The 120,623-nt window shown below is 39.0% G+C and overlaps 1 protein-coding gene and 1 long non-coding RNA gene across 2 annotated transcripts; one reads left to right on the plus strand and one right to left on the minus strand.

Annotated features, from left to right (window-relative positions):
- Positions 1 to 36,211: 36,211 nt before the first annotated feature.
- Positions 36,212 to 42,808, minus strand: LOC127061011 (uncharacterized). The gene is made up of 2 exons (XR_007780385.1): positions 41,472 to 42,808; positions 36,212 to 41,357 (listed from the first exon to the last, which is right to left on the minus strand). It is a non-coding gene; the product is annotated as an uncharacterized LOC127061011 (long non-coding RNA).
- Positions 42,809 to 42,970: 162 nt separating this feature from the next.
- Positions 42,971 to 99,688, plus strand: LOC103821050 (chromodomain-helicase-DNA-binding protein 1). Its single transcript, XM_030237366.2, is given in 38 exon segments — positions 42,971 to 43,302; positions 45,100 to 45,308; positions 62,218 to 62,422; positions 63,479 to 63,580; positions 64,878 to 64,926; positions 64,929 to 64,944; positions 66,653 to 66,802; positions 67,119 to 67,393; positions 70,372 to 70,597; positions 71,468 to 71,568; positions 71,820 to 71,998; positions 73,018 to 73,145; positions 73,721 to 73,937; positions 74,623 to 74,712; positions 75,639 to 75,829; positions 76,905 to 77,093; positions 77,408 to 77,570; positions 77,987 to 78,139; positions 78,633 to 78,704; positions 80,413 to 80,562; positions 81,145 to 81,293; positions 81,533 to 81,629; positions 81,723 to 81,818; positions 82,742 to 82,918; positions 83,067 to 83,227; positions 84,569 to 84,610; positions 85,318 to 85,448; positions 85,833 to 85,971; positions 86,685 to 86,835; positions 87,796 to 87,918; positions 88,288 to 88,425; positions 90,589 to 90,852; positions 91,264 to 91,404; positions 94,312 to 94,490; positions 96,227 to 96,323; positions 96,544 to 96,601; positions 97,588 to 97,798; positions 98,002 to 99,688. Coding segments are annotated over 37 exon segments (5,427 nt in total). The 5' UTR covers positions 42,971 to 43,302; positions 45,100 to 45,255; the 3' UTR covers positions 98,366 to 99,688.
- Positions 99,689 to 120,623: the final 20,935 nt, after the last annotated feature.

The following is a 120,623-nucleotide window of genomic DNA, read 5'->3' on the forward strand; positions in this document are numbered from 1 at the left end:
TGGCCTTGCTCTTTGCGTGTCCCTTCCAGGCAGAGGAAGCTACAATCTAAAGCTTTAGGGGAATAAAGTCCACTGCTGTGAGCAGCGTTAAAACACCTGGGTGTTTTTGGAAATCCCAGGCGGCAAATTCCATACTTCCTTGGCTAAAGCCCAGAAACTGAGCATGGATAGTTCACCAGGAGATTCAACTGTACATTCTTAGCCTAAGAGGGGGGAATTCTTTTGCTTGGTTTCCTAATTGGAGCTGGCTTTCATGGTTTGTTGTTTTCTCCACAGCTGACTTTGGCCTCTTTGCTCAGCTCACCCCTGAGCAGAGCAGGCAGAGCTCCGTGGCCAGCATTCCTGGGTGGATGGCTCCTGAAGTGCTGACAGGTCAACCATATGGCCCCAAAGTGGACATATGGTCTTTTGGAATCGTGGGCATTGAAATGGTGGAACAAGAAGTTCCTTACTGGAATGCCACTCCTGTCTTGGTAAGGTGCAAATACTCACTGATCCAGCTGTCTTTCTCACCTGTCCCATGTTCTGTGTTCCATTGGACAAAATCCCATTGCCATCTGCTGGCACCACTTCCATCAAGGTCCCCTTCTAACAATGTCCCCGCAGCACTTCAGCAGCTGCTCTAGTTTTGGTTGCATCTGAAAGGAAAGTGGCAGTTCAGAAACCTAACCAGTTCAGAAACCTGCCTATTTGGCGTCCAGCCATGCTGACATTTCTCACTTGGTTTTTTGAACACTGTTGGAGCTCTGTTTCTGAAGGACAGGAATTTTTCAGTGCAAAGGTTAGACATGTGATAAATATCCTTTGAATTGGAGGTTAGACCTTCCCAGTTTCAATTGTATAGAAAAAGTAAGAAAACAGGAAAAAGCAAAAGCAAACGAAAAAGCAAATGTAAACAAAAAAGAGAAAGAAAAAGAGAAAAAACCTAAAAGTAATGCCCAAGCAGTTCTGCTTGCTTTTTCATATTTTAAACACAGCTCTTGTCCTCCATTCTGTAGCATATTTTCCAAATCCTGTGGGTCTTGGAAACTTTCAGGCTTTCAAGTCATCTGTACATTGTTTAGTCCTGTGTGTGGGTGGCCTAGATTAGTTCAGGATGTGTTTTTCTCTGACTGCAGTTAGAATTGTACAGCAAACCCTTGGCTGTTTCTTGGTACTGTAACAATTTGCTGAGCTTGCAGCCAGGTGCCTGGGCTGGGATCCAACGTGGGCAGTGGACACCGGTGCTGTGTTCCTTTACCACAGGAGCAGGGCCATCCCTGGCCTGCACAGTTCTAATGACAGTGAGGACTCCAGCTCCCCACCATGTCCAGTGGCTGAGCACAGCTGCAGAGGGACAGGAGAAAACCCCCTTTGTGACCTCTGGTGAGCTCTAATCGCAGTTCTGCTGTATCTGAAGCCTGCCTTTGCAGCTTTCCCAAAACCCTCTGATTTTAATGATTCCCACATAAGTGACTAATGTGTGCCCTTCTCTTCATGTTTTAGGGGCAGCAGGGCATACTGTTATCAAGGGCCTCATTGAAGGTATCTTATTAGCATGGATCTGTAACATTAGTTTTGACTTTGATGAAGTAGTGCCATTAATATGTAGAGGCATTTTATCAGCTCCTACACAGGAGAGTAAGGTGGCCTTTTTACTATCCAGCTAAACATTTTTGACTTGCTATTTCCCATGTTTTTTGTTACTCACTTGTGAGCCCAAGTAATGTACAGAGTCTTCAGCTGTGAACAACAAATGACTTGTCAACAGATTCAGCAGGAGAGTATCAATTTTGTTCAACAGTTTTCTCCTTTCACTCTGTAATATCTGAAATGGTTCAGCTTAGCAGATTAAAATTTTCGGTCACTAACAAAAGAGTGGGAAGAAAAAAGCTCAGGCGTGGTAGTAGGCAATGTGTTTGGGGCAGTGGGAATCTTAGGATTTCTTTTATTTTACAGCCTTTTCATTCTTTACTGCAGGGCTCAAGTCAAGCAGGAAATATCAAAAATTGTATTTTGTTTTCTAATTGTAAATTTTAAGGATAAGCATCTGGAATATGCACAGACCATCGTGTTGTTTCAGAAAGCCCTTTACTGGCAGTAGCTGCTGGGCAGAAGGCTTGCCTGGCAGCTGAAGTTATGAGAAGGGGATTAGGGGGGATTGGTTAATTTCTAAGATGAGCCACAAAAAACCTGTCACCTTTTAACCTTTCTTTCCTCCTGTTTCAGTGAAGAAGAAGGAAGAAAATAGGAGAAGGCAAAGAAATAATGACTTTTTTTTTTAAAGCTCATGAAACGAGATGGAAGAGGGTGAGCACTGAAAGAGCATACTTTCTAGACCTTGCTGTATTTGCAGAATGTACTGCCATAACTTCTGTGACTGAAATAAATGCAGCTGAGATAATTCATAGCCTGTACTCTACTGTAGGACCTGATGGTCTTTCTCAGGACCATCCTCAGGATTAGCTAGTCCTCTTTTTGCACCAAAGCTTTCCTCTTCCTTAAATTGTGACTATGTGAAATAATGCACCTTTATTTTTTTTCTCTAATTTTATAAACAAGAGCTTTTTTAGCAGAGTGATATTTGATATCTGGTTAGTGGAAACAGAAAACCAGAAAATTATTAAAAATAATGTTGTATTTATTACTAGTTTTAAGCTTCCACATTCTTGTGGAGGTAATGTTTATGATACCTGAATAACTCGGTTGGCAAAAGCAAGAAACCTCTGTGAGAAACTACTCTCCCTTTCAAAATTTCAAAGGTTTATTAAACGTTAACAAAATACAACAAATGACTGAATAAGGAGAAAGAACAGCACTAGGAGCATGGAACTAAACTGCCACGTGCTCAACCACAAAATATATACTTTTATACTCCTGGTGTTGCATCACATAACCCTAACCCTTCCCAAAGTCTTCCAATCAACACTTTGTCGTCCAAAGGCGGCTGCTTTCTTGTAATTTGATTGGAGGTCAGGAGTTGACATGCTCCACCTCCCCCCCCTGCCAAATGCCCCTACTACTGAGGCCATCCAGTGGCAACAATACAAGGGGGAGAGGAAAGAGGACTACGGGGACAGTACATCCCAATAACATAACTATACATCAATAAAACTTCTCTTAACATATATATAATATTCATCCCTTAATTGTGAGAACCAACCATCACATTACCACCTCCAATGATTTGGAATTCTATGCTGACTTTCCAAGTACTCCTTACTTTTCAGCTACAATCTATATGAAAGGACTGTGGGACTACAGTAAAACTTCTCATAATGGTCACATAAGATTTGTCCCTTAATTGTGAGAACCAACCATCACATAACGCATTTACAAACCCCCCTTTTCTATAATCGTTTCGCTTGTGCAATTAATTCTCATTTTCAATTTCAGTGATCCACTCCTACTTCTCTTGAGTCAAAATTTAATTTTGGATGAGTCATAATAGCATCTATTGAATGTGAGTGAGGACAGTGAGAACAGGAAAAAAAAAAAACCCTCAGGTTTTTCTTAAGCACAATGATTGGTGGAATTGGTGACGTGACCTGGTTGGGGAAGACAAAGGGAATCACAGAGGTCTGGTATGGCTTTTTACCCCCATCTACCATGTCCATGAAGTTGTTACACATTGCGAGATGTGTCTTGGTGGTAAGTACAAAGGCCAAATCAGTCTTGCCCTCTAGTCTGTTGTATTCTACTTGTCAATTGTATCCATATTGGATTATGGAAGGAAAAGACAATTGAGGAATTATAGAAATCCGGTATAGCTTCTGCCCCTACCTTACCATGCCAATGGTGTTGTTGCCTGCAGCAGGGCTATATAATCTTCTGGCCCAGGTGGCGAGCACAGGGGCCAACCTGGTTTTGCCCTCTAGCTCCTGTCTTACTCCATGTCTTGGTTTCGAAAGACAGGTGTTTGCTAAGGAAGGCAGGATCCTCCCCTGAAATGGAAAATGTTAACTCCTCCCTCCGAATTGCTATACATTTTAAGTTAAGGGGCTCTCAGGTAAAAAAAAAATGGGAGCAGGAATAACAGCTCTTTACTAAGGAAGAAAATAGAAAGATAAACAATGCAGTAAACTAAAACAGCACTGACAGAGTCAGAACCCAGCCTGACACCCTGTTGGTCAGGGTGTTGGTAGCAGTCCAATTGGAATTGTGGCTGCAGACCTCCTGGAGTGTCAGGTGTGGTTCTCTTGGAGCAGGGATCCTGTAGAAGGGGTGTAGTCTTCCTCTGAAGATCCAGTGGAAGAGGCAGCTGTTTCTCTGGGAAAATCCAGTGGAGAAAACCGTGCTGGTGTTCCAGAATATCAAGCTGTATCTTGGAGATGCTTGGCTCTTCCCTCTGGGTGGAACATCTCACAATGGGATGCTACAGTTCTTATCAGTCATGCAGTGACATTCAATATCAGCAGATATCTATTGTCTGTTATCAGCAGATATCTTCCCAGAGGGAGGAGTGGTTGTAGAAGAGATAAGGAAAACTGCCCACTTAACAGAAGACAACTGCCATTCAGAGGGGAAATAGAATACAATTTGCTTGGCAATCGAGGACCCTCCGTTTGTCAATTTCTGAGTAAACCACCCCAGCACTTCTCACTGTTCTCCCTGTACTTCCCCTCAACAAATACTTGCAATCCTCATCCATTAAAATAGGACAATTACTTCAGTAACCAATATGATTCAAATTCCTCAAAGTGTTACTTAAAACAGTCCTCAAGCTGGCTGGCGGAAGTTGACTCTACTTTTTGGACGTTCTGGTGCCTCTCTGGTTATCTCTTGGTCTCTGCTTAAGAGTCAATCTTGTCTCACCGGAAATGGATGTTATGGTCCAGTCTTAGGGGTTTTTTTCACCAAGCTTCTTAATTCTGTCTTGGAGAGTATTTTGAAGAGGAGAAGAACCAGAGGTTATGCAATCTTCCTGCCAGCCTGGCCAGAACTGCAATGCTGGCTTATGAACCATTGCAGGCTGATGTTTCTTGGCCCTCACATCTGGCAGAGAAATTGCAGTTATCTTAGTTGAGCTTACATGGAAAAATAAATCCATCAGCATAAAAAACCCAAAAGTGCATGTAGTTTTTCTCTAATAAACACCCACGTTTATCCAGACTCTGATTTTTTGTAGCAGCTATGCTTACTAGCATACATACACTGCCTCTCTTCCCTTCCTCACCTCTGCCTCCATCTTTGGTTCTCATCACTAAGATGCTCCAGGTTTGTCTGCACTGGCAAGACCTGGGTGTCTGCCACTCTAGGCTGTCGAGATGTGCCAGTGGCATGGGCTTCTCTTGAGACAAGAGAGCAGCAGCTGTCAGTGATCTGGTTATTGCTGTCACTAATGGGGCAGTGTTACATTTACACTGTAGCCTGCATACAGGATGGAAGAGGGTGACTTTGTAAGAAAGGTGATAAAGAGGACTGGCAACTACTGAAAAAGGCAAAAGGGGTCTCCTTTTTGGTCTAGGGAGGACGAATATCCTCAGCAGTTGCCCACCCAACAGCACAGGGACAGTGACCAGAGGAAGTCAATACCACATCAGGATTTGCCATCAGCATTCCCTAAAATTTTCTGGGTCTAGCAAAAGCTTTTTGGCCACAGCTGCCTGCTTTTCCTGTATGAGGCTGGGTCCTCAGCTGTGATAGGCTGTCAAGCCCTTGGTATTTTGGAAAGAACAGTTCTACAGAAAATGAACAAAGGGACTGGCTGTGCCTAGGATGCCTCTCCTTTCTAGGGCAGGCAGTCTATTGTACATATATAACAGTTATAAAGGGGAAATGCAGAGGCAAATTCTTTCAAGCCAGCAGAGCTCAGTAATGACACACACACACACAGACACAGACACAGACACAGAGACACATGTTTTTCTCAGGTGGGACAGCAGCTGGATGCACATATCTGTGTATCCAGAGGTGTGTTTCTGGAGCCATGTCTCTGGGTATGCCTAGTTCATGTGTGCACCCAGGGACATGTGCAGAGCTAGTGCACACACCGCACACCTGCTCACTTGCACAGAGCCCTGGTACTTGCTAGTAGCACACACTTGCACCCACATACAGAGCTGTGAGCTCCTAACCTGCACAAATACAGAGCTGTATGTGCATACAGAGCTGTGTGTTGTGGTGTGTGTTCAGTTCCCAATTGAGTTATCTTCCCTGTTTTGTATTGTTTTGTGATGCTTCCCCCAGTTACACCCCTATACCCAGTTCGATGGTTCAGTCCTGGTTCCCCCTTTCCCTCGAATGGTGTCCTCCCTGTCTGGGCTCGCTGCCAAGCCCTTATCTCCACCCCCGTTCCCCTGGCAACTGCCCCTTTTCGTTATATTTTCCCCTCCTCCAGAGCCCCGTTCATCTCCTGAAACCCCCCCATCCTTCCAGAAACTTCTCCCTTCCACAGGGGGTGATTGGGCAGGTGCCCCGGGCCCCTCCTTTGTTCGTGTATCACTTGTTGCCCCCGGTGTCAGTCATGTTGAATTCCCCTCCTCAGTTATCCCCGATTGGTTCTTGTACACCCCTTTATATACTGCTTCTCCCCCTTTTGTCCCGTCTTTTCCCGCCTGGACGCCTGGAGTCTTTTCCCGCCTGGACGTGGTGGAGGAATGATACATTAAAACCACTGGGCTACACCGGGCGTGTTAAGACCCTCTTTTCTCTCGGCTTCTCCGCCTTGCCGCTTCTTTTCGATACTGTTGCTGCTGTCCTGCCGAAGCCTGCCCGGACGTCCCTGACGGATCTGGATAGTGCCCCTCGCTGCTAGCTGCTGCTGTGCTCCGAGCTAGCCCCGGCCGCCTTCCCCCCCCCCCCGCTCGGAGGGGAGGGAAGTGCTTTCGACACAGCAGCGCGGCAGTTTGGCGCCCACCGTGCGGCGAGAGAAGACCCCCTCGCCCCGCGGCAGGAGTCAGCAGCCTCGAGAGGAGTTTTGCCTCCTCTTCGTCGTCTGCTGCTTGCTCCGTGGTCGTTAAACAACCCTGCCTCGGGAGCAGACCCCGTTTTAGGAGTAGGGCTCTGGACAGGGATCGGATCGACACCTCCCCGCACCCAGGAGCCGATCCGGGATCGAAGCTGCGGACTTCGGAGTTTTTTCCCCGCTTTCCCGCTAGTAAGGGGTGAGTAACTCCAGCTTCCCAACTTCGAGAGTTTTCCACCCCCCGCCTTATCTCCCGGTTTCATCCGGTCGAGTCGAGGTTTCACCCTGGGCTCGGTGAGGTTGGGGCTAGCGGTTGGGGTTTTTTGTTAGCGTTTTTTTTTTCGTTTCACTCTGAAGGTTCGTTTTTGCGGGGCAGAGATGGGTTGCAAACTCTCTGTCCCCCAGAAAAGAGTTTATTACCAAGTTGTGGGTACCCTTGTAGAGAGAAAAGTTAAAATTGTTAAGCGGGAGTTAAAAGATTTAATCATATGGTTGTTCATTCAATTTCCAGAGATCTCCCCGGATTTAGTTAATGAAATAAAATTCTGGAATTCAGTTGGAGACAAATTAGCACAATTCGAATCTAAAGGGAGATCAAAAAACAAAAATTTAGTTTATTGGACCTTCCAAATCATTACAGCTCTTAGAGAAAAACAGAAATTGAAGGAACAACCACCCCCCCATTCGTGTTCTCCCTACCCCCGTGTTCCAGACCCTTGTCCCACCCCTTCTCTCCCTGAGAATAGCAGAACCCTTAGGAGAGCAGCCCGCGAGAGCACCGCGCCGGCTTCCTACCACCCGCCGGGCTCTCCTCAGGGTTCCCTGACCCCCCGCCTCCAAAGTCCTGGCCAGACTTCGGAGAGCTCTCTCCAATCCCCCGATTCCTTTTCCCCCGAGTCCCCAGTTGTGCATCCCAAAGTTAGATTTGCAGTTTCAGAGGGCAGCACCCCCCAGACCTCTTCACAAAATGGCTCCCATGGAGCCCAAAATGGCGGCGACCGCATGGCTTTTCCCGCCATCAGTTTTTCTTCTCCCCATAATCCTTTCCTTTCTCCCGCCAACCCTTTCTCCGCCCCTTCCCATTCCTATAACCCCGCCCCTAATTATGTTAATTCTTCTCCCAATCCCCCGCCTTCCTACACGCCCCTTTCCCCTCCTCCTTCCCAAGCCCCGCCTTTTGAACACGCCCCTCAGGCGGAGCCAACTCCATCAGCTCCACCTCCTAGCTCCGCCCTGGTTCCCACACCTGACCCCTCCCCTTGGCTTCCGGGTTCCCACGCCCCGCCTCCCAGTTCCCACGCCCCGACTTCCGGGAGTGGAGATCAAGATGATTCAGATTTTACTGTGCCATCTTTAATAACTGCCGCTCCTGTTTCTTACCACCAAGAAAGCGTAGGGCCCTCCCGAGCGCAATGGACCCCATTCCCCCATTCCACCATTAAGGAGTTGTGCAAGGCCCAAAGAGAGTTTTCCCGGGAGAGTGAATACTTCCGGGGACTCCTTCGGGCCTCTTTATTAGAATCTGATGTTGTACCCGCCGACTTGCGGACGCTTTTTTCATGCCTCCTCAACCCCACCGAATTCTTAGTGTGGGAGGAGGCATGGAAAAAGGGAATCAGGGACATTCTTCCACAATTGTGGGAGAATCCCCAAACTGCCACAACCCTCGGTGGTGAAACGGTTTACACCGACCTATTGGTCGGTCTTGGGAATTGGGCCGACGGAGCTTTTCAAGCTAGAGATATCCCCCGTCAAGCGCTTCGGGAGAGTGCAAGGATGGCCGAACGGGCATTCTTAGCACTCCGCCCTACTGCCCAGGAGCCCACTTTCACCAAAATTCATCAGGGGCCAGGGGAACCTTTCATTGTTTTTGCTGAGCATCTCCGCAGGGCAATCAACCATCAAGTCCAAGCGGAGAGCGCTCGACTCAGGATCCTAACAGAATTGGCTAATGCCAATGCTAACGCTGTCTGCAAAGCAGTCATCCTCAGCCTTCCCGTCGATCCTCCTCCAACCATCCAATCAATGATCGAAGCTTGCCAGAAAAAGGCACCATCCCTCGCCAAGGAGGATCCAAAAACTCCACCTCCAAGCCGTCGCGTGTCATTCGCAGAATCAACAAATTTCGACAGCGATGTGATGGCCGCCCAGCAGCAGCCGACGTCACCCAAAAGCAAGAGGCCCAGCCAAGGACACTGCCATCTGTGTGGCGACCCAGAACACTGGATGCCTGACTGCCCCTTGCGGAAACAGTTTTTCCAGTTCTGCAAGGAGCAGGCAGCATCCAAAGACAACCAACAAAAAAACTGAATTCCGAGCGCAGTTCCCTCCTGCGCAAGGATAAAAATGAGGCGGGAAGTTTTAACATCAGCCCCAAAAATCCAGGGAGGGGACCCCATTCCCACACCCTTACCCATTCCAACCCACCCAATAAGTTATCATCACCGGACACGACAACTTCACCAAATGAGACTTTGTCAATGATAACATCTGCTTTGTGTGCCTTCCCTTTCAAGTTGCACCTCACAGACACCCTCACCATCTCCGACCCTGAAACCTGGAAGGTTGAGGGGCCATTTGACCTGGTAACATGGGGTCGTGGATACGCACACGTGTCCACCCCCGCCGGGCTCAAATGGGTCCCCTCAAAGTGGGTAAAACCATTTCTCCCAGGGAAGGCACGCAAACCAAGGGTCACCCCTCAGGTGACTCAGTCCGCCCTGAGGAGAAAGCGCAAAGTCCATGTCGTGTCCAGTGTCCCCCAAGCTGAACCACCCACCCCAGAGCCCTCGGTTTTAACTTATTTTCTTCATTTGTTTCAGTTAGAACCCGATTCGCAAGTTTAAGTTTTGTTGCTCCGTTATTCTTATAATTTTTAACTTTTTGTGTGTCATTTTGAGTTTCTCAATGATTTATGAACTGCTCCTCCGTCTTCTGTCCACCGCCGCACCACAAGTGAACCACGTCTCCCTCCTTCCTGCTACGAGCTCTAACCAAGAAACTTTCTATTATGATGAGATGCAACCTCTTTCAATCTCACCCATTCCTCAATGGTTTGCAGTCTCCAGACCTACCAACGATGCCGGCGAACAAGCATCGACGAGCTCCGAAATCAGCTTTTAAAGACTCAATTTTAATTTTGTTTTTTCTAAAACAAAAAGAGTGAGATGTTGTGGTGTGTGTTCAGTTCCCAATTGAGTTATCTTCCCTGTTTTGTATTGTTTTGTGATGCTTCCCCCAGTTACACCCCTATACCCAGTTCGATGGTTCAGTCCTGGTTCCCCCTTTCCCTCGAATGGTGTCCTCCCTGTCTGGGCTCGCTGCCAAGCCCTTGTCTCCACCCCCGTTCCCCTGGCAACTGCCCCTTTCGTTATTTTCCCCTCCTCCAGAGCCCCGTTCATCTCCTGAAACCCCCCCATCCTTCCAGAAACTTCTCCCTTCCACAGGGGGTGATTGGGCAGGTGCCCCGGGCCCCTCCTTTGTTCGTGTATCACTTGTTGCCCCCGGTGTCAGTCATGTTGAATTCCCCTCCTCAGTTATCCCCGATTGGTTCTTGTACACCCCTTTATATACTGCTTCTCCCCCTTTTGTCCCGTCTTTTCCCGCCTGGACGCCTGGAGTCTTTTCCCGCCTGGACGTGGTGGAGGAATGATACATTTAAACCACTGGGCTACACCGGGGCGTGTTAAGACCCTCTTTTCTCTCGGCTTCTCCGCCTTGCCGCTTCTTTTCAATACTGTTGCTGCTGTCCTGCCGAGGCACAGCCCGGATGTCCCTGACGGATCCGGGTAGTGCCCCCCGCTGCTAGCTGCTGCTGTGCTCCGAGCTAGCCCCGGCCGCCTTCCCCCCCCCCCGCTCGGAGGGGAGGGAAGTGCTTTCGACACAGCAGCCGCGGCAGCTGTGCACATCAATGTGTGCACATCAACACATGCATATCTCACACAGGGCTATGCTCACATCTGCAGAGCCTGTGCACACTCACAAGCACAGAGCTTTGCACAAACCTACTCATGCTTGAGAATGTGCAATTCAACACACGTGCACATGGCCACCTACACTGACACAACACGTGCACCTCAGCACCTGTGTGTGCCCACAGAGCCATGCGCACTGGCACACACATGCGCAGGACTCCCCTAGAGCTGTCCTAGTCCCAACTTCTCCGCGAGTCTCTCTCTGTGGGATTATGACACAGTAGGGATAGGTGCAGGGGGAGTATGGGTGGGACATTGTGGCACACTCTTACAAACAAAAAAGGCCAGGCCAGTCTTGACATGAGATGAATCACATCTACTGCCTATTACCCTCTGAGAAATATTAAATGTTTAGACTCACAGACCTATGCTCCAGCACTCCCAGTGGGGTTCTAGAAAAAGGATTATTAGCACCCTCTGTGCCTTTGGGGTGGGAAACAGACAGTGCTGACTTAAAGGAAAGGTCAAAGAGGGACCATGCTGGATTCTTGCCTCCTACCTCTTACCTCATAAGAGCAGGAGGGCACAAAACTGAGCACCTTTTGCTGTCCCATCTTCTCCAGGGGCTTGACCAGCATGAAGGAGAAGATTAAAGGGATTTATTGAGGACTACTGTTAGTGCACTGCACACATGGCATTCTTTACTCTTTACATCATGGGATGCTGGGGTAGGAAGTAACAACAGCTCTACCTTACTGTTACAAAAGTCAAAATTTCTATGGAAGCATCTAGTTCTGGCGTTGTTAGAGAGTTACATTCATACCCCAATCTGCTCCTTTGCAGTAGCCAATTTTTAGAGGAACTAGCAGAGTAGATGGGGGGTTATGCCTTGGTTAGTTTCAATTCCAGTCTTTGCCCTGGAGTTAGCACAGCAGCAGAAGGGCTCTGGTGAACTTCTCCTCCTCCCATGTAAGTAGCGCTGGCCATAGGAGGCGGGGGGATGTACTTTAAAGGAGGTAGATCTTAGGCCTAGCCCTAGCTCTCACCATCCCAGTAGAGCTGTTCAGTGGTTTAGGAGAGGAAGGGAAGGGGAAAGTGTAGGTGACAGTAGATAACAAAGTAGATAGACAAAACTGTTGTGTTTTGTCAAGGGGTACCTCTTACCCCTTAATTGAGGTGGGTGGGGTGGTACCTGTGGTCCCAGTTTCTGTAGAGGGCAGCTCACAGTCTCTTGGGGATGAGGCAGACACGGAAAGTAAAGATCCAGGCCTCTCTGTAGGGGTGACAGTGGCTTTGAAACAGAGTCCATCAAGATATTATCTTGGACTGAAAGAGGGCAAGGTAAATCACTGCACATGCATGGAAAAATATCTAAGCCTTTGACACCTAAGCTCTTCTCTTAACTTGAAAGAGAAGCAGCACTTGTTAATGTTAAATTTGAGTGGAGAATGATTGTTCTGTTATACACTTGATTAAAAATTAGTGTTCACAGAGAAAGAAAAAAGGGTAGGAGGTGGCAAAAGGAGGGAGGAAAACAAAGCATACCCCAAACCAGTGTTTTTCTTGAATCCAGTTTTTTTGTTTGGACAGAGTGGGGCGTGGGGTAGCTTTCTTTTGACATTCAGGACTGAAAGGTTAGAGCTAGAAGGGTTGTTCAGTGAGAAGTCCCTTCTCCCTGATTTGTACTGGGATTGTTCTTTAATTTTTATACGGATATCTTGACACGTCCACTCTTCCTTCAACTCACATCACAGCCAGTAAACCTGGTTGGACACAATCTCCCTCTCAGTCCTGTCTATTACACAATACTGCATAACCTTGCCTTCACTCTTGGTGTTGAGGTCACATCTCCACTGGGTTAGTGTACTTCCTGGAGGCTGTTTATGGGTATACCTGATATCTCTCCACTTCCTTCTCCCCTTGGGGATTCCCTACTTGCTTCTAGTCCCATCTTCAGCAGCCAACTATAGGTCCTCCCAACAAGGTCCCTCACTTCAATAGGCCCTCCCAACAAGGCTCGTCTTCCTAATCAGCTATAAGGAAAAAGAAAAAAAGAAGAGAAAAGAGTGAGAGAAAGGAAAGGGAAAAAAAAAAAGCGCCTTACCTTATTCCTTATTTCCAGAAAAGAAAAATAAACAACCTGCCTGCAATCCAGGGACCCCTGCACCACCGTGTCAGTTCCACCTCTTCTCTTGCTGCCGCAGTTCCGTGTCCCGGTGCCTTTAGGCTCAGTGCAGGGCAGCTTCCAAAAGCCACCCATGTGGTCCCACACTTCTGTGGCTTTATGCTGGTAGATACCACAGGGAAGCCAGCATGGTCTGGTACCCCAGTGCCTTCTGGCGCAGCACAGGTCCACTGCTGAAAGCCACCCAAGAAACATAGAAATGCATACAGGGAAGTTATGGAGGTACAAGATTCTGTGGGAAGATTTCTCCCTGTCAGTCTTCTACACTGTAGTTATCAAAAACCAGTGTATTGTTTTTGCATGGCCTGGTTTTGGTAGTAGGGGTGTGACTTACAGAGGTGGCTTTGTAAGAAGCTTATAGAAGCTTCTTCCATGTCCAGCAGAGCCAATCCCTGGTGGCTCCGAAGATGAAAGCTCAACTGACCAAGGCTGGGGCAATTAGGAATGCTGATAAAACCTCTGTGATAACATATTTAAGAAGAAATGGAAACAAAAGATGTGGTGCTGTAATTTAAGCCAGAAAAGAGTGGAGGGAGAACATGCAAGAAGAAAAACTGTGCAGACACCAAGGCCAGTGGAGAAGGAGGCGAAGGAGGTCCAGTTCTGGTGCCAGGATACCTGAGATACACTTGCAACCTGTGGTAAGGACCATGGTGAAACAGCTGTCTCCTTGCAGCCTATGGAAATCCACAGGGATGATCCACAGAGATCCACCCACAGCCCATGGCAGAGCCCCCGACAGCGCAGGCGGATGCCTGAGAGGAGGCTGTGACCTTGTGGGAGACCTGTGGAGAGAGGGCTGTCTCTGCAGCAGCCTGTCCTTGAAGAATGACCCACCCTGTAGCAGTTTTGGAAGTACTGTTGCCCATGGGATCAACTCACATAGCAGCAGTTCCCAGAGAGCTGTTGTTTGTGAGATTGGCTCACACTGGAGAACCCCATGAAGCCATGGGTGATGAACTGACCATAAACCCCTTATTCTCTGTCTCCTTGCACTGCTAGGATAGGAGGTAGGGTTGGAAGGAGAGAGGGGTGGGGGGAAGGAGTTTCTAAGGGTTTAATTTTACTTCTCATTATCCTGCTCTGATTTTGTTAAAAAATTTAATAATTTGCCTGTGACAGTATTTGATGAATGATCTCTCCTGGTCCTTACCTCCCGCCATGAACACATTGTTGTATTTTCTCTCCTCTGTCCAGTTGTGGATGGGAGTGAGGGAGTGGCTTTTGTGGGTCAGTATCAATGCACAACAGCCATGTTTAACCACATATACTCTCCAGGCATAAACCACTCACTCCATGCATATGGCTGACACTAAGGGAAGTGATGGTCTTCATTTCCTGGTTATTGGCCTCCTGAGAGGCAGCTAATGCTGACTCATAGGAATTCCAATGCTCCATCAAACACTGAGTTTTCTCCAGTGAATACTGCACCCTAAGCTCTGAACAATAAAACAGGCTGTTTGTCACAAGGACCTTTGGAGTGTGTGTCATCTCTGTCTCCAACCCATGCCCCCATGCTAACACCACTCTGTTCTCATGGCATGAGTGTGTGAGCAGACACATTTCATTGATGATGCACAAACTTCTGTCTATATATTCCATAACTGGGACATCCAATTTTTCCTTAGGCAGTGTTTGCATGATCTACCCAGAAAAAGCCCGCTTATGAAGACACTGAAAAACAGTCAAGTTGGAATTTCCTGAGAGAGTCTGAAGAAGTATGGGAATTGGAAAGATAAAAATCTTCACAGACTCAAGAAGGTTTGATTTACAGCCTTAGAAGAAGTCTAGATTGATGCGAAAGCAAGGTACACAGACATTGAACAGAGAAATCACAAACTTATGTATAGTTATAAGTAAGAATATGCCTTAAGTAAGAAACTTTATTAGATAAGAAGATGAAGGGTTTTATAGTATAGTAATGTTGTAATGAGATTGTAATAGAATAAGCTGAGTTTAGATAATAGAGACATATATGTGTACATGTAATAAGACCTTATTGGGCAAAAGTATCCACATCGCAGTAGAAAAAAGTATGGGTGATAAGATAGAAAAGCAAAACATACTCTGTGGTGACTGTCCATTGGATTAGAAAATTATATACTGTCTTGCAACAAAGACTTGTGACCATCTTAGATTTTGGCCAACTGCTTGCTGTCTTCATAAATCTCATGGCCTTTGAGACTGATGTAATCAAAGCAATAAATCTTTCTTAGTCTGATCATGGTCCCATGCCTTTGATTAATGCAAAGACAGCCAGAGCTCCCTATGCCTCTTCCTACCCCTCTGCGGAAATAATTGCACCTACTTTCAGGCTCTGAGATCCAGAGAACACAATGGCAGTTGCAGTGGAGAAGGACAAGAGTGCACCGCTAAGTGTGTTGTTGCTTATGTGTGGCATGTGAAAGGTGTAGCCCTGCACTGGCTTTTACTTCTAGAGCCTTTTTCTATCAGAATAGCTGTAGTATGTTTATCACATCATTATTCCCTTCAAAGGGGTGTTTGCTTCAAGTCTCGTTTTTGCTGATTTTCGGTTTGTTCATTTTCAGATGGCAGCAGGTGTTTTGTAATAGCAAGTGCACAGTCCTAAAGCTTGCTTTTCTTTTTATTTGGTTTGTCTAGAAAAGGGAATGACTGAACATCTCAGACAGGATTTTCTCTCCACAATACGTTTCACTTGACAGGCATGGATTTGCATCTGTGAGATCATCTACCTAGACTCTTGGCATGGCACTGAAGAAACTAGTGGTTTGTTCTTGCATATAGGTAAAACCTTAAAAAAGGAAGGCCTTGTAAATACATGGCTCAGGCCTGTTACTTTTACTGAGTAGAAAAGGACTGTAGGAAAGTGACAGGGAATTAGAGGCAGAAAAACAAGTTGTGTAACCATTGCGTGTTCACATTATGGTGTATGGTGGTTGTTTGGATTATGTTTGTTATGATTTAACGCTATGTAACTGAGAAAGGCCTGATGTGGGAATCCACAGTACCAGAGGGTTTTGGGAAAGCTGCAAAAGGCAGGCCTCAGAGACAGCAGAACTGTGATTAGAGCTAAGCAGTAGCCATGAGATAGGTCAGCAGAAAAATTATTTAAAAAGTAGAAAAGCAAGGACAAGTAGAACAATAGTCCGTGTATTAAGGCTTGTCTAGGATAACTCCCTAAGCTGTAGAAAAGTTTATCTAGCAAGATATTAGGAAGTTTGAAGCTTAATAATGGAGCTCTGTGCATTGTGTTTTAAGGCTTACAAGCAGGCATTGTATTCAAAATAAGCAAGCATTGTTTTAACTAAAGATACGTGTGCTTATAGTGGTTGGATGGAACCGCTGTCAATATGCTTTTGCTTTGTGTGATTGGTCAAAAAAGTGATAAAGTAAGTTGTAACATTAAGTTCTTTGTCTGCTGCCTGGAATGTGAGCTGATGGCATCTTCCCATTATCATAACCATGTAATGAGACTGATGCTGGAAAATAAAACAGCTCAAGGCACGTTCCACAGCAGTCCCGTCCTGTCCGTGGTTTGTACATAGCCCCCCACTGGCGATAGCCTAACTGTTTAAAAAGACTGGTTTTTGCATTAAAGCAGCTCTCCTTTGCACTTGTCTCTCGACTCTGCATCACTATAGCCCCTCACTCACAGTTTGCCAAGGAGATGATCAGTAGTGAAGCAGTGGACATTTCTGTGGTTTAATACAATGCTGCTCCATTGATGCCAGTTAAGTCAGTTTTCCATCACTGGCACTCTTATCTATAAGTGCGCTGCCCAGAGTCTTTCTAGCTTTTGATGCCATTTCCAGGCTGTCATTTTAATACCCTTCTTTGGTTTAAAGGATGATACAATCTTTACATTTTGAAGCTCCTTCTTAGGAAATGCTATGCCAGAGTAGTCTTTGCTCCCTTTTCTTCTGCCTGGTTTGTAATTTTCATAGGCTCATTGCAAATTTCTGCGAATGTCAGTAAGAATACTGACACTGCTTAACAGGGTTGATGCTCTCAGCTGCTTTCCTCTTTCATACTGCTTCACACCACGTGTGACCTAATGACCTCTTTTTGTCATCAGCATTTTGCTGTGGTTTGGTAAGAACTGGCATGCACTGCCAACTCACAACTTGTGTGTTGGCATTTCAAGGGCTTTGATGGGTTCCTTTCTGAGACTGCCATGCACTGGACTTTCACATTCACAAAGATTTAATCTTCCATAGGTCATTTCAGTATTTAATACTCTTTCCTGGAACGTAGGCAATAGACCAGCAATTACAAAATTGCTGGCTGTCTTCCCAAAGGACCATTTAAAAAGATTGTTTTTCTCCTCTGACTAATCTGTCAGTATTTGCATGAAGAATTTGGTACCTTAAATGAACCTCTTAGAAGGGATCTCATCACAGGCAATATCTCAGGCTTTCTGGAAATACTTGCTCCTTTGGATCCTAATTCTATTTAGAGTAACTTTAAGATTTTTTTTTCACTGAAGCCACTCATCAATGCCTCTTCTCTTATAAAATGTGATGTGCGTGACAAAGATGGATCCCCATGAAAAGTTATAGAGGTTAATTGTAAGAATGGCGGCTGCCTCCTGCAGTTACATTTCTAACTGAGTTGATATTCCAAATCTAAATATTCCAAGCCTTTGAACACCAAAGGAAGTCTTGGTCTTTTGCAAAACTTGCCCCTAGTAGGATTTGTGTTAATTTTGATTTCTACAGTGTTAGGCCTGTTGAAGAGAAAAAGTAGATTGTACTCTCTTCTTGTGTACTCTCTTCTTGTGCTCTCATTCTTCCCTCTCTGCTTTGCATGCCCTAGTTAATCTCCCAGTGTGACTCATTTGGTATCATCTCATAGTGCAAATTCTGCATAGTTTCACGTACTTACAAATGCTGGTTGCCAACGAGAGTAATCATTCAAAGGGGCAAAGAATTGTAGGGCTAGGCAACTTCAGGCACTGAAACTATAAGTGGTTGAAGTCACGCTATATTAAAGTGACAGATAAATCAGTTGATATAGGACCTTCAGCTGGGCACCTCTGAGAATAGCAGCTTGTCAGCAATGACACAGCAATCTTTCTAGCTGTAGTAGAGAAAGAGAAAAGGACACCTTCAGTGATTAAGCTGTTTAGCATGAGAAAACAGCAAGAAATGTACCACAAAATATTTCAGCCGGATAAGTTGCTTTTTCCTAGTGAGAGTTTTGCACTTGTTCTTTCTTGTCTGTGCCTTTACTTTTCACAGAAATTGGTGGGGTTTTGATTATTACTTTTCTTCTTTAGTTTTGTCTGCCTCCCTCTTTCCACACACAATTAACAATTTTGCCTTTCTTTTCTGGCTTCTCTTTCTTTACTTATAGAAGGTTGCATAAGGTCATCCAACCCTGTCATAAACTTTTTCATACTGTGGTAAAAAGTGTAAGGTACATCTAAAGGGATAAAACAAACCTACAAAAATGGAGGTTTTTTACAGTCTTCTATGAGAACATCAGCACAGAAGACATCTTTGACCTATATTATGGTGTATTGATTTAACGCTAAGTCCAGCAATTACTATTATAAGTGTTGGACCTTTAGTACATAGCCTTTATAGCCTTTGAAATCAAGCCAAATATTTTGGCTTTTTTTTTTTTTTTTTTTTTTTTTTTTTTTTTTTTTTTTTTTTAAAAGGCTTTGTTTCTTAAGGAATATTCAAGAGCAGGAGGGTCCATGGTAGAGTTATGCTGTCATAATCAAAAGCATCATAAATATTCTGGTACAGTTTGTGCTTGTAATATATCTAGACATGAAAGATTTTAAATATTTTTTTACTTTTAAATGTACCCACTCTTTGAAATATTTAAGAGTTGGGGTTCCCCCCCCTCCACATCCCTCTCTCTGAAATGTTTCTTAGGATTTACACATAAAAGGCCATCCTGTAAAATACGTTGCTGTTACTGTACAATAACTGCAGCTGAGAAACTAGTGATGATAATGTGGGTTAAATGACATTCCTTCTGCAGTGATCGAAACTCTGAGACTGTCTACACAGACATAGTCAACAAAGGTTACGATGGCTTAGCTCCATCATAATGTGCATTTTAAAATAAAAGTAATGTGCATTTTAAAACTTTCCTAGAAGATGAATTCAACCTCCTTCATTGATCTCTGCTGGAGTCCAAAGAAAATTTCAGCATGCTTTTTGTAATTTACAGCTGTCATTCCTTAGCTCTTGAATGTATGATTCCCTCATGACTGATTAAAGTTGTCTAGTTAAGAGAGGGTCAAAGATATGGTCCTGCTCTAGAAGGAGATGAGAAGATTTTTGCAGTCTTAGTCATCTCTACTGCTTGTGATGGCTATCTGAAAGCAGTGGAAAATCTTCTGAAGGTAGTACAGAAGCTGGCAATATGGACAGCTTAGAATGGAACACTTGCTGCAGTGCTACCATGGTGATAATAGAAAGGACTTAAAAATTAAAAAGGGCAAACAAAACAGTTGAAAGGAAAAGAAAATTAGCCATTATTCCATTCTTCAAATACATCGTTCTTTAAGTCATCATTTTCATGCAGTTTCACAGCTTGAGTTGGTATCCCTGAAAAGGAATCTGAGACAGAGTAAGCTTTTTAATTGAGCAGACATGATAAATGCAGGCCAAGTTGCCTTTTTTTACATAAAATACAAGTCATGCTTCAGCTACCCTTTTCTTAAGGTATTTAGCTCATGCTTGCTCAGAATTTTACTGTCATGATCATCATTGAAACTTTTCAAGGAAAGCTCTGATTAGCAACGTTTGTGGAAAAATAATAATTTATCTCCTGTATTTGTATGAAGCAGATGAGTTTTTTGCCATCCACAGTGCTGCTTAACGTTTTAAGGTTGTATCCCTCTTCCATATTCTGCTTAAGGGGTATTAATCTACTTCAGAATTGGCACGTGGACTACTACTTTTTCTTTTTGAAAGCTCATGTAATTTGACCTATTTGCAGCAAATATTTCATCAATTTTAAGTCCCCAGCTAGCATATTTTATGCATATTCAAACCTTCTAAGCAGGTAACAAAAGCACTCTAAAACACTTTACTTTCTTAAGTACACGAAATGTATCCCTCCTTTGTAGTTGGCAACTCTAAAATGAACTTCGTGTCTGCAGTATTTTAATGTGCACCATATTTAGCCAAGTAATTCAAAACAAATAAAATTTTCCATCCAAAAATATTTTAAAATTATTTTTGAATATACAATACATACCCTTATCTTACACATTAGCTGCAGATTTTAATCGTCGTGAAAGCAAATCCAATTTTTTTGTTTGGATAGCAAACTTTTCCACAGTTTTCCACAATTGTTCTCAGCACAGTTTTCTGCTTACATAACTGTTAAGATACTCCAAGGTACTTCTAAGATACTGTAGTAAGCAGAAAAGGAGGAGAGGTTGTGCCTTATTTCTGACTTCCTTTGGTTTTCTTTTCTTGTTACTTCCTCTTGTTGTTTTTCATGTCCCTTTCTAAACACTGTGATTTAGATTTAGATTTGTGGTTTACTAAACTATGTTTTTTGTCTGGAATTCTTGGAAATTTTGAAAAAGGAACCCAACCTGTAAATATGCATCTTTTTATGATTTGCTAGCTACATATAAAATCTTCCTGCTGCTCTAAAATGCTTTTATTTGATAGGCATTTTTATCACCCTTCAAATTAAAAGAGAACAGTTCCTACGGTCACTGCTTTCGTACTGGATTCAGTAAAACAAGCACTAACGGTGCAAAAAAGTCCTACTGAAAAAAGGATCTGCATACAAATTGACGAAGACACATGGTACAAGGGTCTTGTAAAGGTTCAAAGTTTCTCTACCTTTCTGTCAGTCTGTCTTCACAGCAAGATTTGATGAGGTATTTGGCTAGTATTTATTTCACAGAAGATAGCAGCAAAATGTACATTATCCTCTCTGCTGTTTATCATTGTCTAAACAAATTTATTCTTGCTGTATTACATAAAGTCTACTTATGACAGCACTATAAAGGTATTCTCACAAGTTTGTCCACTCAGATGATGGATGCACCTCAGGTCACTTCTACAGACCAGTTTTCATAAATGTCTTTTTATAGGTTCTGTTAGCATTTTAAAAGTGGGAATATTGCTGCAGTGGTTTAAAATACATCTCGCTCTTTATGCTAGTTTTCTGCCAGACACAAAGCATAAATGCCTGCCTGCACTGCCACCATCCCAATTCACAGTCTAGTAGTGCCACTAAAACCTAGTGATGTTACCCTCCAATAGATACATGCTGACAAATGCTGGGAAGCACTGGGAGTCCTCTTGAAAGTCAGCTGCTCATAGTCAAGGGGTCTGTCATTCCTATGGACAGAAACGTGTCACGAATATTCAGAGTTGTTATCTTTGCCCAGTTAATTATTTGGCCATTACAAAATATTTACTTGGCCATCCATAATATTTGCAATGTTGTTCCCTATTTCTTAAATAGCAGATGTTAATAGAATATACAGCTCATTTTCTGAATGAATGGAGAATATATATGTGTGGTCAGTGACTAACATTATTCCAGAGAGATCTGGCATTATTACACTTTGCACAAGTACCATATTATCTAGAATTATTATACTGTGCACAAGTACTGTATTTTTTGTTACTCTGCATTGACAACATTTTTTTTTCTATTCTGAGCTATACTGCCTTTGTTTTTTCTCTTACTAAGTCTGCTTTTAGCTTCCATAAGAAGGTCGTGGCCGTGGACAAAGACTGATCCAACTGCATCACCAAAGCTAAGCAAGAACAAGAGAAAAAATACTTTTCTTTTCTGTAATGTTTAGTGGACAATTAGGCATTTTGAGCAAATGGCTCTATTAAAATTTAAATATAATTACAAATTATTACAACAACACATGAGGCTTAAGTAGTTTTAAAAATTGACTGTAGTTTTTACTAGATGATTTACAACCTAGCTTCAATATGTTACACAATGATTTTATCATCTTTCCTGAATATTATTTATTGTGCAAATCTCACCTGTCAGAATAGGCTTCTTTTGTTGCAAGTTTATGATCAAACTCCAACTTGATTTTAGTTTTCAACTTTCTTCTTTTGTATACTACAATCAACACCTTTTGCACACTGCTAAGCAGCAAGTGTAAATTAATACTCTTCTCAAAGTTTTCCATTTACCATAAAATCAATTTTCTTGTATTGAACTCTTTTGTAGACACAGCAGGAAAACCTAACCCTGTCATTCTGTTTATGAAGAAAACATGATAAAGTTTCCAAATCTGCTCTCACACCTTTACTTAAATGGGCCAACTTGTGAACAGTTCATCCTCTGAGAGATTACAAGTTGCAACATTCTTATAAGCCCTTCTCAAGTTCTTAGTAGAAGAATTAATTTTTTCCTTAAAAAAAAAAAAAAAAAAAATTGTAGTTAAACAGCAGCCATGGACTTTCTTACTGACACCTTTTCTTGTGCACAGGCAGTTTCCCAAGACAAGGTAATCAGTTCTCTGATTAACCCAGGCTTAATTTTTCTTCTCTCTCCCAGAGAAAATTCCTGCCTACACATATTTATTTATGCACTCTAACTCTTGTTTGGTGCAGGTGAAAAAAAAAAACCTTTCCTGGAAGCAGTTCTGTGTGTTCTGCAAAGGCCTATAGGTAAGGCGCCATATTAGGAAGATCTCGGCTGTTCTCCTTGATACATATTTTTGTGGACTTTTATGCCATCTTTTACTTCCTCCTCCTTTCTCCCTTCTCTAAACATTCATGTGTTCAAATTCAAGGTAGGTTTATTACACTCTAATAAATGTATGCTACAAAGAAGTTCAAATTAAACGACAATTTACAGAGATAATACACATAAATTCCCATAATCTCAACCATAAAGAAAAAACAGAGCACCTACCAAGAAAATGACCATGACCTTCCTACCATTCAAATAATCATCTGTTGGAATTGATATATGCCTTTGGGACAATTAACTGTACATTAAGGAACTGGATTTACTTGACATGCAATTGAAGGAAATTTAAAAGAACATTCAATGATTTAAGTCCTTCTTCTCAATCTCCTTCTGTTTACTTTAAACTCTATGTTTCTGAATTATACAACAAAAAATGTATTAGAGATGGCTAATCATTGTATTTGAAAAGAAACCTTTCTTGTGAAAAATGAAGCTTAAAGTTTACATTTACTAAATTCTGAATAGGTTGGACGAAAAAGAACAGAAAACCCAACAACTTGTTTTTTCTTGATCTTTGTAGAAAATTTGGGAATGAAGTTTTGCTTTTCCTACCTTGCCTTGGAAAAAAGAAAATAAAGGAAACCAGAAATTTTTTTAAATCCTAACAAATTATGGGAAAGAATAGCCTTCTGCTCAAACAACATCAATGGTACCTTCTTGTGTCTCTGCCATTTGTTATAATCACTTTAAGCAGAGCAGTGTAATCTAGGAGAAATAAATAGCTTAAACCCCATCAACAGGACTTGAGATTGATCTGACAAGCTCTTCTTCAGATGAGCATTGTCAACAATAGCCATAATTTTGTTCCTTTGACAATGTTATTGTTTTCTTTTAGACATGTTATTTTGCTATATCCCTTCACTTTCTTCTTTCCCTTGGCTTTTCTATCCTTCTCTTGAAGAAAAAAAAAGAAATGAAAAATAAAAACTTGGTCTAAGGCAGATAGAAACAAAATAGGGGCACTCAGAGTCCGCTTCTCTGCAGAAGTGGATCTGATTTTTTTTTCATTCTCCCTTCTTTTTCCCCACTCCATCTAACTGTCCATCTCTTTTGATTATTTTTATTAATTTGGGTATTGACAAGTATTTTAATGTAACAGGAATAGCTGTTAAAAATTTAAAACAAACAAAATAAACACAAACAAAAAACCAAAACCAAACCCCTCACACCAACAGCTGTTAATATAACAGCAGCTTTTTGTTCTATATACTTGTACAGCAATAATTAAAAAAAAAAAAAAACTCCTAAGGAAATTGCAGAATGAGAGTTCTTTTAGCTTAATAAAGATCATCCAGTTCTGACATTTTATGTCAGCCAAGTCCTGCATTGATTGCCTTGTGTAGCAGAACTGAGGCCCTGCAGTGCATTAGTCAAACATCCTTCAATTATTTTCTCATCTGTATCTGTACGGGTGAGCCAATCTGCCAAGGCATATTTATGCCTTTTTTCACTAGAGGGAGCCAAAATCCCTCTGTATGTAGTTGTAAGTATCATACTTCCCAGTTTTCAATCCAGTTCTTATGTTAGTTACTGAGTAAAAGATAAATGTGCTACTCCTGGAATATTATTTTTATTATCAATAATTTTATTATTTTATTGCAGCCAAAAAAGGAGCAAATTCAAAACACACAGACTTGGTCCTGCTAGTACAAGAATTTTGGCAGCTGAACTTAAAAGTCTTGGGAATAGCAACAAATTTTTACTTTGCATCCTAATACTAGTAAGGAAGTCACTTTACAGCTAATAATCTCACACTAATTCATGCTCAGAACAGGGCTGTCTCAGAGTCTCTGTTTTCACTGACAGATGATAGTCCAGAAGATATGCTAACTTTAGAGTGCATTGCTAATAATTGCTACGGGACATGCATATCTGAGGCTCAGTTTTCCCAAGGCAAAACAGGGATAGTGATTATATGGAAGAACAAGAAGTATGGGGGACAGCACAACAAAGAGCTAGAGTAAACCACCGCTCACCTTTGGCAGTCCTTCTAACATGAAGATTTTGTACCAGACCTCAGAGCTGAGGAGGAGTTGTAGAACAGGATCGGCAATATTACTGCAGCTTGGCTTCATGACATGTATGTTGTGCAGTAACTCAAAGGCAGCATTCACCAAACAAGCACTTGGGGGAACTACACAACTAAACATGGCTTAACCATGAAATCACAGCTGGAGAACACAGTGCTAATTTCGAGTGTAACAAGGAGAATGCTCAAATGGGTTTTTCGCCAAAAAACTGATCTTCTCCATTGTTTTGATAATGTGAGAAAGGTCAATATTTTTTCATATGTATCTTTGATGATTCCAGTGATGCTGCAATACTGGATTTCTACTTGGCAAAAGGTTTCATACAAAGAATGAAAGAATTTATTCAACTTCAACATAGGGGACTTCAAAGTTTGGAGTTTTCTTTCAGGTTTTCTTTCTTTTCTCTTTCCTTTTTTCTCCCCTCCCTTAATAACCTCTGAATACTATGGCCTTAAGTTGCTGAAAATCAAATGTACATTTTCTTAGCTATAAATCCTCTTGAAGCCTCTAAACAAATTTACACAAGACAGTTTAGTTTCCATTTGTTATCTTAATTACTATTCTCTTTTGATTTATATTTGGTTTTAGCTGTTTACAAAAATTTATTTATGACTAACATTAGCTCACATCAACCCTATTGTATACGCCATCACACATTGCTGTTTCTTTAGATTATTTCCTGTATGAAATGGATATAAGGGAAAAAATGCTGATACTCTTGGAAAAAGACCCCTACCAACCCAAACCATTCTCAGAATCTATGACATTAGAAAAAAAAATTATTAATAAAAATTATTAAAATAACAATAACAATAACAATAACAATAACAATAACAATAACAATAACAATAATAACAATAATAATAATAATAATAATTAAAAAAAGATAGCATCTGATCACTGGTTAATCTTGAAAGCAACATGTCTTAGTTTCTAATTGAGAAGGAAATAGTTACGGTACTTTTCATGGAAATTTTAATTGGCTGCATCAAAATACCTTTTAGAGGATCCTTAATAGACTTCCTTTCTTTTTTTCCCCAGTCAATTTCAAATATTTTTACCTAAACAAGTTTTACCTTTTATCCAATCTCATTGTTTTGGAGGTAGAAAATATGCAGTAGAGTAGGGGAAATAATCACCCTTTACCAGGGAAAAGTAGCTCTCATAGATTTGGGAATATAGCAGAAGGACAGTAAAGTGATATTTTGGTATCTTTATTGCACTGAATTTGTGCTTTGAACTTATAGACATACACTTGCAAAGGTTTGATAAGATTACAGGCTTGTTTCAAGAAATTACATAAATAATTTGGACATAAAAGTGGAAATTTCTACACATGATAGGAATTTAGGGGAGGTAACATTTTTATTTTAAAACACCATTGAGGTCTAATCAAAAAACAAACTGAACAAAACCAAAAGATAAGAACATAATATTGGCTTCAGAATCTAAAATCCCTTCAATTTTCAGATCTGGACAGTGTCAGATTGTGAATGCACATCTAGTGTCTACATATTAATGACCACTGCAGCTTCAGCTCACTGCGCTGACTCATGACAGTCACTCCTGCCCTTCCACTGCATTAGTGAATTTAAGAGCACTTACATCTGTCTCTATTAATGACAGTTTCCTTGTCCATAATATCTCTCCAAAGCCCAACAGCCTTGTCTCCTTCACCATCCACCCCTGCACTGTCCAAGTCTGTGTGCAAACACAATGCACCTGGGGGTACTTTTTAAGGGAGCTCTCTCAGTGAACCCTAAAGCGTTCAAACCTTACTTTGCATAACAGAACTGTGCTTGAAAACCCATTATAGATCTAATAAAGCTCTCCAAGTACAGAAGGAGGAAGTAGCAGCTAAGCAAATAAAGGCTGCCTAATAATAATTTGCACCATAGTAATAGAGTTATGCATTAGCATCTGTATACCTGTATTGTCCCTACATGGTATATAATTATGTTTCTTCATAGCAGCCTTTATGGCGCTGCACTCTGCATCTGTGACCAAAATGTTTTGACTTTGAACCAGGCTTGCACAGTCCAGGCCCTCTCTGTTTGTCACTCTGTCCTGGCAGCAAGCACGCCAGGGGTGAGCAAGAGCCTGGGGAGAGAAGCAGCCAAGACAGGTGACCTCAGCTGAACAAATGCAAACACCATATGCCCCACAGTGATATGCTCAGCAGTCAGATGTAGGGGTATAGTCTTTCCAAAGTAGTCAATCCTCAGACACAAGCTGAGCACTGATGTGCTATTTGGAGATGGCAAGTCACTGCCATGACAATACTTGCTCTTTTTTTCCCCTCTCTTGTTCATTATCTAACTGTTCTTATCTCAACCTATAACTTTCTCTTAATACAAAAAGCAAGAAATATCTCTTTAATCATTGTGCCTATTCAGTCCATGGATCACCCTGCAGAATTTTCATACAAGAGGAAGAAGAATGTGGGGATTGATGTAGAAAATGTATTTACTCTTCAGGTCAAATTAGTATGTAGCCTCTTCGCATTTTCTTGGAAAGAATAAATTAATTACACAGAAAATAATTTCCCCCATCTTTCATTCTATTAAAAAGAAAATAAAATTGTTGACTAACAAATTCAGTTTTGATACGACCAGCTGCAATTTTGTGGGTCTTTATACTTCAGTATAAGAATGTCAAGAATCTTAAGCTGAAGTTTTGACTCCTAATTTTAGAGGTTTTAGGGAATAGAATCATAGAATCACATAATATGCTGACTTGGAAGGGACCTACCATTGATCATTGAGTCCAACTCTGGGGCCTGCACAGGACACCCCCACGCTATGGGCCTGAGAACAGTGTCCAAACACTTCTTGAACTATTTCAGGCTCTGTGTTGTGACGATTTCCCTGGGGATCCTGCCCCAGTGCCCAGCTAACCTGTGGGTTAAAAACTTTTTCCTGATATGCAACCAAAACCTTCCCTGACCCAACTTCATGCCATTTACTCAAGTCCGGTCACCAGAGAGAAGAGATCAGTGTCTGTTTGTCCTCTTTGCCTCACAATGAAGTTGTAGACTCTGATGAGCTGTGTCCTCAGTCAGATCAAGTGACCTTACTGCTTCTCATATGGCTTCCCCTCCAGACCCTTCATCATCCTCATGATCCTCCTTTGCGTGCTCTCTAATAATTTAATGTCTTTCTTATATTGCAGTGCCTAAAACTACTCCCAGCGCACAAGGTGAGGCTACCCTACTGTGCCCTACTGCAGAGCAGAGTAGGACAATTCCCTCCCTTGCCCAGCTAGCAATGCTGGGGCAGGCTATGGTTGGCCACTTGGGCTGCCAAGACACTGCCGACTCAGGTTCAACTTGCCAGCAACCAAGACCCCCATGTCCCTTTCCATGGCACTACTGTCCAGCACCTCATTCCCCAGGGTATACACGCAGCCATGGTTGCCCTGTCCCAGAAAGAGAACCCAGCATCTGTCCTTGTTACACTTCATAATTAAGTATTCTTGACAAATTAGAGGATTAGGCTAATCCTAATCCTCTAATTTGTCAATAATACCTTTTTTAATAAGATTTTCCCACTGGGTTACCACTATTGGATCATATGTTTCTCCACAAGTAACACCCTTCACTATCATTGATTTAAACTTTATGATGCAAAAAAAAAAAACCCTAGTGACATATCCTACATTCTATTAGAATGATTGATATCTGCTTCTAACAAAATCCTTTTTCCCACACAAGTTGATGTAACAAATTATGTTTCAAAACATTATAATGAAACTCCCTCCTCTACTTCAGTCCTTGTAAAGAACATTAGGCATACTGAGATTCTCTTTAGATAACTAATGATTGATTAATGTACAGTCCTAATGCATTTTAACATTCTTTACTATAATCACTTCACCCTGCTTAAGGAGTAATTTGCCAGAGCTGTTCATTCAATCAAGGAAGAGCATGGCAACACTCTGAAGGATAGAGTGAGTAAAATACTTATTCCAAATTTGACTCACCGTTGTCCTCAGTGACAAGGTATCTGCATTTTTAAAAAATCAAATAATTTTCTAGTTAGTGATCCAACTAGTCATTTCTTTGTCAGTTTCTACTATCCATGTGGTCATATTAGGTATCAAAAAGATCAGCAATGAGAGAGGAAAGATAAAGGTCTCAATTCTTAGTTTAGTCATTTTGCTCTAATATTTCTCAATTATCTGTAGACTTCATTCCATCTAGAAAGGAATGAAGTCTAAGAACTTCCAGTTTTTGAGTTAATGTAAATTACCCTTAACAATCTAGGGGGAAAAAAACAACCCCAAAGCAACAAACCCAGTAAAATCTAAAGGCAAGTCAACAGCAGTGGTTTAGAATTAGTGGACCCACATAGCAATTTAATAAATACCTTCTGTAGAACATCATCATGTGAGTTATTATCACTCAACTATGACTACTTCAGGACTATCAGTTCTCATTTAAGTAATACAAAGATATGTAAAACTAACTAACACTTATAAACTATACTGAAGATTCAACTGAATAATTCTGCTGGGTCTAGCTCGAATTCTCATTGGATCTCCTTCTATTGGACACTAGCAAATTGTACCAAATTTCACCAAATTTCAAAATACAAACACTAGAACATGTTACATCATGGTTTTTTTCCATTTAGTCTGAATTAAAGGTCAAGTAACAGTAGTATCTCACACTGTAACTCCTCAATGTTAAAACACAGAATTAAAAATTATTACCAAAACTATTCCCATTATTATTAAGAATTATAAATTAAATAGGGCAGATACTTTACTCATATAAACAGTTCCAACATTACAGAACTAGACCAATTTAATAATGAATAAAAGTTAGACTGTCATTGAAGAACATCCGCAATTCTAGTTTTTACAAATGCTGATAGCTCCACTTAAAGTTTTCCAGAGATTGTTTCATTACAAACTTGTTAATAATGTGTGGGATTTCCCCCTGAATTTTAGTATTCGTTATGAAAAACTAGAATTTCAGACAAATTAAAATTACTAACACAACTAAAACTGCTACTACCAATTGTAAACTGACTGTGAAAGGCTGTAGTTACATACTTGGGAAAAAAAAGTTTAAAAACACAGACAAAATACTTATATTAAATTAATTTCCAAGTAGATTTCCAATGAAGAATAGGTTACTTCAAGATGTAAAAGAGACATCTATGAATAAAAGAAAATTTACTGTACTAAAGAATATTTCATTTCAAAAATCACTAATTTTTACTTATGCAAGGAATTAACACCAACTACATCTCAGATTTCAGGCACACACAAGTACTATAAGGTACTGAATGCAGACAACAACTACACAATAACCCAGAATCTCTAAGTGAAGAGCTACTATTTTTAATTCACTAAGGTTCTGAAAGCTGCACAGCATATTTATTTTTTATTTTCTTAATGTTGGGTAATGTTGACCACCATAATAATTCAATTTTCCTCTTAAGAATGACCAACAGAACAGTACAATCCATAGTTGTATCGTGTCTTTCTTTACTTTCTTTATGTGTACTTTCTTTATAGAACAAAGAAAGACATGATACAGCTATGGATCCACACGGATAGAGGCAACTTAACTTGGAAATGAAACTTCAAAAAAGTCAAGACCACATACTTACTTAGCACTTACACATAAGCATAAAATAGGTAATTCCCTAAGATTTTAAATGACTGCACTGCTTTTCTCAACATGTCACAGAATGTTGACAATTCTTTTCAATTAAATTATTTAACATGCTCCTCAATAACATGAAAGTGATCATCTGTTTCCTACACAAACATACACTCCAGCTGAAGGCTGAAGTCTTGTGAGTTTCAGTTTGCTCATTCTTTCACACCATATTACCTCAATACTTTACCCATAGGCTGCAGTATTCACTAGCTGTCTTGTTTTCCTTCCATGTGCTGACTTTGACTCTCTGAATTTTCTTGGAAGAAAAAATCCCTTTTGGGATTTCCTTCTTAATCCAAAATGAAGTTAAATTCTGATTTCAGAATGAAAAAGGTTAAATCTTAGAAGAAAAATCTACCAGAACTTAGATTCAACAGTTTGTTTACTAGGTTCCCACACAGGAAAAATGCATGTACAAAATCTACTACTGGGTCAGAGACAAAAAAATTAAACTAATGTTTCAAGTGACAAAGAAGGAACCAAACAATTTACTACCTTTTCTGATTACTTTTAACTCTTCCTTTCTTAAGTATCCTTTGTTCCTCTGTTGGCTGATTCCCAAGGTTACATTCTTGTAGGAAGAAACTACACAATCTGCTGTTTCCTTTTTGGTAGAGATATGCTTTGTAAATACAAAGGACAAACATTATTAAAATCATCATTTGCAAGCAGCTTTCCCAATCTTCCATTTTGGATAATACAATTGCTTCAGAGTCCTAGACCCCTTAAATACATGAAATAATCAGTGTATGTTGAAGGAAGCCACAACTATTCATATTATAAACCAGGCATTTTTACCAAAGATGGAGGCATAAATACTGTCACTCTTCATTTACAAGCTGTACATGGGTCCCTAAGGTTGTTTTAGAAGGGCTGGTTTTCAAAACTATTTAAAATATAAACAAACAAACAAACAAACAAATAAAACCCCCAAAACCACAGCACTGCAACAGCAAATATTTCTTACCTAGTAGAAGAATGACTTTAAGACAGCTATTTAGGGACAAACTGATTCAATTCTTTGTTATAAAACCATACCTTAATTTTCCAACAGGAGAAATCATGTTTTGGAATTTTAGGAAACTTTTATCAGATTTGACTTACCTCATAATTGTGACAGTAAAGTAAAAGTTTTAAAATAGACATTATTTAAAAAAATCAGTACGAGAAATCCTCAATCACATGATTTGGAAGATATATCTCTATTGTCCACTTATCAAGTATAATCTATTCCTGTATATAGGAAAATTTTGCTTAATTGCCAGAACTGTCTCACACGACTCTGGGATCTCAAGCAATTCACAATTTCTACTTATCTTCCCAATTTCATAAATGCAGCTCTGAATTTTTTTCATAGCAATAGTATCCACTAAAGCACTCTGCACCAAAGGCATTCTATAACTTGAAGCGCCTTTTCTCACTAGACTTTATATTTCTCTAATTTTTGGAGCTCAGAAATAAAATTTAGTAATATACAGCCTAAGTAAGTAGCTTTCTCCCTTTGACTCTTAATAACTTCCTTAATGGCAACATAGATTGGAAATGATTTATCAAACTGTTTGGTAAACAATATGAAATAAAAATAAACTAAAGATAGCCCTCATTCCTATTCTACACTCCCTTCATATTTAAAATTATGAAACTATTTTTCTGCCTGGTATTCTTAGCAAAGTTAAAGTTAAAAGCACTATTGGACTTATATTTCCAGGACTTTTAAAACAGAAATTGCATTTTACCTTGATCTAGGACTTTTTATTTCTTCAATTAAAACTCAGTACTTTGTCTACTTCAAATTCAATAACTGAATATAGTTCTTCTTTAAGTTTTGACATTGAAAAGAAGGAGGGAGGGGAAAGCAGAGTCTCTTTATTTTAAGTCCGTGTTTATAGAAAGATGTGGTAGGACTTCTGGCATATAAAAGTGTCTTCAGTCAACAACAACAAAAAATGAAAGAGCATTTTGTGTGGCCAACTAAATTGAGGTGGTAATTTAACTTGAACACTTTTATTACATTTGCAATTCTAGTGAAAATCATCATGGTTCTATGGACTGATCAAAAGAACTAACTAACTGACCACTACAGATTGATTTGAAATGAAGACACCTGGTATGTTTCATTGATTTGGTCATATTATTGTATTGCCCATGCCTTCAATGAAAAAAAAAAAACGCAAACCAATAGTTACATCAATAGTGAAGTTTTGGGGGTTGCAAGTTTTTTCATTTTTAAATGGATATTCTAAAATCATAGATGTGTTTTTGTAGTAGGATTTCTAATTTATGTATCTGGAAATGTATTTTAAACTAAAAAGTTAAATTAAGATTATCCAGATACACTTGTCTTGGTTTGAGAAGACAGATGTCTGCTAAGGAAGGCAGGAGCCTCCCCTGAAACGGAAAATGTATTTCACCTCCCTCCGAATTGTTATAATTTTGAAATTAAGGGGGCTCTCAGGTAAAGATATGGGAGTAGGAATAACAGTTCTTTACTAGGGAAGAAAAAAAAAAGCAAAAAAACCAACCAAACAATGAAGTAATACAAAATGACACTGACAGAGTCATAATACAACCTGACACCCTGTAGGTCAGGGTGTTGGTAGCAGTCTGTTTAAATGGTGGCTGCAGTACTCCTGGAATGAAAGATGGGGCTCTGTTGAAGCAGTGATCCTGTAGAAGGGTGTAGTCTTCCTCTGAAGATCCAGTTGCGGTGTAGATGAGCCTGGTCTTCCTCTGGGAATCCAGTGGAGTAGAAAGCTGCTCCTCTGGGAATCCAGTGGAAAAGGCAGCCTGTGGTCTTCCAAACCTCTGATTATATTAAGGATTATATTAAGGAATGCTTGGCTCCTCTTTCTGGGCACAGCTTCTCACAATGGTATGATGTAATTTTATCAGTCATGCAGTGAGACTGAAAGGCTCATTAACAGAAGGTATCTCCCCAGAGGAAGGATCGGTTGTGGAAGAGATAAAGAAAACTGCCCAATTAACAAAAGATAGTAGCTCCACAGATAGTAATAGAATACACACACTCATTTCCAACCTAACACACACTCGATTGGACACTTTCTAAATTTTAAGTTGTCAGTCTTTTAAATGACAAAGAGCTTCTTAAAGATAATCCTGTTGTGGTTCGAATTTATTTTATTGATTCCTTGTTAAGTTGTTTGTCCTGTTTTACCTCCATGTTCTCCCCGAGTTAGTTTACTCTTGGGTTTACCCTCCCTCAAAGCTGTCCCTCATGCCATTCCCTGCCTCTTGTTCCAGCTCTTTCCCTGCCTGTCAAGGAAACCCAGCCCTTGATTCCCAAACCTTCTCTGCCACCTAAACCTCAGGCCAATCCCTGTCTGCAACACCCATTTGGAATTCCCCTACTCCTTGAAGCCCCATTGGCCCATGTGACCCATCTTCTCCATCCTCCTACCCCAGTTGGCCCCAGACACTTGTAATCCCCTCATTCCTCCCCTGAGGATTCCCTATTGGTTAGCTGTTTGTATCCACCCCCTGAATTGTATCTGTACAAAACCCCTTGGACAAGACAGCTAGGGGCTTTTTATCCTGCTCCCTTCACCTGGAATAAACCTTGCTCCTTGTGGAACCTCAAAACAGAGAGCCTCTTCCTTTCTCCTCTGCCTGGTCCCTTTTGTGGCTTGTGTCTTGCACCTTAGAGCAAGTGGCTCTAAAGGTTCTGCCTCTGGTAAATCCTCACACTGAGGCAGTTCCCATTCCTGGTGTGGCATGAGAGTTCTAAGAGCTAGCCCAGGCTCTGGCAGTCACTTCACAGTCCCATATTCAAATTATATGATACTGTTGCTTTACCTAGTATGTTTGGTATCCATATCACTGAATGTTCTCAATTTAGAAACATAGAATGGCCAAATACAGTCCTGCCAAGTACTGATTTCCTGTGATGCTTTTCTTTAACAAATAATATTACTGCATCTTCCTGCTTCATAATAATTTACTAAGTTCATTAAATGTCTCTGAGTTACTGCAGTGCTTTTACTTCCTATCTCCACCTAAAGGGCCACACCTCTGAAAGTTCATTGAGAGGTCCTGTTATTCCGTGTGCCTAATTTGAAAAGTCCAGGATCTAATATGCCAGTATCCCAACACATAAGTTCACCTATATTATCTTGAATATCACACTAAAAGGAAGCATATGTCCAGCCTTACAGTAGGAGAGGCACAGCTTGTATTTGCACTCAGCTCCATAAGTCCTGTTTTCTGCTGCTACAATACCTTTTGCGTATTGCACATTTTAATGCAAGGATACATCAACACAACTTCCTGCAATGCAATACAGTGTTCTTACTTCCAGCCATCATATCCCTCAGTCTTGTCACAAAACTACCAATTTTTAAGGACTTCCTCAGGAAACAGAGAAGCATCTCAGCAACTTGCTTTGTCAGAGTGATCAAAAGGAAGAGAAAATTGCTAAATCTCTTCTGCATAACTCAGGTCTTTGTGAAAGCATAATTCATGGCCCTCCATGGGACAACGACCAGTCTTGAATTCTGTCTTCCCACCTGTACTTGGAAGGAATATCCAGTTCCAGCACAAATACTGGATGCTTCTATGAGGCCCAGGAATGCCAGGATGCATACCCAGATAATGTCAGCTGTGGTAATCCGTGTTTTCCCTGGGCCTTATATGAGTCCAATCCAGCTAGCTTAAGACTCTAGCCCACACAGAGTCACATAGACGAAAGTAAAAGACGAGAGGCGCTCTTCTCCACGTGGGTGCAAGTATCCTGTTTATTGGCTTGGTGCAGGACACAGGTGATGGGGTCACCCAAGTACAAAAGAGGGGTTGGAGCTCTCACACAGGAGGTTTTATACTCTAGGGGATGGGGGCGGGGGAGAGAGAACCAGAGCAAATGGGATGCCACTGGGGAGGGCAAATTACCTATGGGACAGACCAGGTGTGTATAAAAGGGGGTGTGTGTGAGGGGGAGACCATGTGATGAGGGAGGGGGAAAACCCATCTACTTTACCCAACATGCTCAGTAGAAATTGCCCATCACCAGTGCAACAACAACTAAATAAACTATTTTGTGCAATACAACAGTCAGCCACCAGAAAAAAAATTCTTACTCTCAGAATTATGGAGTACCAGCTTTCAAGGAAACTAAGCAGCTCAACAGGAGGTAAAACATGAAACCATTTGGAGATTCTGGAGATCTTGTTATGGTGAAAGTGACTTGGTATCTTACTGCATTGGGTCTACAACACAAGATTATGATCATTGCAGTGGACTGCAAGGACAGCCTCTCTGAGGAGCAGCCGTGTGCCTGTCCCACGTAGCTCCAGTCAGCTCCAATGGACACAGGGCACAGCTGAGTCCTACAGTCAAAGTGGTAGCACCTCGCAGAAAACTTACGTAAGAAACGGTAAAAAATGCTGCACAGCAGCTGAGAGAGAGGAGTGAAGAATATGTGAAACTAAGATCAGAGAACAAGGGGACGAGGTGCTCCAGGCACTGGTCAAGTGATTTCCGTACAGCCCATGCTGGAGTAAGTTTATCTTGATAGAACTGTACAACCCATTTGAAGTAGTTTGGGAAGGACTGTAACCACAGAAAGGACCCACTTGGGAGTACTGTAAGAGTGTGATAAGGAAAAAGGGGCAGAGAGGAGCTGCTCCCAGCAGCCATTTCCTGTGTCCTGGCACCACTCAGGGAGAGGAGTCAGGATTGAAGGATTGAAGTTGAGCCTGAGAAAAAGAAGGAAGATAAAGGGAAGGCAGTATAGATATTTTGTGTTTGTTTCTCACCATCCAGCTCTATTTTAATTGGCAATAAATTAAATTATTTCTCCCATGTCCGGTCTGTTTCCCCTGTGATGTTACTTAGTAGGTTTTCTCTCTGTCTTTATCTTGACCCATGAATTTAATCTATATTTCTCCCCATCCTGCTGATGTTCAGGAAAGACAAGGCAGCTCTCTGGGTGTCTAGCAGGCAGCCAAAGTCAACCCACCACGTGTAGTGGAATTTGTCACAAAGAAGAAACAGAAAAGTCAGATAAAAGGATTCGGTTTCATTGACAGATAAGCTATAAGGACAAAAATAACCTGCTCATTTAAAATTACAAACTGTAGATGAAACAAAAAAGAAAATGTTAAAACTCACATTAGAATTTCTTGTTACTCATTACACCTTCTAAGAAAGTCTATGACACTTTATAACTTTACGGTTCACAACTGCCAAGAACTCACAGAACTTTATCTTTTTTGCTTCTGCCCTCACATACAGCTTCATATTTTCTAGCACATGATGTAAACCCTCTTATACTTCCTTGCCTTGTATGATTGGACAATGGAGTCTTACATGCTAGTCTGACAGCAAAGATATTTCTCTTACAGTTCTTTAAGTTTTAGGGTTGACTTAGCTCTCTTCTGCCTTGAGTAGCAAATCCCTGTCTCTAAGGTGTTTCTTCCTACTAAACTGAGTTCTCAGCTCTCCTTCTTAGTAGAATCATTAACTTCTATAAACTTTTGGAAGAATTAAGGCTTGGTATCAATGATTTCAGAATTTTTACCTGATCTTGTTGGTAAGACCTGGAGGCAGAGATCTATTTTTTAATACATTAATGATCTGTCTTAGACAAGACCTCCTAAATCTGAGGTCCCATTGCCCTTCTTTTATTTACATTAGCAGTAAATGAATTATTTAATTAATTTAAAAATCAACCTGAGAAAATAGATAGAGAGACACTTTTATGTCATCAATGTTTTGCTGTAAAGTACATGCAGTTAACACTTTGTAGCCATTTTTTTTCTTCTGATACTATTTTATCCTTTTAATTCTTATTTACTCTGTCTTGCAGGAATATTTTGAGGATTAAATTCTGAATGACAGTACAAACACTTTGAAGGAAAAATATATTCTGCATTTTTGCAACTCTTCTCAGCTTCAAAATCACTGCTTTCCATCACTCTCTCTATCAAAGAATTGATTTGTTTTATTGCACACAGCAATATAGTGCGGGTCTTTTCTGAACAGCCCTTCATATTTTATATGTTATATGTTAAGAACAGAAGCATGATTCCTCTTTCAGACAGCACTCCTTCTTATTCTGCATTTAGTAACTGGAATAAACTGTTCACATATAATTCCTTCAAATTCTTTAGTCTATTTTTCTTAACAGCATTAGGATTAGGTAACAAATCTTAAGCTTTGAGCTGAATTCTGCACACTCTAATAGCTCTTCTCAGAGAGATACTCAGACACTGAAAACTGTTACTCTTTATAAACTTAATTATACCTAGAAGTACTGAAGACTACTCATTAGTATAACTTCTAGCATGACCTACCCATTATACTGCCACAACTCAGAGAGAAAAAACAGTCTTAATACAACTTGCACCAAGTCTAATGTAATACATTTTTTCAGTTGGTCCAGTTAGAGAATTGCATTACTCCAGTGTAAAGGCCATAGTTTTCAAGGTTTTGGCCAAATGTAACGAAAATACTAGCATAAAATGTGATGGTTTGCTGATGCCTGAGAGTGGCCTTCCTGTAGCAGAGAGGAAGCTCTGAACATCTGCATTTGTAAACACTTGTAGTGTAAGCTCTGTCAGATTGGAATATGAGCAGGGAAAGCTTGTGACTGAAATAGGCATGCAAACAAAATTTCCAGGCGTAAATACAGTGTCATATATAATAGTATATAGTTATATAATTATGCCACTTTATGTTTCTTAACTTCCAGTAAATGAGAAAAACTAATGCTACGGTGACGCGTTACAAAGAATTGGCATTTTATGCATAAGGCTACATAACAATGCTTATCAAATGAAAAACAGGTTCCTGCTAACACATGGTCACAGAGGAGGGCCTACATCACAAGAAGTGCCTTATGACGGGAGCTCGTTAAGCAAGGGTGCATATTCCATCAGACCTGCCCAATATAATGCCTTTTGCTGGGACATTCTACCTGCCAAGTGTACCTGATAAATGCTTAACAAATCAGGCCAGCTGCCCAGCCATGTGAATTTGGGAAGATAAATCATGAATGAGACCTCTAGAAGTTTATGATACACCACCAAGCAAACAAGGAAAGCAAGAAAGGTGCCAGATGAACAAGACTTGGATGATGTAACTGCTGCAAACCCTGAAAAAGGCAGTCTGCCCTAGAAATGGTATAACAGATCTCTAAAGGAGAGTTATGGCATATTAAACCCTCTAATATGTAGAACCTGACATATTTTGATTGTTCAAGTTAATATATAAGAAGAGAAAGAAAAGTATAGCTTACACTCAATTTATACTTTTGTTAGCTAAACATTGAGAAGGAAACAGTGATAGACATAACACTTATTTGACATCTAAGGTCTACCCTGCAGCTGCTTTTGGAGAGAATTAATGCTTCCAACAAATCTGTGGTAACTTAGAGCAAACAAAACAGTACTTTAAAGAAAAGTGTGAACTTTTCTTATATGTCCTGATGCATGTTAACTTTAAAGGTTCATTATAACCATATAAATGCCCTTGTTTATGTTACTCATTTCAGCTTTTCAGCAAGATATTCAGCCAATGCAGAGATACAGTGTTTCTGTAGAGGTCCAATTGTGTACAGATACTCTGTTCAGACAAGGTAGCAATCTGTAAAAACTTTACTTGATTGTAATGTGCAGTTTTAAGTAAAGCCTTAGTCATGCTTGTCCAGCAACCAGTTTGTTGTTCAATTTAATTAAATTCATATAGTTAAGAAATTTTATGCATACACTTGTACCAGCCAAAGGTGTTATTTTTAACTTGAAAATAATTTAAATGATATACTGACATATTTTTTCAGGAATCACACAAATTATGTCAGAAATTTATAATTAAAAAATGAAAAAAATCTCTATACTTAGTTGGTCAAACTTGACCAATAGATCTAAACTACTCTTTCTTTTTCTTCCATAATTCCAGTTTCTGTGCACTCCAGTTTACAAATGTACCTGCTCTTTAATTACTCGCAGATAACTGACATTTAAATCTAAGAAGACTTTGCATCTTACATAAAATTCTTTTGGAATAACCTCTTCTGATCAACTGTTTGTGAAGACCCAAGCAAGTCACAGATCTAAACTAAACTGATTTCTAACAAGAGTAATCTGAAAGAGGCCCACAGACTAAACTGATAAAAAATTCAGACTACCTTTTCTCCCCTAGACCTGAATGCACTGAACCAATTTATTTTTCTTTCAACTAATTCTATAAAATAACTGGGTTTTTTGTCACTGTTGTTTTTCTCTAAATCTCATCTCTCTAGTCTTTAGCACTTTGCAGCTGGCTGGTTGGTTAGGCCCAAGTGAGGACAGGATTCTGGTTATGATAAAAATAAAAGGAGTGTGAGAAGCGAAGAAGGCAAGAAAGAAGACAGAAGGACTCAAGTCACAGGAAAGTGACTGTGTTACTTTACATAAATTGCTATTGATGGCTTCTTAGTAGAAGAGAGAATGTAAAATTAAATGGAATAATAGTAGGGATACAGAATGAATGAAAGAAGCAAACTTAGACTATACCTCCTGCATTTAACAGCTACTCAAGAGAAGGAAAATCTTTGCTACGAAATTCTATCTCAAGTTGTGGTCTTTGAGCTCTTCAGGACACGTTTTAGAACTACCTTGAAGAGAACAAAAACCGCAAAGAAACAAGAATATAACTTAGTGCATAGTTACATCTTAAGGTTATTTCTTGCATCTATCTTGCCTCACTAAAACCTGCTAGATGCAGTATTGAAGGCTTCAGTACTTTAAAAAGGAAAATCTTCTTTATCCAGAACTTCTAAATGTTAAGAATAAAACAGTGCTAAGTCCTTTCTTAAACATGAGTTACTGTGATAAACGTGAACACCTACCAGTGTTAGAAAGAAAAATAACGTGAAAACAAAGACATTGAAAGTGATTGTGTTCACTGCATATCAGTGACGCTGTCTTGTACAGTGCATTGATTGTCTCTTGTCTATCAGCAAAAATACAACTCACAAACTGCTGGGGTGGGGTAAATCAGTGACTCCTTAGGCACAATAAATATTCTCACCCACACCCTGGTGAGGTGCCAGAGACTTGCAATACAGCTTCACAAAAAAAAAAACATATTAATTCTTTATTTTATATTTAATTATGATTTTTTCCACAGGTGGTAGCTTTCTGTAATGAGAAAAGGCTTTGACCATCTGTCCTTAAAATGTTGTGCATTATGTGTATTTCTTTCTTGATGCAGACTGAAAGCTGTGCATACCAGAAGTCAGTTTTACTTACAGTATAAAATGCTGCTAAGATAGCAATGTCATCTATACTTTACTGTGACATCTGGGAAAGAAGGACTTGGTTAAAGATGCAATATGAAGAAGTTCTGATGTGAAAGAAAAGTCCTTCTCTCACATGGAAGTGGAGAAAGATCTCCAAACAATGTTTTGGCAATTTTTAAGCAGTCTAAGTAACAAAGTGCTGCTATTATCACACTCACAGGGATCACTGCAGGTGCAGCTGCATGGTGACCTCGTTCAGACAGTTAAGTGGCTAGTTTTTGGCTCGCATAGCAAATGAGGTTGGTATTACAGCAGTTCTGACTCCAGTTATTTAAGTCATTGTGAAAACATACCTTCTAAAGGGATTTCCAGGGCTGAGAACTGAGAAACTTTACTAAACAAATCTAGATAAAGAAAACTGAAAAAGCCAAGAAGATTAGTAAGTAAAATACAAAAAACATGTAGGTGTGTTAGTTTTGGCTAGGATAAAATTAGTTTTCTTCACAATAGCTGGAATGGGGCTGTTTTGGATTTGTGCTGGAAATAGTGTTGATAAAACAAGTATGTTTTAATTACTGCTGATCAGGGCTTATGCAGAGTCTGTGCTTTTCCTGCTCCTCATCCCATCTCATCAGTGAGGAGGCTGGAGGTGCACAAGGAGTGGAAGCCAGGATAGTTAAGCCCAAACGACTACAGGGTCAGACTATATGGTGTCATGCTCAGTATATAAACCTGAGGGGAAAAGAAGAATGGTGGGATAAGTGATAGGGCGCTGCTCCCCTAGGGATGTCTGAAAAACCACCTGCCTGTGGGAAGGGGTTAGTTTTTTGGTTTTTTTAAATTTACCTTAATTTAAAAGTTACTTTTATTTTGACACTCTTCAATTTAAACTTGAGTCCATTGCTCTTTGCAGCACTCTTATCTATCACAAAATATTCTCTGTTAAGATGACTTAGGCAAACTTCAGTGCTTCAGTAAGGAACATAGTATAATTATCCTCTTGTAAACTTTCAAGCTCTGTTCTTGTCCAAGCAATTCCTAAATGCATCTTTCTTAACTCCAGAGGGAAAAATTTTTTCTCTGCCATCCATCACTGAGATTTTGTGGGAATCTCCTATAAAGTGCTTGAGAATTGAGCCAGTGTATATGCCTCATCCTGTCTCTGCAGCTTCTCAGACAGGGAATTGTTGAGTGTGACAGCCAACACCACATCATACGTGGTGCACTGAAGGTTCCTTGGTAGGCTCCAGGAAACCTAACCAACTCAGCTGCAGGGTAGTGTGTACATCGGCTGTCCCACACATGACTGAGCACCAAGGCAGCCAGCATTGCTTACCCTGGAAGAGTAACCATGAGGTAAGGTCTCCAGCTGAGTGACTATGGCTCACATCTGGGTCCTTCAAGCACAACTCTTCAAGCCTGAATTAATTTGACAGCTGCTGTGACAATATTCCTCTTGTATACCCACAGGGTGAGTAGCTTCCTTCAAGATCTCCTTCACTGAAGACGGAACTGCTTTCCTGCTGATCTGACCTCTTTCACCCTTGCAGGGTGTTCAAAGGTCTGGTGCCAGATGTCAGTCAGTAATGTCCCCACAATCCTCCTGCAGAGTGAAAGAGCCTTACAGCGCAGGTGTGCTTTCACGGGGAAGAAGGAAGGTAAGCTGCTTCACCTTTCCAGCGTCGTGTGTACAGCACAGTCGGACTCAGCTGCTACTTTCCTTTGCCGCTCACTCTGGGAACACGTGGACACACAAAATACTTCTTTGCTTTTGTGTTGTTTTTCTCGGGGTTGGGTTGTTTGGTTTTTTCCAATAACGACCACGCGTCTCGTTAAACCACGCTGATCACTGGCAAGCAGCAGGCATAAGACCGGGTGTAGATATTTGGATTCAAGGAAGAAGGCTAGGCCCCTGCCAGGGAACAGTCCAAACCTCCTTAAGCACTCTTCAGCACCGCTTGTGACCGCGTGAAGTGAGAAACGCTGTTGGGTTTGTCGTCGGGTCGTGATTTTACACCGAAAACCGCAAACAAAACCCCTGCGCCGCGCAGCGTAGTATCAGGCGGCCCATTCCGGGCTGCGGCCGCGGCGCTCAGCTTATGGCACTCCTCGGGCAGCGCGCTGCGCCCGCACACCGGGATGGGAGTATTCCCAGCGCTAGGCAGAAGAGAGGTAGGGGCAGATGGCGGACGGGAGCTGCAGCGAGCTTCCGCCGTGCCGTGCGAGGCCCAGCGCCGGGGCTGCTACTCATCGCCCCTGCCCGAGGCTCCTCCTCCCGCTGCCGGTCGGTCCCAGGGCGCAGGGCTGACATCACGCCCGGGGTTTCCATCCGACCGCGGGAGGGGGAGGCTGAGCGGAGCGGCGGCGTGATGGCGGCGGTCGCCAGGACTTAGGAGTCGGCGGCGGAGCGGAGCTGCGCCCACCCCGGTTCTCCCTGCGCCCCTCCCAGCGTGGTCCTGACCCCATTGTTCGAGCGACAGAGCGAGCGAGCCCGTGGCGCGGGCAGCGCGGAGCCGGCAAGAGCAGCGGCTGCCGCCCAGGCCCGGCCGCGGCAGCGGGAGCCGCCCGCGACCCGGGGCTGTGGTACGAGCGGCAGTACGCCCTGCGGGGCGCATAGAGGCCTCGGGCCTTGGGGGTCCCGGGGAGGGTTGGGCCGGCCGGGCCCCACGCACCGCAGGTAGGCAAAGGCCGCCATGGCTCCCTTCGCCGGCTGGGAGCTGTGCAGTTGCCGGAGATGAAAGCCGGAGGGGGGCGGGTGGTGCGGAGGAAATGCGGCCCCGTTGCTGGTCTCGAGGGGGGGTCGATGACCGGCGCCGGGCTGGCTCCTCGGGCCCTCTGCCTGTTCTCCGCCGAGAGAGGGAGGGATTCTTCGGGAGACCGAGGTGGGCAGTGTGGTCGAGCTTCTCCCGCGCGCTCCTGCGGGGGGAGCCAGTGCGGAGCCGCCCGGGCGGCCCGAGAGCGGCTCCGCTCCGGGCCGTGGGGGGCGCCGGGGAAAGCGATCGTGGAGGGCGGCGGCGGTGGCCTTGGAAGCGCTGCCAGGGAGCGGCGCCCGTGCAGGCCGCGCCGATTGCGATGCGAGCGGGCGGCGCTGCCCGCTCTCCCTGTGGGCGGGCAGCGAGAGAGCGGCGCGGGCGGTATAGCATGAGAGTCGAGATCCGATCGGCCCGGAGCAGAGAGCGGGCGGCGGGGAGAAAGTTTTGCCGCCGCCCGCGATGTTTCCTGGGTGCCCAAGGCGCGGCGGTTCGTGCCGTCGCGGGATCTCCCGGCCCCCCCCACTAGCCCACGGGGCCCTCAGTCGCACTTTGCGTCCCCGCTGTGGCTCCGGGACTCCTTCCGATCTCGCTCTCGTTAATCATCGCCATTGTTCGCGGTCCAGAGCGGCCCGGCGATGTCAGTGCCGGGCAGTGCCCGCCCCAGAGCGAGAGTTCCCTCACCACCGCCTCAGTGGGCTCGGGGTTGTGCTGTAGCTTGTTCTTGGGGAGCACCTCGGGGCAGGCAAGACCCTAATCGTCTTCACACCACTAAGTCCGCGAGGCCGCGAGTTGATCTGATTATCACTGAGCTTATACTTGGCGGCCTATTTACCGTGAGCCTAAACTTTCTCTGGCTGTATCGAATACTAACTGCGTAGTAATCAGGCCTAGGAGACTGATATATATGGAATAATGATCATTCCATCTTTAGGATCTTGCTGGTTAGATTTTGTGGGAGCTCGTTTGTAGTCTTTTATCTTCCGGCTCCTGCCCACAACTGTAAGTGGGTAGCATTACGTGTGTTCCTGGAAATGCTTGCACTATGTTTTGTGAATGAAATACATTTTACTAAGATCTTAGCAGAGCATTAATATTTACCTACATCTTCTAGTAGGCATTTTTTTCTTTAATATTTAGATCTGTTTTGTCCTGCATTCAATACTATGCCCAAAGTTAAGACATGATGTGTATTGCAGATAGGCAGTAAACTGGTCTCATCCTGCAGTACTAAAGAAATGTAATTTCTGTAATTTTTCCTATTCTGGAGCTAGTAGTTCAGCAGAAATTGCTGTCTTTATAGCACCATCCATGAACAGTTGAGCATAAGCATAAAGAAGCATAATGGCAAAAAGAAGTGCAAGGTAGAACCCTGCTGCAGTCAAATAAAAAGCACAACAGTTTATCCGTGCATTTTATGTATTTTATTTAGATCTTCCAGTGTTTTTAAAATAATTAATATAAAGACCTGTTGTCCTCTGGACATTATTTTTTCTTGTTTTTTTCAGACAGCAGGATTTTTTTTTCCCCTCAGAAAAGGAAATAGTGATAAAATGATCAGCCATGAAGGTAATACACAAAAAAAAAGGTTTTTTTGAGGTACAGACATGAGGTCAAACCTGCCCCCTTTCACTGTTAGTGGGAAAAAAAAAGTTTATTTTTGATACATCTTTAATTGCAAACATACTTTAAAATTGTGATAATGTTTTCCTTTCTTATTTTAGGTGTTTTGGGAGAAATCTTGAATACCCACTGAGAACACTAAAGCAAAACATACAGTGTCTGGAAAACATACAGAGTAGCAAGAAGTGGATTCCTGATATCCAGCTTGTTCCTTGAGTGGACTTCTATTTATTTTTTTGGACTTTTTAATATTTACAATGAATGGGCATAGTGATGAAGAAAGTGTTGGAAACAGTAGTGGAGAATCAAGGTAAGCACTTGTTTATTTCAGTTACTCTTGGCTGTGTATTTTCTTACATTTTATTTACAGAAACTAAATTTGAACTGAATGCTGAAATGTGGTGGTTAGCAGGCAAAGTGTTGTTAGGAAGACTGGCTTTGCTTTCTTGCAAGTGCTTAATCTGCTTGTTACGTTCACATAATTTCAGCTAAGAATGGGAGTGATCACGTATATGTCTTACATAATAAAGCTGAAGTAGTATTAAAGCCATGTCAGCATCCAGCAGCATAGTATCTCTCTTGAGGGAAAAAAGTGCCTGAAAAATTCAGAGACATTGAATTAACGCGTTAAAGCTGTCCTCTACAAAGTGCAAGGCACACATGCATAATATATGTTGTATAAAACCCTGATTAGGGTTTTTAAAGGAGCAGTGGTTCACTTCAGTTTTTGATATGAAATACTTTATGATTCTGTCATTCTTCAGAGCTGTCAGACTTGTGTAGCTGAAAGTGCTAACTTTGTTTTTGGAAGTGAAAGGACTGTTGTCTAGCCATGTTCTTAACTAAAAAGAAACCTAAAACCAGTTCTCTAATGTCAAATTACAGTCTTCTATCAAGTGCAGAATGTTCAGATGTTTGGAGGAGCCTGATTAAAATGTCCTAGTGTCCATGTAAGGTGACAGCCAGTTTGTAGGGGGTGGAATTAAGTTTACTTACTTCAAAAAGCTCCTTAAGTTTACTTACTTCAAAAAGCTCCTCCTGCGCTACAAAGTTTATATTTCTAAAACGGGAAATATGATAAACCTAGAGGTTTAAAAATCAACTTACCAATAAAAGGTGAGCATTAGACTTCTCCTCTAAGAGGTGGTTTGTGACTGTGCTGTTTTTCTGCCCCTCTTCCTGTCAGATTACAGCCTCTTCAACTGTTTAGCTAATTTTGTCAGTCAGTGGGCCATAAAGAAAACTACATTCTGCAGACTATGAAACTTCCAGCTAGGTAGAGAGATCTGAATTATTGCCTCAAGAGAAGAAATGCAAGAATATATAACTGCCAGCTAATCAGTCAGCCTGTGCTGGCCATCAAACTTTTACAGTGTATGATGAACTGGGAGGACAGGGAGAGAATTGTTTAGGTGACCCTGGGTACAAATCATAAGAAAATTTATGAACAGTGAAACTAAAGAGACTTTTATAATTCTTGTGTATTTTTATGTCAAGATTCCTGTTACATGCAGAAGTGTCCTAGAAAGACAGTAGATTTTCAATTTTATGAAAAATTCATAGGCTCTTAACACATAGTAATTTTTGAAGATTTCTGCTTTCTATTGATACTGTTACAGTTAACAAACAACTATGAAGTCTCTTATGGGGAAAAATATTGCTTGTTGCTTTAAAAAAAAGGCAAAACAAAACCTTCCAATGAACATGAATCTACCTGGGACAAGTTAGCATGTGAATTTTCTTACTGCTTGAAAGAAGCCAACCTTGCTAAAGGTCTTGGAGAAACTATTCTGTATTGAACTGTGATTGCCTATAACTATCTGTATATCAAAGTTGCTTAAAAGCTGTAGCCGTTCATAAGACTAAAATAATTAAATGTCATAAAATTCCCATTAATTTAATGAAAAATAAGAATCAGGAGGATGCACAGTACTCAAAACTTCATAATTGCCTGGAAAGTGAGACTTTATTCTTCATCTTAAATGTCCTGCTGAGCACATCTTAAAACTTTAAAAAATTTTTAAATCCAAACAACTGTTTTTCCTAGACGTGTGTCACTTGATAACCCCATAGTCTAATTCACAGGCAGGTCTTGAAAAGTTTATTTTCACGTTCATTATCAGAAAGCTAATGAACTTCGTGTAAGTGAAGCAAGAAAACGGCATTTTAAATGATGGAACTCTCTTTTGTCTAACCTAGTTCCATTTTTAAAATAATGCAGAATATTTTTATATGATTTATCCTTGGGTTATAGCTGAGTGGTTTTTTACTTTGATGTGTAGATTTCCAGTATTCTAGATGATTTTTTACTCTGAGGTGAGGTACCTTAGCAAGCTGCAGCTGTGGAGAGATACTTTACTGTAATTTGGGATGTGTTGCTGTAATTATCCTTCAAATCTAGATGTGTGAATTTTAGAGAACGCAGGTAGAAATCAGCAACAATGTGTTTGCTAAGCTTATAGCGATCCCATTCTGTTCATGGGATGCTAGGGATGGAAATAAAATAAGTGAAGAAAGAAATTGAGAACTGCTGCTGGGAGTGAATTGCAAAGAAGATCAAATTCAAGAATTAAAAAAAAAGAAGAGGTGAAGATGAGTACAGTGATCATCTAAGCAGCAGCATTGGTGTTAAGTAGGAGCATTCTTTGAAAATTTGTGTCAGTCTGCAGATTTAATACTTCAGAAGTGCAGTAAAGCAGTTCATTTGCCATTGGTGTATGGTGTCAGGTTCCATTCCTGTGTTGTTTTATTTTCATTCATTTCATTCATTTTCATTCATTTCATATTTTCATTCATTTTACATTCATGGGGTTTTATGGAAACACCATGACTTGAAAAAGTTGTTCAAAACTTGTAGTATTCTCAGCAGTAGTAGGGTGGGAGAATGGACTGATCATGGACCTTTGACTTGATGCACTGTGGTAGGAGATTGTAGCTTGCCTTTATTCACTGTGTCTAGCTATGAGGGTGATTGTTTTTTCTGAAGTGAGAAGAATGAACATTTTGCCACCCTGCTTCATACCTTTCCAGCATTGCATCTGTTCATCTGTCTGCTAGATCACTAGAAAACTAACCCTGGTTGCAGGTGTTCATCCTGAAGTTCTCTTTTGCTACTGGTGGAAAAGTGCATTGCCACACCGTTTGGACTTTCTTTGCCTGTTTCAGCCTCTGAAGCTCTAAATCAGTACTAGAACTGAGCATGATGGAAGTTGTTGTAAACATTGTTAACTAGTCTTGTTGCTTGGTATTCCAGTTTCTGTCCAGTAATCACAGTGGAGTCTACTTTCCAGTTCCTGTATACTGGAAATAACTATTCTATCATGTTTTTATGTAATTCAAGGTAAAATATCACAGATACTGTTCATCTGGATAGTTAGTCAGTGTAGACACAAAGGCTTATTAGCAGTACGCTGAGAAGCTTACTCAAGCAGAGCATATAGTGTTCTTGACGGCATTCAGTACAATTCATCATAGAAACTTCAATATGAATACATACATTAGAGTTACATAGCAGTAAGAAAGCTTAATCAGCAAGGAAGGGCAGTTGTACCTGAACTGCAAGACAAGTGCCAGGTAGAACAAGGACTGCAGCAATGTTGGCACTATTTGAATAACAATCTGATTTCCCATCTCTTTGCTCTTATGTGTTTCTGCAAAACAAGGTACAGAGGACTTGAGTACACCTTTCCTTCCTAGGTAAAAAGGCATGTGCTCAGTATAGCTTGAGTGGAAGGTAGCTGGCCATTTTTACAGTAAGCAGGAAGCAGCTGCTTACACCAAAGACTTCTATAAGTCAAGTCATCATCTGGAAGTTGATGTTAAAAGAAGATAGGAATTTCAGTGCGTTTACTTTGTTTTGTGGACTGCGTAATCTGTGGACCACATAATTAAGGAAAGAGTAAAGACTTGGTCAACAGGATTCAATTTACTTTATAAATGCATACCTTCCATAGAAAGTAAAGAAGATTAGTTTAAAGTCATGACTTTAGGTTCTCACTTTCCTGAAATATAAGTGGGAGTTAAAATAGAAGTTGACCAAGCATATTTGCAGAATTACTTGTATGCACTGGCTTCTTTTTAGTAGGAGTTAAATAGATGATATTAGTAAAAATATATGTATACAGCAAGAGAGAGTATATAAATAAAACTGTATATATTTAGATACATATTTACTGCACAGGAATTCTCAGATCAACAAAAGTACCTGAATGGTAAATAAGACTGTTGGTAGCATGTACTATAAACAGCTAGTGGATAAAGCAAGCTCTTTGCAGTACTTTTCTCCTTAATTAACAAATGGTTATTTTATCAGGAACAATCTCTTAAAAAATTAATCATACTAAAGCATGATAAGGTGTCCAAATCCAAGTTAAAAGCATCTTTTCCCGTCTTTTTGGAAGAGTTCAGAGAGACCATGTATGCAAGTCCAAGTATTTTTTTTCCTAGAAACCTTTCCAACTAAAAGAAAAAATTAAAAATTCATGGTCCGGCTCTTCGTCTGCATGTGATCATATGTTTGGTTTTGTGCTGAGTTTATCCCTGTGTTTGGTCTAACCCGACTGGATGCCACATACCTGTACCACATATTTTAAATTAAATTCCTTTATTCTGAGAGTTTCAAGATTTTAGCCGATGCAAGCTTTTCATATTCCTTAAAACAAAATGAAGTGTTATGATATCAGCTGTATACATCAGACCTGTCCAGATGTGGTCCCTCAGCTGTCTTCAGCTGTTTTCTTTGGATGTTTTTTGTTTGTTTGTTTGTTTGGGGCTTTAAAAGTTTGGGGTTGTTTGTTTATTAAATTCCATATAATACTTTTTTTGCTGGTAGTCTCTAAGGAACTTCTGGTAAAGACATCATTGTGTTGCTGCTGGATCCAGCTATGTGTTGAAGGTTTCTCAGATTACCCAGGGGTCTACTACTTTGTTGTGTAATCACTGATACGTCCTGCCTATGAACGGTTCCTGGAGCAACTTTGTGCTCTTAAGATGTGTGACTTGCATCTTTGAAATAAAGACTTGCAATGTAGTTCATAGGGTCATGGAAGTTGGTAGATAATCAGTTTAATTTTGATAACATTGCTTTGCTTACAGTAGTAGCAGCAAATAATTAGCCTGCAGGACAGGAAACACAATATTGGTGAATGTTAGCCCATACCAAGAAAATTCAATGCAGTTCCATACTCTGTAATAGCTGAGGATGGGAAATAACATTTGGCGGGTTGAACATTATAATTATACTCTTTGTGCCCTCTGTTCTTTACTGGCAGTGATGAATAAGATAAATCTGCCTTATGCATTGTAATTAAGTTAAATAGTTAAGACTTCTGGAAGAAATAAAAAAAGCTTACTATTTACATAGCATTTGTGTATAGAAACGTCTTGTAATTTTATGAGTTTGGCATTTAGTATCTGTTACTACTGCACATTTTGAATGGACTCTTCATATTCCTATGCTTTTCTTCCTTCAGCTTTTTTTAAAAAACCCAACAACCAAGCATCAAAGGAGACAGTCCGTTGTAATCTCAGTTAAGTTTCAGAGACTCTGCAGATAGTACTCTCTTTGTTTTTTAGTGTGTTGAGCTTTAGTTTACTTAAGTTGTTACACTCTGTCTTACGAGACTTGAAACAGAATATAACTAAGGTAATATTGTCTAATGAATGCACTTGAAATCAGTGATGTTAAATTAGCTCTTCTTGGATCAGTCATTGTCCTAGGCAGGAGTATAAATTTTCTGTCATTTCTTTCACAACGTGACTTGTTTAGCTTTCCATTTTAGGATATGTATTACTAGTATCTAGTTTCTCATTGTACGATTCTCTCAGGGGCACCTTGTTCTAAAGAATAAGCTAGCGAAGCTGAACTTAAGACTGTAGCAGCTAAACTAATGGCTGTGTGGCAGGATACTTCTTAAAAGCCTGTCATTTCCCCAAAGCATTCCCCAGTTTCATTGCATAGGTATTTATTTGGGGAAGTTGGGGAAAAAAGATTATATTTGTTCTGACCTGTTACGTGCTTTGGTACCTTCTTTAACCCATGTTGCTTTTCTTTCAAAGAGTTCACAAATAAATACTGCATTCAGGCATAGATTTGAACATGTAGGGAGTACCCAGTGTTCATTAAAAAAACAGACAAATTATTTCAGGGTGTTTCTAAATTCCATGCCAAATCAGATTTGACATTTGCTGCTGTACAGTAGGAACTATCAAGGGCTAGAGGTAAGAGATTTCTTAAGTGCATATCCGGGAAAAGTGCATATACTAGACTTTACGCCTCAGTTTGTCAACATGCATGAAACTAATTTTTCGTGTAAAACTTCCATCCTGACACCTTCTATTCATTTTCAGTATATGCTATTGGCCTGCTACTGAAAGCTACTGCAGACTGCTGAATTTTTCATCATTACTGGGGTTTATTTTCACAGTAAACAAATAGTCTCACTTTTAGCAGTACCAAGGAGATCATTAGTGCTTTATCCATCATGCTTGTTTCTATTTTCCATATCCTTATGAGGGTCCACTGTTCTGCAGAGTCTTTTATACTAGCGTTAATTTAGTTTGGAGAGAGGAGGTTGGGTTTTTGAGTGTTTGATTTTTCTATTTTTCTATTTCACTTGGGCAAAGTGAATGTAATTTAAGGTTTCTTATTCAACAGCATCTTCAAACAAATAATGACATTTTCATATTAGCTTTTAAAAAATAAGTAATACGTGTAATTTGCTTGGAGGTGGAGGAGGGAGGAAGTCTTATGTGACACAGAAGATGGATTTAAATTTTGTTTTGATTAATGGAGTTAAGTGCCTAAAAGCATAAATGGTCTTCAGTGGTTAATCTTAGCAAACATTGTATTACTGTATCTAGTATAATAACACCTCTGTTATGTAGCTTAACTTGCCGTTGCCCTGTTTGCATCTGCACTACATGTTGTGTTCTTGATAGTGTTATAATTTCTGGAGCCATTTGGCTTTTTGGAATCCCAGTCATCTGGGAAGAAGGTAAGAAAAGAAGACAAATTGGACAATAAAGTACAATTGGTTTGAAGAGATTAGCAGTACAAGACCAGAGCAAGGAAGGGATAAACATAATGTGATGTGGTAAAGTAGGGTGAATTTGACAAACACAGATTCACGACAAACATTCTTAGTTTACTGAGAATGAAGTCTGTTATGCTGATAGTTCCTCTGATTATGTTAGGTAAAGTGACTGTTCTGACAGAAGACTTGAATGAAAAAAGTAGGTTCCAGCTCTTCACTGTCCTGTAGAGAGACCATCTTGGCTAAGTTTGGAAAGGCTGAGAGAGAGACAGAGGTAGGTGCTAATTTGTGCTGCCTAAAAATGGAGTTTTCTTTCAGTTACCAGTTTTAATCCGACTTTTGTTGGAAGAAAGAAAGAAGTAGATACAGATGCACAGGCAAAAGAAAAGGCTGGTTAAGTTGTATCTAGGCCATCTATCCTATTCTTCCTTAGGTATCTACAGGAGTGTAGGTAAGGTATCCACTTTTGTGCTTTGCTGAACTGTTTACCATAAGGCAATTTAAGCAAAGACCCTGGCTTGTATAGGAAGAAGAATTGTCAAGAAATTACACTTGGCCTCTCTTTTTCTATAAGACGAACCCTTAAGAGAGGGAACAAGAAGCCCTGTTCCTGAGACAGTATTTGTATGACAGCATTACACAGCAGCAGACCGCAAGTTGTTATGGTATTCTACTCAGTGTTTTAGGAAATACCTAATGTTCCTTGCTATCCTTCCCCTAGAGATATGACACCAGAATCTCAGTAATTTGTAATTTCAATTCAGATTAATTATTTCATGAAAGTCAGTGGTCCTACTTTGCGCCTAATGGGCGTTACTTGTTGCAAGGAAAGTTGGTCAAATCAGGGACCCTAGCTAAACTAGGGTCAGCTGAGCCTTAAACTTCTTTGGCTAGAAAATAAATTGCTAATGGACTGTGTCTAGAAAAATGCAGGTGAAGTTAAAGAATCCCATAGGCCAACATGGAAAAGAAAGCAACCACATATTATGACTACCTAACTGCTATTATCTCCCTGTGTTTTTAATACCTTCGTTGCAGAACTTTGGTTCTGTTTCTTAAGTGCGGGTAAACTGCCTTTCTATCAGGCTTTTTGTCCTTATCATAGCAATGATTTTAAAAGTCAAATTTTAGCATAGTGTGAAATATTCTCACTTAGCATTTGGTTTGCATTAGTAGCTTCCCTTAAGTATTTTCAGAAAATACATATTTTCTTCTTATTTCACATTTCCTTTCCTTTTCCACTTCAAGGACGACTAAACCATTTCTGAAATTCTGCTAATACAAGTTGTTGAAATCAGGGATTACTTGTTAAAATAAAAGATTATTTGTCTTCATGCGCTGAAAAGCTTTTAGACCTCTCTCCAGCTGATTATAATTATTTTTGCCTTGTTATAGCTGATTGTTGGGTGTCCCATTTCAGCAGATGAAGAAAATGTCAGCTGAGCTACTAAAAATCTGTCAGAAACTTCTGTATGTATTTTCTTATGACCTTCAGAAACTCAAACAATTGCACTTCAAAAACTGGTAAATGGGCTCTAAATTTAAAGTGGTGCTGCTAGACACTGCAGTGTGGTATAAGTTCTCTATGATGTTGCCTGTTTTATTAGTCACATCTGCAGTTCCATGTGCTAGGGGAAAGGAGAGAAGGTGTTACACCATGTAGTAGATGTGCTAAAATTGAATGATACCAAAGACACCTTTTTCATTTGAAATTGGTTTAGGGTTTTTTCCTAGATTCTCTGTTGATTTCCACTGGTTTATGCCTTGGTTTCAGGACAGCAGTCTCAAGAAATACTGCCTGATCATTCCTGCTTGTTTCTTCCACATTTTCATAGATGCTTAAGGATGTGAGAACAGAGGCAGTTTTGAAAAGCTCTGTCTTCTCTCTGATATCACGGGGGACATTGGAGAGGGCAACAATATCAGAATCAGAAAAAGTTGTTTTTATATGTCCTCACCAATAGGTGAATGTATTGGTGAGGACTGAATGTGTTTTCAAAGTGTGGCAGGGTGGCATGTTGTTCCCGGTATGAATTGTGTAAATATTTCTGTAACTCAGAGCAAAGGTAGGAGCAGTTAAAGAGAAGTTTTACAGTTCTGTTTCTTGTTTCTGCGTTCCTCTTTTACTATGAGGAGATGACAGATGTAAATGCTCTCTTTGAATCCCTGTGTGAAAATGAATATACCTCTTAAGTTATTCCATTTCTACTCTTAAGTTTAGCATCTAGCATACTAGGATTTAATCTGAATTACTGCTCATGTGGAAGAGGGTCATAGTTAATTTTGCAAAATGGATTACAGAATGATGTTTGTTTTTAATAACCAAGGCCTGCTTGTTGTCTGGGTGAAGGAGGACATCTCTCCTTTACCTGTTTTGTTTAATGCCTTAGTGCAGTGGTCTCCAAAATTGTTGTTTGCACACTCCTGTCATTATTTCAGCATGCATCTCAATGTATATATATTTCATTTATGAAGTATATAAATGTAATAATACTTGTACAAAAATCTACCTTTATAAAACATACACAAGTATTAGAAAATTTAAAAGTACGAGATAAAGATTTAATATTTGAAAATACTAGGTTTTTATTGGTAAAAGAACTGTTTTAGCACTTACTAGAAAAATGTTAAGAATATTCTTGTTTAGTAATATCTTGGTTTAACATTTTGTGACACAGTGGCTTGAAGGTATGGTTCTTAGTTAAGTTTATTTTGTTACCTTATTTTAATGACTAGCACAACTGAAGAAGATACCCAGCAAAGATATATGGCTTCAGATGGAAGAAGTGCATTGTCTACTGAACTTACTAAGTTGTATAACCAAGGCATATTTTTTTTCAAACCCATCAGCTAATTATGTGGTGGTTTTTATTGCTTTTTTTAGCAAATTTCCAAGTACCCTGTCAACCATTTCATGCATGTTAATCTGAAGGGATTGTAGGTTTCATGTTTTTGATAAATGAGTTCAAAAGCCACTGAAACTTCTTGGAAGATTTTTTTTAAAGGATGGAAATTTTTATCTCCCAGCTTTTAATGTGTATAGATACAATAGCTTTTTTCAGGTAACATGCATTGGTTTTCGTGATAGGATCATAGCATGATGGAAACTTTTCCAAACATCTGTTTTCAAAATGCTGTCTCTATGGCATGAGTTTCTTTTGAAAAGCATCTGCTTTTTCACTGTTAAAAATATCTCCTTCACTTGGAAGGGATACATAAAGTCTGTTTATTTTTTTCAAAAATATCTAGGTAGCATACTACTGGTAACAGATTATTTCCACAGAAATGGTCAGTGTATTTGAAGCACTCTTCTTTTTAAAACAAACACCCCAAGAACTCACCCAGAACTAATATTCTTGATTAACAGTGCTTCTTAGCAGTTAAATCTCTTATGGCATAAATAGTTTAATATGTTCATTTCCTATCTTGTAACAAAATATGGTATATATTTACTATTTAGTGATTTCCTGCATTCTTCTGGCTCCAGATTCTTTGCTGCAATAGCTTGCCTGTTGTTGATAGAGTAGTTGAATTTATTTTGTACTGCAATCTCTTACCATCCTTATTGGACTCTGTTTTTTATTCCAGTCAAAGCAACCACACATTTCTAGTTACATTTGCATCGTTTCTTCATACAACTTTTTTTTTTACTTTTTTAAATTAAAAAAGTAGTTTACTGTTGATAAAGTAACTTCTCTAATAATTTTCCTTTAGTGGCTTAGGAAAAGTAATTTTTTATGCACCTCATTATTGCAGTTCCTGAATTTGAGACATGTTAGAAACATCTGTACTTTCATCCAGTTGTAGAGCAAACCTTCTGAAATGGATAATTTGTTCTAATACTTGTTTTTTCAGATCTTCAGCATTGTTTTCTATGTGTCTTTGAACAGCATTTGCTGACAAATGTGCTTCAGTTTGTCACTGTAGTTTTCCATGCATTATTTTAGCTGGCTTTAAGCCTAAAAATTCAATTCTCAGATGGCATGATGTTTTTTTCCCCTTGATCTTAGGTAAGAAAACTTCAGAGCAGGCTGCTTAACATTTTTAATGATTTAAAATAAGGGACATTTTTTGAAGTACAAGATTGACTGTTATTGCATTACCTGAAACATTAATGGAAAAAATGAAGGTTTATCTTTGTGTTCTGGATAGTTAGTTTTCAGATGTCTTGTTAATTGTGATGGTTTCATGCTACCATTAGCTAATATCTCAAGATATGATACACATTTAAGGTACAAGTAATTGCTAAGAATGGTAAGTAATATTTTGAATAGTCTTGATAACTGAAATTTTCTTTAATCCAGATTCTTTTCAGATGTCATAAATTGTCATTGTTTGTTACCTTGGAGTGTGGCTTAATAAAGAGCCTGTACTGTAGTAGAAGTGTCGGTGCTGCCATATGCTTTTTGCTTTTCACATGCACTCACAGTCCATAGTTTTCTTACAGGACTCTTTTTAAACTACTCCATTCTGTAAGAGTAGTTTGGTTAAATCTAAGTAATACTGTCCAGGAATCCACATTATGGAAGGGACGAGCTGCACGCAGATCTGTCTCACTTGCACGCAGAAGGAATGGAGTGATGCACCACTGTCACTGTCTGGGCTATGGACCACATACTTCCCCCAGGGCCTCTCAGCTGCCTTATGTGACACCGCCCATCAGACATACAGGCTGAGTGAGCTTACAAGTGTCAGACTGTTGGCAATGGATAGAGACTGGGAAGACTGATTCAGTGATCAGAATCTGATTTTATTGTTGGATACAAATGCTTATATACTATTTCAGGGAGACTAGTAATGTGTACTGAAATGATTAGGTTAAAATCACATACACAAACTTACGCGTATAACAATGTCTCTTGCTTGCGGAGTTTAATGGGATTATTTTTTTTTCGGTAAACCTGTCTGATTTTAGTCTTCTTGCAATCTAGGTCTAATTTTCAAAGTTCTGTTTGCTTTTGGCAAGGCATCCTCTTATCAAATCTCTTATATTAACCTGGTCCAAAGTCCATCATCTGTCTTGTGTCCCCCAACATTGCAACATCAAACCATTTATTAAATAGTTGAATGTTTGTAGAGTTGAATTTGTAGTTTGGAGTCCTTGCCTCCCCTTCCTTCCTTTCTGTCCCTTGCCATCCTTCCCAATCTTTCTTTCTTGCATTTCATGGGTTGCTACTTTGGTTTGGGTGCTTTGCTTTGTTTGGTTTAGGTAAAAAGAAATCTAAATATCAGTTCAAATATATTCTTTACATTCTTTACATGCCCCCACTGATTGTCTTGTCTGCTTATGTGCACTCCTCTTTGAAAACCATTGTCTTCATGTGCCAGTTTGGTCTCTTCAGTGAAGTGTAGTGAGACTTCTCTTTCAAAGAACACCTTAGAGCAAACACTGCAGCTCCAGGCTCCTTAGAGCATGATAAAGCTTTTAGGTAAATCCTGGCATTCCTCACATCAGTTTGAAGTATGGATTGTCTTTATCACTAGAAAGGCTGTCTTTAAGAGATAGTTTTTCAGTTAAGTCCTGAAGCAGGGTCAGTCTGACTCATGCAGTAATGCAAAGCAGCTTTGCAACAACTCATTGTTTTGTTTAGGTCAGCACTACATGTGAGACAAAAATAAAAATACGGATAATGTCCCAGTGATGTTACATCTGCAGAGGCAGAGTGCTAGTAATCATTGCTCTCTGTGTGTTAAATTGATATGATATAGTAACTGCTAGTATCTATGCTTAGTAGAAGTTGAAATGGAAAACTGCTGCTACATTGGGTTTTCAGTAAGACTTAATTTTTACTGCCCCATTTTTTCATTATGGACACTGCTTAAGAGATATGGCTAGAAAATATCACAGATATATTTAACTTTTCCACTTGTTGTGAGGGGAAAAGTAATTCTCTATTCTCTTCTTTACATAACTCTTCTCCCTTTGTCCCAAGTCTGTGCATATTTTGTGGGATTTCTTCATTTTTAGAAAAAGTTATATGGTCTATGCTTTTACTTCATTGCTGCTACTTTTTTACAGGTTTTTTGTAAAAAACAAATAAGGGGCTCTGTTATATCAAAAATGGATTGTTAGTTGAATCTGATATTGGTCTGTCAAAACTGCTTTGTGTGAGATATGTGAAGAAACAAAAAAATCCCAGTTGATAACTATTCTTTCTGTCTGTCTTATAGAGACAGAACTTTTTAGCTAATTAAGAATTAATTCTTGGACTGAAAAATTCTATTAAATTTCTGTTTGAATAGACACCTAGTCCAGTTAGACAATAGAAGTTTTGTTGTTGTTGTTGTGTTGATACAAAAATGTTCTCCTTATACTGCTGTGTTACACAAAATATTATCATTGGAAGTGCTAGAGAATTTTATTTTTTTTTAAGTGTGGGAAAAGAAAAAGAACAGTATGCATCCAGAAGTGTGTAAAATTTTGATCATGGCATAATCATGCTCTCTTTTGGGTCTTTGACTTATAGCAAGAAAAATACTAATTTTCTCTCTAATATTGAAAATACTTTATACACTGAAAAGTGAGTCCTAAACCTGTAGTTCTTACCGTAGGTGTGTTTTTTGCCTTTTGTGCCCCATCTCTGTTGCTGTTGCTTCAAATCCTTCATATTTGAGTGTAGGAAAGTCCTTTGATGTATGGACTGTTGCAGCTACACCTCCAAGTTGGGAATTTGTGGGTGTTATATCTCATGCAGTGCTGCTTGTCTATACTGTCTTAAAGATCTGAAATTTGTCTTATGCAGAGCTTATTTATTATTCGACTTTCTACCTCCTTTGCAAACAGGACCTTTAGGTTTCTGACATATAGTGCTATCTTTGTAGAGTTTGTGCATTCAGGTTTCAGGTTAAAAGAGTGTATGAAAGTACATGATAAAAGAAATATGGCTTTGGTAGCCCTCAATAGAGCTTGTCAGTTACTTGTTCTGTGGCAAGTTGACCAGGAAAAAGTCAACAGGCAAGTCAACAGTAGAAATAAAAACCTATTTATTATTCTTACCTATTTTTTTTAATGCACACTGTAGTTCCATGAAGATATCTGGGACTATATGGTGCACAGGCAGAACTTGTAGTTCATACAACTGCATTAATTTGGGTGATTATAGTTGAAGTAGGCTCTTCCCAATAGACTAGCCTTGTGTGTTTGAACTCCTGTAGTGCTTTTTATGAGTTTGTGTCAAATGTTTATGCATGTGTGCAAACTGACATAGATTACTAAGCTTTGATAAATATTTCAGCAAGTCATTGGTGTTACCCTGGTTGTAAAATGATTTCAGGCTATTCAGTTTGTCTTTTCCCCTTTCCTTGTCCTGATTTGACACTGTGGGATAAGAAAGCCTGGTAAGTTATTATTGGTCCTCTAGTGTTTGAATTTCATATGACTATTTTTTTCTGTTCTTTGTACCTTGTGTTAATCTCTGGTAGGGATCCTACGTTGTCCTTCATGCATGGTATTGTTAGAGCCGCTCTAAATCAGTTGTGGTGAACTTTATTATTTGTTTTTTCTTCCTGTAATGTCTTGTAATTTTCTTGTAATTTCTCTCCCCATTTCTTTTACTTCTGTGTGCAGGTTTGTTTTGCATTTATTAGTATTTGGTTGAATTAAGATTTTACTCTTTGTCAGATGTTACTGTGCGTTGTGATGTGAGTTCTATTAGGCTGTTCTTCTCCGAATCAGGCCAATTTATTTTGAGAAACAAGGATTATGGAATAGCTCTTACTTTGCTGGTCCTTCTTCTAAGCCTAATGGAAATTCATTACCACACTCAGAGATTCAGTGAGAGCTAGCTGGCAAGATAAGGAGCCCATGCTCTTTTCTTTGAATACTGTATGATCTATATCAGTGTCCACATGTTGATATGTTGGTATGGTTTAACAGAGACCTTAGATGATAGTTATCTGATCTCTTTCTTAGTAAATAATAAGATCTGGCATTAGCTGTTTTTTTTGCATCGAACTCTACAGAAAATTGCATTATCCACTAGATTTTATTTTCCCTATTTCAGTCCCTTTGGTTTTGAACTTATACTCAATTCCTGTGAAGAACATAAAACAACTTAAAATTTCCCATCAGTTGTTTATCCCTGGAGATGTCCAAGAGACATTTCGTCTGGTGCTTGGTGATGTGGTTTAGGAGTTAGAGTGATGGTGCTGGGTTCACTGGATGATCTTGAAAGTCTCTTCCAATCTTGATGATTTTGTGATTCTATAAAATCAGTGTAATTCTTGCTTACTTATCTAAGTAAAATAATTTTTTTTCATATTTTCTTTTATCTTTCCACCATTCTCTTCTGCATCTGGTTTAGATGTTTCTTACAGTGTTAGCAAGTTGACCAAGATGTCTTTTTTCAGTGTTCGTTTCCCTATGCTACCTTAGAAAACAGGCACTTTGTTTCGATTGCCTCTGTCTCTGTATGCAGTTAAACCTATGCTTAGCACTGTATTAGTATGTGTGAACTATTTTACTGCTATGTGGCAAACTAACTTAATTACCATCCATATGGCTTAGTGTTTTGCATAAGTTTTGATTTGGTAATCCATGTAATTTACATATTTTTGTAAATCCTACAGATTTTTATGACTGGAACTTTGTCTGGTATTTACTTGTGTCTCTCCATGCTGAATTTTCTTCTATCTTCATTTACAGTTAGTGCTGCCTTCTGTAGTCTCTCTGACATGTATTTATGGTGCTTTGCTTTGCAAAGCAAAGAAATGGAGAAATATGGTTGTTTTATACAGGTGCGATTCACCTAGGATTTAAGGCAAGGCAATATTTGTGTGCAAAAACTCTATTACAATAGTTTTTCTTCTCTTAAGAAGACAGTCATGGAGTGCCATTAACTTCTGGTGTCATTTAAGCTCCAGTCATATGTAGCATCATATTCTGTAACCTTTTTGTGCAAGTGGAGTTAGTGTTACAGCACCATGCTTGAAGTAAGACTTTGATGAAAGAAATTGAAAATTTCGGGGCAGCCTTATTGTTTCCCAGCTTTCCTCTCGGCAAGTGCAAGGAGCCCAGTAGCAACGTGTTTCTCCACATCTTGGGTTTGCCCCTCTTCTTATTTTCCTGGTTGCTGGTTGCAGATGGCTGATGGAGGTGCACTCTGCAGGGATCTGTTAATGAATAGCTTCATTTTTTCTTTTCTGGCACAGTTTTGTTGGTGGCAGCAAAAGGAGAGGAGTGATTTTGCTTTGTTCTGCAGTTCTAAAATGGTCAGTTAAGTATATTCTGGGGCAAATGATCAATCTTACCTCTCCCCTACCTCACCTCTCGCTGACTGTCAGCCAGAGGAATTGTACTGGCGGAGACCAGATGAGCTTTGATACAGTTTTGGCTTTAACATTTTCATTCCAGCTTCATGTTTACTGTGGTTTTTAAGCATTTGTGTCAGTTTGTACATAATTTGAAATTATTTTTAATGTGGTGTTTATTTTGTTTATATATTTCATTATATCTTTGAAATATAGTAGGGAAATCTAAAATTAATTTTACTAAAGTTTCAAGCTCACCTGCTCTGTGAAAAACACATGATAAAATTGTAAAAGAAGTCTCTTTAATAATACATGTTCTAATTATGTTAAATCTGGTGTAAGATGAATATACAGATGAAATAATTTAGACAGTGCAAGTGTATGCCAACGAAAGTGCTTTGGCACAAGTCATACCACCTCTGACAAATTCAGAGTTGCCTGTGTGGGAAATGTTTGTGCTGCTCTTTTAACAGAAGACCACAGTCTGTGTAGCTTTTTGTTTTGTTTTAAGGACTACCATGGCTTTATGAAGATTGAAAACAGTATTGGATAGTCTTTTATCAAGTAGACTAAACCATTAACTAATATGGCATTTGATGGCGCTAAGCAGGGATTTTGAAGGGGGCGAAGCTCAAGTTTGTATGGCTACAAAGCATTTCTACCACTTTTAATTCCCCTGTGTGACACTGCTGTATTAATTTGAATGGTTTTGCTTTGTCTTTATTTTGGCTTCACATAATTTAAATTCTTATTCCCTGTTTATTTTTTGCTTTACTCAACTCAGCTTATTTAGTTGACTGCTTCCATTTGTGTGCTACCCATTTCTCTGGTCTGACTAAAGAGTTGAGTTATACGTAAAGCTAAGGTGACTTTTGTTTTTCTTTTAATCCTGTTACTTTGGTAGTTGTGTAATATTCTACTAACTTGTCATTGCAGCCGATCAGATGATGATTCTGGGTCAGCATCAGCTTCTGGATCTGGTTCAAGCTCTGGAAGCAGTAGTGACGGAAGCAGCAGCCAGTCAGGCAGCAGTGACTCTGACTCTGGTTCAGAGTCAGGCACTCAGTCAGAATCAGAGTCTGACACATCTAGAGAGAAGAAACAAATTCAGTCTAAACCGCCAAAAGTTGATGGATCTGAGGTAAACAAGATACGTAAATGAATCCTTTGTCAAGGAAATGGCACAGGAAATACTAAAAAAGTGGCAAGGAAATACTAAAAAAAAAATTTTAAAATTATTTTAAAGAGCGGTGCTCATTAAAAAAAAAAAATATGTAATGAAGTGTTCTTAATTAGATTTTAACTTGGTTGGGTTAGTAAAAGCATATACTTTTCTGCCTTAAACATTGGGCAAGTTCCTCATATAAGTATTAAAATTTTTGTTTTTAAAATTCTCACATTTATAAGTATTTTCAGTTAAAAGGCTACCTAAATTCATCACATAGAAGCATGTGCTAATCTACTGGAACTTTTGTAAGAGAAAGATAACACATACTGTTGTTCCTGAATTCTATTTTTACATTGTTTCTCAAATGCTTGGTTTTATTGTATGTATAAATAATTGTATAAAAATTACAAGCTTACATATGGTTAGCTTTCTTTATCAATAAGTCTGCTAAAAGCAGGAAAAAAGTGGTGTTGAGAAATCTCTTCAATCCAGTGGGCCAAAATTACATGCGCTCTCCCATGTTTATGGAGTGGTATACCGTATTTATGTAGGTAGTTATGGAAGACTCACACCAAGAACTGAAGGCTGTTAAGGATTCGCTGTTACATTTTTTTCCATGTGTTTAACTATTACTGTATGACACAAAACTATAGCAGTTGAGCAATCTGAAAGAATTTATCTGTGTGAATTTAAAAATGTACTTCAGTAAGTTTTAACAATTACCTACACATCAATGGTTTAACTTGTTTCAGTAATTATCCTGGTGATTAGCATATAACATTGTGTTTTGTAGAAATCTTACGACTTTAAAAAGCTGTCTGATATTGTTAGTTAATATTAGTATTTTGTAGTGAATTTTTTTTTAGTATTATAATTTGTATATAATTTTGTAGTGAATTTTTTTTTAGTATTTTGTAGTGAAATGTTTTCATTGAAAAAATTAAGATGCTACATAAGAAAAGTAAATATGTGGTAAACTGTAGATTTTCAGTATGTTTAACTGACTCTTTCATCTCCATTCCTGTTTAGTTTTGGAAGTCTAGTCCAAGTATACTTGCCGTGCAAAGATCAGGAGTACTCAAGAAGCAGCAACAACAAAAGGCAGCCTCATCAGACAGTGTTTCAGAAGAGGTGATTAATGTAGTTTTTAAAATGTACACATTCATGTCTCATTGTCTTACACATTGCAATAAAATTACATAGAGCAAATTAGTATTCTCTGAGTGAGCATAGAAGCCTGGGGTTAGTCCATAAAATAACTGACATTTTTATGCAGAAAAGTAAAGATACCTATGGTTACTTGTTTCCAAGTGAGTTGTCCCAAAATTACAGCAGTCTTGATTCTGTGTTTTTTTTAGGTAGCTATTCTGTATTGTCTAGACAAAATTTTCAAGCCACATAGTACTGACTTACATTACATTTCCAGCTTCTTGAGTTTACTGTAAAGACAAATAAAAATCCTGAATTTTTTTTTTTCAATGTGGTTTTGGAAAAGATGTCTGCTGTAGTTTTCAGAAACTCCATATGAAGTAGAAAACTAATTTTTACAAGTCTTCTAATAGTTACTACAAAGGAATTCTTGTATTTTAAGAATGAGGCCTGTATTCCAGATATTTCAAAACCTAAGTCATAGGCTAAAGAAATACTGACTTTTTTGCAGTAGGAATATCTTTTGAGAACACTAATCGGAACTGTAAAATGCAATTTATTTGTAAAGCTGTCTTTTTGTCCTGTATTACAAAGACTTTGTACTGTAGTCACAATCACTTGGTTGAATTTCAGTTTTTGCCTGATTTAGGAGCTCATCTTTTAAACACAAAACTTAATCACGTATCATCAAAATGTTAATTTACACCTGTTAAGCACTCTCTTCCAGAAAGACACTATTTGTTGTCAGGATAAAAGTTATTCTAAACTAAGTTTAAGACACTGAGACTGGCCTTAAGAAAACCTAGTTTTAAGAGGGTTCTTGTCTTTACTTTCATTGTAAAGAAAGAAGTGATATGCTATTCTCAAAATTTTCTTAAACTGGTGTTTTAATGTGAACGAATATGAAAAGTGAAAAAACTCTCGAGGGTAGGAGATTTTATTAGAATTTTTACAGAGACCTCATCTTGAGTAATGTGGAGTAGCTTACACCATGGTGGGCACGATGTCGATTTTTTAAGATGGGAGTTTTATGTGTTGTTCTCCAGAGCAGTGTTGGCACAGTGTATTCATAAATGGATAAATACAAAAACAATGCCAGTATTCAAACAGCTAAATTGAAGAGGGTAAAATATGAATAATATGCCTCAAATTTGAAAGTGGAAACTGATGTATCTTTTCAAAATCAACTTGTTAAAGGATTTTTTAAATAATTGTTTTTGTAAAAATGAGTTGGCTTTGGTTATTTCCTTTGGCTTTGGTTTATTTCCTTCCCTTGCAGGACTCCTCAAGTAGTGAAGATTCGGCAGATGACTCATCCAGTGAAACCAAGAAAAAACACATAAAGAGTAAGATGTTTCCCTAAGTAATAGCACACATTTTTTATCATAGAGAGAGATGTTTGTAACTTATGTTTGAGTTCCTCACTCTTGAAATGCTTAAATTCTCTTCTTAATTTGTCTTGATCTTTCATTTGCAATTTTATAATTTTAAAATGGACTGTCAAATTAACATCACTATTACACTAGTTTCTCAGCAAAGAGAAAACATTCATCTGTGCTTTTATTTCTAAATTGCTTTGATTCAGTTTACTTTTGAGTTGGAGGCCCTCCATAAGAATTCCTGTAAAGGTAGGAAACTACTTAGATTGTCTCAGAGAAAATTCAAGTTAGATTCCCTTAGTTAATGCCAGATGGCTAATTTTTTGGATTTTGTGGGGTTGTTTTTGTTACCTTTTTTCCTTTCCTCAGACATGCTTAAAAGTTATTATAGTTTTGATATTAAATAAATCTATTAAGTTGTTATTAAAGCCATTAAGATTGAATTTTCGTGTATAAAGTCAGAGTTTGAATCAAGATACTGTACATCATCTTTCCTGACAGAAAGCAGAAAATCTCAGTTAAGCAGAAACCAGGGAATCTTGCTACTCAGTGTTCTGGTTTGAAAGCAAAACCAGTGAGAGACTCCAGGTCAGAAATACAATTTATTAGGACAAGGGAATAAAACCAAATGCATGCAATAGTACAAAAGAAAAACCACTGACAGAGTCAGAATACAACCTGAAACCCTGCTGGTTAGGGTGGTGTAAGCAGTCTAGATGAAATAGTCTTGTTGAAGTGTTGTCCTGCAAAAAAAATCTGGTAGCTCTTGTCCTCTGGAAACCAGTGGGTAAGGTCTGCCTGTTCTGTCCCAAAGCGCAGATTATATCCAGATGGGGATGCTTAGCTCCTCCCCCCTGGGCGGAGCATCTCACAATGGGCTGATATCATTCTATGAATCATGTGGTGGGTCTATTAAATAGAAATGGTTCCTGGAGGGACTTACCTCTGAGTCATGTAGAAAGGCATTGATGGGCCCATTAACAGGAGATAAGGAAAAAACAATACCCCTCCTGGTTTCAACAGCTCTTGAGGATGGGAATGGAATACATCTTTATATTGTAACCTAGGACAGTCAGTCACAAGTGTCTTATTTATAGTACCTTGCCTGGCTGTGAAGCACTGATATGAGAGTTTAGTGGAAGCTTTTGGGATCCAGTGCCACTCACTAATTACTGCAGTTCAGGTTTTTCTGCATTTCTCAAATCTGCCTCTGTTATTTTTCAATTTTCGTGCCAAAGTTGCTGATTCTTCACATGGGCCACAGAGACTACTATAGGCATTAGACAATATGAAACTCTCCACAATGCAGTAGAACTTTATGATTTGAACATGTCTAACTACTGATGAATATGTATCTTACCAGGTAGACTTGTTTTCCTAATGTCATGTTAACTCATTTCTTCATGCTGAAATTGATATAGAAATCCAGATTTTTGTTGTTATTTTAGATTTTAAATCTACCTCTTAGTCCAAATCCTTAGATGCCATTGGACATTTTTTTAACTTACCTTGTATTCACTGAGGACTAATTTCTGTCTCATCAATTGAAATAACTGTTCCAAGATTTTTATTTCTGTGAAGAGTCTTGAAATAACAGCAGATCCCTCATGTGTGAATAACTGTTCTAAAAAATGCAACAACATAAAATTGCTGTTTTGTCTTTCATCATGTGCAGTGAAGACTGGCAAATGTCAGGATCAGGGTCTATGTCGGGAACAGGTTCAGATTCTGAATCGGAGGAAGACAGGGAGAAAAGCAGCTGTGAAGAGAGTGAATCTGACTATGAGCCAAAAAACAAAGTCAAAAGCCGTAAACCTCCAACCAGGTAAGAAGTTGGGCATTTGAATGCTCTATTCTAAACTATTTCTAAAAAGCAGTTGAGTACTTACTACTAACTATGCATGCGACTGAAAATGGTAGTATTTGCTGAGGAGAAAAAAAAAGGTTTTTTTTTTTAATATACAGAATATGATAATATAATAATGCTTTCTAGTGAATACCTTTTCCTGTCTGCTCTAAATGAAAGCAGAGTAATTGAACATTCATTAAATACATGTATTCAGGAAGCAATGCAGAAAATTAAAATTTATTGTTGCCTCCGTTGAAACATCATTGTTGTGTCATACATTATTGTCTTGAAGAATTAAGCCAAAAAGTGGGAAAAAGAATGGAGGACCAAAAAAGAGGCAACTTGATTCTTCAGAGGATGATGATGAGGAAGAGGATGATGATGATTATGATAAGAGGGGATCTCGTCGCCAGGCAACAGTAAACATTAGTTACAAAGAAGCTGAAGAAACGAAGACAGATTCTGATGATTTGCTAGAAGTTTGTGGAGAAGATGTTCCACAACCTGAAGAAGATGAATTTGAAACTATAGAGAAATTTATGGATAGTCGAGTTGGCCGTAAAGGAGGTATTTTTTTTTTAAAGTGTTTTTAAAATCCATGTTAAGATCATGGTGCAACTTCAATGCATATTCTTGTCTATAGGTTAAAAGGCAATAGTTTTAAAGTTACAAAGAAGTCATACTGTTGCACCTTTTATAAGAATGCTTCTATTCCCTTCTAAGTATCTCAGAGTGCAGAAAAATTGCATACCTAAGTAGCAGATAAAAATTAGGTGGAAGATAACTCTGTCTTGCATGAGTGCACAACATGTTGTTATGACACTGTTTGTACAGTTCAATGATACTTGATCGGTACAAACTATGTATGTGGAGAAAGTAAACTACATGGGAAAGCTGACTAGTAGTCTGAACATTGAAAGACAGTGTTGGTAAGACTGAACCACTGAAATAATGATTTCAGTTACTGCAGTGCAGTACAGAACAATGCGTGGAATGGCTACAAAAATGCATCTAAAATTGCAATGGTATCTAGAATTCTGCTTTGTATTTGAGTCTACAAGTTAAAATCATAGACTCATAGAATGGTTTTGGTTGGAAGGGACCTTAAAGATCAGCTAATTCCAACTCCTCTGCCATTGTCAGCTATACATTTCACTACACCAGTTTGGTCAAAGATGCATCCAGCCTGGCCTTGAACACTTACTTCCAGGCACGGTGAATCAACAGCTTCTCTGGGTGTAGCCAGGCAACCAGTTTTGGTGTCTCACCCCCCTCATAGCAAAGAATTCTTCCTAACACCTAATCTAAGTCTCCTTCAGTTTAAAGTCATTACTTTTTGTCCTACTACTATGTGCTCTTGTCTATATTTCCTCTCCAGCCTTCTTATAGCCTCCTTTAGGTACTAGAAGGTGCTGCAAGGTCTTCCCATAGCCTTCTCTTGTCCGGGTATAACAGCCACAGCTGTCAGCCTATTTTCATACCATAGGTGTTCCAACCCTCTTTACCATGTTGGTGGCCTCCTCTGGATGTACTCCAGAAAGCCCACATCCTTCTTACAGTGGGGACCCCAGAGCCTGGGGTCTTCCTTTTTTATCTTTTTCAAAAATGAGGTTTATATTTCTTCTTTTCCAGTTAGTGTGAACTTCCCTGGACCACCATGACCTCAGAGATTATGGTTGTGGCTTAACTATTTCCTCTACCTGTTCTCTCAGGACCTGTAGATGTATCTTACCTGGTCCCATGGACTTGTACACTTTCAGTTTCCTTAATTGGTCTCAGACCTGATCTTTTCCTGGAGTGGGTGATTCTTCCTTCTCCCATTCTCTCCCTGCCTTTGCTTCCTCTGATGTGGCTGAGTCATTGGCCTAGTGAAGACTGAGGCAAATCAGTTGTTGATTATATCTCAGCCTGCTCCTTGTCCCAGGTAACTAGTTCTCCCATACTACTCTTAATTATCTAAACAAACACATGAAAAAACTCCACCCAAATGCTGAGCCCCTTGCACTTCAGGGCTACCTCTCTCCATTAGGTATACCTAGTGTCTTAAATTATTGACCTTTGTCAGAACTAGTGAAAGCCACGGGGGCTACTTCTAGCCGGGTAGTTGGGTTTCTGCAGGGTCTGTGTTTCCCAGGCGAGCAGGCAGGCTTGAGCCGGATAGCTCAGCCTTTCGGAGTCTGGGTGTCCGGAGACCCAAACTGCTCTATAGCCACAGCTACCTTAGCAATCTTAAGTGATAGTCAGCTCTTAGTGATCTCAGCTCTTTTATAGTTTTCAGCTCTTAGCTTGTTAAAGGTGCTCTTGGCTAGCAGTGGCTTCCAGGAAAGCAGACGGCAAGAGAGAGAGAAGAGGCCTCAGAGTTTCCACAGTGACGTTTATTTAGAGGTCTGTGAAGAGTTCCAGCGACAGCTCTTCTTGCCAGAATGGGCTAAAGAAGCCCCTTATATAGGGGAGTAGAAGGGATCAGAAACTGTCCAATTGTGTTAGGGGAAAGTAGCCTATGGGGTCACAGAGGGATAAGCTTAGGTCTTGGAGGACTGGAGAGAGGGCTTCTGGCTTAGTTACTATGACTTGGCATTTTCTTTTCTCTAGGCTTCCATCCTCCATGGGGCTCTAGCCAGCCCTGTGTCTGCTACAAACTAGTACTCTTCTTTTCTCTCAAATTCCCTCTCCCATGCTATCCCATATCCTGCTCCAGTGTATGGTGTTACTGCTGTTGTCAAAGCCTTAGGAACTAAGCTTCTTTCATTCTTCCTGCACAGATGATGTTGCTGCTTTTTTGGCATTGCCTCTGTCAGAGTTTATCTGGCCCAGCAGCTTGCTGGTCTCATTTCCTTATCAACACCACTGAGATTAGCTCACTTACTTAGAGCTGGATGGTAATAATGCCAGGGTTATGGGTTTGATCCCTATACAGGCTTAAGAGTTGGACTCCATGATCCTTGTGGGTCGCTCCCAGCTCAGAATATTCTGTGATTCTGTAACCTCTCCTCACCAAAATGAGCCTATTTTCTGCTGCTCGTGTGCTACAGCTACAATACAGTCTGTACTTAATCTGTACTTTATAATTTTTACCTTGTAAGATAACAGAGGCAGGACAGGCAAAAAACTTGTTTAGGAAGAAGGAGATTTATGGTGTCTCTGTTAGTAGGTTTTTCATGTCTAGAGGCTGATCAAACTTAACATCAGATGTCTTTTTTATGCTCAGAAATAAGACTAGTGTAACAGAAGATGACAAGCATTGTTAGTGTGGAGCATTCCCTAGTTTAAAAACCAGGAATACAAATAAAATTTTCAAGAGGAAAGGTAAGATGTTGCAGGGTAGATGTAGATGTTTTGGTTGCTCTTTTATTCTCTTGACTACTTGTGCTTGTCCTAATATATCTACATCATAATCTTTCAAATTATAGTAATGACATGAGTGCAGTAGACACTAGTCAAGTATATACTCATCTAAAATTACCACCAATTACTTTACTACATTTCTAACTGGTTAACTTATGGTGCACACTTACTCAAGGCATATGATGTGGTTTCTTTCTCAGCCACAGGTGCTGCAACCACAATATATGCAGTTGAGGCCGATGGTGACCCAAATGCTGGGTTTGAAAAATCAAAGGAGCCGGCAGAAGTACAGTATCTTATTAAATGGAAGGGTTGGTCACACATCCATAACACTTGGGAAACTGAGGAAACACTGAAGCAACAAAATGTTAAAGGAATGAAGAAACTGGACAATTACAAGAAAAAGGATCAAGAAACAAAACGATGGTGAATCTATTTTTTTAGTGATACTTTTTTGAAACACTGTAGGTATTCTATTGTGTTTCTGAGACCTGTTACCTGCTTTTGAGAAGGTAACAGGTTTTTGTCTTTTTGGGAAGACAAAACTGTTGAAAGCCAAAGCCCCTTTAACATGTTCCAGTAACATAATTCTCTGAATCTGGTTTGGGGGTGTATGTGTGTGTATGTATGTGTCTGTGTGGTATCAATGGAGTTTTAACAAGATGGGTAGTATTTAAAAATGAAGAATAAATTATAGCTTGTGTTAATTTTTCCATTATACTTTGATTGGAGTTCTTCAAGAATTGCTGCAAGGATTAGTGTTTTCTTGGTACATTAGCCATTTCAGGTGACTTTGAAGAATTGAGTTTTCTTTGCTGAAACCTGAGGTTGAAATTTGAGAATAAAAACCATGAAGAAATACGTGCGTTTTAAAGTCACCTCTTTGGTGTCCAGTTTTATTAGTATGTTTAATATAATCAATGCTGGTGAGATTTTTAGTAACTAATCATTAGATGGATTCTTACAGAGTGAGCCACCCTGACAACTATTCCATGAAAATAACCTGTAAGGTGTGCTGCTTATCTGGAGACATAACTACTACAGCTACCAGTTGAATTAGTGAAGCAACTCATGGAAAACACTAATTTTCAGCGATAAGTATTTTCACTCATTAATGGTGAGGCACTTAGGCCAGACATAGCCATTTTGTAGTAGGGATTTTTAAGTTGTTTCTTCAAAAAAACTTTCCAGGCAAGATTCACAGGATGATTGCATTCAGAGCTATAGAGTTGCTGAATTTTCTTAGTTTTTGAAGTATATGGTGTAATAAGTGTTGTGAATTAATTCCTGCTCCAGGCTGAAAAACGCTTCTCCGGAAGATGTGGAATATTACAACTGCCAGCAGGAGCTTACAGATGATCTACATAAACAATACCAGATAGTGGAAAGAATAATTGGTATGTTACAAACTTGTGAACAGAAGTCAGTGTCAGGGATTCTGTATGTTTTCAATGCTCTTGTATTTGTAGTTAAGAAATGTAAAATACTGATATCACAAAATTTTAATCCAAAACAAAACTTCAGGTAAAAAGAAGAGCTGTCAGGCTGTCTGTATGGATCTAGCTTCTGTTGTATTATTATGTAAAATGAATGTTTTCGTACAGTACAGAAGTAAAATGCTGATCAGAATGCTGGTGCATTTTTGCAGCTCATTCAAATCAGAAATCAGCTGCTGGTTATCCAGACTACTATTGTAAGTGGCAGGGTCTGCCTTATTCTGAATGTAGCTGGGAAGATGGAGCTCTCATTGCCAAAAAGTTTCAGGCACGCATTGATGAGTACTTCAGCAGAAATCAATCCAAGACCACTCCCTTTAAAGATTGCAAGGTGAGTAGGTAATTCGCAGTGGATTTATAATCTGTTGTACTGGGTCTGACTAGGATAGGGTTAATTTTCTTCATAGCAGCCTCTGTGGTCTGTGATTTATATTTGTCACCTAAATGATTTTGATAACACATATTGGCTGTTACTGAACAGTGCTTGCACAATACCTTCTCTGTGTCCTGTTGTGTCATCCCCCCACCATGAGTAGGCTGGGAGGGAGCACACCAGTAACAGCTGAACCACCTGCTGACCAAAGAGGTGCTTGGTGCTGTTTAATGTCTTACTCAACAATAAATTGAGTGGACTGAGCAGGGGCTGCCTGTTGCCTGGAGTTGGTCATCAGTCTGCTGGTGAATTGATGTGTGACTCATTCTGTCACTTGTGGGATTTTTTTCTATGTGTTTTTTTTGTTTCAATTGGGTGGGCATTTTTCCTTCACCCAGTAGACTCCTTATTTTGACCCACAATTTTTTTCTCACTTTTTCCTTTTCATTTCTCTCTCTTGTCTCTCTAGGTTGGGAAGTGAGTAAGCAGTTGGGTGGCAGCTTGGCTCCTGGCCAAGTTCAAGCTACATCAGTTGCAATAGTAAAAATGTGATTTTTTTTTTTAAATCCACATATCAAATACACATTATGAGCTTTTTTGAAAGTTTTTTCAGAATACCAATGATGATGTATAGTAGGATGTCTGGACAATAGCACTACTGAGAATAGGTTTTGTAGATGCCAGTCCCCTGCATTTTTACTAGCATTCAGAAATGGATTTGTTTAGTATTGTAGTTTATTTTGAAAGAAAACTTTGAGTGAGTTAATATGATTCATGTTATGACATTTAGGCTGGCAATCAAGCTAGTTTCAATTTGCTAATTACTTGGTGTTTTTATATGGTCTGGCTTACATTGATAGATAAAACTAGAGTTGATGGGCTAGTACATACCTCCTGTTACTTTTTCTGTAGGAGGATCTTTTGGTAATTTCAGTTACAGTTCAATCATTGACTGATGACCAATTTGCTTTTCACAGGTTCTAAAACAAAGGCCACGATTTGTTGCACTAAAAAAACAACCATCTTACATTGGAGGACATGAAAGTTTAGAGTTAAGAGATTATCAGTTAAATGGGTTGAATTGGCTTGCTCACTCATGGTGCAAGTAAGGAGTTTCTATTTTGTTTGTAAATTGCAAGCATTTGTAACATATTGAAATGGTTTTTTTCTGTTGGGTGTTTTTTTTTTTTTTTTAAAGTTGGAATCTTTCATGCTGTAAGCTCAAAATAGAGGTCTGAAGGGACTGGTTTTGCTCTAAGTAGTACCAAAATTGTCATTTTATGACCATTCTCAACAAAAAACTGCTGTGTCATTACTTTGCTTTCAGTTTCAATGAAATAAGTAATATTTTTAAAAGAACAAACAGACCTAAAAAAGTAAAATGAGAAAAGCCAAACAAACATTTATGTAATGTCAATCTTCCTGTTAAAATTTAAAAATTAGGCTCAGGAGGACTACTTGCAAACTTTTTGTTAAATCAAGGGGGTAGGAGGGATTGGAAATCTTTAGATAGAAGAACAATGTAAATAAATGTCTTCAAAATGTGTAGTAGTAAAATCTTAAACTTTTATGATTGGATTTTATATTCAAAAGATAATGATTTCTTTTTATACAAACTTTCTCCATCTCCACACATCCCCTAAATAGCTTTGTTTCCTTTATTTTTTCTTCTTTTTTTAGAGGGAATAGCTGTATTCTTGCAGATGAAATGGGTCTGGGTAAAACAATACAAACAATTTCTTTTCTGAACTATCTGTTTCACGAGCATCAATTGTATGGGCCTTTCTTGTTGGTTGTGCCACTTTCTACCTTGACGTCTTGGCAAAGAGAGATTCAAACCTGGGCTCCTCAGATGAATGCTGTAGTTTACTTAGGAGACATAACTAGTAGAAATATGGTGAGTATTTCTCCCTGTCATTGGAAAGTCTTGTACGTAAACAAGACATACTTCATATTTTTATCATTTGCGTATCTCAAAGTTTTTGGTTGGAACTGAACAAATATTTGCTGAAGCCCATGTCTTTAAAATGTAAATTGAAGGCTTGGATTTGATCTCTTGTAAATGTGTGTGAGAGGTTTCCTTTCTGCTTAGTAGTGGACAGAAATAAAAATTTTGCATTTGAAAACCAGTTATCTTCTCCCATGTGATTATTAAGGTGGATATAGTGAAAATAAGTCTATAAGAAAGCCAGTCATGATCTTACTTTATTTCCTGAAAGGTTGTAAGGTTGTTGGTTTGTTAATGTTATTAATCTTACCCGTTAAAGTAAAAAGTTCTTGTCTGTTATAAATGTGTGTGTGTGTATCTGTGTGTGTGTATATACATATATATATATATATATATATATATATATATATATATATATATATATATATATAGTGTGCATATGCAAGTGTACATATTTATATAGATGTATATGCTATATACATATAAATGTATATAATATATGTGTGTTGTCCTTCTGTTCCATTATCATATTGTTTTATGCTACTAAATATTTACATTGTTGCAGCATTGCAATTGATTCCAGTCAGCAAGACTTTTTTTCTGCAGCTTATAGTTTAATTCTTTCTTTTTGTAGATAAGAACTCATGAATGGATGCATCCACAGACCAAACGATTGAAATTTAACATACTCTTAACAACATATGAAATTTTGCTAAAGGATAAGGTAATTGCCCTTCTGTGGAGAGACAAAAATAATTTCCCCAGTATAGAATAATTTTCTTTAGATTTGCACATATTTGATTTATGGCCCATTAAATTTATGGGGAATCTGATAGTTTTTGCTACGACAGTGTGTAGTTTGGGGTTTTGGTTTTTGTTTCTTGGGGGCCTTTTCTTATTTTAAGTGCTTCTGGATTTTACATACATGTGGTGAGGCTTTCAGCCTTTTCCCATTTTATGAGGTGGGTAACAATTTTCCTCTAAAGGAAAATTTATAGGAAATTTCCTCTTAATTTCCATTTCCTCTAATTTTCCCATTTTATGAGGTGGGTAACAACTTACTTTTGCTTGAAAATCTCATTGCTGTAATGATCTTCTCTCAGCTTCATGCTCTGCTTCTTTGCAGACCACCATCAAGGAACTGAAACAGAACCTAACAGAACCTTAATTCCAAATTTGATACAAAACTACGAAATCCCATATAGTTTTTCTGTGATATTCTGCATATGTATGTGCACATGTGTTAATACTGTCTCTGAAGTGATAGCATACAGAGTTACTGTTAATACTTCTAACAATATGTAAAACTTGATACAGTTATTCAAGAATCACTTGACGTTGTTTACTTCATTGTTTATATGGGAAGAAGTCAATAATGATTTTTTTTCCCCTGCCATGTAAAAAAAAAATTGGGTCAGACTTCTGGGCATTTTTTTAAATAATAAATTGAATTTATGTTAGGATGACTACACAGCTTTTCATTGAACCTGGAAATGTAAAAGCTATAATTAGTGCTAAAAACATATAGCTGTTATTTTATTAAAATAAACCAAGAAGTGATCAGGTTTATAGCTTGTTTATGTTATGCGGAAAGTCATGTAATGTGTTGATTTCAGTAATGTTTTCCCCCTTCTCCATTTCCAATTCAAGTCATTCCTTGGTGGTCTGAATTGGGCATTCATAGGAGTTGATGAAGCTCATCGTTTAAAAAATGATGACTCTCTTCTGTACAAAACTTTAATAGACTTTAAGTCTAACCATCGTCTTCTTATTACTGGAACACCTCTGCAAAACTCTCTCAAAGAGCTTTGGTCTTTACTCCACTTCATCATGCCAGAAAAGTAAGAGTTTTTTGTTAAGTTTTTTATTGCAAAGTAGTGTATTGATGTCAGAATCAGTAGAAATAGGGAATTGTACTGAAAGGTAGCTTAAATATCCTACATAGAGTAAATGCATGTATCTTTTGATGCTGATTTTAGGTAAGTAATGCTGGTAGCAGATGTCACCTTTTCCCATTTTAGCAGTGCACAAAAGTGATGGATTGATGTGTGGGTCAGAAGCTGGGAAAAAGGCTTCGCCTTAGCCTAAGAGAAAAACCATATTGATTTGCTCTGGGGGAAGAAGAATGAAATTTTTCATATAATAATACTATTGATGAAAACAAATTTCTGTCAAGATGCCAAGATCCTGTAATTCAATCAGATAGCTGGTTTTTCTCATGTGTTTTGAATACAGTAAACTTATTGCATTGACTTGATTTTGTACTGACTGGTTAAAACCTAAGGTAAACTAGAGGTCATGTGGGAAAGCACATGTTCCTGTCAGACATCTTGTAAATCCCAAGCACCATGGCTCTGTTTAAATTGAGCTATGGATTATACAGAACATTAGAGGCAAAGCCACTGAGATTGGGTAGCCATTATTCATTTGTTTGATCATAAACTCCGTTCTCCAAGTCTATTAGTACAGATAATAGCTACACATTAGCTAGACCATGCAAGCTGCAAGACACATTTTAAGTATATTCTCATTCTCTTGCACACTCTCTGGACATGGAGCTGGCTTTTTATGCTGTCTTGATAAAATATAATAATGGACTTTGCTGCAACCATCTAGAGAGGTGTCCTTGCAGAAAAAGAAAAACTTTGCATTTTCATTGTAGAATTAGAAGTTTTCATTCTGTAGACATTTTTGGAAAATTCTGTTCTTCTTTTTACAGTATCTGGGATTTCTTGGGAGATGAAAATTCAGAAATGGGATGAAACAGAGGGGAGTGGGGAAGAAATCTGAATGTATCTCTGTTTTTGTGGTATATGCATACATGTTTTGTGCCTGTTACCTTTCTTCCTGAATTTTGCTTCATCAGGGTCTTCACAGTATGTCATTATTTTGCACTTATACTTTTTAATGTTGAAGGTTTTCTTCATGGGAAGATTTTGAAGAGGAGCATGGCAAAGGGAGAGAATGCGGTTATGCAAGTCTTCACAAAGAACTTGAACCATTTCTGCTGAGAAGAGTTAAAAAAGATGTAGAAAAGTCCTTACCTGCTAAAGTTGAGCAAATTCTGAGGATGGAAATGAGTGCATTGCAGAAGCAATACTACAAGTACGTACCAACTCTTTGTATATTCTGCTGTTTCAGTGATATGTCTACGTACAATTTACTGAATTACAGTTATTAGTATACTGTATGGAAGTTGGGACTTTGATAGACATTCACAGAAATAAAATTCTGTGAAGCAAAGGCTCAGGAATTGCATTGGTCTAGTGTCCATTTATGTAGTTTCTTTTGTTTGGCATATTGATATACTCTTTTGGGAGATGCTTTTTATCTTTAACTTGTTCATATTTTGACAGCTATATCTGTCTTACTTCCACATACGGTTAGAAGTTACTAATATTGTACATCTTATTTCATAGGTGGATTTTAACCAGGAATTATAAGGCCCTTAGCAAAGGTTCAAAAGGCAGTACCTCAGGGTTCTTGAACATCATGATGGAACTCAAGAAGTGTTGCAACCATTGCTACCTCATTAAACCACCAGATGATAATGAATTTTATAATAAACAGGAGGCCTTACAGGTAGTGTCACTTCTTAATTAAAAAAAAAGGAAAGAGAGGTTTTACATCTGTAGTTTTCACAGAATTTTATAGTTCCTTGGCAGTTCATTAGTTCTCATTGAAGTATATTAAGGAAAAACAGGTTTTCTATAAAATGTGCATCCTGTGTTTTTACACTGAAGTATTTTTTGATTCTTAATTGGAACTGAATAATTGACAGAGAATTGAGTAAATAAATATGCCCAGTTTTAATTACGTACTATTGTATGGATGTTTTAAATTGTAAAATTCTTCAGGAATGTCAGAATTTGCCTTCTATTTTTCTGTCCACGGTAATAGAAAGAAAGGCAAACCTCAGATGGATGTCCAACATACCTCAGTATGTACTAGTGTTGAGATGAATTTATTTTGCCATGTATGTTTCTTGGTTTTTGTAGCATTTAATACGTAGCAGTGGGAAACTAATCCTTCTTGACAAGCTACTGATTCGTCTGCGAGAACGTGGCAACAGAGTCCTGATTTTTTCACAGATGGTAAGGATGCTGGACATCCTGGCAGAATATCTGAAATACCGTCAATTTCCATTTCAGGTAAGAAACTTACTGGTAATAGCAGCTAATAAGCTTTGATCTTGGATATTATTTTTTTTTTCCTTTACTAGGAGGGTGTCAAAGTACTGGGAACAGGTTTTCCAGAGGTTATGAAATTTCTGTTTCTTGTTGAGCTACAAAAGCTACTTGGACATAACCTTGGGCAGCATGCTTTATCTGTCCCTGCCTGAGTAGGGGATTTAGACAAGATGACTCTCAGCAGTCCCTTTGAGCTTTGTTTGTGGTTATGTGGCCTTTGCCTCTTTGATTAAAAAAAAAAAAAAAAGGGTGAAAATATCTTCTTTTTCTGGAAGGAGACTGGCTCTATGATGAATGTTATTTTGAAGTGAAACAGATGAATTAAAAATTATGTGAGCTGTTTATTTACTTTTTTTCCCCTTCACATAACAGTTTGGCAGCTGGCAATTGAAATTGCTCTGATGTTGAATACAGTATAAAGTTACTTTTTAACTGTAGTTCTCAATCTCTTTAGAGACTTGATGGATCAATAAAAGGGGAATTGAGGAAACAAGCACTGGATCATTTTAATGCAGAAGGATCAGAGGTAAAGTTTGTATTTTTTTCCTGGGGAGTCTGTCTTATTTTTTCACAAGTACCAAAAGGCCTTGCACAAAAAAGGACAGCTGAAAAAAATGAGGAATATATCAATAAGGTTGGAAATTCATTGCTACTGCCTAGAATAAAAGGTTTCTGTAATATTTTTTTAAGAAGATGTTAAGTAGATACATAAATTAGAAAAGTGGTAGCTGATTTCTCTATAAATGCTGCAGAATTTTAACCCCAGCTTTGTTCCTCTGTAGAATTTAGTAATATTTACAAAAGTGCTGAACTTAAGCAGTTAGTATCCAAAAATCCTTTGGCAGTGGGTAGAACTAACTTCATATATCCTTGCACAAACAATCATATTTTACTTGTTTCAAATACGATTCCTATTATCTTCATTTGTTGACACCTGTTACATGGAAGAAATAGTAAAGTACTGATTTCTAACAATTCTTTGTGAGCAGCCTGTGAATAGGTAGGCATCTATTACGATTCTTTAGATTCTGAACTGGAATATTTATACCTTATTTAGCACTCCTATTAGGCATGTCATTCCATACCATTAGATTGGTTTAAGTCTTTTTTCCTACACTCTCAGATTGGAAGGAGAGGAGGTTGGTTGGTCATTGATTTTGGTTTGGTTTAATTTGTATTTGAAGACAGCATTTGTTAGTTGCTGCTGAGCTTGTTTCTGCTTTGTGGAGGGAGAAGGACCAAACTCTGTGTTAAATACAAAAGCTAACTTTCTTTCAAATTTCTTTCATAGACATTGTTGACATTTTCTGAAATCTTAGCAGTTACACTGTACATTTTTTGAGATTAAGAATTTATGCATTTCTGAAACTGAGGCAAACATTGCATTTGTGCAGCAAAAAGAAGAATGCTCTCAGTTGTTTTTTTTATTTCCTAAAATTTAATAATATTTAATAATATTAATAATAATATTTTATTTCCTAAAATTTGATAATAGTTAATAATATTTTGTGTTACTGAGCTACAGGCTACCTGGAAATCTTTAACACAATTCTCAGGACTCTTTCCTTGTTGTAATGGTTGCTGTTTCCTGTAACTGTACTGAAAATTTGGTTTGGCTGGATTTTTTTAACCTTTACTTTAGCTTGGATTTCATATGTTGTTTTTTGCATGTCTCAATATCCTTCTACAGTCTTTCATAGTTATGAAAGACTGATTCATTAAGTTTATATTGCCTACCGGGTTTTTTCTCCTTGCTGCTTACCCATTTTCATATTCTCCATGAATATGCTGAGCAGCATTGAACTTGGGAGAAGATTTTTGCTTCTGTCTCTTAATCAGTTATGTGTAGGCTCAAGTGCTTTCCTTGCTCTGACATTACTGTTTAGTCTTCCAGGGCTTGGGGCAGGGAGGGTGGGAGAGGGTTTTTGTAGCATTAAAAGCTTTGACAGTAAGATTTGGTAATTTTTTTGGCCAGTTTTGGTTTTGTTGGGATGTCTTGCTCAGTGATCATCATCTAGGACACTGCTTCCTTTAAACTGACTTGAGAAGTCAGTAACTTTATGAAAGAAATTGGTAATCGGTGTTTGCTTTATATTTGAAGAAGCTTTAAGCATAGAGCAGTAATGGATTTGGTAGCACCACGTACTGCATAAAGTAAATTCTAAAGTATCTTGTTTCCTTTAGGAATATTACTAGTATTGTATATAAAGCTATTTCCTACTTTATGATTTCAGGACTTCTGCTTTTTACTATCTACCAGAGCTGGAGGATTAGGTATCAACTTGGCATCTGCTGATACGGTGGTTATATTTGATTCTGACTGGAATCCACAGAATGATCTGCAAGCACAGGCTAGAGCACATAGAATTGGACAGAAGAAGCAGGTAAACAGACTCAGTTTAAACTCCAGACCTGAAAGACATTTCTGTACATTAGCTGTCCACTGTCTGACTGCACCATTCAGTCCTCATGTATTTTTGAGAATAACTAATACTTGCTGAATATCTCCAGAAGTGTTAGTAATGCTTATTTCTTTTTTCTTAAGTCTCCATACAGGAATAAATAATATGGCAGCTGTGTTGTTTGGGTGGGAGAGAGAAGAAGAGTTGCCAGCTTGTCTGTCTTGCATTCATTGCTATGATGTAATTTTACAAAATAACTGCTATATCAGGCACATCCCCAGTGCTTAAATATTCTACTTCTGAAGAGGATTCTTTCCTTCTTACAGATGATATACAGTAGCAATTAGAAATATGACAATATTACCTCTGGCAAAGCGTGTGCCAAGTCACTGAAGTTTATAAAGAAAGGTCTAAGATGATTTATTATAAAACATTTCTGTAAAGACTGTGTTAATGTGATTAAATTAGTATTTCATACTTGAAACCCATGAAAAAGTTCAGAAGTCATGTAATGAAGACTGAGATTTCTGTCTTTAAAATTTTTTATTTTTTAAATACCCGTAGGTTAATATTTATCGACTAGTCACAAAAGGATCAGTAGAAGAAGATATTCTTGAACGAGCCAAGAAAAAGATGGTGTTAGATCATTTAGTAATTCAAAGAATGGACACTACAGGGAAAACTGTGTTACATACAGGCTCTACTCCTTCCAGGTACCTTTATGTTTGTTTCTATACCAACTTACCCTTAAGAATATTTCAATTGTAAATGAAAGGCAAAACAGAAAATGCGAAGTCTCTGTAGATTTTTATTTGCATAATAAATACATATCACAAGAATATGAAGAGTTTATATTTAACAGTAAGAAGAATGCTTAATTGACTCATGATTATAGAAAACTTTTCCAAGTTTATAAGTTAAAATGTTTTTCCTGAAACATCATTTATTTCAGCTCAACACCTTTTAATAAGGAGGAGTTGTCAGCAATTTTGAAGTTTGGTGCTGAGGAACTTTTTAAAGAACCTGAAGGGGAAGAACAGGAGCCACAAGTAAGTAGCACTTCTGGACTAGGTAGATAAAACAGCGAAAATGTGTATGAATTATTTAATCATAAAGAGAAACTTCTCTTTTGTACCCCTCAGGAAATGGATATAGATGAAATATTGAAGAGGGCTGAAACTCGGGAAAATGAGCCAGGTCCATTAACTGTAGGGGATGAGTTGCTTTCGCAGTTCAAGGTATAGCTCTGTTCCCTCTTTCCTGCCATAATTGTACTTGACTCTTTAAACAGTACTATTTCTCTTCTATGTATCTATCTCTTAATTCTTCAGAAATCAATGCCTCAGTAAGTCAGCTCTGTATCACTTCATAGTAAAATGTGGTTTTGCCTATACATGATACCTTACCATCAGTATAAACAATTAGAAATATATTATGTATTTTGATAATGAAATGAGATGTATTTATGAATGGGTTAATGATTAGGATTTTAATTTTGTGTTTTATTTACTCTCTTTGTTATTAAACAGTTATAGTATCAATAAATGCAATGTGTTCTTTGTGTTTCTTAGCTGATCATTTCTCCAAGTTTCTTTTAGCCCCAAAGTAAACTTCGAATGCCAGGTATTTTAAAGTGTTATCAGTTAAACATACTATGTGTGCAAAAAAATAAAATGCAGAGCATGATATGTTTGTTTAGTTCAGGAGATTATTAAACAGCTTTCCTGCTAATCACTCATTCACAACATATTTTTATATCTGCATTGTATTAATGTTTGGTTAATTTTATATTATTATAGTTTCACATTAAATCAGGCATTTAAATGTTGTTAGTCCTATTTTGAATGAAGTTCAACCACAATCATAGAGGGGTGTGATTCTCCTTGTATCTCTTCTTAGCCCATGCTGAAAGGAGTCTGTCTTTCCTAAATGATTAAAAATAGTTTCATTAGAGATTGTTTTATGCAACATTTGAATTTATAAATTTAATGTATATCTTATAAAAAATAGCATATATATATATAAATAGATAAAATATGTAAATGTTCTATGTATAAATGCATAAAATACAGGATCTGTAACCTTGTTTTCTTTAAATAGTAGTTGATTAGTTTTTGTCATGTATTGACTTGATAAAAATGTATATGTCTTGATGTACAAGGTGGCCAACTTCTCCAATATGGATGAAGATGATATTGAGTTGGAGCCAGAAAGAAATTCAAGAAATTGGGAAGAAATCATTCCGGAGGTCCAGAGGCGAAGAATAGAAGAGGAGGAAAGACAAAAAGAACTTGAAGAAATATACATGCTTCCAAGAATGAGAAACTGTGCAAAACAGGTGTCTCTTGGTTTTGACGGAATTGTAGTTCTGTGTTGCTTTGGGGGTTTGGGTTTTTTTTTTTTTTTCTGAACACATTTTTTTGACAGAGCAGGTAAAACTTGCTTACATTTGTTACTTACATAGCTTGCTTGCTCTGGAATTCCAGATTAGCTTCAATGGCAGTGAAGGGAGACGCAGTAGGAGTAGAAGATACTCTGGATCTGATAGTGACTCCATCTCAGAAAGAAAAAGGCCAAAAAAACGTGGAAGACCACGAACTATTCCTCGAGAAAATATTAAAGGATTTAGTGATGCAGAGATACGGCGGTAAGATATGGGAGGACATGCATATTTAAAGGAACAAGAAATTACGATTATTTTTATTAATAATACTATTATTGTTAGTCTGGAAGCTACAGCTGGTAATCTATTTTTCCTGAAGTTTTTTGAAACTTTTTTTATTCTAGGCATTTATTGCTTTTACCTTGTGGTGCTGACATAGTGAACTGTTATAGCAAGAATCTGAACCCATTTTAATGAGGTATAAAATTAGGTTTTAAAAATATGCATGACCGGTTTAAATTTTTTAGTTCCTGCAGCCTATGAAGACAGTAATTTCATTGAATAATTACCGATTGTGAGTTTACAAGGGGCACTTTCCTTTAGAAATGAACAAGCAAAATAATCTGGTTTCCACCAATTTATCTAAAACCTGTGGTGTTCAAAGACTATGGTACATCTATTTGGTGACAAATTAAACAATTCAATTGGACTTTTTTTTCATTTTAAACTTCTTAGCACTATCACTGAGTTGTTACATCTTGCTTTTTTAAAACTAAGAAACTTGTATAATGATTGGTCCCTTTTGTATACGCTAAATATTTGCTGAAGTATTGTTTTGATAGGAGGAGGAGGAATTATTTAGTTTAGCATTTTTGGGTTTGTGAAATGCTACTTTGCTTCTGAAATTGAAGTATGCATGTTTCCTGAGATTGCTGTAAAGTCTTCAGAATATTTTTTTAGAGGAATGACTTCAAAGATCCTTTTTGGCTTTCTAGCTCATCTAACAGTGAGACAAATTGGTACTTTTTTTAAGCCTATTCTTGTGCTTGAACAAGCAGTTTTGTTGTTGAGGAAGTCTCCTTTCTTCTTCCTTTTTTTTTTTTTCAGTTTTTAAAAAATTATTTTTATTTAATTTCCTTTCTCCTCCAAGCATCTCCAGTTTCTTTCCATTGCTTAGATATTTGAACAGAGAGTATCTTTCATGTCATTTTCCTAAATCTTCCAATTACCTGTAGGAGATTGCTCTTTTTAATAACCGCATAACTATACATAACATAATGTCTGAAATCTTCATTTGCTGTAAATCCACATTCAGTTTTCATTTTTAGATACATACAGCAGCTGAATCCTCAGTCTTGTGAAATTAATAAAGTGATTTCTGAAATAAATTATATCTTCTGTTGTTTTATTTATATCGGTTCTTAAACCCATATAACTGATCTTATTTGAGTAATCTAAATATATGAAACTGCTTTACTCTATCTTTTTTCCCCCCAATGTCCACATAGCATTATACTGAGATTAACAATTGTATCAATGCAATTTTAAAACAAATGTTATTTGTTAAGCATATATTTAAATAGAAATGTTATTTTCTGTTACTAGGTTTATCAAGAGTTACAAGAAATTTGGCGGCCCTCTTGAGAGGTAAAGTTGTTTGATTATTATTTGTGTGACTTGGAATCTCTTTTTTATAGACATTAGAATGTAGAATGACACTTTAGGCAGTAGGGGAAATACATAATCTTGAATATAGTGTGACTTCAATGTAGTATCTTCCTTTACTTCATATATGGTATGTGTGCAGGCAGCCACACAACATACTTTGACATTTGGAGATACACTTCCTTTATATTTATCTGCTGACTTGTTTACTCTTCATTGGTGATAATCATTAATTTGTCACGTTAGATAAGCTGTTGAAAGCCTATCAGTATATCCACTCTGTCAAAGTTAGTTTTGCATTTTGCATATTGTCAGTTACCATTTTAAGCTTCTTTCCTTACTCCTATTTTAAGAAAAACTTCTCATCCTTAAAAATATTAATACTTAAAAATATTTATAGTGCATATGATCATGTTATTCATATATGTATATATAATTTAATGATTCATTTTCTTTTCAAAGGAAAAGTGCAGTAATTTAACACGAGGGTTAGGGTTCTCTGCAATTCTTTTTTTATTGTCCTCATTACTCAGTCATTTAGAGTTTTTTTTACTTGGATCGAAATTGTACACCAAATAGAAACTACAGCTGACTGCTAACTTGATCATTTATTTTGTTTTGAAATCTGAAGGAATCATTCACAGCTGCCAAATTTTCAGAGTTATAAAAATGAGGTTTTTTTATTACAGGTTAGATGCTGTAGCTAGAGATGCTGAGCTAGTTGATAAATCAGAGACAGACCTCAGACGTTTGGGAGAGCTTGTACATAATGGATGCATTAAAGCCTTAAAGGACAATTCATCTGGACAAGAAAGAGCAGGTACAATATTTAGCGGGTTTGAGAGGACAGTGAAAAATGACAAGAAAAATTAGTTACTCTTGCACTCTGATTATAACAGAAAACAATTTTGTTGGGAAATATGAACAAAAATGTTAGGGTGCATACTGGATAATTTAAAAAAACCCAGGGTTATAGTAAGGTGACTTTTCCCCCTTTCTGTGACTTACCCCTGAAAAATGAAATAGATTTTTGATATGCTGTGAAATTTAAATGTACTCCAGTTACGTAGGGACTTTCCAGTTCTGAAGCATTTAATTCAAGCATTTGGTCAAGAAAAGGCGATGTGATATAATTGTTTTCTGTACATTTTCTGATGTTATTTGTAAAGGTAAATATTTTAATAGCATTGTCATTTATTTTAAGGAGGTAGACTTGGGAAGGTTAAAGGCCCAACATTCCGAATCTCAGGAGTGCAAGTAAATGCAAAATTAGTCATCTCTCATGAAGAAGAGTTGGCACCATTGCACAAATCCATTCCTTCAGATCCAGAAGAAAGGAAAAGGTACTAATTTTTGCATATTTTAAGGGAGTAGTAATGCAGAAAACTTCTCAAGTCTTTTTTTTTTTTTTTTTTTAACTTTGATTCAAGCACTCTATTAAAAGCATTGTCCCTCTATTCCCTTTAAGAACTGGCAACAGTTACCTGCTCCACAGCTGTACTTTGTTTCTTCTTCCTTTGCCACAGAAGCCAGTAAGAGCTTTAACGTGTCAGTTCTACTCACAATTGTATGAACTGTGTTCAGTTAGTTCACTATTAACTGTGTTAATTAAGACTAGAATTCAGGCTTGCTGAGGAGCTAAATGTATCATCTCTGCTTGAGGGAAGTATCAAAGTGCAGCAGTAGTTGTTCCCACCTCGTGTATTGCTGTTCCTAAACTACCCACTTAGTTAGTTAGAACACTTGGATGATAATTTTTGCTTTTATTCATGGCTAGCCAATTCTGTCAGAAAGCTCATGGCTACAGACAGGTATCTGTTCTTCATATTTCGGTTGTAATCAGCTTTAAAAGACATTCCAGTGCTGATTTCAATAACTGTTTTATAGAAATACTAAGCAAATATTATTATAAATATTTGGATTAATTTCTTAAATTTACCAACATCTCAGCAGAGAAAATATATCTAGTTACATTACCTTCAGTATGTTCTCTTCCCCCTCGCTAAGTTTCAGATGTAAAAGTCATGTATTTTTCTTTCTAATATATTTCTTCTAGATATGTCATCCCATGCCACACTAAGGCTGCTCATTTTGATATAGATTGGGGTAAGGAAGATGACTCCAATTTGTTGATAGGCATTTATGAATATGGTTATGGCAGCTGGGAAATGATAAAAATGGATCCTGATCTCAGTTTGACACAGAAGGTATGTCGTCTACAATAGTTTATCAAGGACTGATTTTTTAGGTATTGATGCTGCTAAGTAGTGTTACTGAAAGAGTTTATTTTATAATAAATGAAATTGCAAAAACATATATCAGTTGTACTTCATACATAATTCATATCCTTCTCATAGTATAGTAGGTAGTAGATTTTGGGGTCTTGAGTATTTATTTTGAAGCAAGCATTCTTGCAGTCAGTTGTGTTTTCATACTCTCACGTGGTTGGTTCTGTGTAATTTAATTTTTTTTCAGTCTTTTCTTTCTTTACTTTAGATCTTCTGGTTTTGTTTCTCAATCCCTGCTTAATCCCCAGGTTCTTCAGTTGAAGCTGTCTTCCACTCTGAGCATTGACCATAGCTATACTAGAATTAGTGCAATAACTTCTTAGCAATAGTGAGCAGCAGATACTGAGGAAAAGCCTGGGGTGAAGTAAACTTTGTGACAGTGCCAACAACCTATAGCTTTCAGATTTGAGAAGACAGGTTTGTGTCAAAATTTGCTTAGTAATGATTCCTACAGCTGCCTTTCATTAATTTGTCTGGCTTTTGAAATCACGTATTTGTATTCTTGGCAGCTGCATTTAGAAGATCCATGAGTCAGAGCCAGGAGTTCGGTGACTGACTGGTACAGGTGCCCCTAGTTTCTTAGATGAAATATCAGAGTGGAGACAGAAATATGAGGCTGGTTTCTTGAGCTGGTTTTAAATTCTGAGGCAATTTCCAAGATTCTGCATTGGTTGCTTGCATTGGTTTCATTGGAGAGAAATGAAAACTTTTATGAAATTCTCCTTTGCTTTAAACATTCTGATATATTTACTAGGTATAGTTGGAGTGGATTGTTTACCATGTCCTTTTGCGGAGCTTTTTCTGTTCTGTGTGCTCCAGGCTAACATCTGAAGTTGATAATCTGTACTCAGAGGTGTGATGCTACCATTTTCTCCTCAGATTTTGCCTGATGATCCAGATAAGAAACCCCAAGCAAAGCAGTTACAGACCCGTGCAGACTACCTCATTAAATTACTTAATAAAGACCTTGCGAGGAAGGAAGCACAAAGGCTTGCTGGAGCAGTAAGTAAAATGTGGCATTCATTAATAAGGTAAAACAATATGCTTATTGGCATGTCACCTGATCCTTTTCATTTTTTAGTGCTGCACTTTTTATTTGTGTAGTATTACTCTATTCCTAATTGTAGAACATAAGACAAACTCAGGATATTAATTGCAAGTTTCATATTGTATTATTCTCTTATTATTTGTGTGTATTCTCTACCGTTGCACTAAGCTCTGTCTGCAGTCCTGAGTAAAATGGTGGCCATTAGTGGCCATAAATAAAATAAAAGGAACCCTCTCTTTGATGTAAAACCAAATCATACTTTGCAAATATAGTGCAAGGAAGCCTGTCAGTTGACACGATTAAAGAGATCAATTTGCATTCAGGGCAATTCAAAGAGGAGGAAAACAAGAACTAAGAAGAATAAGGTGCTAAAGGCTGCAAAATTAAAAGAAGAAATAAAAAGTGATTCTTCACCACAACCCTCAGAAAAATCTGATGAAGATGAGGATGAGAATAACAAGGTGAGTATCTTTCAAACAGTCAAGATACCATACATTCAGTTCTTCCTGTTAGTATCAATTTGTATTTCATCTTCTGCTCAGTAATAAAATTAGGACACCTGAATGTCATCCTTTTCCTGTGGCTGCTACAACTGATGTTGCATCAGCACAAGCACATGGAAGACTGTATCTATTTCAGTTTAATGATAAACAGATAAGTAAGGGATTATGAGTTTTCCAAATAGTTATTGAAATATTATAAATACTCACTAAATACTAGTGACATTGCTCAGTTTCAACATTTTTTTTAAAGCACTAGCCCTGTATTTGCAAGAATTGCAAATCACAGTTGTAAAACCACTGGATTTTGCTCATGTGTTACTACTGCTGGTAATAATTCTAATGGTAAAGGCTTTTTTATTGAGTCTGAGAAAAATGTCATCAAGTTCAATTAGAATGTGCAGCATAAAAAATTGTATTTCAAGACTTGCATGCGAAAGCTTGTATATACATCATGACTCATTTTTCAGAAAGACTAACCTTGTTGGATTTTTTTACTTCTGATTATTAATCTTGGTATTATGCTTTTATTGTGTCTTTTTATTTTTGTTGTTTATCACATAGCAAAATCACTAGACATAAAAATTTGGATAAAATTTAGGGTCATGTCACAGCTAATTTGAAAGGAGTTGAATTAAGTCATGGCAATTCTATAATCAATAAAATACTCAGTTTAAAGCAAACAGTTACAAGCCATTGTAATTGTCAGCTTGTTCTAAAATAAAAACTACTTATGGAAATACGTAGTTAAAATTAGTATTAGAAAAATAGTAATTTTTAATCATTCTTTCAGTGTAAGTGTTTAAATTGCACTATAAAGAATAAAATGTGAAGCCAGCGATAAAAAAAAATCAATGTACACTGCCTTGTGTTTATAGCTAGAATAATCTGCCTGGAATGTAAGACTAAGACCTGCAAATGTTGCCAAAGATTAATGGACCCTAAAACTAAGCAAATTAATTGTTCAGACTACTTTAAAAATGAGTATTAGTCTTCATTTCCATTCAAAAGAAAAGACACTGCCATCAGTTGATGGACTTAACTATGTTTTGGGAAACTGCCTAGAAATGCTGTCCTGTCTGTGAACAACAGGTACGCATCATTTCACTGCTTTTGTGCACTGAATAACAATTCCATTTCTGAAAACTGGACTGTATAGTACAACCTTCCTAAACTACTGGCTTTAGCTACTTAGATTCCTTACTGTGTGCAGTATTTAAAACTTACCGATTTTACTGCTAGAATTAACAAGAAAGTTTTTAAATAATTGGATTTTGCTAGAAAGTTTCCATGATACCTAAACACTAAAACCTAGCCCTGGTTGAGCTCATAACTTCATACTTCTTCTAAGTAACTTGTTCAAGTACTAGACAGTCTTTAATCTGTTTTCATGCAACAGATAAGCAGTTTCTATATGTGCCTTTCTGGTATGTTCAAATAAATTCAAACTTAATAATGATTCTTCCATCTGTGATAATAATACTTTATTTATAGTATTTTTCTGTGTCTGAAAGGATATTAGTTTTGATCTCAGACCTTCTCAGTGAATATTATAAAGAGCAGTGAGTAATACTTTGTTCACCTCTAAACAGCTATATGGACGCATAACGGAGAGTCTGTAATTAAAGATATTTTTAAAGCCTAGTAAAATGAACAGTTGTGGAAAAGAGAACGTAGGGATTCTGTTACCTTCTCCTGTGAGTTTTTAATATGGGATTGGGACAAAGCTAATTAGATCAGAGGTATTCTAACATCTCCCATCACTTGACTGTCTTGACTGATCAGGTGAGTCTGCAAGACCATACTTCCTTTTAGATTGCAGTCCTTCAGTCTAACAACCTTTAAAGGGATTAAATTCGAACTTTATTCCAAGTTAACTGGATGCAATTTCTCATGCCCACTGCCTCCACCAATCAGTATTTGCTTTGTCACATCAAGGAAGTGAGTGCATACCTCTCATATTTCTTTACTAACTGCATTCAGTGCTATTTAAGAGGTAATTTTTGATAAATCTACGTCCAGAAATAAAAAATTCACAGACAAAAAGTGTTTTAATCTGATAGCTGCAAAACTTGGATAGATAGAAATCCAGTTTGATGTGACATATATGCTTGCATATTGCAGGATGAGATTGTTTCAGTGAAACATCTGCATAAAAAATTTAAAGCAGAAAAAGAAAATGAAGAAAAGCCTGAGCCAGATACTGGTATAAAGAAGGAAGCTGAAGAAAAAAGAGAGACAAAAGAAAAGGAAAATAAGAGGGATTTGAAAAGGGAGAAAAAAGAAAAAGAGGATAAGAAAGAATTAAAAGAAAAGGATATTAAAGAAAAGAGAGAAAACAAAGTAAAAGAATCCACACAGAAAGAAAAAGAAGTAAAGGAAGAGAAGGTAACTAGGTTTACTTGTCTTGCATAGTGCTAGAGAAGGCCACCAGGTTTATGTAAATGATTTTGAGATGAAAAAGTGTTGTGGATCTCATTAGTTGTCATTTCAATAAAGTATTTTATGTTATTTGAAGCTTTACTTTTACTACCTGAAATCATTAGGACAGGCATTTGAAATGGGGAAGTACATCTTCAATGATATAGCTTTTAATTGGACTGAATGTGTGCAAAAATTTTTTTTTTCCCATTTTTCTTTTCCATTTCACAGAGAAAGTAAAATGTACTGTCATTGAATGTCAGCACAGATTTTATTCTTATATATTGAAGAGAATGCAATAGTTATGGGGATGGTCATATGTTCTAACTGCAGAACCACAGTAAAATGTACTTAAATATTTTTGTATCTTGCTCTTAGGTAAATGAAATCAAATCCGAAAATAAGGAAAAAACAAAAAAAATTCCATTGCTGGATACTCCAGTTCATATTACTGCTTCTAGTGAACCAGTTCCTATATCAGAAGAATCTGAAGAGCTAGATCAGAAAACTTTTAGTGTGGTAAGTCACCTTTTAATAAACTACTGTGTATACTTAATAGTCTAAATGAGGACAATTGCTGATATTCTTGATACTGTTACTTGGCACAGTAACACAGGTGATTTTTGTTACTGTTATAATAATTAATGTTATCGACAGTGTACTAAAGTGATTTTTTTACTCTATTCTAGCAGTTTTATTTTGGCTTTTTGCTATATAATATAGATATACAAGATAATAGAAAAAACTTACTCAATAGATTGTAGAATTAATAGGCTGAGAATATAAACTAAAGATTTATCTGTGAGAATCACTTGTATATCCTGCTTCTTAAGAGCAGATGTGAATGAATGTATTTGGAATTGATGGAGCTTTGGCTTCACCATATAATACATGCTTTTCTTCTTTGTAAGATAGCAAGAAAAACTAGGATTCAGCACTTCTCTTCTGAAGTAATTGCAAACTTTAGTTAGTAAACACAAGAAGAAACTATGCTAAAGCACTTAGAAATATCTTGCTGAGGTAATGTCTCTGACACCAAAAGAATTCTGTTTAATCGCTGCTGCTTACAAGAATAGAATTAACATTTGAGAAAAATGTATATGCACAATTTTTATGAAGTTTTATAGTTTGGCTGAGGCCCATGGAAAAGTATCAGTGAGTTACTTTGAACGGCTGTGGTTTTGTCATTCAGATTTCAACAGTTGTGTTTTAGCCAGCCAGGTCTTTTGGGTATATTGTGGATGCTGGCTGTGAGAACACTAGTAGGATTCTTATGACTGTGGCAGTTACTATCCAGGGGTTCATTCTTAACTCATCTGTGATTTTCAGCATGGACCTTGAGTGAATCAAGTGGATATGTCGGTGTGGCTAATTACAGAAAATTATTTGATTTCCATATACAGTAATATGTTTCTGATTACTTCTCTATTTAAGAATTGCACTCTGAATTACGCTGTCTTTTAAAAAGCTACTTTAATCTGTGCAAGTTTAATATGTAAACCAGATGCTTAATTACTTAGTGACGTGCAATTGCAATGGAAGAGCTTCCCCATTTTTTCTGAGTTGTCCCTAAATGCTTACCTAGTAATGGTGATATTCCATTTCATTCCATTTCACGTATTGGTTTGGTTTTTCTAGGTTTGGTCGCATATAGTGGGAAACAATGGGGGAAAGAGGTGATTGGTATTTATCATTATGCCACGGTCTGGTGCAGTCCAATTAAACATACTAGTTAAGTGCACTTTCAAATGAAAATGTTGTTCAGGCTTAACTGACAGTGACCTTGATGACAAGGAGGATATTCCGGTCATGGGTACCATGCTATTGGAGTTTGATGTATGATTAAGCAATTGTCTGCAATTGAAACCATGCCAACTGGATTTATCTGGATTTATTATTAAAACATTGGATTCAAAATATGAAAATTCAAGAATGCATGACCTTTATCTGTGGCTGGTCTAAGTATTCTCTGCAGCCACATCTCAAGTGCTGTGTTCAGTTGTGAGCCCGTCAGCTCACAAAGGACATTTTGGTGCTGAAGCAAGTCCAGAGAAGGGAATGTAGCACAAGTCTTATGAGGAGTGGCTGAGGGAGCTGGGATTTTTGAGCCCAAAGGAGAATCAGGGGAGAATTTACCACACCCTACAGCTGCCTTATAGCAGGTTGTAGCCAGGTGGGAATCAGGTCTTTTCCCAGGGAACTGGTATCAGGACAAGGAGAAACGGCCCCAGTATGTTTCAGGGAAGGTTTATATTGGATGTAAGGAAAGATTTCTTCAGTGAAAGAGTGGTTAAGCAGGGAACAATCTGCTCAGAGAGGAGATAGTCACTATCTGGAAGTGTTGAAAAGACCAACTGATGTGGGACTTGATATAGTTCAATTGGGATGGTGGTGTTCAGAAAAAGGTTGGGTTTAATGATCTTGGAGGTAGTTTCCAACCTTTATGGTGCTATACCCAAACTAGCTTTCTTCTAGGTAGCATAACTTCTGCTAATATCTGCAAAGGAGTGAAGTTTAAAAAATGCTCAGAGAAGCAACTGAGATCCTTTGTTGAATGCCAAGTATAATGGTTGCAGAAAGTATTGTTTGAAATGTACTGGACACTTTCAAATTTAATTTTGACATTGAGTTTGTATAGATTTGTAGGTGGTAAGTATTGCCCTACATGGTTAGGGCAATTGCAAAGTTGTAATTAGGTTAGGGCATTTGGTTAGGGCATTTGCAGAGTTGTAATTGCAAATTACTCTTGTAGTAAGTCCTTTTCCTCAGAAATCCTATATATTAAATTATATAGGATTATATATATATAATTATGTATATATTATTTATATATATATATATATATATATATATATATATATATATATATATATATATATATATATATATATATATATATATAAAATATATATAAAATTATATAGTGCTTTCTCATATCCTAGAGGTATCCTACCCTCAAGAGGAAAGCATCACCCTAGGTTTATGGAAGCTTGCAAGGGAAAGGCACTTCAAAAGTGAGCAGGTCTGCAAAAACATAGAAGGTTTTATTAGTAAATTACACACTTGGAATGAAAATCAGTATGTTAGTCCCTGACCTGCCATATAAGCCCACAGCAGTGGGTTTTGAACAGAAGAAATGGTGGCTTCACAGTTATCCAGCTGCTGATTCTTGATTAGCACCTTCTACAGCGTGATATATGTGTTTTATGCAATCTGTAGCTTTCGTAGAGAATTTCCAATTGGATTGATAATCTTCCAAAGGGAAAACGTAAAACATTTTTTAGACCTCTGAGAAAGTCTTGTGTTTCATTTGACTTCTAACAATCCTGTCTTCACCTGTGGTTATATATCACAGTAAAAGGTGAGTCATGCTTTAGAATAATTTTTTTCTTTTGATTCAATACAGTGCTTTTTTCCATTTTACAGTGCAAAGAAAGAATGAGACCTGTCAAGGCAGCATTGAAACAGCTTGATCGACCAGAGAAGGGCCTTTCTGAAAGAGAACAGCTGGAACATACTAGACAGTGTCTTATCAAAATTGGGGATCATATTACTGAATGTCTAAAGGAGTATACAAATCCTGAACAAATTAAACAGTGGAGAAAGTAAGTTATTTTCTTGGGTTTTACTTAAAAAAGGGAAATCTACAATTGGTTCCATTGAGAAGAGTAGGTTTTAGTTATTTCTCCTGTTTATTTTTCCCCCTTTCTTGTTGCTATCTTCTGTGTTAAATAGGAGTCTATTAAAAAGTGATTATACATTGTTCTGACTTGTAATGGATTGACTATAAGCATTGATGCAGAGCCCTGTATTTTGCCCAGAGGGCAGAGACATCTCTCTCCTTAACAATTTGTGTTGAAAATACACAGTTCTAAAATTGTGTTGAATGTATGATTCCAAGTTGTAGAATTCTTTTTTTTAATGTACTCTGAAATGAAATTGTGTATTATGTGTTAACTATTACTTGATAACAAGTATTTATCAATGTACTCAGATACACTTCAAAAGTGAGGGAAGAGTTTGCATCTATATCAGGTGACAATATAAAAATAACTAAGAAAAAAATCCTTGTCTTGTATTTCACTGATACGTTTTTAATGCAGTTTGACTTAGTTTTATCAGAATGTTCAGTTAATGCTTGAAAATACATCCTGTGATTATATATATATATAAAATTCCTAAGTCTTGCGTTTTCTTGAAGAATTCTGTTAGTGTAATATGCTTCTGCTGAATTTACTTCCTTTACTTGAAAATAGTAAGGTGATCTGAGATACAAAACCAAGACTCATATCTTAGGTTTATTATTTTAAGTGGAAACTTGTAATAGAGTTGTTATACATAATAATGCTGTGATATTATGTGTAGATAAGTAAAATTATTTCAGCTATATTTGATAAGAAGTAGTGTAGTTTATATTAAGTTAGAATGGTCTCATTAGACACACCATTGACTGGCTGCGTACTTAGTCAAACTTCTGGACAGAAATTGTGTTTAAATAATCACAGTGAATTAGCATACTGTTGCTTTGTGAACCTCCACACTTTGAATATTTTTGAACGCTGTTATACTGTAGGCTTTTCTAAGCATTCCACCTGCAAATTTCACTAAAAAAATCAGTATCTGTTAAAAAAACTTTTTCTTCCATGATCACAGGTATTCTTCAGAATTTTGGTGTCTTTACAGCAAAAAACTTAATTTGCTCTTCTGTGGTTCCTTCAAGCACAGATGTGGCACAGATTTTTTATCCTATGACTCCTATCCTTTTTCACAGCTCTTACTTGGTTCAAAAGCCTTGACCAGACTTTCAAAGTCTGTGGAAAATTTCTCTTGCTGATGGTTTAATACAATAAGGTTTGTTGTGTCAAGTGTCTTACACTGTAAGAAATTTCACGTTTGAAAGAATTTTTACTTCCTTTAGTTACTTAAATTTTTAATTTGCAGACTGGTAAATATTCAAAATTCAAATACTCAGATTATATATATATATGTGTGTTTTTAGAATAGATATATACTGATAGCTATGTTTTTAATAAGCATTTCACAAAAATTTAACAATTCTTATTAGTACTATTGTCCATGCACTTCACACTCTGAAGTACTTACAATAAATATTAAAAAGTGAAAAAAGTGAAAAATTGTTAAAGGAATCAATATTTTAAATACTTCATTTACAACTGCATAACATTTCTTTTGCAATTTGGCAATATTCTGTAGGTTATATAGCATTTCAGGTTTACTGAAGTGGTGTTCAAACAATTTCAGTCAAATCCATGTTCTGCTACATAATAAAGGGCAAAGAAATTTAAAGAAGAATTACAACTTCTCTTTTCTTCCTCCTCAGAAATTTGTGGATTTTTGTCTCCAAGTTTACAGAATTTGATGCCAGAAAGTTGCACAAACTGTATAAACATGCAATCAAAAAACGTCAAGAGTCTCAGGTAATATATTCACATTGTTTTGAAATACACAAATATATATTTTAATTATTATAACTTTTTATTAGATATAGAGGATTATAAAGAACATGGAAATACACTTCAAGTTAGTATTTGTGTTTCAGTATAGTAGTGTCTTTTGATAGGGTATTTTTCTAAGGTATTCAAATGAACTTTGGGATTTACCAAAAAGTACATTTACCAGTGCACTTGTCTTTTTTAGCAACACAGCGATCAGAATATTAGCGGTCATGTGAATACACATGTAATTAGAAATCCAGGTAAGAAACTTTTAAGTATATTCTTGTGTTAAATACCTTAAGTATTCATGTTTATTTCATTTCACATGTCTTCTGGGTCTGTTTTCCACACAGTACCGCAGTTAATAGACTAATACTATTAGTCAATAATAACTAATTAAGTACTTTCCACTAAGTAATAGACTAATTCAAAAAGCTTCACTAATTTGCTGGTGAAATCCAGCAGAGTGAAGCTGGTACTTAACCAGGTTATTTGAGCATCCTTTAAAAAAAGCTATTTTTGTGTTAAATTTTGAAGAGGGCAAGAGGTCTACTTAAAACTTGTAAACTTGGAAATTTTTCAGGCTGTTTGTAGCTGTCACAGTATCACTATGATGAAAGAAAGCAGTTTATTAGTCAGTCACAGTCTGACAGGGGATGTCACAGTTGTTAGTTACAGGGGCTGTCTTTTATTGTTGTCAATAACACTGATTTTTTTTCCCCCACATGTTCCCACACCTGCCTTTTTGTATGTATTGATTTTCTTAATCTTGTGGTACTGAACTTCCAAGTACATTGTCATGGACTTAAAATCAACAGTCATGAATTTTAGGAATACCACTGAAATTTTTTTTGCTAACAAGGGGGTTTCTTTAAAAGTGTTACTCAAACCAAGTCTGTGCTTTCTTAGAGAGGAAGTTGTTGACATTCTGTCCAAAATTTCTCTACTGAAGTACCCTCTGCTCACTGCCCATTTGGACACTCAGCTTCATAGACTGAATGGAGAGGTTGAGAAGCTCAGTTCCCAAGTCCTATGCATCTACATTCTAGCTTGATTTCCTCTTAATTCTGAGATTTTCTTCTCTTCGCTGGCATTAGTGCATTTGATTTTCAGCTATTTAGATCTTGTTTCTTTTAAGTTATGTCCATTTCGTACTGGTTTACAGACGACAGATAGAAGTGCTGTTTGAATTATGTGAAGTAAAAATGTTATGGTATTTCCTTTTAACCTCTGCTTTATTAAATAGATGTGGAAAGACTGAAGGAGAATACAAACCATGATGACAGTAGCAGAGACAGCTATTCCTCTGATAGACATCTGTCACAGTACCACGATCATCATAAGGACAGGCATCAGGGAGATGCTTACAAGAAAAATGACTCCAGGAAAAGGCCCTATTCAGCCTTCAGCAATGGAAAAGATCACAGAGACTGGGATCACTACAAACAAGACAGCAGGTGAGTTTCTTGAGCAATTTTGAAATCTGGTCAGAATTCTTTGTGTTTTTGTAGTTACTCTTGTAGGAAGCACCAAACAGTCTTTTCTGAGTAACACAAAATTGCAACAATGATCTTTCTCTAATGCAGTTCTGTCATTTTTACATAATTGTGGCTCTTGATGTGTTACCAGTAACTAACAAGAATAAGTTCCTATTTTTTAGATACTACAGTGATAGTAAACATAGGAAGTTAGATGAGTACAGGAGCAGAGACCACAGGTCAAGCCTGGAAGGGAGTCTAAAAGACAGCCGGATTCATTTGGACCACCGTTCCCATTCAGACCACAGGATACATTCAGATCACCGTTCCTCTTCTGAGTACAGCCATCATAAATCTCCCAGAGATTATAGGTACCACTCAGACTGGCAAATGGACCACAGAGCTTCAGGTAGTGGCCCAAGGTCACCACTGGATCAGAGGTCTCCTTTTGGTTCAAGATCTCCCCTCGGTCACAGATCTCCATTTGAACATTCATCAGATCACAAAAGTACACCTGAACATACATGGAGTAGCCGGAAAACATAACAAAGACTGATATTTTCTGGACCTTCTTTTAGCCATATACAGTAAATTAACACAGTAAATGCCTTACATGACTTGAAAGATACAGACGGGATATTCTATCAGTAGCAGTATTGTTACTTCTTTCCAGGATGCAAGGTCTATTATCCCAACAGAAGAAAAATATTTTTGTATTTAAAGTTTATGCTGCACTGTGCTGCAAATGCTGTGGCACTTTTTTTAAGAAATAGAAGATGTTTACTTTTACAGGGACCTCAACACTGCCCATTTCAGACTGGATCTTAGTATAACACTCTTCATGTCAAAGTGGTTTGAGGCTGATAATGTTTTAAGTTATGTTTGTAAATGAACTTTTAAACACTGACCTGTGCTCATATTTCAGGAGGGAATGGGGAGAATGTTTTTTTCTTAGTAAAGAAATCTCAAGGACTTTGTTCACTTTCCAAAGCTTCTTGTTTACATTGTACACTGCGACCACCTTGCCGCTTTTCATCACAAGCTTGAATATTTAAATTCTGTACCTATAACTGTAAAATAGTCGGATTTCTCCTGTTTGTGATCAGTTACAATGCCTTTTTAAAAAAACCCACAAAAAATAAAAATAAAAGCAAAATACAAACTAATGGCTGTAAATTGTAAATTTATTAAATGAGCTTTCCCCCCCCCCAGGCTTTTTTTTAATGTTCCTTTCCCCACCAACTCAGGACTTCTTGTCACAGTTATGAAACAAAATCAGTGTATGTACATGTTTCAATAAAAGATTTTGATGGAGTCACTGTTCAGAATGTAAAAATGGGGAAAGGAAACTTCATTGCATTTAATGATCCTTTTTTGATACTTTAGATACATGTTTTGTGGTTTTTTGGGGGGGTTGTTTGTTTTGTTTGGTTTGGTTTTGTTGGATTTGGTTTTTTGTTGTTGGGGTGTGTTTGATTTGGTGGGTTTTTTTTTTTTTTTTGGGGGGTCTTCTGGGTTTTTTTTGGGTGGGGGGGTGTCTTTTTTCTGTACTAAGCTGTCGGTGTTGTGATTGTTTGTAATGAATGGTAAGAAATATCTAGCTAAACTGTGCTCTGGAAAGCTTTTCAGGTGCATTGGTTTTAAAGGAGGTGTGTCAAATACCTGAACAGTTCAGTGTCCAAATCAATCAAAATTAATTGTAAATTCCTATGTTCCCTCTTCAACATGGGCAATAATGTCAAATGTGCTATGCAGGTAGTTAATATTTTAGAAGATTTGAATTACGACTTTATTGACAGAATTGTTACAATGCACACTGATTGTACATAGATAACTTCTATCTGACAAATTAAATTTAAACTAAAAGGACATGTGGGTCTTGTAGTTTTCTACTGTGTTTTTCTATACTGTGTTACTTTTCCCCAGGTTTACCATAAGAACATTAAAAGTACTGAATTTTATTCCTGGTGATAAATCAAATAGGTACCTAGCCTGGCATCAGGTGGCAGAAGGTGCATCTGCTGCTGCAGTTTTTCTCTGCTCCTGCAATATGGATTATTTTTTCCAATTAAGCAGGTCTTTATGGAAGCATTTCCATAGAACCATGATCTGTCCACAGAATTTATCTATGGATCTTACTGTAGGCACAGTTGCTGCACATTAGGTAGTTGCTGCTCATTTAGTGTAGGCTGGGACTTGATTAATTAATGCTGCTTCATTTCTTAAGTTTTCATCTTGACAGGAGCTGAGGGGTTTGAGTGGTTCTGCTTTCAAGTTTGATTGTTGAACAGTGTTCAGGCAGCAGAGTCTGATAAGATTGTTTATGTCTACCATGCACATTGCACTTCCAAGGGTGGAAACATAGAAATCGGAACACCTCCAGACAAAGACACAATTCTTCCTGGCTGGGAAGCACACAGTTGCATCCTAGAGCATAGACAGGGCATTCCCACAGAGCCTGGTTCTCCTTCAGTTTGGCTGTCATACAACACTGCTGCCTCACATGACATGGTTGGTCTGTACATTTTCACCAATGGTCCCTCAGGTCTCTGAAATACTTGATGGCTTTGATGATGTCAGTCTTTGGGAATTGGCCTCCTTATGCTTTGTAACTATAACTTTTACTCAGTCATATTTACAGATACACAGATCACATTTCCAATAGTTTAATTTTTCCCCCCTCTGCTTACCATTACATTGTAAGTACTTAAAGTTTGATAATGGAAATTAACTTCATTGCTGGTAATGCCTGTTACGCTGTATCTTACTTTTCAATTCCATATCCTCTGCAAATGATCTATTATTCAGTCTAAATGAAGTTTGATCCTTCTTTTGCTCATTTCTAACGAAAAGTCTTCAAGGAGTGTCCAGTTCTGAAGCATCCATCAGATACTAACATTGCCTGTCTGTCAAAGATTTTGGGAAGTAAGAATTCTGAAGACTGCAAGAGAAGTCCTCACGTGGCTATTGATAAAGGCTTAGGTGTTTTGTCTACCATGCATGGAAGTCTAAGACTTCCATCTTATTCCTAGTCTACCATTCCCAGTACTACCCAAAAAGAATAGATTGTTGTTAAGTATGAAAAAGCAGATTAAAAACCGTATTACTGCTCTTAAAGTTTTAGGGACAGAGAAATGCGTATTCTTGTTGCTGTTAGAGAAATGCATATTCTGGTTGCTGTTAGTTGACAAGGCTGATGATGTGATCATCATTTACCTGATCACAGTTGCTCTACGTTTTTCCCTATTTTGATCCTCCATGCATATGTTGTGTTGTCTGATCAGCATTCAGACAGTTGCTGGTTGCTGAGAGTCTTTCACCACAATCAACAGGACTTACAAAACACTCAGGCACTACTCACTGAAGGATTGACAGTTCCTGCGGTGTTGACATGACACTCCTATGAAAGGAGTGTGCCCTGACCTCCCTTTGAGACACCAGCTCCCTGGGATAAGTATTTTTAATGCCCTTTTGAAGATTGATTGGCTTGATTTGTCCCTGTGAGATAGTTTGTCATCCACAGACATATCTTGTCAGTTTCACAGCCCTAACTGGGTGGCTGCAGGGCTCCACTTACAATATAAAATCCCAGGGAAGTACTCTGGTAGCAAAGCAGTTTTAATGAGCTTTTTCCATCTCCAGTGTTGCACCTAGTGTTGTGTTCAGTGACAGGAGCCCTTTTTGGTAGGAAATTACCTCACCATTACTTAAGAATTACACAGAAATCAATGCAAACAATTTCTTGTTTCTGTTAGAGAGTAGTAAATAATGTTAAAATAGTAATACATGGTATGAGTTATCCACTTGTACCAAACAAGGTTTGTTTTACTGAACTCTGTTGGGACAGGTGTGTGCTGGCATTTTGTCTTCATTCTTCCAACAAACTAGTGTGGCTGCAGCTGAAATTTCAGTTTTCTTCTTAAAATTTTATGCTGAATCTTTAATTTGTGAAACAGTCCAGAAGCATTGGCTAAGGAATACAATTTTGTGGGATGCTGATACAAGCAGAATTAAGAGAAACTTCATTGAATTAGTTTCTTAAGCTTTTTATTTCCTCTCTATTCCATTTACTTATCTTAAGATATAAGTGGAGAACACCTGAGTTATGGTAAGTACCTTCTGGTTCACCTATCCTTAAACTTCTATGGTGTTTTTGGATATGACCAACACAAAACTAATATTTCTAGCATCTCTTTTCCAGGCCCATAGCCCTACCAATTTATTGGTAATTATTTATTGTATTTTTAAAGCTTTTAGCAAGTGAAACATTTGGCATAAAAGATGAAATTTAGTGATTATTGTTAATTTGCAGAAAATGTAAGAATTGCTGTTGTCCTGATCAAAAGAAAATAACCACTTATGAATCTTACATAACAAAATAACTCTGATTTTTAAATTATTTGTAGCATCTTCATAAACCTATTCAAAACCTACTCTTGAGATTGAGGCATTACCATAGTTGATGCCATGTTTGCACTAACAAAAATAAAGGCTTTGCTGAAAGGCTGACAGTGCCAGCTGTGTTAGGATGCGTGTGAGGGAGTCAGGTGAGTGCCTGTTTCTGGTATGCCAGACCGGTGACTGTGAAGGAAATGGTGCTCCAGGGTGCTGCAAGTCTCTCTGATGGCTGCTAGTCAAACTTGAAGCGTCCAAACATACCCTGATACTGAGTGAACCTGTTTTATACCCCAAATTCCCACCCCACAACTTCACCCTCAGTGTTTCTTGAAGACTTTGGAAATTGCTGCTGCAAGACTTCTGAGACATTTTGACATATAAACTTTAGATCTTTATATTCTACTTCAAGAACTAAGCCTGAAGCCTGAATAATACACTTGAACAATACATTTTATTTATTTCACACAGGTTTTTCATCAGACAAATTTGTCTTCTCTGAAAATAAACACACGGATATCATGGCAGAAAATCATGTGACCCTGATCCCATGATAAAAAATAATCAGAGCTTTTATTACTGCAGTACTCTTAGACATCCACTGTGTTTATTTGCATCAGAACTAGTATTTGCTGCAGTAACTGAAGTATTTGGAAAGTAATCTCATTCATCACTTAAAATTAGCAACCGGATTTGGGTTTCCCTAATTGATAATTGATAAATGATAAGTGGCTACCTGTATTGTATAGACCAAATGATACTTTGACATTCTTTTTAATCACTAAGAAGCACAGCAAACTTCAAAGCTCTGGATTGTGTAAGCCTACTAGATCATCATTCTTTTCTAGTCTTGCAACTGTGAAAAGCAATGTTATGAGTAAAAAGTTGTCCATAGTTTTAAAAGTTGCAAAGTTCACAAGTTAAACCAATTGCTGCCAAGTTGGAGTTCTAACTATTTATTGTAATAATTTCATGTTGTTATCTGTTGTTAATAGTTTCCTTGTAATTGCCTGTTCTTAATAGTGCCCCGAGCCAGCCCGCCGCTGCCCCGGGAGTGTCCCAGGAGCAGAAGTCCGTCCCGGGAGTGGCGGGGGCCCCCCGCTCGACGCGAGTCCCAGCCGCGGCAAGAAAGCCCCGCGGGGACCGGCCCGGGACGCCGTGTCCCGCAGGGACAGCCGCTGGCTGGCTCCCTTCGCCGGGTGCGGCCCTGCTGCTTCCTGGGCGACAGCACCCGGACGGTGAAGAGGAGAGGACATCGGCCTTGGCATGCAAATGACCTCGGAGCCAGCATGCAACGGGGGAAGCCCACCCCCCCCCCCCCCAAACCTAGCAAAAAGACCCCTAAAAACAACGAGCTAATACAGAATTAAGAGATCAAAGTGATGTCTACATGTGAGGAACAGAATCCAGAGCCTACTGAGATGCTGAGACCTTTTTTTTTTTTGCCTCTCGCCCTAGTCTAGAGGGATGTCTGCTGGTGGAAGGACTGTGAAGGTAAAGCCAATAAACACAAATAAAGGAAATCAATGGTGTTCTGCAGAAAGTGGAGTTGTAAATTGTGCTCTGTGGCGTGGGAAATGAAAGAGCTCTTCATTCCTTTTCTGTGCTGTATGTGGGAGCAGAAGTGGTGTCAATCGGGACCTGTTGGTTCTTCCCCACCTGAAGTAATCACTTTTAGTAAACACATTTAAACGGGAGGAAGATCTCCTGCCCTAATAATTCCAGCAATGACTGAAAAATATCTTAGCTTGAAAGGTGGGTGTTATAAATTATCAGATCAGCAACCAAATTTATAAAAAAAATTTAACAAAGATTTATTAGATCAACAACAAAAATAGGATTTCGAAAAATCACCACAGCTAAGGCAGCATCAACCCCGGAATTCGGCGCTGGGTGAACCTGGATCTGACTGACAGAGTGCCAGCGTCTCCTTAGCGGTTCGCCCCAGTGCTTCATGCAGCTGGCTTATATTCCATTTATTCTGCCTGAGGCAGAAATGATGGAAGGTTCTTTTGTGTCCCTTCACATGTTTAACTGGGACCATACAGATGCAGAAGTGTACAAAAGCTGGTCCAGAGGTCTGAATGGCTGTCTGGGCTTCTTCAGAATAGCCTTCTTTCACATGTAAAAGAGTATTGCTGGTGCTTGAGCTAGTCCATGTAATCTCCCCAGGTGCAAGTTCTCATGATGGCCCAGACATTCTTGGGAAATCAGCACGCTTATGGCCCGGGAAGGTTTCATTCTTACGTTAACGGACTTGATATTATCTTAATGATGTCCGGGAACTAGTTGCATAGAAATAAGACTCTGCTCCCAGACAGGGTGGTCAAAGACGTTGGATCTCACAATACTTCATATACATACACATATACATACATATACTTCATATACATACACAGCATTAATTATCTCTACTATATACTACACAGGTGTTTGCTAGGGAAGGCAGGAGTCTTGAAATGGAGAATGTAAACCCTCTTCCTCCGAATTATTATAATTTTGACATTACGGGGCTCTCGGGCAAAGATACGAGGATAGGAATAATAGTTCTTTACTAGTATGTGTAACAAGGCAAACAACAAACAGAACCAGGAACCCCATGACAGCCTTCTCAACCAAGATGGGAAGGGATGAAGGAGTGGCTTTCCTTCTGCAGCAGTCAATTCTCGGTGCCCCTGCAGGACTCTGAGGAGCACCAGACTGGAAAACAGCAGGAATGAGCATAAAAATCCTGGGGTGGTGGACAGGAGAGAAGCTCAGCGGTGGTAGCCGGAACTGCGGGACTCCCTGGCAGGGCAGGAGGCTGCGGATTACAGCATGGGGAAACCGAGAGCAGTACTGAAGAAAACAGCAGGGACAGGGGAGCGGCAGGCTGGCTCTGAGCAGGGCCAGGAGAGGCGCAGCTCAGGATTCCCGGGACACACAAGCAGATGGTAATTGGTCCCTCAGGGCTGAACTCTAGCAGTGCCAGTGAATTCTCCCCACAGTAAGTGACAGCCTGACCGTCCTCCTCTGACGCCAAAGAACGAGAGGGAGCAGCTGGCCTAGCCCCTTTTACCTCCCCCTATTCTCGAGGAGTGTCTCCAAGAGAAACTCCCTGAGAAAAAAGTGTAGCCAGATGCCACACTCTTCCCCAACTTCAGCTACTTCTTTTGACTTTAGGTACCCATAAGTATCCAGTAATTAGTTTCCTAGCAACTTATTGGAAAAAATTCTATAAGTAAAAGAAAAAAGAAAGAAACCCACCCCCCAGCAACCTAAAACTACCATGGCACCAAGTACCCCTAATAAAGCTGTTACAGGTCCACAACCTTAAATGTCCTTTAGTCTTTTTTTCTGGAACTTACTGTTCCATCTCTTTTTGGTACTGCTTGCAAAGAAGCTGTTAATATAGCTTTCTAGTTTAAATTTTAAATAAATTTCACTCGGGAGTATTATAGACAAGTAATGAGATGGTTGGCTCTCACAGTTAAGAGGTAAAGATTGTTCATGTTCAGAGTATGTTAAAAGAAGTTTTGTAGATGTATAGTTATGTTACCTGCAATATGTCCTCTCCTCCCTGCATTGTTATCACGGAATGGCCTTGGTAGTCGGGGCACTTGGGGAAGGTTGGCTTGTTACTATAGTAAAACCTGACCTCCAATCAAGATGTAGGAAAGTGATTTCCACCACTGGACAGCAAGGAAGGAGTCGACTAACAAGACTCTAGGCGAGGCTAGAGGTATAAAAGTGGGAGCATCCATTTTGAAGAGGCACACGGGGCTGGTAGTCACAGCAGCTCCCTGTGCTGTAATTTTTCTTTATTAAGTCTTTTTTGTTCTAGTTTTCATAAAAGTTTAATAAAATTTTTAAAAAGTGAGCAGTCATATCTCATGGGAGGGTTGATGATATTTCTTGTGTAATAAAATCTGCAGCTGACTCCTCTATCCAGAATACAATAAGCAGGAGGTCAATTTCAAAATACCTAGAATACAAAACTATAATTCTACCTCACAGAACTCTATCAAAGCTATAAAATTTGGAAGGGAAGGTCTAACTCTTTTTTTTTTTCTTGTCATGTAAGAAAATAGGGCTGGAGAACTACTTTCCAGGATTCTAAGTGTTCAATAAGTCATGTCAAATTCCAAAAAAATGCATCTTAAGAGTTAGGTTGGAGTTATGCATTAAACATAATGTTGGAAGGAAACATGCACAGGAGCATGCACCATGAGCTTTAATGAAAAATAAAAAGAGCACACGAAGCACAACACTCTGTGAAAAACACCAATCACTTCTTTCAAAAAAATTTAAAAGTTTAATGAAAATAAAATGGTTATAAAAATAGCAATATAATTACAGTAATAATAATTTGGACCATTTGGATTAGGACAATATGAGAAAATAGAAACAAACAGTTATGGACGGGTAACTTTTTCTGGGCAACAGAAGCCTGAAAAAGGACACACGTTTACAGAGGATTAACCCTTAAAAACAATAACCTGTTGCATATTCATACATCTCAGACATGATGCATAAATTCCATTTAAACACAGGATTCTGTCTGATCATCGTCAACTTCTTCCTCTTAATCCTAATGACCTCTTCAGGACTGAGCAAGGCAGGAAGAAGTTAGTTTCTTCTGATAGAAGAGAAATAAATTCTTTTTCTCTGAAATATTTAGGTGTCCTGTGGCTGCTATCTCACTTCAAGTTCTTTCTTTAAAACAGTATCTTACCTAGTATAGTTTCTATTTTAACATTTTGTTATAACCTAAAACTATATTTAACACACTACTTGAAATTATTACAGCATAACTTTCTAACATAACACATATAATATTCATTTTAATATTTGTAAAAAGCCTGTTGTGGTGTGTGTTCAGTTCCCAATTGAGTTATCTTCCTTGTTTTGTATTGTTTTGTGATGCTTCCCCCAGTTACCCCCCTGTACCCAGTTCGATGGTTCAGTCCTGGTTCCCCCTTTCCCTCAAATGGTGTTCTCCCTGTCTGGGCTCACTGCCAAGCCCTTGTCTCCACCCCCGTTCCCCTAGCAACTGCCCCTTTCCCCTCCTCCAGAGCCCCGTTCATCTCCTGAAACCCCCCCATCCTTCCAGAAACTTCTCCCTTCCACAGGGGGTGATTGGGCAGGTGCCCTGAGCCCCTCCTTCGTTCGTGTATCACTTGTTGCCACCGGTGTCAGTCATGTTGAATTCCCCTCCTCAGTTTCCCCCGATTGGTTCTTGTACACCCCTTTATATACTGCTTCCCCCCTTTTGTTCCGTCTTTTCCCGCCTGGACGCCTGGAGTCTTTTCCCGCCTGGACGTGGTGGAGGAATGATACATTAAAACCACTGGGCTACACCGGGCATTTTAAGACCCTCTTTTCTCTCCGGCTTCTCCGCCTTGCCGCTTCTTTTCGATACTGTTGCTGTCCTGCCGAAGCGCTGCCCGGACGTCCCTGACGGATCCGGGTAGTGCCCTTAGCTGCTAGCTGCTGCTGTGCTCCGAGCTAGCCCCGGCCGCCTTCCCCCCCCCCGGCTCGGACGGGAGGGAAGTGCTTTCGACACAGCAGCGCGGCAAAAGCCAATCAAAAAATACACATTTTTCATAACCCTCTAGTCTGATGTTTTAAACCTATTCTTTCTTTCAAATGCCTCTGCTAGTGACTGAAGAGAGGTGAACTACCACAACCAATCATCTTCCAGCATGTTCTGGACAAGTTTTTAAAATACAGCTTCCATCTGATGTGTTACCTTTGACAGTGCAGCCTTCCTCATGTAGGAATCCACAAAATCAGATGTTTTTGGGAAATCTGCAAAAGGCAGCCCTTGGAGACAGCTGAACTGTGATTAGAGCTAAGCAGTAGCCATGAGATAGGTCAGCAGAAAAATTATTTTAAAAGTAGAAAAGCAAGCATGAATAGAACAATGGTCTCTCTATTAATGCTTGTCTAGGATAACTCCCTAAGCTGCAGAAAAGTTTATCTAGCAAGATATTAGGAAGTTTGAAGCTTAATAATAGAGCTCTGTGCATTGTGTTTTAAGGCTTACAAGCAGGTATTGTATTCGAAATAGGCAGGCATTCTTTTAACCAAAGGTACGTGTGCTTATAGCGGTTGGATGGAACTCCTGTCAATATGCTTCTGCTGTGTGTGATTGGTCAAAAAGTTTATAAAATAAGTTGTAACATTAAGTTCTTGGTCTGCTGCCTGGGATGTGAGCTGATGGCATCTTCCCATTGTCATAACCATGTAATGAGACTGATGCTGAAAAATAAAACAGCTCAAGGCACGTTCCACAGCAGTCCCGTCCCATTTGTGACTTCTATATAAACACCTGGCTGGCAATAAATAGTGCTTCTATTAGAAACTTTATTAGACTAGAGGACTAAAACAGAAGATCATGGACAGTTCGGTCGCCGGAGGCATAGGCTGTTAACAGGAGGAATAGATCATCCTCTCCATCGTTGTCTGCACCTGATGACCTTGTAAGTAATAAGTAGCAGGTTTAGGGGCTCCTGGGCAATGAGATGTAAAGTCATTTATCTAAAACAGAATGGGACATTTTTACTGGCTTGAGAAAATTTTACAGAATAAAGGACATTCAGACATCTCAAAACATGAACTGAAAGACTTATTAATCTGGGTAAAAGTGAATACTCAAAATACAGACTTGCTGTCTGCTTTTACTTTTGATTTTTGGGACCAGATAAACTGGAAAATTTATAATCTAGTCTCTGTCAAAAAGGAAGTGGTCAAACTAATGCCTGTCTCCGGAGCTTTAATGGAGAGTTTTAAACAGAATGATCATAATAAAGACTTTCTCGAATGCCAAAACAGAGCACCTAGTTCTGAGACTTTAATTCTGGGTGGTGCCAGGTTGTTGTCCTTTTCTGGAAGGATCTCCGGTTTTGTTCAGATTTCATTCCTTTCTGGAGCATCCGGGGTTTCTCCAGGCAGTGTGGACAGCACCCTGATCCCCGGGAAAGGGGAAACTGATCAGCTTCCAGCTTCAGTTCTGTCCTCTCTTTCTTCTGCGTCACTGATGCTGTGACAAGTTGTCTTCCCATTCCTCCACAGAATCCTCCACTGTTGAGGATTTGTTGCAGATTGAGGAGTTTTTGAGAAACAACGGCCATATTCAGCTGATGCACAATCCAGCCTGCTTGGATAATGGACAATGGACACGTTCACAAACAATACGGGACATATTCAGAAAATGGGGTCGGTATATCCTTGAAAAAGATACAAGAAGAAGAGTCAACTGGACTCAGCAAGTTTGTCAGTGAGCTTGGGAAAGTAAGGAAAAAGACAGTTCATGGGTGGGACAGAAAACCACGGCCAGAGGCGTGAAAAGTTAGATGATCCAATCAGCATCCTATCTTAGACGCGTGAACAGCTAGGCCTAACCAATCATGGATTAGCTAGAGACACATGGACAGTAGAGAAATATTATAAATACAGTCTTTTTAGGGATAATAAATTTGGTTTCACTGGATCATATTGGTTGTCATGTGATGTCCCTGAACCTCCGCATCCCGCACCGTTCCCCCCACACTCCACCTCCGGAATTCCCAGGAAATCATTTAGGATTTTTATTGTGTTCCAAGAATGTGGGGGGTTGGGGGTCATATTCTGGGAAGGATGGGAGTAGCGTGGCTCAGAGAAGTGAAAGTTTGGGGAGGCAAATCAGGGGCTGCTGTTTCTGTGCCCTGTTCCTCTTCCAAACAAATTGCGTCTGGATCTTGTGCTGAAGTTGTGCAGGCGGGGTCTGCCGAGGTGGGCTCTGGATCCGCTCGGCCTGGCAGCTCCTGCCACTGCTTCCCCTTCCCGGGAAGACACCCCCTCAGACTGAGCTCAGGCGGGCAGATTGCTTTGCAGATCTGAGAAGTCTTTTTGTATAAATTCCTCCCCCAAGCCTCTCCCAAGGTTTTCACTGTTTTTGGTTCCCCGTCCTCTGGATACGTGTGGTGGGGGGCCTTTGGATTTGGCTCTGCCTGCAGAAAAGCGGGCGGGGGGGCAGACAGAGGCCGCGGGTGGCAGCTAGGGGCTGAGCGGGGCCAGGATGGCTCTGCCCAGAGAGATGCATGGGCTGGAGGCAGAAGAGCTCAGAAAAGTTTCTGTGGAGACACAGATCACTCAGAGGCCTTGAAGCCTGTCTCATTCGCTGCAGGGGGGGAAACAGCATGTCAGGATCACAGCTTGGAGCTAAGAATTTTCCAGCTGTATCCCCGCGGGTGGGGATATGGTGTGGAACCTGTAACAATTCATTGGAAAGTATCACAAATACAAATTCGGGATCTGCAACTCAAGAGCAGCCCGATTGGTATGATTCTAATGAAACCCGATTTAGTGAATTGAGATGTGATTTATCAGGCTCTGGCTTTCTTCCTGTAAGCAATACAACACATTCCTCGGCCACTATCTCCATTGGGGTGGGGGTTGTTGGGAGTGTGGAGCTCTCCTCCTCTGCCCTTCCTGGCGGGGCTCCCGGGGAGGTGTATCGCTCGGGCAGCACTGTTGCCAAGAAGTTGGAGCTCTCCTGCCCGGCCCTTCCTGGCAGGACTCCTGGGAAGGTTTGTTGCTGCAGCAGCACCTCTGCCAAGAAGAACTTGGAGCTTCCTGGCAGAGTTCCTGGGACAGCTGATGACAGTGACAATACTACCTGTTCTCCTATATCAGACACAGGAGTGGTGAGAGGGAAAAACAAAACATAATCAAAATCAAAGGCAAACCTTCCATCGCAATTACCTAATTGGCCTAATATTAATCAAAATTTAGAAAAATATTTGGATTCAAAGAAACAACTCTTGCATTACCTCTAAGATACGGTCATAAGGATGTAAATCCATTCTTTGAAACTCTTTCTCACCATGAGATAAAAGAACTCTGTCAAGCTTTGAAAGAAAGTGGGTTCTCTTCTCCTTTTTTTAATAATGTGTTGAAAAGTATATTTAATTCTTATGACTTAGTCCCTGCTGATTGTCAAAATGTGGCATCTCTGATTTTAACCAATTCACAATATCTTTTATGGGAATTACAATGGAAAAAACTTCTTGATAATTGATTGAAAGATATGAAAATATTCCTTATGAGAATATAGATATTACCCAAGCAGGTGATCGATGTTTCCATAGGCCAGAAAATCAAGCGGTGGAATTGCCTCGGCCTGTACTAACAAATATTAAAGATGCTGCTCAAAAATCTTTATTTTCAGTTGAGCCAGCAGGTACCCATGTAAATGCTTATACTGCTATCAGACAAGGTGAAATGGAATCCTACGGTCCTTTCCTAGACAGATTAACCCAAGCAGTCGATGAACAAGCTCACTCCTATATTGTTCAAAACCTTGCTTTGTAAATGCGAAATGTAGAAAAATTATTTTAATTTTACCTGATCAGTCTCCAGCTGTTACATAGATGCTAACAACTTGCAGTAGGCTCACCTCTCCATACATCTTGCTTATGTGCAAGTCAATGCTTTTGGAAAGCAGATTGCAGAATCTCCAGAAAAGTTGGGAAAAACATTGGGAGATAATTTGGCAAAAACAAATGGAAAAGTTTGAAAAGGTCCTAGAAACACAAGAAAAAATTCGGGAAAAATCTGTTGGTACTGTACAGTTGGACTCTGATAAAAAGGCTTGTTGTTTTGCTTGTGGTAAACCAGGTGACATTAAAAAAGATTGTCCTACAAAAACAATCCAACCTAAACAACTTTCTATTTACCCTCAATGTCGGAAAGGGAAGCATCTTGGTAAGCACTGTCAATCTCAATCAAACATCAATGGCAAACCACTGTCGTTAAACTCAAAAAAGAGCGCGGATTACCACCGCATCTCAACACAAGTAGTGGCACCTCCTTACAGCCAATTACCCAATCAAATGGTGTTGGTACCTCAGTCATTTGTCCCTCAACCATCCCTCAAATGGTCCCAGCTCAATACCCTCAGGTACATGGTTCAAATTGGCCTCCTCAAAATTGATTCATCTTTTAAATAATTTTTGTTATGAAAGCATTCCTACTGGAATTGTCAATCTTTTTCAACACTGACAAGATTTTTTGATTCTAGACAAAGCCAGCAACAAAATTTTTGGACTTTCAATCTTTCTATTGTTTAAGTAAATCGTAATGAAGAGTTAGTGATTTTAGCTCTAGCACTTGATGTTCCTATGGTAATTCCACCAAAAACACCTATAGCTATTGCATTTCTTTTACCCATGAATACACCCAAGCAAAACAACTTTCCAAAGAATTAGATTACATCTGTGCCATTTTGTACCTCAGGTCCAGAGGTCTTTTGGGTGCAATGTTTGGACTGCAACTGACCAAAATTGATTTGTAGCCTGACTCACTGTGGTAAAACAATTTATGTTACAGGCATGCCGGATACTGGTGCAGAAGTCACTTTAATTTCTCACACGTTTTGGCCCAGTGAATGGGATTTGGTAGCTCCTTCAGGTTCCTTCACAGTGATTGGAGGTTCTACTGTGTGTTTTCAAAGTGCATCCATGATTAACATTACAGGTCCTGAAGGAAAGACAGCAACGGTGCGTCCTTTTGTTGTTCAGAAGCCTCTCACCCTCTCACCCCCTGTCCCAATGGGGAGCAAAACTGGAGGTGGACCTGTGATGGAGACCATGTCGAAACCTGCCACTTTAAAGCTGACCTGGAAAACGAATCATCCTATATGGACTGATTAATGGCCTTTAACAGAGTAAAAATTAAATAACCCCAAAAGATTGGTAAAGGAACAATTAAAGCAAGGCCACATCACCCCCATGAATAGTCCCTGGAATTCACCAGTATTTGTCATTCACAAGAAGACATCGGACTCCTGGAAGTTGCTTCATGATCTGAGGAAGATCAATGAAGGGATTGAAGACATAGGGCCTCTTCAACCTGGACTCCCTTCTTTATCAATGATCCCAAAACACTGGCCTCTCATTGTCATTGATTTAAAGGATGGTTTTTTCCACATTCCACTTCATCCTGATGATGCTCCAGGATTTGCCTTTTCTGTTCCCATCATCAATCTAAAAGAACCCGTGCAGAGATAGCACTGGAAATCATTGCCCCAAGGAATGAAGAATTCGCCTATAATTTGCCAATATTTTGTTGCACAGGCTTTGTCTCCAGTTCCACAAAAGTATCCAAGATCCATGATCCTACACTACATGGATGATTTGCTCATTGCAGCTCCAACGCAGACAGAGATGGAGCAAACCCATGCTAGTGTTGTTACTGAAATCCAAAATGCTGGACTTGAAATTTCTGCAACAAAAATCCAAGAAGTTCCACCCTGGAAGAATCTGGAATGGAAGATGACTGAAAAAACAATAACACTGCAGAAGATACAGCTCCGGACCAGTGTCAACACCCTGCAAGATTTACAACAGCTTCTAGGAGGTATCAATTGGGTCAGACCTGTTTTAAGAATTACCAGTGATGAACTGAGTCCACTTTTTAATTTATTGAGAGGAAGCTGTGACATCAACTCTCCTAGATCTAACACCTAAAGCTTGTGCAGCTGTTGCCTTCTGCTATAAGGCAAGGCGACCCAAACTCACCATGGGTCACTCGGGCCAATGACGGACACAGACACCAATGTGGTAGACGGTCAAAAGGCGTTTATTGTCTTATCTCATAGGGTTTTATAGTCTAGGGGGCTTCACTATGTCAGAGAGGGGTCTGCAGTACCATCTATGGTAAGTAAGGAGTGGAAAGTTACTAGCGTTAGGGGGGCTACATTCCTAGTTACATTCTTAGGGTGATCTCTTATCTCAGGGGATTAGGGAAAAGGAATCCTGCCGCTTTCCGTCACATCGCGTGATCTTCCGTTCGCCTGTCCCTATCTATTACATGCAGCCCTTGACAAGGTCATGGAAGCTCTCCAAAGATGACAAGCTCATAACTGTATTCCAGAAAAGCCTTTATTTTTTGCAATTTTAGGAGAAAAAATGCAACTTTGTGGTCTCATTTTTCAGTGGGACCCTTCTGAGATAGATCCTTTGTTGATAATAGAATGGATTTTTCTTCCCTACAGATTTCCAAAGACTATCTTCACAGTTTTAGAGATGATAGCACAAATTGTAATTAAGGCCAGAACAAGATTGTTAGGTTTAGCAGGTCAAGAATTTGCAGTTATCTATTTACCATTGACGAAAGATTATCTTAATTGAGCAATGCAAAATTCTGATGATTTGCAGTATGCATTGTTGAACTTCCCAGGTTTTTGTTCTGTTCATTACCCAGCTCACAAATTGTTGCAAGCAAAATTGAGTTTTAGAGAGAAACCTAAGTTAAGTAAAGAACCCTTAAACGCAGTAACTCTCTTCACTGATGGCTCTGGCAAGAGTCACAAATCAGTCATAACTTGGTTGAACCAAAAAACTGATTCTTGGGGTCAGACATTCAAATAGTAGAAGGATCTCCTCAGATTGTTGAGCTTGCTGCTGTGGTTCGGGCTATTCAGCTCTTTCCACAACCTCTTAATTTTATCACAGATTCTGCTTATGTTGCTAATGTAGTTAAAAGATTAGAAGGATCAGTTTTAAAGGATGTTTATAATGACACTTTATATCGCTGGCTTTCATGTCGTTATACAACTTTGCAATATAGAACTAATCCATATTTTTTTTCTCATATCAGGGCTCATTCTTCGCCTCCTGGATTTTTAGTGGAAGGAAACACGAGAGCGGACAAACTGACAATGGTTATTTCAAACACTTTGCCAAACATTTTTGAGCAAGCAAAACTGAGTCATGTCTTTTTTCACCAAAACATGCAAGCACTTGTGTGAATGCTTCAAATTTCCAAAAGTCAAACTGAGGCTATCATTAGTACTTGCCCTGACTGTCAGCTTGTGCAGCCTCCTGTTTCTACAGGAGCGGTCAACCCACGAGGTTTGCAAAGCCTGCATTTAAGGCAAACAGATATCACTAAATACCCTTCCTTTGGTAAATTTAAAAATATTCATGTTTCAGTGGACATGTTCTCTGGTGCAGTTTTTGCTTCTTTTCACACAGGTGAAACAGGTAGTCATGGCTTTGCAAGCTTTTGCTTCATTGGGTGTGCCCCAAGAAGTAAAAACTGACAATGGCCCTGCATATATATCTCAAAAATTGGCCACATTTTTGAAAGACTGGGGTGTTCATCACGTCGTTGGTATTCCTCACTCTCCCACAAGTCAAGCAATTATTGAGAGGGCACATCAGACATTAAAACGCATTCTAGATCAACAGAGGGGGGGAGTAGAGGTCACACCACAGATGAGGTTGAACAAAGCTTTGTATGTTTTTAATTTCATAAACAGCTTGGTTGCAGAACCTGATCCACCAATTTTTAGGCATTTTTCAAATAACACACAGGCGAAGCTGAAAGAAAATCCCCCTGTTTTAGTTAGAAACTCTGAGGCCAGACAAATTGAAGGTCCTTTCCGATTAATCACTTAGGGCAAAGGGTATGCTTCTGTCTCCACAGGTGCAGGAATTAAGTGGGTCCGTGCTGATGAGTCCAAAACTGCGGAAGCAAGTACACAGACATGAGCTGAACAGAGGGATCCTGGGTCACGCCTGACGTTCCTTGTTCACCGGTGGACCCTGCAAACTCTAATCTTCTGTTATTTATATGTGTGTCAATTGTTGGTTTTGTGGAGCTGACTTTTGGCTAAAGCGTGGTTTTTGTTTTGTTATGTTATAGATCCCCTCTATTGGACTTTCAAAGATGAAATCTTCTTTTAAGGTCAAAATTAAAGTTTTTAAATTAATATATATGGAGGATTTTTGCCAAAAATTAGCTCATGAAAAGGATGGAGTGAAATCAAATGATATGCTGGTGTTGGTGGGGTTTAATTGCTTCCTGTAGTGCCGATTTGCCTATGGAACAAGCAAAACCAAATGTTTGGGTGACCTTAGCCAAGGCAGCAGGCTCGGACACCGTATGTTTGTCTGATTCGGAACCAGAAAAGCCTTTCTCTACCTGTCTGGTCAGTGTGCCAGTAAAGGATTTGCCTTTGATCAAAAAGCAATCTAATGGTGAGCCTGGTGAAATTGATAATGGGAGCAATCCTATATTGAATTGCAATATTTGGGCCAGAGAACTTCACAAAGCAGTATCTCAACCCTAAGAATTAGAAATCCTTGGTTCTTTAACAGTGGATTTTTGCCTTACATTTACAGCTAATGGTTGGCAAGAAGGTGATTCCCCAAAGCACAATGTTACTCCCCACTATTTTGCATACAGAAATTTAAGTTTTTGGTGTAATTATTCAAACAGTTGGTATGTGCTTTCCGAGGCTGACCAATATCCATGACAGTTGCCAAAAGGATATTGGTTCATTTGTGGAGATAGGGCTTGGCAGGGTATTCCATCACGCCTTGAAGATGCCCCATGTAGCATTGGGATGCTCACTGTGATAGCACCTACTGCTAAAGCAGTCATGAAAAAGAAACATAGGGGAACAAGATCTGCTCATCATTAGGATGAAACCCATGATTTCATGCCTTGGAATGCTGCCAAAAGGGTTTCAGCAGGTTTGTTTTTACCCTGACTGGCGTCAACAATGGCATTGAAACAATTAGATCAAATTGGATGTTGGCTGAGTAAACAAAATGCCACACCCACTGCAAACAGTGATATGTTGACCGATGTTTATAGTGTTAGACATGCTACCCTTCAAAATAGAGCAGCAATTGATTTTCTTTTACTGGCACAAGGACATGGTTGAGAGGAATTTGAAGGATTGTGTTCCACGAACCTCTCTGATCATTCTGAATCCATCCACAAAAGCATAAAAAAGCTGAAAGATTTGACAGCTCAAATTAAAGATGGTGGATCCTAGTTAGATGATTTGTTTCAGGGATGGAGCTTTGCACCTTGGCTAAGGGAACTTTGTAAGACAGCTCTCTATGTATTGGGTGTTCTGGTAGTTATATTAGTAGTAATACCTTGCATACTTTGGTGTGTGCGACAAATAATGGACAAAAATATCAAAGAGGTTTTTGTCATACTTGATGGCAGCACACGTCTCACAGTCATGGATAACCTGAGAAATACTGTCCATGGTTAGATCCACCCCTTGGTCTCGTGCCCACTTATAGGTGGCATCCCTGCCCTGATGGCCTGAGGCATCATGGGCCCACCGAGCTAGGAATAACTCTCCCTTGTGTTCCCAATTTAGGTCTATCTTTGACACTTCTATCTTTGCAGTCTGGTCTACCTGCTCATTTTGTTGGTGCTCCTCATTGGCTCTGCTCTTGGGGACATGGGCATCTACATGGCGGACCTTCACAGGTAGCTTCCCTACCCTAGCAGCGATGTCTTTCCACTCATCAGCAGCCCAAGCTGGTTTTCCCCTATGCTGCCAATTGGCCTCTCTCCACCTCTCCAGCCATCCCCACAGAGCATTGGCTACCATCCATGAATCAGTGTAAAGGTAGAGCCTTGGCCATTTCCCTCTCTCAGCAATGTCCAGGGCCAGCTGAACAGCTTTGAGTTCAGCGAGTTGGCTGGATCCACCTTCTCCTTCGGTAGCTTGAGCGACCTGTCGTGGGGGGCTCCATACGGCTGCTTTCCACTTCCGGTTCATCCCTACGATGCGACAGGAACTGTCCGTGAAAAGAGCGTAGCGTGTTTCTTCTGGTGGCAGCTGGTTATATGGAGGAGCCTCTTCAGCCCGTGTCACTGGTTCTGGTTCTTCATCTGTGACACCGAAATTCTCACCTTCAGGCCAGTTTGTAATTACCTCCAAAATCCCAGGGCGATTCAGTTTACGTATACGGGCGCGCTGAGTGATAAGGGCAATCCACTTGCTCCATGTAGCGTCAGTGGCACGGTGAGTGAAGGAACCTTGCCTTTGAACATCCACCCCAGCACTGGCAGTCGGGGTGCCAGGAGGAGTTGTGCTTCCGTGCCAATCACCTCTGAGGCAGCTTGGACTCCTTCATAGGCAGCCAAGATTTCTTTCTCCGTTGGAGTATAGTTGGATTCAGAGCCTCTGTAGCTTCGACTCCAAAATCCTAGTGGCCGACCCCGAGTCTCCCCAGGCACCTTCTGCCAAAGGCTCCAGGACAAGCCATGGTTCCCGGCTGCAGAGTAGAGCATGTTCTTCACATCTGCTCCTGTCCTGACCGGACCAAGGGCTACTGCATGGGCAATTTCCTGCTTGATCTGGGCAAAAGCTTGTTGTTGCTCAGGGCCCCAGTGGAAATGGTTCTTCTTGCGGGTGACCAGGTAAAGAGGGCTCACGATCTGACTGTACTCAGGAATGTGCATTCTCCAAAAGCATATGGCACCTAGGAAAGCTTGAGTTTCCTTTTTATTGGTCAGTGGAGACATTGCTGTGATCTTGTTAATGACATCTGTAGGGATCTGACGCCGTCCATCCTGCCACTTCACTCCTAGGAACTGAATCTCACGAGCTGGTCCCTTTACTCTGCTTTTTTTAATGGCGAAACCAGCTCCCAGGAGGATTTGGATGATTTTCTGTCCTTTCTCAAACACTTCTGTGGCTGTGTTCCCCTACACAATGATGTCATCAATATACTGGAGGTGTTCTGGAGCCTCACCCTTTTCCAGTGCAGTCTGGATCAGTCCATGGCAGATGGTGGGACTGTGCTTCCACCCCTGGGGCAGTCGGTTCCAGGTATACTGCACTCCCCTCCAGGTGAAAGCAAACTGAGGCCTGCATTCTGCTGCCAGAGGAATGGAGAAAAATGCACTGGCAATGTCACTGGTGGCGTACCACTTTGCTGCCTTGGACTCTAGCTCGTACTGGAGCTCTAATATGTCTGGCACGGCAGCGCTCAGTGGTGGAGTCACTTCATTCAATGCACGGTAGTCCACTGTTAATCTCCATTCTCCCTCAGATTTACGCACAGGCCAAATGGGGCTGTTGAAGGGTGAGTGGTCTTGCTGACCACCCCTTGGCTCTCCAGCTCTCGGATCATCTTACGGATGGGGATCACAGCATCTCGAGTGGTTCTATACTGCTGTCGATGCACTGTGGAAGTGGCAATTGGCACCTGTTGCTCTTCTCCCTTCAGAAGTCCTACTGCAGATGGATTCTCGGACAGCCCAGGCAAAGTGTTCAATTGCTGGAGGCCCTCTGTCACTACAGAGGGCATCCCAAATGCCCACCTGAGTCCTTTTGGGTCCTTGAAATACCCACTTCGAAGGTAATCTATGCCCAAAAAAATGGGGCCTCGGGGCCAGTCACAATAGGGTGTTTCTTCCACTCATTTCCCGTCAGGCTCACATCTGCTTCCACCAAAGTGAAATCCTGGATCCCCCTGTCACACCAGCAATAGAAACAGACTCTGTCCCCACATGTCTCGATAGGATTAATGTACATTGCACACCAATATCAACCAAAGCTTTATACTCCTGTGGCTCCAATGTGCCAGGCCAATGAATCCACACAGACCAGAAAACACGATTTTCCCTAGCCTCTACCTGGCTAGAGGCAGGGTCCCTCTAAGCCTGGTTATCCTTCTTTCCCTGGGCATATGTCTTGGATGTTCCTTCAAGGGGATTGGACATGTCATCATCATCATCATATCTGGCAGTTCAGCTACGGGCAACTGGTGCTGCTTCCCTTTTGGTGGAACTCCCTCTCTGAGTCCCGCCTTCCTTCATTCACGCACCCGTCGTGCCAGAGCAGCAGGTTTTCCATCCCATCTCCTCATGTTCTCTCCACTATCACACAGGAAGAACCACAGCTCAGCTCATGGGGTGTACCTTCTCTCTCCATCTGGGGAACGTCTGCTTTGGGCACTAGGACCTCTGATCTGTACTGCTGAGATTTGGAGAAGGTCTTCCTTAATCTCCTCTCTGAGCTTCTTGTGATTCTCCTCTATCTTATCCTCTAACTTCTGCAGATGTGTTTCCACTGCTGCGATTCTGGCATGTGTCGGGCCATGCACAGCGTCTGCATATGCTTGGAGCTTCTTCGCCATATCCAGCACGGTCTCATCCCTGTCATCCTGCTTCATTATGGCTAAGGCAGAAGCATATTCATGTGGCCCGAGTTGTACAAGTTTCCGCCACATCACAGACGTGCATGGTACCAAGTCTGGGTTCCTAGTTGTTACGTCATCTGAGAAGATAATCTCTGCCACTGCCATTTCTCTCAAGCATTGGATTCCTTGCTCTATGGTCTTCCACTGGGTGTGCTGCATATAAAGATCATCTGCACACAGGTATCTTTGTGCAACACTGTCCAAGACCCGTGCCCAGAGGCTGTCAGGATTAACCCCCCTCATCATTCCTTGGTCAATGACAGGATCATGTGACAGGGATCCCAAATGCCTGGCTTCAGTGCCATCCAGAATTGTGGCCTCACCTGCAGCATCCCAGAGACGGACTAACCAACTAATTATGGATTCATCAGGTCGCTGGGTGTAATCCTTCCTTAGGCCACGGAGGTCCTTCAGGG

This window comes from Serinus canaria, chromosome Z (genome assembly GCF_022539315.1).
Source record: "Serinus canaria isolate serCan28SL12 chromosome Z, serCan2020, whole genome shotgun sequence".
Lineage (NCBI taxonomy): Eukaryota > Metazoa > Chordata > Aves > Passeriformes > Fringillidae > Serinus > Serinus canaria.